The 102,860-nt window shown below is 44.4% G+C and overlaps 3 protein-coding genes and 1 pseudogene across 3 annotated transcripts; all 4 read right to left on the reverse strand.

The window, feature by feature from the left end:
• Window positions 1-3,236: 3,236 nt before the first annotated feature.
• On the reverse strand, window positions 3,237-38,993 carry epg5 (ectopic P-granules autophagy protein 5 homolog (C. elegans)). The gene is made up of 46 exons (XM_056274392.1): window positions 38,936-38,993; window positions 38,331-38,441; window positions 37,476-38,150; window positions 36,476-36,736; window positions 35,331-35,529; window positions 34,856-34,992; window positions 34,604-34,711; window positions 34,442-34,515; window positions 34,125-34,233; window positions 33,291-33,405; window positions 33,062-33,212; window positions 32,747-32,908; window positions 32,488-32,645; window positions 31,969-32,120; window positions 31,647-31,787; window positions 31,299-31,460; window positions 29,375-29,497; window positions 29,018-29,280; window positions 28,775-28,915; window positions 28,502-28,646; window positions 21,853-22,050; window positions 15,686-15,793; window positions 15,462-15,584; window positions 14,897-15,063; window positions 14,517-14,759; window positions 13,473-13,596; window positions 13,088-13,232; window positions 12,398-12,569; window positions 11,924-12,086; window positions 11,673-11,815; window positions 11,402-11,558; window positions 10,894-11,088; window positions 10,558-10,771; window positions 10,027-10,214; window positions 9,586-9,793; window positions 9,364-9,439; window positions 8,359-8,462; window positions 7,981-8,156; window positions 7,124-7,354; window positions 6,812-7,021; window positions 6,558-6,702; window positions 6,131-6,373; window positions 5,724-5,937; window positions 5,276-5,494; window positions 4,861-4,975; window positions 3,237-4,759 (listed from the first exon to the last, which is right to left on the reverse strand). The coding sequence occupies exons 2-46, from the start codon at window positions 38,382-38,384 to the stop codon at window positions 4,577-4,579; spliced, it is 7,794 nt and encodes a 2,597-aa protein (XP_056130367.1). The 5' UTR covers window positions 38,385-38,441; window positions 38,936-38,993; the 3' UTR covers window positions 3,237-4,576.
• An 11,704-nt stretch (window positions 38,994-50,697) lies between these two features.
• Window positions 50,698-55,335, reverse strand: LOC130112207 (protein limb expression 1 homolog). The gene is made up of 6 exons (XM_056279476.1): window positions 55,254-55,335; window positions 53,863-54,068; window positions 53,068-53,218; window positions 52,827-52,912; window positions 51,488-51,565; window positions 50,698-51,168 (listed from the first exon to the last, which is right to left on the reverse strand). The coding sequence occupies exons 1-6, from the start codon at window positions 55,333-55,335 to the stop codon at window positions 50,698-50,700; spliced, it is 1,074 nt and encodes a 357-aa protein (XP_056135451.1).
• A 611-nt stretch (window positions 55,336-55,946) lies between these two features.
• Window positions 55,947-68,282, reverse strand: riok2 (RIO kinase 2 (yeast)). Its single transcript, XM_056288684.1, has 10 exons — window positions 68,124-68,282; window positions 67,269-67,407; window positions 67,060-67,176; window positions 64,263-64,438; window positions 64,017-64,105; window positions 63,449-63,640; window positions 62,689-62,781; window positions 62,145-62,564; window positions 61,709-61,805; window positions 55,947-57,126 (listed from the first exon to the last, which is right to left on the reverse strand). The coding sequence occupies exons 1-10, from the start codon at window positions 68,187-68,189 to the stop codon at window positions 56,965-56,967; spliced, it is 1,551 nt and encodes a 516-aa protein (XP_056144659.1). The 5' UTR covers window positions 68,190-68,282; the 3' UTR covers window positions 55,947-56,964.
• Window positions 68,283-78,835: 10,553 nt separating this feature from the next.
• LOC130112212 (uncharacterized protein K02A2.6-like) lies at window positions 78,836-93,989 on the reverse strand (annotated as a pseudogene).
• Window positions 93,990-102,860: the final 8,871 nt, after the last annotated feature.

A 102,860-nucleotide genomic window follows, 5' to 3' on the forward strand; every position in this document is an offset into this window, starting at 1 on the left:
GAAGTCCAACCCTGTTGCTGATTGTCTGTCGCGTGTGCTTGTGTGTCCTGTGCACCTCGGTGTGGATTTCTCCGCTATGGCTGCCGACCAGCCCAGCGACCCGGACGTCCTTGCCCTTAGGTCAACGCGTACCGGTCACAAGCTAGAGGACGCTGTGATGCAGGAAGGCAGTCCTGCCCTCCTCTGCGATGTCTCCACCGGCCGTCCCCGCCCCGTTGTTCCAGTGGCCTGGCGCCGTCGAGTTTTCGATTCGATTCACTCCCTCTCGCACCCTGGAGTTCGGGCGTCGGTGAAGTTGGTCGGTTCCAAGTTCGTCTGGCCTGGCCTCCGCAAGGACGTCAAGGGTGGGCAGCTGCATGTGTAGCGTGCCAGCGCGATAAGGTCCACCAGCACACTAAATCGCCCCTCGAACCGTTTCCGATCCCGGCCAGATATATATCCCAAGATATATAAAAGAGTGTGAAAAGTGTGACAAGATGCCCCGGTCTCCCCTACGTAAATGAAATGACAAAGTGTTCCTGATATGACAACCAGGGCACGATGGCAGCACAAAATTTCATAACCCAGGGCCCATAAGACATGCAGTTGCCCATTCCCAGGATATTGCCTCAAACATGTTCATCACACCAGCCATCGTAAAAGTTATCATGGAGATGACAAATTTGGAGGGTTTCTTTAAATATGGAGACAACTGGAAAAGGATGGATGAGATTGACCTGCGTGCCTACATAGGGCTGCTAATCTTAGTGGAAGTGTATAGATCCCAAGGCAAGGCTACATCTAGTCTCTGGGATGTAGAGAGTGGAAGGGCATTTTTTTCTGTGCCGCAATGCCACTGAAAGTCTTTCGCACTTTCTAAGAATGCTACGATTTGATAACCGTGAGTCAAGACCTGCAAGATGTGTCAGAGACAAACGTGGTCATAAGAGAGGTCTGGGAGGAGTGAGCGGAGCATCTGCCATACCTCTACAACCCTGGGCCTGAAGTAACTGGATGAGCAACTGGGTCCATTCAGAGGTAAATTTTTATTTTCATATCTGTAATGAAAGGGATTTTCACTGTTAATTTCTTTTGTATTGCTGTAATATCATTGATTTATGTGATTGTTTTCTGTGACACTGATACTAATTACTGATAGTAATCTGTTTTGTCAAAAGGTCACTTTCCTTTCCAGCAGTATATGCCCAGCAAGCCAGCAAAGCATGGCATCAAGGTATGGGTGGCCTGGGATGTACAATCCAGCTACACTTGGATGATGTAAGACTACACAGGGAAGCCAACCACTGGAGGCCCAGAGAAGAACCAGGGGATGCGAGTTGTGCTTGATGTGACAGATGGACTGAGGGGGCACAATGTCACGTGACAATTTCTTCACCTCTTATGAACCCAGCCAGCAGCTCCTAAAGAGGAAGATCACTATGTATGGCACAGTTAAAAAGAACAAGCCTGAGCTCCCCCTTGCACTCCTTGCAACAAGGGGGAGAGGAGAGGCCTTTTCATCAAACTTTGCCTTAACCCCCACCACCACTCTAGTTTCTTACCTCCCAAAGTGGAACAAGAATGTGGTCCTCTTGAGCACACTCAGCAAACGGCTAAGATCAGTGGTTGTGAGGACAGGAAGCCAGCCATCATCCTGGACAACAAACACAACAAAGGAGGTGTGGACAACCTGGACAAGGTGATTGGAACTTACAACTGCAGCAGAATGACTGCCCGCTTGCCCCCAGTCATCTTCCATAACATCATTGATGTATCCTCATACAATGCCTTCGTGATAAGGAACAAGATCAACCCTACATGGATGCTTGATAAGCGGAACAAGAGGAGGGTGTTCCTGGAGTAGCTGGGAAAGGCATTTGTAACCCAACATATTCAAAGAAAGGAGCGCCTCCCCTGCACAGCAGCCTATGTAGTGCTTGTGAAAGCTGTTCAGGGGGCTGAATCTTGTCCTGATCCATCTGAGGCTGCAGCTGGGGCAGGCAAGAGGAGGAGATGCCAATTCTGCCCCAAAGAAGGCTTGTAAAACAAATAGTGTGCTGCACATGTGAAAAATACATCTACAAAGTCCATGCACACACAATTGCATACTGTCCTACATGTGATAATGAGAGTTGACTGATTTATGTTCTTCACATTTTTGTTTTGTATCTATTATTTTCTTATTTATTGTTGTTGTATATACACTTGTTGGGTGGGGGCAATGGTTAAAAGATGGGAGTGTTTTGTAGTTGAATTCTTCATTGTACAGTATATGAGAATATATCACTGTTGCCAAAAAAAGTTCCAAGACTGATATTGTTTCCCTTCAATAAAATGCATTTAAAACTGCCTGCTCATTTCTGCTACTTTCTTAGGCTATTCACAAGTGCTATCTGATGCTAAAAAATTATGCTTACACCTATGCAGTACCTTTAGCAATAATAACAATATTAATAAACCCCGACTTTAGTAAAAAAAAAAAAATTGACAGGTGTGTTGTAATAAATAAAAACGAGTGGTGTCCACTGATTGAATGCAGTCTTTTTGCACTGTGAAGAGGGAAAACTCAGCTATTCACAAAGATTGTGATGAATGACAGGTTGTTTCTTCATGGAAAATAGATTTGGGGTTTAAAATTCAATTAAGCTGTTCTTTTCTAGGGGTTTAGTGAAGGCAGGCCCTTTTTTACCCTTAGGACAAGGGGCGTATATAGCATTTTAAGACTACACAAGTGTTACACACCAGTTTGGCTCTCAGGATTATTCCCTGAGAATTCAGATTGCATATCAACCCTGTGGTTGTGGTTGAGGCGCAGCTGCTGATTGACAGTCGAGCACAAACAACCACGAGACTAATGGTTCCCAAACGTATAACATTGGAACATGGGACTACATTCATAAAGGTTCTTGGGGTGAAGTTCGATGATACATGTATAGATCCTTGAATCTGTTTACATCCCTGATTCATTAGGACCTAAACATAAACCAGAGAAGCTAAGCTGATATCTTTAAATAAAGTCCATTTTGACATAACCTGTTAAATGGCCATGGTACTAGGCCGGAGATCCTAGATCAATATTGTTCTTGGAAGACTAATATAGTATGTGGCACTGTAGATCTCTCTAGCACTGTAGATCTCTACTGAAATCCCCCCCAAGAGACCCATTCCTAATCACTGACTCAGAGAGATGCTTGTGGCATTAACACAGCAACCACAAAACCACATAAATGGGGAATAAGATTGACTTCAACCTGCAGAAAGTCTGAATCTTTATTGTTTTGATTGAGACAAGAAAGATAGCCAGAAGTCGTGAACTAAGAAGGAGATAATAAAATTGACAATCATTGTGAATGAATGATTGTTTTGAATTTTCAGAAAAAAAGTTCTCATTCCCAAGCGGCTGATAAACACCTTGATGATTTATAGGCTATAGTATCAGTAGTCCAGATATATGCTATAGCTTGTGACGTTGTCACTGTTGCTTTAGTCATAGTCAGCATGAACTACCTGTATAACACTGTAATACTTTTTCTTATAAAATTCATCACCGTGAATGCATTTTTAGCATCAGCTGTCGATCCGGACAGAAACCGACAAAACGGAATATGTTTTCAAGGGTTTTTAAGTGGGTGAGCAGACATAAATGACACCTCTTTGGCAAAAACAATAAACGCACTTTCGGCTATACATAAAGAAAAAACTATGCAATTCATAAACAAATCATACAAGCAGATTCAGCGAAAGGCTACATGTAGCTATGATATTAACACTTGTGCATAACATAGCTTGTAGATCGCTGCTGGCACTGTCACCTAACGTCGAGAGTTGTACGGCCAATGAGCCCCGGCCAGGAAGTCTTCCTGTTATGCACCACTGGTTCTGTATGTAGAATTAAATTTGTACATCTGCAACACTTGTTTTCCATGAAATGCTCAATCCAGACTGTCTCTGGACCTTTTCAGCTTCTCCAGTTTGATTCTATACAAAGGCAGGTAGCCCAGATCTAAAAACACTGTTTACAGAATCGATAACGAAGGGGTCAGTGTTTTTTGTTTTGTTTTTTTGACACGAATTCTCCTTCATTCTTGTCCTGGTGTGTGTGTGCAAGATGGTATGTGCAAGATAAGCTCAAATCAAGAACAGAGGATCAGAAGGCATTAAAACCAAGAGTAAACAATTATATAAAAAAGCTAAAGGCATTTAACATGACAGAAGCAAGCAAAGTGCAGGGAGGGAAAGTTATAGACACAGCATTTATACATAAAATTTCTTATTCCTGTGACTGGTTGTGTACTTCATTGTACAATTAACTGTCAAAACACAGTCAGCCTGTTTCACAACCTAGCAATAGCTTTTGATGAGAAATGTCAACACAACAACCCTTGTTGATATAGTGGTATGGTGTGTGTCCATGGTGCTTGGCCATTTACCAACACCAGTTTGAGTGCTGTTAACTGGAATCTTTGTGTGGCAGCATTACATTTCTCTGGGCATAACAAGTGTGGATTGTCTTTTTATTGCCCACAGAACAGTAGCATCCTCCAAAGCTCCTTTATTAGGTTTAGAATAGTTGGAGCTGGCGGACTGTGCTCACGTGTTAGCGGATGATGTGGAGGTATCTGAGGTCAGGGTAGAGGATATTGGCTAGCAGGGACAGCAATCTTGGTCCATCTCTCAAAGTGTGTCCTGGGTAACAGATGAACTGAATAGCCTTATTTATGGATTCCTCCAGTTCAGCATACTGTTTACTGCTGGGCATGGCCTCCAATATTCCTAATGTCTACAGTAAGAAAACCAAAAACAAAAAAACAACAGTTGCTATTAGAAGGCGATTACAGATCAGAACATACAAATATAACTGTGTGTTTGTGTGTAGCATACCTGTTGTGCTTTAGTGGAGAGCTGCAAGTCACTGGTGGGTTGCAGACGAAACTGAGTCTCTGAGGTTACCTGAATTGCAAGGAATGCTGCCAGACTACGCACCACCACCCTAAACCTAGACATAAATGAACAACTGGGAGGTCAATTGTGTTTAAATTGCCACATTATAATTTAATTTTTTTTTTTAAAGTGAGTGGGCATTCCAAGTCACTTTTAGTGTTTTTATCATTTATATTCAGACTGTGGAAAGAGGAGGGGCAGACAGTCAGTGAGACACAGCAGATAAAGCTTTTTGTGATTCAATCCATGGATAGTGAGGTACAGAGTTGATCCAGAAGCAAGGCACTTGATAGTTCAATCTTTAACTCTATATAAGACCTGTAGTTGTTATCTAACTTTGTGTATTCTACTTTACCTATTTGACAGGGGTGACCTCTTTCCCAGGCCGATAGCTCCAAGCAGCCCAGAGTTTTGTCTTTCTTCTCCCAGCTGAGAGAGTCTTGTTTGCAATCGCGAGAGACCCAAGACCACTCCTGGGACTTCCCCCTGGCCTGCCTGAGGCTGCAGCTGCTCCACTGACAAGTTCAGGGCCTTGTGCCACCACAGGAGTAGCTTGGCTTCATTTTCCGGACCACTGGGCATACAAAATACACCACATTAAGGAACTAACTTAACTTAACCACAAGGCAATGCTTTCCCTCTTGAGGAGTCTATTTATTTGCTGTGCAAAATCCATCATTTCAAAATGATAAAAATGGTGAAAGCCATTGATCTGAGTCATCGAAATCCCAGAGGAAAATCGACTCAGGGAAAGAGGATTAGTTTTGGGGGTATTGTATGGCGTATGATTGGTGGGGACAGACCTTGGGAAAACCTGATTAGTCCATGTGTTGAGTAGAGCCAGTGTCCGCCTGTCATTTACTGTTGTGTGTTCTGTGTTAAGCCGCTGCAAGATGAAGGCATAGAGTGTCAGGAAGCTGCCTCCCGATAGGCTCTCAGACAGGAAGTCATCAGCTGTGAGCTCAGGCACCTGCAGGGATGCAAGTACTGGACCCCAACCTACAGATTCCTTCTCTGCTGAATAAAAAAAAAAAAAAAAGGATGCAAGACACATAAAAAAGAAATGGTAAAGAAGAAACATCCAAAATGAACCTATGAAATGACATTAAATTATGTATGATATCAACAGTGCTGAATAGGGTAAATTAATGACCAATATTAAACTCTTTCCAATTAGTCAATTCAAACAAATAGCTGTTACTTTGGTTACCATGGTTGAAGTAAGCTGTGATGCAGGACTCCATAATGCGTGTCATGTGACGTACTGATGCAAGACAACGGGAGCTAGCTGTGAGGAGTGGCAGGATGGGAAAGCCCCTCCCTTTCCTGTCCAGCCAGGTGATGACATGACCTGCAAGGGCTTCTCCTGTTGACATGCCCACTCCATTTAGTAAAGTCAGTGCATCACTGAAAAGGCTGCAAAATGCCATATGCCTCTGTTCCAAACCCGTCTCTGCAAAGGGAGTATGAGGGGAAAAATGCATAGATAGGTGGAGGAAGGATTATAAGGTAGGTAGGATGAAAAGAGATAGGTGACAAGAAGATGAGAAAAAGAGTAAGAGTAAGAGTAAGACCTGATGGTGATGGATTACTGATGGAAGATGGTGTTGATGAGGATGGCAACAAAGGCTACTTACCTGGTGGGCTGAAAGTAATGATGCTCTCCAACAATGTCTCCAGCTGGGTCTTCAGGCTGCTGAGGCTGATGCTACCTCCCTGCTCCAGAGCCACCAAGGACTGGACGCACCAACGTACACACATACCAGCTTTCAGTGTCTCCTCCTGACAAATAAAAGGAGACATTGAGCTAACAAAGAGTCCTAAGTATCAAATGCCACTGTGTTACGCTGTGAAGTGTCATCCTAGTTTCATTGGAGCTAGTCTGTCTCACCCTGTGAGGATATCCGTGGAGGCGAGGCTGGAGTCCAGCTGCGCTGCGAAGAGATTTGAGCATCAGCTGAGGTGCAGAGTCAGTGCTTAGCAACAAAGATGGAGGGTAATGGGTGCCGACATATCCCAGGATGCCCTGGTAGGAGGAGAGGTCCAGCTGGTGCCAGGGCAAGGATGAGGACTGGACCAACAGACTGAGGAGTGGGGAGTCCTGAAGGTATTAAAAGGTAGAAAAGAGAGAGTTGCACACAGAATGGAACCCTTGTTTTTCTTATGATGGAAACAAATGAACCGGACAAAATAAATGATTTACCGGCTGGCTAAGAAGCTGCTCCTCTTTAGTGAGAAACACTAGGATGTAAAGTAGATACACCAACATGGTTTGTGCATCTTTCTGAGTATTCACAGTATGCAGGGTTGGATAGGCTGGAGTTTCGGAGGTTGGCATGGTTAGTAAGTTGTCGCTAAGGACACTGACCCAGTTGACCTCACATAGGACCTCCCCCAGGAACAGGAAGCAGCTCTTGGGGCTTCCTCTTTCCACCTTCACAGAGCAGCATTGTGAAGAGTGAGTGAACACAAATTTTAAAAACACAAAAGCACTCGGATGAAATAAACCAGCCTGATAAATAAATAGAAAACATGCTAGTCCCACTGGCATCCTGGGAAAACTGATTATCTATCTTTGAGGATGACAATGGTTAAAAGGATAATTTCCATTATGTTTTCCAGATACTCTAGTCTTGATAATTAATAATTGATTATTAGTCTCACTATTTTTTAAAATTTGTTCAGTGTACTCTTTGGAGCTTTCATCATCATCTTAACTATTTTTTGCTACAGTGCACTTTCAAAATGAAACTAAATGTATGTCAGTATGTATTCTAAAATTATTGGTTATTGAAATAAAACCATGATTAGGCCTTTACGTGAATAACTGGCCCTTCATCCTCTTTTCCTATCTGACGTCTCTGTCAACTATGTCAATACCGTAATCGGTCACCTGAAAACGGTGCAGCTTGTTAAGATCCTAGCAGGTCTCGAGTAACAAGGGCATGTTTCAAAACACTATATTCAAGACTATGATAACAAGGTCTCAAGTTTTAGATCAATGGCCAATGTGGTCAGTCAAGCTTTACAGGTCAAGGGTCAGAGAGTTTAGTGTCCTACTTTGAAGAGCTGTTCCATGAGCTGAGTGTCAGGGTGCAGGTGTTTCCAGGGCAGACTGCGGAGATGCGTGTGGTACAGGTAGAGAAGATACTCGGGGGTATGAGGAGAGGTACAGCTATCACAGTATTGCATCATACACAGCCACAGGGTACATCTCTGGCCGGGGAACAAACGATCTACGACATGTACACATACAAACATGAATAGGAATTCTTCATACAAGTACAGACAACAAAGACTGGCAATACTTACAAGGGAGACATAACTTATATATATAAAGAGTTCTATTTTGAAAAGAAAAAAAAAATTCAACATTTGGAAAAAATACCTCCAAGGCTCATACAGGCTAGTTACTCAGCAATTACTGTTGCAGCCCACCTCTGAATTTGTGGTGTAGTGTTTCCGTGAGTTGGGAGTACAGACCAATCATACAGCTTGCAGCACTTGCATCTGTTTCCAACCAGGCATAACACCTAGGGTTACTGAGACAAAGAGAGTGATAGAAGTAAAAACGTTGCATAAAACTGCAACTGCATAGTGCCTACTAGGTGACTCAGTTTTGTCCAAGCTGAAGTCAACTTCTTCTGTTTGTTTCTTTTTCTTTTTTGGATTTTTCCACATTTTCCTCCCCAATTGTACCTGGCCAATCACCCTGCTCTCCAACCTGTCCCGGTCAATGCTCCACCCACTCTGCCAATCCGGGGAGGGCTGCAGACTACCACATGCCTCCTCTGATACATGTGGAGTCGCCAGCTGCTTCTTTTCACCTGACAGTGAGGAGTTTTGCCAGGGGGACGTAGCACGTGGAAGGATCACGCTATTCCCTCAGTTACCCCTCGCCCCCTGAACAGGTGCCCCGACTGACCAGAAGAGGCGCTAGTGCAGTGACTAGGACACATACTCACACCCAGCTTCCCATCCACAGACACAGCCAATTGTGTCTGTAGGGATGCCCGACCAAGCTGAAGGTAACACGGGGATTCAAACAGGCGATCCCCATGTTGGTAGGCAACGGAATAGACAGCTATGCTACCCTGACGCCTGTTTGTTTATTTTTCTAAGCAAAGATTTAAAACCTCTTTCTCCTTACGCAGATAGAAAGAAAATGGATTGGATTCCACTTGTGTTTCACTGACAAAGTTTTCCACCATGGAGTGACTAAAATACGAGCACCACTGCCACTGTTATCTAGAGACAGATTAGACCAAAGAGACGCAAACAGTATTTGCATACTCCCAAAGTATATTACTATCCAGTGCACAAGCTTTATTTTTACACTTCTTACCCACTGCAGATAATGAATGCTCTTGCCTCAACTGCAGCCTTTTAAACATGTACATCTAAAACTAATATAAAAGAAGGCACAAGAAGAGCCAAGCTTACCTGGTATCATCAGTGTCCAAGGGTAGGATCCAAGGCTTGAACAATTTCACAACCTTGATGTGCACGTCCTGCAAGACTGGTAGATTGCAGGGGGATAGCACTTTTATAATCACAGTTAAAAATTAAGTTAACAAAAGAACAATTAGTTCAATCAGATGCCTGACCCCAAGTAATTTCTATATATGCTATTACCATGGAGTGTCGATGACCTATGACATTTACCTTTTACTATTTTACTGCTGCCCACTGGCTCTCTGGCACAGCTGCTGAGCTGCACGTTGATTAAACAAGTAGCTAGATGGCCCCAGAAAGCAACGACCTCATTGATGTAGGGTGTCCAAGCAGAGTACAGTCCAAAGCTGCGGAGGTTTGCTTTAGAAAGACGGGTTCGCAGGAAATAATCACTCAGCCAATCAATCGTCTCATCCACCTATTATGAACCAATAAGAACACAAGGCATGGTTTGGATATTTGTGGCTGAACAAGATGTGCGTGATTTCTTTAAACACAGACAAATACAACCAGAAAGATTTTTTTTCAAGTTACGACTCCTTGTGCTGTATTACAGACAACCGTTATTACAGTTAGTGTGGGTTTTGCTTTCATGTGTCATAACAGATGGTACCAATATTGGCCAGCTCTGTCGTCTTTGACTCGTGTTACCTGCTGTGGCGAGAGGCTGATAGGCGATCTGTGGGGAGAAGATGAGGGGCCTCCCACACTGCCAGGTATGTCAGTGGTGCCGGCTGTTGGTTCGGCTTTGCTCTTGGTGCTCCGGGAAGGAGGGGAGCAGCCCAGCACTCGCAGAGTCACTTTCCAACACTCTGGACTCAAGAACTGGTCAGAGGAGCCTATTTAAGTCGAATATGTATGTCTGATTGTGCTGAAAGGGTGCACATCAAGCCACTGAATTTTATAACATCGACCCTGAAATGACCTCATCTTTGTTAGACATATGCAAACACGCTGACACTAACATATTTGATGACTGAAGGCTTCAATCATCGTTATTAGGACTGAGTGCCTACCTTACTCTAAAGTGCATGTGGAAATCAGTTCTAAGCACTGCAAGTGTCATTCTCTATCCTTTGTGCCAAAAAAGGATCACTATACTCAATAGAGTTTCTTTTTACTAAAACCCTCAGCAGACACATAAACCCATACAGGAGCCTGAATATACATAAATAAACTTACTGGTCATGAGCTGGCGCAAATAGTCACTGTAATGGTCAGGGAAGCGGTGACATAAAAGCACGGTCCAGTGCTTGGTGAAAAGGTGAAAAGGTGTGAGAAGGTCGGGCTCAGGATCGCGGCCACATACACACAGGGCTCCATGTACCAGCTCCAATAGACGAGTTCTCTCTGAGAATGCAGGGTGGGCCTCAGTCAGCCACTGGGTCAAGTCAAACTGGAGGGTGGGAGGCGGAGGAGGAGATGGGGTCAGGGTCACATTTGCATGCTTAGGAAGTAAATCCCAATATTATTAGCGTAGTTTATATCACAACTGTTAGCACTGCGTGAGTCACTCACCTTGGTTAGAAGCATAAAAATGACATCAGCACTGTCGGGGTGAAGTGATGTCACCACGTCCTGGTAGAGGAAGACAAGCTGATTGGGTGCTGCGTTGGGGATGAAGAAGGGGGAAATGAGGGGGCATAGAAGCCTCTGTTCCAGGATGGTCTGCAGGACCCGGCCACACTCCGCTGCTGTTCCCTGGATAAACACCTACACACGCGCGCGCACACGCACGCACGCACACACACACACACACGCTGCTATACACCTTAATTTATTTCAAGACTGTGTGTTTTTCATTTATTTTATCTATATTTAAGTAAATATTCTTTGTTTTCATGTAAAAAGAGTTTGTTTGTTATTAAGACAATAAAGTAGCGATGGAAACAGAACCAAAAGCTCTGGCAGGATTCAGTTCAAAGTTTGACCACTCAACCACATTTGGGCATCTTGATGAAAGCTTCTCAATGAACAATCTTGTTACATTTTGAACATTTACATATGCAGGCAAGCAGTTGTGTACCTGTCCCAGTATCTCCACGCATGAGGACAGATACTGGCGTGTTGGCGGGTGTTGGAGTGTATCCTCACACACAAAGGATACCACCTGATAGAAGGTAGAGACACCCACACTCTGCACTGCTGACGTCTTCTGTGCCTTGTACATGTTCACCAGAGCCCTGAGAACAAAAAGCAGTGGTACAAGTCAAACTACAGTTATTCAGGACAAGCCATTGATACATTTTACTGCTTCTACCTTAAAATCAGTGGAAAATATCTGACGGGGTACTGACGTGATAAAGTTCTCAGTGTGCACTGCAGCCTGGGCCAGGCTCTGAGGAGGAGGAGCCATGGCATCAGCCTGGAGCTTCTTGATGTCACTGTGTAGTGACATTATCTGAGTGTGCACTGCCTCCTGTTTCTGGACACACTCACACTTAACACACACACACACACACACACACACACACACACACACACAAAATTAACGATTCATAGCATAGAATGTGAACTTGGGACATGTTTGTTGAGTAAGTAAACTTACTGTGACAGTCATGGTTGCAGGTCCCAGGCAAGGTTGCCCCCCTTTCCCCCTACACTCCAGTTCCAGGATGACTTGCTCTGGTCGGTTATTGTATAGCAGTGGAAGGCACTCCAGCAGCTCCTGCTCCATTGCCACCTGCTGGGCTTCACGCCCCACTGCAATCCTGGAGCCCAAAACCAAAAAGTCAAGTTTGTGTGTGTGTGTGTGTGTGTGTGTGTGTGTGTGTGTGTGTGTGTGTGTGTGTATGTATATGTGTATCTTGTGTGTACTACACGTCTTTATGCATGCTTAATAATCCAGGTAAGAAACTCAAAGAAGGTTGAATCACTTCATCTGGATACAACGTTTACTGACAGAAACGAATGAAACATATCTGTCAATATCTTATCTACATATCTTGTAATCTCGGTGTGTAGTAAAATCATTTGACGTTTGTGCACATGCGTGTGTGTATCTGTGTTTGCATGTGTGTACCGGGCCTGGTCCCACAGGATGCTGAGGTCCTGCTGTAGTAGTTGAGCAGCAGCCTTAGAATCAGTGAAGCAGATGGTGGGGACCTCGGCCACTGGCGCTCTTTGCTGCTGCAGCTCTGGAGGAGGTCGAGGCACTGCATGCTTCTGCAAGCTGGATAAAATACGCTCCCTGGCTACACATGCGCACACACACAACCACACACAAGGGCAACAGTGACACAGAGACAGAGAGAGACAAAGAGAAACTGTCTGATGGACATATATTTCCAGCATAAGACTGGTGAGAACTAAAAATTGACAAGTTACACTTTATTGCTCACATACAGGGATAGTGTGGAAGGTAAAGCGAATTAACACAGATTAACCACTTCAGTTATTGGTAAAAATGAATTTATCCACTTACATAAATTGACATTGTGACAATGTACATTCATAGTATATCTTGATGTATATCATAGGGAAATACTTGGGGGTCTCAAAGTAACAAAATTAACTGAAGCCTATTCCTAAACAATTCATTTATTATGTTTGTTTTTTCTTTTTTTGTTTTTAGTTGTATGATTGTCTGTTGTATGGTGATTGTCAATTGAAGTTCAGAGTTTGTCTACCTTTATATTACAAAACTATTCATAACGTACAAAGTAAAACTGCAGGCAATACTTTGGAAATATGGTAGGTGTTTTGGCTCTACCTGTTTGGAGACTGGTGTAGTCAGTTAAGCCAGGGCTTTGGATCTGGAGGAAGGTTGGCTCACTCTGTACCTTCTCCCACAGAGACAGGACATCCTGCTCATCATACTGCATACGCTCCTGGTCAACATACTCCAGCCACAGCTCCTACCGCACAAACAAAACACAGATGTTCAAAAGCTGATTCAATATTATATAACCTACCGCAATGAAATATGACAGGCCTGCTTACCCTTGTCAATGATAGTTTTTTTTCAGGAATACACGCACACACACACACACACACACACACATTATCAACCACATGTCTCTCTCTACTTTTATCTTCTTTTATGTCTATCATTTACTTTCTCATTCACTCACTCAAAAATAAAACCAAAAACATACCTGATGTCGCTGCATGACTTGGGCTAATCTGTGTGGGTCGTACTTTTGAGGAAGAGAGGGCAGGTACACTTCCTGCTTCTGAAGAATCTCATCATCCAACCACACGCCACACACACCAAACAACCTGGAAACAACCAGTTAACTAAGATGTGTTGGGCAGTAAAACAGCATCATGGCTGCTGTAACTGGCTAAATAACAGGAAGGAATACAATCGACCTCATGCACAATCTCTCCAAGTCCGGGCTCCCTCAGTTACTGATGCTTTTTGCCAATAAACTTTTGAGACGAGCTTCTTAATTATAACTTTAAAGTCACATCAACAAGGTATACACACTCAGGACAGCTTTTCACTCTCTCCCTTTCTTTAAGGTACATCTCTTTACTTATCTTGTATTATCAGTCCTAAATATTTTTTTTTTTGTGTGGCTTTTTTCTCCCCAATTGTACCCGGCCAATTACCCGACTCTTCCGAGCTGTCCCAATCGCTGCCACCCTCTCTGCTGATCTGCGGAGGGCTGCAGACTACCACATGCCTCCTCCGATACATGTGGAGTCGCCAGCCGCTTCTTTTCACCTGACAGTGAGGAGTTTCGCCAGGAGGACGTAGCGTGTGGGAGGATTACGCTATTCCCCCCAGTTCTCCCTTGCCCCCTGAACAGGCGCCGCGACTGACCAAAGAAGGTGCTAGTGCAGTGACCAGAACACATACCCACCTCTCGCTTCCCACCCGCAGACACGGCCAGTTGTGTCTGCAGGGACGCCCGACCAAGCCAGAGGTAACACGGGGATTCGAACCGGAGATCCCTGTATTGGTAGGCAACAGAACAGACTGCTACACTACCCAGACGCCAACTCTCCTTTTCTTTAAGCTATATCTTTTTATTTATCTTGTATCATCAGTTGTAAATTCTGTCAATGCTGCTCTCTGTTGCTTTTAGTGCCAGTTGTAAGAGATGATTGCTAAGCACAGACTGGTGGATTGCTGTCAGTCATTATTTCAGAAAAGGTAATTTGTGTGCAAATACCAAACAACATGGCCTTACCTGACAAGCTCTGTGTGGATCTGAGGAGAGGTGAGGTAAGGGGGCCGGGTGTCCTCAGGGGTCTCGTTCCCCTGGGGCCTGATATCTGTAGAGGGGTTGCTTGGTGGAGGGACCCTGAGGGCCTGGCTGGCAGCATGGTGGAAGTCCGACATATCCTGTAGTCTTTGTCTCAGGTCTCTGAATAAAGATGCCTGGGACGAGGCCTGGAAGAACCTCTGTCCAATACATCCTGCAGCAACCAGCCTGGTGGACATTACAGAACAAACAGTGGTTTAGTTTTCAGGTAATTGACAGTTAAGATAAATAATGACGCAGGATAGGATTTTACCTGTTCCCACATCAGGACTAGTAATATGTATTAATGTGTGTGTGTGTCGTACCCATATTCAGGTCCAGGCTGTCTGAGGTAAAGCTGTAGGAACCTCTGCCAGATCAGGGGAAGAAGGGGGTGGTCAGGGGGGGTTGCTAAAGCCTGACATGCCCAGCGGTATACCTGCAGCCGCTGCAGAGATGGGGCTACAGGCAACTTCAGACGCTGCTGTGCTCTCTGCATCACACAGAATACATGTTGTTAAATTAAACATCATATGCCTACCCAGGAGTATAACTCTGTACATACGACTACTGCACTACTAGACCCACTAAAGTATAGATCCTGCTATACTGTGACAGTTCTTTGGCTTTGAATGTGTATATGTAGCTCAATTTTCAGTTTCGTCTACTGTCATACAGTACTTCTTGTCTGCATTATACATAAGTACTTGTTTTAGTTTGTCTTGGATCTACAAGTGTTTGCTAACATCAGCACAGATTAACCATTAAGTCAAATACCTTGTGCAACTGCTAAAACTAAGAAGGGAAGACATCACTCTGTATGTGTCTGTGTGTTTGTGTGGCGCACATGTATGTATGTACACGTGCATACTGTATGTTTTATATATATACCTTTAAGGCCTGATCTGGGCTGAGGCTGGGCTCTGACAAGAGCTCATGTTCAACACAGCGCCTGAGTTGAGAATCCTCCTCAAACATGCCCTCCATGTTCAGCACCAACCAGGCAAACCATACCTTCCAATACAGACATTTATAGGCTTTTCAGTAAGGAGAAGTTCACCAATGCCAATCAATAGTACTTGCACACAGCACTGTGGGTGCACTGGGAATCTCACCTCTCCGCTCAGGGATTGGCCCTCTATGAATGAGGGTGTGGCATTTCCAGCAATCCAGCCAACCAGAGAAGAGAGCAGACCCCGGTCTCCATGGTAGCCTAGGGCATTCTGGATGGGATGGAGAAGCAAAAAACAACACAATGTGTGCCACTGTGCTTATCCAATATAATCTGTGTATATGTGTGTGAGAAGGAGATGTAAAAGAGAAAGAGATGTGAGTGTTAGCTGGAAGCCAGAAAAGACTGTTTATTCACCCCCCCCCCCACCTGTCCCTTCATGCTACTTTTTTGCTGATATTTCCAAAAGCCTGTAGCCCATGAAAATCCCCTTTACAGCTTACTCTAAATTTAGAGAATAACTGGATGGTGTACTATTGGGAGTCATTTATTCTGTACATGAATTATCAACCACTGAGCCTGCTCAGCTTCATCTCACTACCAAGGAATCTGATCTTTTCTTAGAACCTGTGATGAAAATTCAAGATCAAGAATCATAGCATAACTCTCACACCAAACAGCGCCTGCTTCTGGAGTGATCTGTGAGTTACTGTGAGGATATAAAGAGGCAATGTATAGCAAATCTTTTGGAAAGCAAGGGAGGTATGCTGATTTGCTAGTGTCGGCGCTTGTGAAACACTTTTGTTATTCCCTGTTCATCACTGCCTGTGCCCATCAGGAGCAATACAAAATAAATACACTGCTCAAAAAAATAAAGGGAACACCTAAAAACACAATATAGACCTCGATGAATGAAATATTTCAGCTGAAAATCTTTATTTATTAGACAGAGGAATGTGTTTAGAGCAAAATAACCTAAGAATGATCAATGGAAATCAAAATCATTAGCCCATTAAGGTCTGGATTCAGAATCATACTCAAAATCAAAGTGGAAAATGAGAACATAGGCTGATCCAACTTCTGTGGAAATTCTTCAAGACGATTCAAAATGAGGCTCAGTAGTGTGTGTGGCCTCCACGTGCCTGTATGCACTCCCTACAACGTCTGGGCATGCTCCTGATGAGACGACGGATGGTCTCCTGAGGGATCTCCTCCCAGACCTGGATCAGGGCATCGGTCAACTCCTGGACAGTCTGTGGTGCGACATCGCGTTGGCGGATGGTACGAGAAATGATGTCCCAGAGGTGCTCGATTGGATTCAGGTCTGGGGAACGTGCAGGCCAGTCCATAGCATCAATGCCCTCGACATACAGGAACTGCTGACACACTCTGGCCACATGAGGACGAGCATTGTCATGCATGAGCAGGAACCCAGGGCCCACTGCACCAGCATATGGTCTGACAATGGGTCTGAGGATCTCATCCCGGTACCTAATGGCAGTCATGGTACCTCTGGCTAGCACGTAGAGGTCTGTGCGGCCCTCCAAGGATATGCCTCCCCAGACCATCACTGACCCACCGCCAAACCGGTCATGCTGGAGGATGTTGCAGGCAGCAGAACGTTCTCCACAGCGTCTCCAGACTCTCTCACGTCTGTCACATGTGTTCAGTGTGAACCTGCTCTCATCTGTGAAGAGCACAGGGCGCCAATGGCGAATCTGCCAACCAAGATGTTCTCTGGCAAAGGTCAATCGGGCTGCACGGTGTTGGGCTGTGAGCACAGGCCCCAATTGTGGACGTCGGGCCCTCATACCATCCTCATGCATTCTGTTTCTCACTGTTTGAACAGAAACCTGCACATTAGTGGCCTGTTGAAGGTCGTTTTGTAGGGCTCCGGCAGTGCTCCTCCTGTTCCTCCTTGCACAAAGGACCAGATAGCGGTCCTGCTGCGGGGTTGTTGTCCTCCTGCGGCCCCCTCCACGTCTCCTGGTGTACTGGCCTGTCTCCTGGTACCTCCTCCATGCTCTGGACACTGTGCTGGGAGACACATCAAATCTTCTTGCCACAGCACGCATTGATGTGCCATCCTGGATGAGCTGCACTACCTGAGCAACTTCTGTAGGTTGCAGATACCGCCTCATGCCACCTCTAGTGGTGAGGGCACTAGCAAAATGAAAAACTAATCAAAGATCGGCCAGAAAAGATGAGGACAGGCAAATGGTCTGTGGCCACCACCTGCAAATCCATTCCTGCTATAGGGGTTGTCTTGCAAATTGTCTAATTTCCACCAGGTGGAAATTAGACAATTTACCAACAGGTGAAATTGATTCACAAATCAGTGTTGCTTCCTAACTGGACAGGTTGATATCTCAAAAGTGTGATTGACTTGGAGCTACATTGCATTGCTAATGTGTTCCCTTTATTTTTTTGAGCAGCGTAAATACTAAGGCTGAACGATTTGTGGAAAAAAAACTCTTATTGCAATTTTTTTACCAATATTGCAATTTAAGATGCACTAATTTTCTATTTGTAGAGTTGTAGGTAAAAAATACATTGTATTTTACATATAATATTACCAAGCATAATTACAAAGTCAAGCCAGACTGGTTTTGAAATTAACCCCCATAAGAAATAATTTAATTACAACCACTGTTTATTCAAACATTATTTTTACAGGACTTCTAACAATCAGCAATACAGAACAATGAATACCTGACCAAGAAAAGTAAAATCTTCACTTGCAGAATTATTAGTCACTGTTGAGATACTATAACAGAAATTCACTCAGAAAAAAAAAATCTTCACTTTGTGATGAGGCTTACAATTTTCAATTTATAAATTAACTTAAATAATTTAAAAGAAAAATAAATACAAAAACAAGTTAATATACTATGAAACCTTAATTTCTACAAAACGTTATGTATAAAAAGTCTTGTATAAAGAAGTCCTAGAAAACGATATGCATGACATGAACAATGAACAAGTTGCTGAAATGGTACAAAATGATTAACAATACTCTCCTTAGTGCCAATAGTGCTAATATTTCTGGGCCAGCACACTCAACCTTGGAAACCTAAGCTAACAGGCATGGGTGCAAGTCTGTGAATACTGGGATGGCATGAAGCGCTTTACCTTTACCCCGTCCATAGGGTTAGTGGTTGTGTCAGGGATGGCATCCGACATAAAATTTTGCCAAATCATTATGCGGATTGATAAGACCATACCAGATCGGTCAAGGCTCCATACCAGATTCGTTGAGGCTCAGTTTAACAATGACCACCATTGGTGCTGTGCCCTCACAGGGTACCGATGGAAACTATAAAATCCGTTGTGGCGACCCCTGAGAAACAGGGAACAGGCCGAAAGAAGAAGACACTTCATCGTGCTAATGAATGTAAGTACTGAGTAAAGCACCAGTGGCATTCTTACCATTAGCTTACAGTATTCAAGGCCACGCTTTACTTGCAGATTTTCTGCCAGGAAGACTAGCATATCCACGTTACCTGGCTTGAGGCATGAGCGCTGACAGCTCACAATGTTGCCTCCTGTATGAAAAGTCTTTCTGAGGGTGAGCTTAGGGCTGGTACACAAAGATATATTTCTGGGCCAGCACACTCAACCTTGGAAATCTTACTTGGTGAAGCTTCCACCAAGCCAAGAGATCTTCCTCTCCATCAATAATGGGTGTCATGAGGTAGCTATAGCATCATAAATCCAAATAGACAGAAATGGATTCATGGCACTACTCCTAAAATAGCTGCTAAGCGTCTTGTTCTTTTTCTCAGGCAATGCTGCTGAACTCTGTGGCTCCGTGACACGTGCTCTTTTCCTTCAACATTCAGAAAACATGAGACATTAGTGTTCAGTTTTGTTCAAAATGTGTGAGAATGTCCAATTCATATTTAAAAATGTCAATGAATAATGTTACATGTGGAAAGAATCATTCATTACTGAGTTTTGCTAATCATTGTAACATCTAATTACCTTTCTTGCTGTGATCTCCATCTCTGTCGTCATTCTTTCTATTATGGCAGGGATGTTCTCTTGGCTGAGATAGTTAGTCTTAAATCAGGGGTCTAGAAAAGATGTGATATCAAGCACATCCTGGGTGGTAGGTTCACTGTATTTTCCCTCAAACTAGCAAAGGATCCGGGACTTGATTGACTTTGTGAGGTCTGTTTCCTCCGGATCCTATGCAAGAGTCTTTGTCCTCAAAAGGCAAAGTACCTGATAAATAAGTGTCTCGCTGATTGATTCTAGCACTTCTATGTCTTGCCAGGTGAGAAGTGGTGTGTTTTCCTGTCAGCAGACAGCACCTGAGTTAGAGGCTTACGTTGTCACAAAATTCTTCCAATCATCTTCTCTTTGGTCCCCCATCTTGTGCAGCACTCTGTAATTAGACAATGTTCAGGGGAATTGAGCTCTCTCGGAGCTGCTGTCAATGCTGTCCACTTCTTCCAGCTGTGGGAGAAATGCCCAACTTCTTGCACAGTCCAGTCCACTCTGTCATCCTTGAGAGCATTTGCTGAAATGGAGTTAAATGAACACATAGTTCATAGATTATTATTATTATTATTATGATCATTATTATTATTATAATTATAGTTGTATTTAAATATGAATAATTAAAAGCCTACATGAAATTCACTTCTCATCATATTCTTCATACTATAATTTATAATTCCATTATAATTCTGTTATCCTCTTTCAATGTTGTATTCTGTAAACTGAGTAAACGCAACATCTGTTGCACGTTATCCGTCTTGGGAGAGAGATACCTCCTCTCTTGCTCTCCCCGAGGTTTCTTCCTATTTTTTCTCCCTGTTAAAAGATTTTTTTTAGGGAGTTGTCCCTGATCCAATGCAAGGGTCTAAGGACAGGATGCTGTATTGCTGTAAAGCCTCTCGAGGCAAACTTGTAATTTGTGATAATGGGCTATACAAATAAAATTGACTTGACTACCTAAAATGTTTTCTCCCTTTAAATTGAATTATAGTTCCACATACAATTAGGCCTGCACTGAGAGGATATGTCTACACAAATGATAAAGAGTACATACCTACTGCAAGATGGAGACTGTGGCCTTGTCCACTCACTTATTTCCGCTGCTCTGATCATGTTTGTTATCTGTAGAAATGCAAACTTGGCCATCTTCATTCAGATCCCAGCTGAACAGCGCATCTTTCAGTCCTGTTGTGATATTCTCTTCCATATGGTCAAGAGGGACATACGACATCTGCAGACAGCAACTCTTTAATTCAAAATCTTTGTTGATAAAATGAACGGTGAGACTTTGGTATGGTTTGGTGGTCCTGCTAGACCACATGTCTGTAGTTGCCGCGTAAAACTCCACATCTTTCAACTTTGATTTAACTTTCTTCCTACATGTTTGATATAGTTCTGGGATGGTGACTTGGCTGACGTAAGTACGACAGTGAATCTGATACCATCTGTCAAGTGTGTTGTTGAGCAGACCACAGAAACCATCAAGTCAAGTCAAGTCAAGTCAAGTCAAGTCAAGTCAATTTTATTTGTATAGCCCAATATCACAAATTACAAATTTCATACTGCATTGATTGCCACCATGTCTTTTACTAAGTACTGGGTAACAGCATCTGTTATTTGATGGTGTCTTCATGAGCTCCTCTCATACGCCGTGATACTTTTAAATGCTTGTGTAATAGATGTTTGTCTGGCAGTCTCACAAGATAGTGATTAACTTGTGATCTGAGTGGAGTTTTTACTGAGGCAGTCATAAAGAGGACCATGATGCTTTTTCAAATGCTGATAGAAGTTGGTTGTTTCCCTGTGGAGTAGCAATCACACCTTGACATTTTTGACAAAATACCTGTTTTGGAATCCAAAGTATTCCCACACTTACAATGTGCTGCCTTTTTTGGGTACTGGCTGATCTTCTGAACTAACTCACTCTCGCGCGAATGCTGAGGCACACAGCTTGATGCAATTCCCTTGCTAGTTAATCAGCTGACTAGACTAATTCTCTGCGGTGAATTCATATGGCCAGAGGGTTGTGTTTGTGGTGCAGTACACAAATGCTCATTGGACAAACATCCTCTACATGTACAAAGAGAAACAATGTGCAGTAAAAAGCAGAGGGGATCAAATGGACACTGTGTGTCTTATAAAAACAAGATCGAGTGTCTTGCAATTTGATAATCACGATTTTTCAAAATACAATTTTGATTTAAACTCAATTAATTGTTCAGCCCTAATAAATACCACACAATTCATCTGGAATCTGTGAGACTGGCTGAGGTCGCAGAATTTTGCAACCCTCTATTGCCGGTCAGTGAATGAGCAAGTGAGTACCTTATGCTGTTGGTAGAGTAACTTCTGCACACACTCCCCCTGGTTGTGTGTGAATGCGCTCCGGCAGATCTCATCCATGAGAAACAGAACGGTTCTGTCCCGGTGCCACTGGTTCTGCTGGGTTAGAATTCCCACCCAGAACTCCAAAACTGCCACAGGCCCAACCCGGCCAGGCCTAGAGCTCTCCACCACGTGGGTCTGTGAGAGACACAAAAATGGGAGATTCAACAGTGTCGTTGTGAGAAAGCTTGTCAAGGGTGTGGTGAGGGGTCGACCCAACTAACCTCAGATCAGTCACTGATTTATTGGTGAAATCATTTTTCCCCAAGTTTACAATAAATAGAGTTTACCCAAGATGAATATTTGAAGGTATCAAACTGGTGTAATCAATATGGAAATAAGCCTCATAAGGTAAAATGTATATCACTAGTTATGAAGGGCAGTAAACCAAACACCAAGACAGTGAATCTGATGCATAAAGCTATTTATCATGTAGTCTGTCTGTAGGTAAACTCCCACACTTTATTCTTAAAAGCTTTCTCTTTTTTTATGATCAGTAGTTTTTATTTTCCTTTAACACAAATACAGGCCACGACATCACACATGGATTACAGAGATGGAAGGAACAATTTAACAGGGCCTATTAGACAATATCAAGAGACAGACACATTTGGATTAAGGGTGATCATAAGACGAGTCTTAACAGTATACAAGACAATAGGAACAGCAGATAGAAAGTAAAAATAAATAAATAAAAAAAATAAAAAATAAAAACATAGTTGGCAGATAGAGAGTAGTCTATAAATAGATGTTAAGATATAGATTAGTTGTCACATATTACACGGGGCCTTCAATGAAGGAAATATAGTGCGTCCACTTGGCCTCGTATTTCTCCACCTGGTTGATGAGTCTAAAGGAGAGTCGCTCGTGTGCTGCCACAATTCCCAGATGGGAGAACCATACATTGGTGTGAGGTAGGGTGGCCGACCTCCACTCTGTTACCATGAGCTTTCTACCCAACATCAGGGCTGTCTGGACCCACTCTGCCTGTGCTCGTGGAAGGGCATTTAAAGGAGTAGGGTCTCCCAGAACAAAGAGGCTTGGAGAAAATAGGATGTCTGTTGTTATAAGTTTGATATTCTCATATATAGCTGTCCAGAATTCTTGTGCAACACGGCAAGACCACAGCATGTGGAGAAGCGTACCCGGGCCCTCCCCACACCCCCAGCAGTCAGGGCTGTCTCTTAGTTTCGCCCTGTATAACGTTGAGGGGGTCCAGTATACCCTGTTAATTATTTTGAACTGTACTAATCTTGTCCTGAGTTCCCGTGATGTTTTCTTATAATTCCTTAAAATGTTTTCCCACTCCTTACTGGTAAAGGTAAGATTAAGATCGATCTCCCAAATTAACTTTAAATTGGATCCCAAACCATCAGAGTGTTTAGTCAACAACAAGTAATATTTTGAAGCTTCATAGCCTGTGCCAAACACCTTACCTATATCCGACAGTACGTCTGAACTAGGCGGGGTTGTGGAGATAGACCCAAAAGTTTGAGACAAGAGGTGTCTTAGTTGAAGATATCTCCAGAACTGCTGTTGGGGGAGGCCATACTGTTGCACAAGTGCCGTGAATGATTTCATTGTACCACCACCATCATATAGATCTCCTATAACCAATATTCCTTTTCCCGCCCATTGTGTCCAAATAAATGTTTTTTTGTCAATCTTCAACTTGGGATTCAACCAGATACTGGCTGCTAAGTTCAGGTGGGGATTGAAATTGAGTCTTATTGAGATTTGTTTCCAAATCCATTGAGTGTCGACAACTATCAGATGGGTCATAGCTTCTGTAGGCAGTGCAGCGGTTATAAGATGGAGGGGAGGGAGAGCATCACAAAGTGTACTTTCGATGCCAAGCCGGGGGGGGGGGCGCTCGGGAAGTAAAGTCCAGTGGGCAAGATGCCTGAGACCAAATGCTTAGTAGTATAACAGTAAGTTTGGGATACCCAGCCCACCCTGGTCCACTGGCCTTTGTAGTTTTTTCAAATTAAGTCGGGGGCGTTTACCATCCCAGAGGAATCTGCTACATAGCTTGTCAAATTGTTTGAAATATTTAAGCGGGATTCTCACTGGGAGTGCTTGGAGAATGTAATTGAACTTTGGTGTACAGGTCATTTTCAAAACATTAGCTTTCCCCCATAGTGACAAGTAAAGAGGAGTCCATCTTTCAATGTCTGCACTAAATTGACTCAGTAGAGGTTCGATGTTGACCTTCACTAGATCATCTAATTTAGGGGGGAAAGTCACACCCAGGTATTTAATGCCATTGCTGGGCCAGGAGAATTTATCTCCCTGGAACAAGGTCCTGGGGAAGTACGAGGTTAAGGGGAGGGCTTCTGATTTTTGCCAATTAACTTTGTAACCTGATAAATGAGAGAATCTGTCTATAATTGTAAGCAGTGCAGGAAGGGAGCGCTCAGGGTCTGAGACTAGAACTAGGATGTCATCCGCGTAAAGCATCAGCTTGTGTATTGATTGACCAATTTGTATCCCTGGGAATGCAGGTTCCAATCGAATGGCTGCCGCCAGTGGTTCCAGAGCAAGTGCAAATAGGCCCGGAGAGATGCCGTCGCCCTGCCTGGTCCCCCTACCTAGCTCAAACCAGGGTGAGATCAGGCCATTAGTTTGTACAGCAGCTTTGGGATGTGTGTACAGGAGTTGTATCCAGGTGATGAATGTATTGCTAAAACCAAATGACTCCAGGGTGAGGAATAGGTAAAGCCACTCAACCCTGTCGAACGCCTTTTCTGCATCCAGAGATATGGCTGCTGAGGGGGAGTTCGCATCACGAGTGGCCCACATAATGTCTATCAGGCGTCTGATGTTGTCAGCATAGCTACGTTTGGGGATAAAGCCCACCTGATCAGGGTGGATCAGGGTAGTGATGACTTTGTTGAGTCTGTTGGCTAGCAGTTTCGATAGCACCTTTTCATCATAGCCAAGCAATGAGATGGGCCTGTAGCTTTTACAATCTACTGGATCTTTACAATTTTTTAAAATTACAGTAATAACTGCTTCCATCAGGGAGGGGGGAAGGGAGCCATTTTGAAATGCCTCTGTGTACATATCTAATAGCATCGGGGCTAACTCCAGTGCATAGCACTTCTAGAATTCAGCTGTGAAGCCATCAAGGCCAGGGGCTTTACCTGATGGTAGGCTTCTAATGACCTCTACTATCTCCTCAACAGTGATGGGCTCATCTAATAACTCACGCTGCTCATCAGACAGAGTGGGGAGGTTCAGACTACCAAGGAAGGTTCGGATTTCCTCATTGTTCGCCTGCAATTCAGAAGTATACAGGCTGGTGTAAAATTGTCTAAACTCTGCATTGATATCTGAGGAGTCTGATAATAGGGTCCCCCCCGATCTCTAATCGCTGGTATGGCGCTCATTGTCTCCTTCTGCTTTATGTATCTGGCCAGCATTCTCCCTGCTTTGTCTCCCTCTTCAAATTGTTTTTGCCTGGCTTTGAATAGGGCAAAGTCTGCTTTCTCAGTGAGAATGGAGTTAAATTGATATTTAAGACGTGTAAGCGAGGTTAAATTAGTAGGCGTCATGTTTTGTATATAGGCGGTCTCAGCTGTCTCAATTTGTTTTTCTAATTCAATTTGTTTAGCCATATTCAGTTTTTTCTTAAAAGAGGCATGTTGAATGACATGTCCTCTTAGGAAGCCTTTCATGGCTTCCCATGCTGTTCCCATTGATGGGGATGTTAGTAGATTAGTTTCCTTATAGAGGTTTATTTGGGCTTTTAAGGATTCTCTGAAGCCAGCATCCAGAAGAAGGCTTGAATTCATCCTCCATCTTGGAGTCCTATTCAACTTGTTAAAGGGGAGAATGCTGACCATTACGTGAGCGTGGTCTGAAATGTGAATACTACCAATACTAGAGGATATTGCAGAGGATACAATGGAGTCTGAGATAAAGAGGTAATCAATGCTAGAGAGTGTGCCATGAGGTGGGGAGTAGTATGTATATTCTCTGGAAGTTGGATTATGTAGGCGCCATACATCTACCAGGCCCAGATCCTTGCACATATCCTTCAATACACTCACTGACCTACGGGGTTGGGGCCTTGAAGGCTGACGATCCAGAACAGGATCCCACACCTGATTAAAATCTCCCCCCATGATGACTGGGTGGTCTCCCATCTCCCTCAATTTACACTCCAACCTACCAATAAAGGATGGGTCTTCAATGTTGGGCGCGTAGGCATTAGCTAGAATAACTGAGTGGCCCTGTATTTCAGCTAGAACTACTAAGATCCTCCCTGAATCATCTGTGGTCTCCTTAATGCATTTATATTGGAGATGCTTATTAATCAGTATAGCCACCCCCCTATTGCGGCTAGATCCACACGCTACAGACACATATCCCACCCACCCAGTACGTAGTTTTCTTGCCTCCTGATCTAATAGATGCGTTTCCTGGAGAAACCCTACATCACAGTGTTTAGATTTCAGATAAGACAAAACTTTTTACCTCTTAACCGGCGAATGTAGACCTTAACATTTAGGCTCAAGTAGTACACTCCCTTATGTGACTGCATACTGCGCGTGTGCAATATGCTTTTTCATACCCCTATCTGCCTTAGTAGACTCACACAAAAAACAAGAAAAACACATAGCGTGGGCATTCAAAGGAACAAACACATGAACAACTGTAAGTTGTGTAAACTCTGCCATGCAGTCTAACACTGCTTAGCTCTAAAACAAAACAGAATGGTCCGCGACTCGTAGAAATTCGCTGCTCTCAGACCAAACCGGCATGGCTTTCAACTATTGCAGACAATTGAACGACGTCAACGCTCATGAACTAAAGAGCGAAATGGTAGCCTAATTTAACACAATTAACCATGAGCTAACATGTTAATGTTACCAACACTATGCAAGTATGCAAAGCCTGTTTTCAACCTCGAGCAGGGTGCACTGACATAACAAAACGGTTAGGCTGTCAGGCGAGTTAACGTTATGCTCTGCCTGCAACCAACTCCTTCACACGCACTCACCCCCCCCATGTGATCAGACGATTGCCTTACAACATTTAAAGCTAAAATCAAAATTCACGTCCAACAAATAGAGAACACAAAAGAATAGCCTAATACGGCTTTAGCCTAAGTGAAGAAATGAATACTAAAGTATAGGCTAATAAAATAAACCCTGATTTAGTCAGATAAACACAGGCCAGCCCATTGTAAAGTAGAACAGACGTTTCAAATGAAATTGGACGTTACCTGTACGTTACGTCTATGAGAGATTGGCAATCCTGCCCAAGGCTTGATTTTGGGGGGGGGGGGGTTATGTTCTAACGTTATGAGCAGTGAGGAACGATGTTCAGAAGTCTATGGCCCACATGGATCAGTGGTCAAGTGTGTGGGCTCAAGTTAAGTCAGTCACAGGGTCTTGATGTACTCTAGGGCTTTTCTCGGGTCCTCGAACTCATGTCGCTGTCCTCCCTGACCCTTAGGGTTGATGACCAACACTGCCGGAAAACGCAGGGAAAATGCAATTCGGCGTTCATGGAGCATCTCCTTGCATTGCTTGAATTGTCTGCGTTTATCATTCACCGCCTTTGCATAGTCAGGGAAGATCATGATGCAATGCCCTCTCCATTCAAGTTTACCGTTGTTTCGGCTTGCTTGCATGATCCGGTCATGGTCCTGAAAGCGCAGGAACCCTAGCCACAATGGCCCTCGGTGGTTGGTCGTCTGTTCTCCGTGGGGCTAGTGCGCGATGGGCTCTGTCTAGTTCCAAACCTTTGGGAAAGTCCAGACCCAAGATATCCGGGATCACCTCGGTTAGAAATGAGAGAGCCCCTTTATCCTCAAAGGACTCGGGAATGCCTACGAACACAAGGTTGTTGCGGCGGCCTCGGGAGTCTAGATCATCCACCCGCAGCCGGAGTTGCTCGAGTTCGGCCCGGGTGACAGGCGGGTCCTTTTTCAGGGCCTTTTCGCTATCCTCCAGGAAGCCTAGCCGACCTTCGACGTCGGACATGCGTGTGTTAATGGCAGTCAGTTTGGACTCCATGGAGGTGATGGTTCGTTGGATTTCATCAAGCTTGTTGTTGTGCCCAGTGGACATGTTTGTCAGGAGGGTGAATATATTCTTGACATCAGTGGCCACGTTGCTAGCAGTAGGCTCGTTGTCTGTGATGCTAGCAGAAGCGTCAGCCAACCCACTACGCGTGTCCCTGCTAGGTCGATCAGGAGAGTCTGCTCTTTTTGACGTTGCGTTCTTTCCTTGGTGTTTCTTTTCTTTTTCCGACATTTCTTCGGTTGTAACTTTGTTTTAGCTCAGCAAATATTAACTATGACGTCGTTCAACTATAATTTAAAACTTATTTTAAAAGCCACGCTGGTCGGAGACGGTGTTCAAGCAGCCGTTCTCAAACTCCGCGTCACGTGACCAAAAAGCTTTTTCTTTATCCTTGTGTTTTTTCATAATTTATAAAACTGGGAATTCTGTGTATAATGTCCCCTAGGGTTCCTTTTTATCAGAACCGTGGAAGAACTTTGGGCACAATGTTCTCTCGTAACTTTCTTCGGGCTTCTGCTGTTTCTACATTATAAAAAGCTCTTGGAATGTACCTGTATGACGCTGTTGAGAAGCCGGACATTGTCTCCATAGTTGGCTCCTGTGAGCAGTGGTGCGACCCGATGGGTAACCTGCTGTGTCACACCCTGTGGACACACGCTGTCATACTGCAAGAACAACTGGATGCAACTCACAAACCTGGGAAGACGAGGAGAAGTACAGGAGAGAGGTTGGGGTTTGTTAATGGGAGCTGATCAACCTTGACCAGGCAATAATTGCTGTGTTGAACACTTGCTCATAGGTTAAGGGTGGAGGGTGATTCTTACTGAACGTTATTGAGCAGATAGAAGCTAATAGGGTAGGTCGGGGGCAGGATGTTGTCCAGTAAATGCACAGCAGCTCTCAGGTAACGAGACTGAATCAGACTCTTCAACAACATAACTCCTTCAGTACAGAACTGCTCCAGACTAAATAGCAGACAAATTCAGATTAATTCAAACTGTGAGGAAAAATCACAAGTTATGCACATAGAGTATGGGATGTGTGTGTGTCTGTGTCTATATACACACCTATGCCCCACAGTAGTCATTGCAATGGAGAGATAAAAGCCGATAGGGACGCCTGCCTTCACAGCTCGAAAGACAGAGTGCATGCTTGGGGTCTGTGTGAGCTCTGGGGTTGGGTTAGAGCATGAACCAGGGGCCGACCATGCTACCCAAGGGTTCTGAGCGTTGGCATGGAGCTTCAGCCTTAGCAACAGTTGCCATGCCCATTGGCTGAAGGATGCTTCAGCAGACACACCCAAACGGAGGACAGAGGCAAGGTAGGACACCTGCGAGGAAAGAGAGAGAGGAAAAAAAAAGTTAAATTCATGTCATTGAAACAAGCCACAGTACTTAACAGTGAAGTGGTTTCAGTACGGTAACCTGTTTAATGCCCTCTGATATGAGACCGCTGTAGGGTTTGTCTGTCAGGTACTTCTGGTAGGCCTCAGCCACCAGTAGAGCCACTTCACTGTGGAGAGATGAAGGCAGGGTCAGGGATCCATCCTGCAGGGAGAAATACGCTCAATGAAAGCTTGGAAGAAGAGAGAAGTTTAACATTTATCCAAACACTCTTTACAGGAGCTTGAGAAAAAACAAAGTAAACCTAAGTAGGCAGGAGCTACCTTTCAGTGTTTTACTGCCTAAAATTAAGCAATAGGCCTCCAGAGGCTATGGTTTACTGGAAATTTAGAATAGATAAGAGGCTCATACCAGGGGAAATTAGGGCAAGACAGCACGCTGATAAAAAAAAATCCAATGGTTGGTAAAGCCGTATTTCTTAATTTATGAAAATACTAGAATTATAAAACAAAGTCATTTGTTTAGTCATTTTCAAGACAAGTCATACCACTGTTATGCTGATGATACTCAGATCTATTTCTCTGCCAAACCCAATAACCTGAATCAACTGTCCTCTCTCCATGATTGTTTAGCTGCCACCAAAGACTGGATGTCCCTTAATTTCCTCCATCTAAACCCTGACAAAACTGAAGTTCTCTTAATTGGTCCTGAGAATTTTGCCACTGCCGTTGATCAGTTTATTGGTCAACTTCATTCAAACATCAAACCTACCGCTAAAAATCTTGGTATCATCTTTGACCAGAATATATCTTTTGATCATCATGTTACTAAGTTTGTCCAATTCTGTTTCCTTCAGCTAAGAAATATTGTAAAAATCAGAAATATTTTGTCCTTTAAGGATATTGGAAAATTAATTCACACTTTAATTTTCTCCTGTCTAGATTACTGTAACTCCCTCTACTCTGGCCTCAACCAAGCTACTTTAAATCGTCTACAGTTGGCTACTACTATAGCTGTAGATCCCATATTACCCCTATTCTTGCATCACTCCATTGGCTTCCCGTAAAAATTCAGAATAATCTATAAGATCTTATTGATTACATTTAAAGTACTGCATGATCTTACCCCCAATTACATTTCTGATCTTCATTCCTCATTCCACTTCCCGCCCACTCCGATCCTCAAACCTCGGTCTTTTAGCCATCCCTCACTCTAACTGCAAAACAAAATGTGACTGTGCCTTTGCAGTTTTAGCCCCAAGCCTCTGGAATAATCTTCCCCCAAGCAGTTTCTAAAAACCCATCTTTTCAGGTAAGCCATTTTATAGATCCCCATCCCTGCCTTCTGTTTTGGCTTGTTTTTAGCTTGGTCTGTTACTCCTTATGCCATGTCTTATAGTCACTCAATTTATTTTATGTATTTACTCGTATTTTCCGTATTGAGTGTAAAGCACTTTGTAACTGTTTTTAAAAGTGCTATATATATATATATATATATATATATAAAATTTTACTTACTTATTAATATTACTTGGAATGCTACATCTGCTACAACTACTCAAACTAATAATATTAATGTTATTTCTCTACCAAGACATATACATATCTATAACCAAATGTGGCTTTTAATTAACAAATTAGTGCTATGTGTTGTGATTTTCAGTTATTACAGAAATACTAAAATCAACACTTTAATGGTCAAAGTTGTGCATTCATCAGGTATTTCACAAAGCCTTTGAACTTGACTAAGTCAGAATTGAGGTCCATCATTACATTTATAATAATGAGCAACATTATGATTCACTTTTAGCAAATGTAACTCATTATATGGACACATCCTTCAAAGCAGGTAGAACACTTCATAACACACACACACACACACACACACACACACACACACACACACACACACACACACACACACACACACACACACACACACACACACACACACACAGACAGACAGACAGACAGACAGACACATTGTGATGTTGTGTGGTCTCAACCTGTGTGTAGCCCCAGTTCAGTCCTTCCAGTATAACACAGGCCAGCCGGTTCTCCACAGCAGACAGAGGATGCTGGAGCAGCCAGGCTCCAATCACACAAACCTCCTCTGGTCTGGGTCGCCAGAGGCACAAAGGCAACTCTTTACACAGATACAACGCCATCTAAAACATGCACACAAATAAAACCCCACAAAAAAATAGAAAGAACAAAACTCAATGAGATTTGTTTTTTTAATATATTTTACAAATGTGGAACAACCACTCACATGACATTGTCATGCTTAGACTGTAATGTGTAGTTACAGTTGGTTTTCCTGCACAAAAATCTAATAAAAAGCCTCTACCAACCATGCCCACTATCTGTATGCTCTCTCTCAGCTTCTCGAGCAGCACAGAGATGACGTATGGGTGGGCTGTTGCTATGGCAGACAGCAACTCCCTCCCAACTTTTGAGTAGGTCTCTCTAGTGGACACACTAACGTAAGACACCTAGAAAAGAAGGAAGGAAAAAAAAGAAAAGAAAAAAGGGTGCAACTTACTCTTCAAAGTGTATCTCTTACTCATATTTCCCTGCTCAGCAAAGAACAAAGAAAAAGAGGAATCAAACTAAACACTCTAAAAAGCTTATTTTACTGGTTGATGCCCCTTTTTAAGCACCCCCATCCCAGACCTGGTAGATGAGCAGGGTGATGGTTGTGATGAAGTTGGGGTCTGAGTGCTGAGTGGGTATTGCCATGTGTGCCAGGGCAGTGAGGAGAGCGATGCCGTCAGAGCTGTTGACCTCACAAAGCCAGTGCTCAAATTGCTCCTGGTGCGCAGAATCTGGTAAAAACAAAGTCATGCAAAATATTGCAGAGGCGATTGGCAACCTAAACAGAATATAGGGCTTCCCTATTTATGCCAGACATTAAAAACCACAATTCAGAGGGGAACAAAGTGGAATAGGCAATTGATTAGAAAAGTGAGAGTAGTTCAGGAAGATCAGATTCTAAATTTTCTCTGATATACGCCAACTTGTGTATAAATGTAACTTTGAGCCTTCTTACACAGTATTTTGCTACATCTACATTCAGATATTAGTACTAGGTATTAGCATAGGACAAGCTCTAGTACTGTCTAAACATAAGCACGGCCTTAATTTCTTTCAGTAAGCAACCAATCATATTTCCAACAGCTTTTATGTGTATACCTCTGAGGGCCTGTAGGCAGGAATGTGTATTATCTGCCATGCTGATTGCTTCCAATCCTGCGGTCTCAGCACACTGCATGATATATAAGACCCTCCACAGCATAGAGCTGGACAGAGTCCCATAGGGCATCTCAGACATGAATAGCCAGATGCCCAACCTGGGAGAGATGACAGAAAATCATTTTGTTTGAACTGCTTCAGCTGGTAAAGAGCATACTCTAAAGTCCATTAGACAATGTAAACTTGGATAAGACCTCACCTCTTGTTCCTGAGCACGTGCAGGACAGCCCGGAGGAACAGATGATCATATTCCAGCTGCAGCTTGTCCAGAGACAGAGAGTGTGTATGGGCACTAGGTCCATCACAACCAGCCACACTCACATACTGGGCCCAGTGGTCACTGACGTAACACACTGTCATTCTGATTAAGAAAATTTTAATAATCGTTATAATTGGTATCTTGCATTTCTTGACAAACAGTATTGTCAATGTTTTGACAAATATGAGATGGAGAATAGTTTATGGACCCTGTGTGTTTTCTGATTTCTGCTGTTGGTGTTGGAGGAGCACTGACCTTATAGTGTGCCCTATTCGTTTGACTAGCTGTCTGTATCGGGCCCTGTTGTAGGTTTGCAGGCCGATGGCCAAAATCTCGATGAGTGAGGAGGCAAAGGCAAAAACGCGCATCATCTTCTGGCTTGAACAAGCCTGGGGCTCATACACATCTGAAAAAAGAGTCGTCACATGGGTTATGCAATGGTTTAACTAGCAGGCACTGAGAAGGACCGGTAAGAGCCACTCACCCTGCTTGCTCATCCCCAGCATGTGTGAATACAGCTGCTTGAAAGGGAACTGGGACAGCATGGATATAAGGTCCTCCTCACATAGCAGCAGCCAGCTGCTGTCTGGGTCCTCGTCCTAAGGACAGGGAAAAATGTTGCCTGTGGTTACAGCATGACTACTAGAACCTTGATCATTGTCTATTAAAACCCTCAGTGACGTTACACCCACTTCTTAGTATATAGATAGCTTACCTTCTGGCACAAGAAGATAATCTCAAGAAACTTTTCTCATAAGTGTCTTATGAACCCCTATTCAAAATGCATAGGTCTCTATTACCAGGAACATTAAATGCATGAAAAAATCCAGTGGATTTTTCTTATATCTTAGCATGATATTTTTTTTCCTGGTGTGAACATTGTTCCCCCTCCTTCATGATTTATTCCTTTTTTTTCTCTCCCAATTGTACTTGACCAATTACCCTACACTTCCAAGCTGTCCCAGTCTCTGCTCCACCCCCTCTGCCACTTCTTTTCACCTGACAGTGAGGAGTTTCGCCAGGGGGGTGTAGTGCATGGGAGGATCACGCTACCCCCCCACCCCCGAACAGAGGCCGCAAACGACCAGAGGAGGCGCTACTGCAGTGACCAGGACACATACCCACATCCGGCTTCCCACCCGCAGACACAGCCAATTATGTATGTAGAGACGCCTGACCAAACCAGGGGTAACATGGGGATTCGAACCAGCGATTCCCGTGTTGGTAGGCAACGGAATAGACCACCACACTACCTGGATGTCCCATGATTTATTCTAATGCACAAAATTCCAATATTCTAATACCTCCCTCGACTCACCTCCTCTCCTCCCTCATCAACTAGTGTCCAGTTTCCAGACTCGGGGCCAGAAGTTGCTGAGCTCTGCGTCTCACAAGGCTTCATATGGGCTAGGAACTCTGCACGGTGTCTGGGGCAGGGGTCAACATAGACAAGTCAAGGATTAAAGGACCAGTGGGTGAAAATGGGGTTAGAATGTTAGACCTCTGCTAGCTTGACCTATCTCCTTGTAGTATACAAAAGATAAAAGGTCAAGATGTCAAGTGGTAGAGTACAGGGTTCAAGGTGAAATGTCAATGGAATGATTGAGGGTCAGGATTAAAGCATTCCTTTTTTACCTAGAAGGAGACATTAGGATGGCGAGAGCCTGCATGAAGTCCTGCACCCCAGAACTGTTAGCCAAAACCTTAATCTGGAAGCAAACATAGGGGAAAAAGGCTAAGGTCAGCACTGTGTATTCCCATTCTACCGATGGAGAATTGTGGAGGACTGCGGCTAACCTGCAGGAAGGGTGAAGCCCACTTGCCCACCCCAGCAGGGCAGCACAGAAGATGGCACAGCAGATACAGATGCTCTCCTGATTCTCCGACATGGAGTAAGACTGCCACCTGAAAGCAGAGACCATGAGACCAGATGAACCACTGGTAGATGATGAACAGGTGACAGGGAAGCAGAGGAGAGTAGGAGAGAGAGAGAGAGAGAGAGAGAGACAGAGAGTGAGAGAGTGTGTATATGTGTGTGTGTGTGTGTACCAGTCTCTCCAGCCAGTGATGGATGTCAGTCTGGAACTGTGTGTCATCCAGCACTCTGCGCATAAAGCTGAACAGAACACCGATGGCCTCTTTCAGGGGTTGGAGAGAACAGGGCTGCGTTCGGCTGCTGGAGCAATCTACAATGGACAATGCAGAAGCAGACAATTGACAGTAACTTGCTATTTAACATGCAGGGTATACTATACATAGTTACGAATGACATGTGTGTGTAGCAGTATTAGACTTGTGTTGTCTGTGAATGTTCTCATTCATCCAGGTCATGGTTATCCAAAGGAGTTGAATCAAATGCAACTGGACTTGGTATATATCCGTGAAGACGTTTCGCCTCTCATCCAAGAGGCTTCCTCAGTTCGTGCCTTTCTGACTAGACGAAGCTAGTCTGACTGGCTTCGTCTAGATAGACTTGTGTTGTGTTATAGTCAGCTCTAGCAAGTATAATTTACAATTCTCTCACCTTTTAATAGGCGATACAAGTAGGATTCCACCTGGAGTCGTGACAGCAGAGCAGTGTAGGCATGCAGCACCACCTTCTGGTGAAGCAGTTCAGTGCGTACTTCAAACAGTCTCCTCAGCTCAGCCAGCACACTCTGACTAAACTCAGCCTGCTGGAAACGGTGGTACCCGCAAACCTTAGACTGGTCCACACACACACCCTGCAGGGAAGGAATTATAACAACATCAACAACACAATAATTACTACAATGATAAAATTAAAGCAATTTTATTTTTTTCTCTTTTTAGGGGTGGCAGTGGCTCAGGCTATAGAGCAGGTTGTCTGGTAGCTGGAGGGTTGCCAGTTCAATCCTAGCAAAACAATGTCGAGGTGTCCCTGAACAAGACACCTAATGCTTCACTGCTCTGGATGAGCAGGTTGTTACTTTGCATGGTTGACACTAACATTGGTGGTGTGTGTGCATGCGCATGGGTGAATGTGAGGTATTAATCAAAGTGCTTTGAGTGGCTGTTGCAGCTAGAAAAGCACTATATAAAACGCAGCCCATTTCACTGGACACCCAAGGTCAGCTGACAATTGGATTAAAAAAACAAACAAACGGAATGATCCATGAGCAATGTACAACGCCAGACTGTTTACTTTCCCCACCAAAAACTAACAAGTACTACAGCGTAACAAGTACTACTGCAATTGGATGTCTTGTGGTAATTGAATATTATTTTTAGGCCATGGTACTGCTAGAAAGTGAAAAATTATCAGGTCCTGCAGAATAAGGTAGTGAGTTCTGGTGATAGATGAAGCACACATATGGATTCGAAGGAGGAAGAGTTAAGCACTAAACTGTCTGTGTGCACCACCACATGAATTATGGCATCAAGGTCCTACATGGGTGCACTTTTGATTTATTGTATGGTAATCTGAGTGGTCTTCATTTTGTGACATATATGGTACAGTATGGTACCTGTGATACATTGACACGACATTTGGTTGTTCCGGGACACCTAATTTAATTATCATAGAAATATTTGAAGAATATCTCCAGTCAACAAAAAAGGTATTTCTGAGTGATGTAACAAACTGGTGTACAACAGCAGCTAGCTGACACTTGTCCAGGGTTTGTCACAAGTTTCTGTTCTAACACCCACCTGTACTGAGAGCTGTTCATCTCTGAAACTCCAGAGCCGGTTCTGTGTGCTTTTGCAGTCAGAGGACTGTGTATGGAGCTGTGTGTGAGACTGGGTCAGCTGTCTTCGGCAGCGCCAGTAGTTTTGCAACAGTTCAGTCAGCTCATGGCTCTCCTGACGAGCCAAAGCACAGAACTGAGCTACGCACAACTCCATGCCCTCAAGCCACGCTCGTACACCCTCACCTGGCTCCCAAACACTCAGTTGTTCCAATGAGAATGCCTGCAGGAGAAACGAATGAACACTTTGTTTCTAGTTTTTGCATTTACATCCATACAAACAGATTTCAAAAAAGGTCCCCATATAGTCCCAAGTCACTAAATAACTAGTTATAGCTCAGAGGTTATCCATCCATCCATCCATCCATTATCCAAACTGTTTATCCTGCTCAGGGTCACAGGGATGCTGGAGTCTATCCCAGCAGTCATTGGGGCAGCAGGTGGGGAGACACCCTGGACAGCCACCAGTCCATCACAGGCACGCGCGCGCGCGCGCGCACACACACACACACACACACACACACACACACACACACACACACACACACACACACACACACACAGGGACAATTTCGTACAGCCAATTCACCTGACATACATGTCTTTGGACTGTGGGAGGAAACCAGAGCACCCAGAGGAAACCCATGTAGACATGGGGAGAACATACAAACTCCACACAGAGGACGACCCCCAAGGTTGGACTACCCTGGGGCTCGAACCCAGGACCTTCTTACTGTGAGGTGAATGCGGTAACCACTGCGCCACCGTGCACACTGAGAGGTGTTGAATAGCAAAAAGAATGTTCATACAAAGCCATGGAGCTTCATTAATTTGGAAAGTAAATGTGAAGGGCCTATTGAATACTGAGTATTCTAAAACCAAACAAGTCTTGTGATGAGAAACAATTTGATTGAATCTATTCAGTAAAACTATATATAAATTTATTGGGTGTGTGAGATTACCTGAACCTCTGCAACGGTCTTGGGTAATTCTGGATAAAGTCTGTTCCTGGAAAGCTCAGCTAAAGACTCAATAGGCTGCAGACTGGGAAGAGATGACTCCTGCTCTGGGAGAGCCAAAACTGCAGGTCCCCTTGATTCACAGGCTCTCAGAGTTTCCTCACAAAGCTGCATCAGAGGGCCCTCCTCCAGTGTGGGGAGAGAGGGGTAGAGAGAAGGGACACTAGGAGTAGGTTGTTTCTCAAAATGGGTTGAAATACAAGGTGCCGTCCATGTCTGGCTTTCTATCCCCATATCAGCATTCTGTTGTGCAAGTCTAACCTTTAACTCTTCAACCTCCACTCTTCCTTCATCCTTTGTCTCCTTCTCTGGTTCAGTCAATTGATCTACAAATGGAGAACTTTCTCCTGAGAGAGTTAATGATGTCTGTAAAGTCTGTGTTAATGATAATGTAGATGAGGTCTTGGATGACAGAGTCTGCTGTTGCCCCGAAGATGTGTTTGGTATCTTAGCTGTAGTCTTAGGGTGTTCAGCAGTGTCCCATTGCTGCCCCTCCGTCTCTTGATGTGGGAGGCTGAGGGGGATGTCAGTGAAGCCGGAGGTGGAAGCCTCATTAGCGACAGCCGAAGGAGCAGCGGCCCCTTTGTCTTCTTCCACCTGCCTCTGCTTCTTGGTCAGCTGAAAGCAAACAGAAAAAAACATCCGGGGAAGAAATTGACTTTCTCGGGTTCAATAATGATTCTTCCCTTCCCCTGCTTTGAACACGTGAGATGTGCATGTGGTCATGTTGCCATCATGATGGTGAATAAAGCGACACATGTCACAAATCTAAAAATGTACAGGATCAAGTTGAATCACCTGAGACCTCCCGCTGGTCTTGGGTTTGGTCTTCTTTTGTCTCACAGCCTCCATCACCAAACATCTGCTCACGTCGCACTCTTAGACGACATTCAGCGGCAAGAAGGCAAGCTTGACACAGGAGAGTCGGATTATAGGATGTCAGCGTATATTAAAAAGAGAAGGATCTTCATTTACAAAGTGATTACTCCGTGCGTGTATATATATATGTACAAACAACAGCTACAACGTCAGTATCTGGTGGGGTTACTCATAAAGATAACCACTTTGTCGCTGACTGTGGTGTCGAGATAAACACTGTCACTAGTTAAAAAAAACCTAGCCTGCGAACTAAACATGGTGTGGGCCGATATGAAACCTCAATGGCAGATGGTAGTAAGGCAATAAATAGGTAGCATGTGTACCATGCAGTCCGGACACGATGATGGAGTTACGACAACCACGAAAACGAAACCGATCTTTACTTTCGTCCTCGGGAGGGAGCACAATCCACCTAATCAGATGTTTTCACACAAAGGAGCTAACGCGCTATCATTACTTAGCTTGAGGTGTTGTATGTCTACTAAGCACAAGCAAAGATGTGGTTGCCTTGAAACATTACTCACATTGTGAAACAATATTTCATCGCGTCCGGGTGAACGACATATGAGCCATTGGATCAGCTGTCATTTGTTTTGTTGTGTTTCACGAACACCAGCAGCTAAACCAATCGTTGGTCACATGACTACGGGACGCCAAAAGGCTCAAAATATACGACGGACGTGCGAAAATATGGATCCGTATAAATAGACTATACAACATACGTAAACACCGTAAATACCCATTGGTATTTGAAGCCTCGAGTTTCAACAGTCTGTTGACTGCGAAACAGGATCGTAATCGTAAAGATACGCCCCAAAGTGCAACACACGCCTACATCAGTACAAGTGACGCCCACTTTGCGGTTCAAGAAATTCCCCTAGTAAAAGGAATGAAATGGCTGCTTCATATGAACAATATTAGTATAACTAAAATATTCTCTGAAAAGAACAGTTTATTACATGGATATGCTCCAGCATCCCCGCGACCCTGAGAGCAGGATAAACAGTTTGGATAAGGGATGGATGGATGGATAGATCAACCGGACAACACTCCTACACAAGTTCACGGCTATTTAAGGGTTCCATTGAGCCTACGACAAGAGCCGGACCCATCTGTCACTCAAAGCGGCCACGCCCATACTTATGCATAATTTTAAGCCTTAATTTCATTTAAATGGGTGGGTTATATAAAAACCCACCACCCGTACAGTTGTCATGAACGGTAAAATTAGCTATAGAGCCCAAACCCGTTCTTTGCACCAGACTGTAAACATGTTTATTTCTACTTTAAAGTTGGGCATTTTAACATGAGGTCAATGGGGATTGACTCACTTTTGGAACCAGCCTCAAGTGGCCATTCGAGGAACTTGAGTTTTGTGGCACTTCCCGCGTTGGCTTCATTTTTCTGCCCCGGAGGTTGCCGCTTGGTCCCCATGCTTCACTAAAGAACAAAATTTAGAAAAAAATTCAAATTAGATCAGCGTGGACTGTTGAAGCTCCAGTGGCACGATCAGCTGCCGCATGATATCAGTATAAGCTAATGACATGTATGAGAGTTTTGCATAGAAATGGAAAAATGAGCCAGCTGTCACTTTGGACCAGTTAAAGTGCAAAACAATGTTTTGTGTTCCCGTGTCATTCCCATCAGCTGCCAGGAAACGTTGGGGGAGTGGCCCAGAGAGAAACACTGCTCCCAAACCCAGCCCCTCACCAAGGCCGATGCACCCACCCTGGTCGGCCGCCTTGGCCACACCAACGGTTTCTACGTAGACTGTAAATTCGACGGACAGGCTTGCCAGGCCCTTGTGGACACTGGGTCCAACACACCATTGTCTGTCCAGGGGTCCTGCGGAGCACCAAGGAGGTGCTCTCTTCAGCCTGGACCCCTACTGCTATCTAGATGATGATGTTGACGGGAGAAAGATCCAGCATGGAGAGCACGGAGCTGGTGCAGATTTGTGTTGGAAACCAGAAAATGGTGCATGAGTTCTGGCTGGCCCACATCCACATCCAGGACCCATGCAGATTAAATTTACATAATTTCAAATGCTCTATATGTTTTTGTTAAAAACGTTAAAAGTTCTGTACGTTACCATACTGCAGCACCTCGAAGTTTTATCCCTGCAAGGACTGCAGCCACGGGCTACCTGGCCCTTGTGTTGTGGGACTACTTTATTGTTCGCATTAATACAGTGGCCTATAAATGCTACGTTGCCGCCAGAGGGCATTCAGTGTAGTGACAGCGTATCTGATTGTGGTGTACCCATGTACCAGTCGTTCTCTATTAAACCAGTAAACTTATATCTTGCCTCCTGGTGATACTGCATCCTACTATACATGTTGTCAGAAGTCTACGTACCCATAGCCACAGAAGACAATCGGACGAAATGGCGAAATTCTCACCGCCAGAAAACTTTGATTTCACTCACCCAGAACAATGGCCGGAGTGGCGCCAACGCTTCCAACGTTACAGGACTGCAACGGAGCTCCATAAGAAAGAAGGGGAGATACAAGTCAGTACGTTGCTATATTCGTTGGGCAAAGAGGCTGAACAAGTCTACAAGACGTTCACGTTCGGAGCGGATGAAAAGGAAGATGATTATGAAACGGTGTTACAGAAACTAGAAATTTATTTTGTGCCCAAAGTCAATGTTATTCACGAACGCGCCAAATTTCACCAGCGGATGCAAAGGCAGGGTGAGTCTGCAGAAGAGTATATTAGGAGTTTGCATGAGCTGGCATCCACATGTTCATTCGCAGCGGTAAAGGAGGAGAATATCCGAGACAGACTGGTCGTAGGGATATTAGACAGAGAGCTGTCAGAGAAATTACGTTGATGCCGGATTTGACTCTAAACAAAGCAGTCGAGCTAGTGAGGCAGTCAGAGCAAGTGAAGAGTCATGTTAGCGAGCAAGGAGCTGCCGCTAACTGTAGCACACAGCTAGACGAAGTGGCTAGCAGCAGATACACACCCCGTGGTGGTGAGAGAGGGAGAACAGCAGGCTACGACAGGACTGGGCAAAGAAGAGCCACAAATGCACAAGGAACAAGAGGTAACACAAATGGATACAAGTGTAACAGATGTGGCAGACCTCATGGAAAAGCAGACTTTTGTCCTGCCAGAAATGTAGAATGTAGAAACTGTAGAAAGATAGGCCATTATGCTGCAGTATGTCTCACCCGTGTGGTCAATGAAGTAACTACACCGCAAGAAAGAATAGTACCGCGAGCTATGCGAAGAGAAATACTTCAGCGCATTCATGATGGCCACCAGGGCATCGTTAAATGCAGGGAGCGTGCCCGACAAAGTGTCTGGTGGCCTGGGATAGGGAAAGATATTGAGAACATGGTCAGTAGTTGCAGATACTGTCAAGAGTCAAGGCCAAGTCAAAGGAGAGAACATCTCATGACAACTCCATTACCAAACCGCCCATGGGAGAGGGTAGCTGCGGACATCTGTGAGGTAGACAAGAAACATTACTTGGTAGTTGTAGATTACTTTTCCAGATATATAGAAATAGCCTACCTACAGAACCTGTCAGGAGAGACTACCAGAGCACGCTTAAAGAACATGTTTTCATGCTGGGGATGCCCTGATGTTCTTGTAACAGATAACGGCCCACAGTTCACTGGACAAGCCTTTGACCAGTTTGCTACTGACTTTGATTTCCAGCACATCACCTCGAGTCCCCACTATGCTCAATCCAATGGAGAAGCAGAAAGGGCGGTGCATACAGCGAAAAAGATCCTGAAACAGCCTGACCCCTTCACAGCTCTGATGAGCTACAGAGCAACACCACTTCAAGCCACTGGAGTGAGCCCAGCACAACTCATGCTGGGCAGGCAAATCAAGACAACGGTCCCCACACTCAAGTCAAACCTACAGCCGGCATGGCCAGACTTCGAGCAGGTGAGACAAGCCGATGAAAAGGCAAAACAAAGCTACAGACGTAACTACAATAGGAGACACAATGTCAGAGACTTACCAATACTCCATCCGGGTGCCAGAGTGGCTGTAAAGCTGGACAATGAGCAGGGATGGGTGAGAAATGCAACAGTCATACGACAGTGAGACACACTTAGGTCTTACCTTGTACAGACGGAGAGAGGGGTCCTTAGCCGAAACCGACGTCACCTGAAACCAATCACTAGCACTACCGCGCTTCCGCCTGAAGAAGGACAACCTGAAAGCGATGTACCACACCCACCTACTGCCAACGACAACGTGCCAGACCTACCTGCTTCCCACGAGGATCTGCCTGCTGCAGCAGAGGTACCACAAGCCCAAGAGAAAATGTCATCTCGTGGCCGAGTTGTTAGACCCCCAGAAAGATTTAAAGACTTTGTTCTAGAATAGTACACAGTATGCATTGAGTGGCAGAATAATCCACTGCAACTGTGCTGGTGACTGGCAGTCTACCCAGATCATCTTAGAGTAGGACTAATTCTTGTTAATAACTTGTTGATGTTCAGTTTGGAAATGCAATCATTTTGAAATGTTTCCTAAGTTAACTTTAACAAAAGGTTTCCTTATAATATGTTCATATAGAAAACGCTGTCTCAAAGACTCAAAGGAAAGGAGATGTGTTGTGGGACTACTTTATTGTTCGCATTAATACAGTGGCCTATAAATGCTACGTTGCCGCTAGAGGGCATTCAGTGTAGTGACAGCGTATCTGATTGTAGTGTACTCATGTACCAGTCGTTCTCTATTAAACCAGTAAACTTATATCTTGCCTCCTTGTGATACTGCAACCTACTATACAGCCCTCAGGGTTGTGAAAGTTCAGGAGCCAGGAGAGGGAGTCATGGTTAGTGCACAAGAGGAACAGACTCTTATGCAAGTAGGGTTGGAAATGCGGAAACACCAGGACCACTGCTAGCAGCTCCTGCTGGGTGACACAATAGTTCCTTTTCCGCCTGGCTCACTGTCCAGGTTTAGAAGGCCACCACCTGCTCCCATCCGCTTTCCTCTGGGACAAGACAACCCCAACTCCCACGTTGCTGGCATCAGTGCCCACAATGAGGGTTTGTTGGGCATCAGGGTAGGCCAACACAGGGGCCTCAATCAAGGCGTTCCGGAGTCAGACAAAGGTTGCGTTGCAGGTATCATCCCAGCAGATTAGGCAGCCCTTGTTGGTGAGGTGGTATAGCGGGCTGGCTATGGTAGCAAAGTCCCTCATGAACTGGTGATAGTAGGAGGCCAGGCCCAAGTAGCCCTGCAGCTCGCTTACTTACAGTAGTCAGCATCGGCCAACCCCGGACTGCAGCCACTTTTGCCGTATCTGTGTCGACCCCTTGTGCACTGATCACATGGCCCAGGAATGCTGTCTCCCTCTGGAACAGATGGCACTTTTTCGGGTTGAGTCTGAACTTGGTCTGTTGAATGGTGGCGAAGGCCTCCCTCCCACATGTTAGCCAAGGCCTCCTCAAAGCTGTTGGCATGTACCAGCAGGTCATCCAGGTACACCACACAGTGATCACAGGGAATGGCTGCCAGCACCCTCTCCATCAGTCTCTCAAACGTAGCTGGTGTGTTGCAGAGCCCAAATAGCAAGACTCTGAACTGCCAGAGTCCTTGCATGATGGCGAATGCTGTCTTTGGTTAGGCCTCCATCGCTAACTCAACCTGCTGCTGCATAAGTCCAGACCCACGATGTAGTCCAGGGCGTCATCGATGCGGGGTAGTGGGTAGGAGTCCTTGGCGGTGACAGCAGTCAGGCACCTATAGTCCACAAAGAACCTCCCGCTGGCATCCTTCTTCATTACCAGGATGGCTGGCGCTGCCCAAACGCTGTCTGAAGGCTTGGTGGCCATCTCCCAGATCTTTTCCTCTGCCACACGACGCCTGGCCTAGGCCAGACAATGGGGCTGCAGACAGATGGGTGGGGACAAGCCCATGTCAATAATATGCTTGACCAACCCCGTCTGTGTGCAGTCCTCATCTCTGGCGGCGAAGAGGTCAACATTGCCATTGAGAAGTTCCTTCAGCTTTTGATGCTACTGGTGATCAAGCGCCTTGTGGCTGTGTTCCCACAGCTCCTGGATGGCCTTACAGGTCTCAGTAGAGGGCAGAGAGGTAGGTGATATGGAGGACCCCTGGGCTGACAACGGTGACATGGAGGAACCCCTGGTGGCTGGTGACAATGTGCTGCTGATGCGGCTTGGACGACATTCGTCTGGCAGTGGTCTTGCCGAGTCCTCTTCCTCCAACTGGAGTGGAGCGCCACAGTCTCCAGGCTGATGGTGAGTGTGGCCTGGGATATGTTGACTTGGATGCCCCAGTAGGATGGCAGGTCCAGGCCGATGATGCATGGGTCCTGGATGTGGGCTAGCCAGAACTCATGCACCATTTTCTGGTTTCCAACACAAATCTGCACCAGTTTTGTGCTCTCCATGCTGGATCTTTCTCCCATCAACGTTTTCATCTAGATGGCAGTAGGGGTCCAGGCTGAAGAGAGCACCTCCTTGGTGCCCCGCAGGACCCCTGGACAGACAAGGGTCATGTTGGACCCGGTGTCCACAAGGGCCTGGCAAGCCTGTCTGTCGAATTTACAGTATACATAGAGGCCCCTGGTGTGGCCAAGGCGGCCCACCAGGGTGGGTGCATCGGCCTTGGTGAGGGGCTGCGTTTGGGAGCAGTGTTTCTCTCACTGGGCCACTCCCCCAATGCTTCATGGCAGCTGATGGGAATGAGGCTTGGGTGCCGGTGCTTGGTAGTCATGTGCTGTGACCAAGCTTATCACAGCAGCAACAGCAATTGGTGGCCTGTGGTGGTCGTCACCAGGGCCAAGGTGTTTGGGGTAGCGCCTGGCAGACAGCCTCCCCGTCATTGTCCTCTAGCTCACTGCCCTCACAGTCTGCTGCTCTGATGCATGGGCGAAATGAGGATGCCTTCGGTGGGGTGGCTCAAATGTAGTGGATTGCCTCGGTCCACTCTGCCCCTTGTAATGCCTCGGTCAGCGACCGGGGTGCAGCGAGGTGCACACCCTGGCGTAGGCGTTCCAGATCGAGTGCACGCAGGAAGTTGTGCAGGGCAAGGTCCTCCTGGTCTACTGCACTGAACTGCGGGTAGCTGCTTTGAGCATGGAGCTGCATGTCTGCTACAAGTGTACCCAGGCTCTCTCCTTCCTGCCCACAGCAGCTGGTCCGCTGTTCCTTGCTCTTGCCCACAAAGAGACACTGCCCGAAACGTCTCTCGCTGTGGTGAGGGCCTGGGAGTACCATACCTCGGCAGCTTAGCGAGGGTTTAATGTGAAGCCTTGGTCGACAGAGGATCGGGAGTAGGAGTCTTTGGTGGTATCTCCGGGGAAGGGGTCACATTGACTGCGGTTGGTCCGGTCAGTGGGAGATGTTCGGTGGCTATGGGTAATGGCCCATTTGGATGCTGCTCTGGATGGCTGTTGGATGATCAACGGCAGCTGACAGCATTCCAGTGTCCCCTCTGACAACTGGGGGGGCAACTGGTCTCAGGTCGGAGCCCCTCTTGCACCAGAAACTTCCTCTTCATCAGTTTGGGTGCACTGGCGCTATCAAGCTGGACCGGGCACCCCATCAGCTGGTACATGTCCCTTATGGCTTCTTCTATCTCACGGAGCTTTTGATCAATTCACTCCATCCCACTTCTGACACCAAAGGGGCGAGCTATGCCGTGAACGAGTTGATGACCAGAGATGAGCTCTCTTTTAATGCCAAACCTGTGCCCCATACACGGCACAACGAACGGAGGTGGCTTTCATTTTGAAATCACTTACCATAACAGGAATCAAAGTTCACAATGATTTCCCCCCTCCGATGTCGCAACGTGTGACATCCGTCCGAGTCATGGACCTACAGTCAGTAAACAGTCTTCTACATAGTCTGAGTTAACTCCCAAACAACCATACATCCCAACATGAACATTTAAACATGTTAAAATAACAACAAATCATAACGATTCTCCACCCCCATAATCTGTTGCGTGGAACAAAGTATAATACTGCGACCCATCCCCTTGGATCGCTACAATGGCTTCTGTGTGCACACAATCTGACCAGAAGGGGTTAACATAGGTACCTTGGTTTGCACACACCTCTGAGTTTTGACCCAGTTTTACTGCTCCATATCATTGCCAGTTCCCCTATGTATTTGTCTCCACAGCCACGGTTGCAATGCAATTTTCATCTTTGAAAGCTCTGATGGAAATTTTGCCAGATGTTGCTTTTCAAGGTGGCTTCACAGCTTTACCTATCATGACTTCAGTCCTAGTTTCATTGTTTCTCTTTTCAATTTCTCCAGCTCCTTCCTCATCATTTCCTCCTCTTTGAGGAAGGCCTGTTTTATGAACTGGCTTCCCAGCTTCCATTTTATTTTCTTTATATATCTTATAAATCCATATAATTTTGTTATCCTTTTTCAACGTTGTATCCTTCGCTCTCTCCGATGTGTGACATATCTTTTCTTGTCTCTTCTCCTGGGTATGTGAATGGTGTGATGTGAGTCTCCCGTGTGCATGTGTAGTCTGTTCTCCTGCCAGGTCTACATGGTGATGGTGGTCATGTGGCATCTGGACACTGCTTGGCATCCTTCTCACCTTGTTCTTCATATATTTTATAATTCCATTATAATTCTGTTATCCTTGTTCAATGTTGTATTCTGTAAATTGTGTTTTATTCTGTACACACAACAGCCATTGCACATCTATCCATTTTGGGAGAGAGATCTCTCCTCTGTTGCTCTCCCTGAGGTTTCTTACTATTTTTTTCTCCCTAATGAAGTTTTTTTTTTTTAGGGAGTTGTTCCTTATTCGGTATGAGGGTCTAAGGACAAGATTTTGTATTGCTATAAAGCCCCCTGAGGCAAATCTGTAATTTGTGATAATGGGCGATACAGATAAAATGGACTTGACTAGTTGGACTTCCTCTACCAACTCTCTCTGGTGCTGGTGTACCTCTCTGTCTCTTTCCTTGTTCTGAAAGACCTTCATCTACATTCTCTTTTCTGCTGTCTTTTTTAAAGGTCTCCATTCTCCTTCATTTTGTTTTTCGTTTTTTTTCTTACTGTTAGATGGGCTTCCTCTTTACAGATACTCCTCCCACCACCTCTCTGAAAGGCCTCACTGTTTGTCGCAATGCCCTCCAGTTCTGTATCTGAAGTCTTTTCCATAGCCTTAAACCTCCACCTCCTGCCTCACAGTGACTCATTGTTTGGTAGATTTGTTGTTCTTCTGGAAAATACTTTGCAGTGTCCACTTCCATCTTTGCCTCCAGCCATCCCCTTTTGCGGATGATGTGCTCTGTCACATTCTAGGACATTAAGTGGATATGGCTGCAGAGCAGAAACGGGCTCTTTTATTCGTGATTCTCTGCTGGAGTACCTTTTAGACTTCAGAGAACACAGAAGCAATATTTGCTGACGTGTTGTCATTCTCTTTCAGCCATGGAAGATAACTCATAACATTGCCCACAGCTGTTGTTTTGTTGCTAAGTAACTGTGATTTGACTGTTGGCCTCGCCTCCCTCTTTTGAAGAAACCTCCATGCAACATTTAGGATCTAGCTTCATCAAGAGGCCCAAAAATACAGTTAAACATTGCAGGTCATGAAGCGTTGTAATACATGACACACATTTAGTTAAGATTATAAAAATAGAAATTGTCTTAGTTAAGATTGTAAAAATAGAAATTGTCTTTTTACAGTTGGTTGACCAATGACTACAACTGGGGTAGAAATAAGGAAAAAGGTCAGGACTAATTACAGCCTCCCACAGTCCAAAGATGTAGGTCAGGTGAATCGGCCGTACTAAATTGGGCCCTGTGTTGGTCTGGCAGCCTGTCCAGGGTGTCTCCCCGCCTGCTGCCCAGTGACTGCTGGGATAGGCTCCGGCATCCCCGCGACCCTGAGTAAGGATAAATGGTTTGGAAAATGAATGAATGAATAATTACAGCTCATTCAACATTTCACAGCCAACAAAAAGACAGTTATTTTTTTGGGGGGGGGCCTCCCCTCCTTTTTCTCCCCAATTGTACTTGGCCAATTACCCCACTCTTCCGAGCCGTCCCGGTCACTGCTCCACCCCCTCTGCTGATCCGAGGAGGGCTGCACATGCTTCCCCCGACACGTGGAGTCGCCAGCTGCTTCTTTTCACCTGACAGTGAGGAGTTTCGCCAGGGCGACATAGCGCATGGGAGGATCATGCTGTTCCTCCCAGTTCCCCCTCCCCCTGAACAGGCACCCCGACTGACCAGAGGAGGCGCTAGTGCAGTGACCCGCACACATAGCCACATCCGGCTTCCCACCTGCAGACTCGGCCAATTGTGTCTGTTGGGATGCCCGACCACGCTGGAGGTAACTGGGATTCGAACCGGCGATCCCCATGTTGGTAGGCAACAGAATTGACTGCTACACTACCCAGATGCTCCAAGAAATTTCTTTTAAGTAATGTGCATTGTCCCATTTGGATGGAGTAATATTCTAGTAACCCTTAGATGGATGTGGACATATTTCTTAGTAGGATGTTTTATTTGTAGTACTTTCAGTTGTTACAGTAATTTTCTGCACAGTCATATACTTCCCAACTATTGAGGCCGTCTCTCAAATGAAGTTGCTGCTCCTCTGTGCAACTGAACATGTATGTATTGAACTCTATTTCAGCTTCATAATATGATCAGTGCACCTCTGGTTACACAGCTTCTAAAGAAGTCCATGCCAAGCGATGGAAAATGTTTTTTTTCCTTACAACTGGATATTTTATTAATTTTGGAACCAAAGTAACCCGAGGTTAACTGAAAGTAGTCTATTGTTTTACAAATATCAGGGCAATGAGTAATATGTGAGGAATTTTACAATTTCCAGTGCTGGTCACATGAGACCAAAGACAAGAGATGAGAAAGAGATAAAAAATGTATTTACAATACAATTACAAAGAATAATGGTTTCTTTAACAATTTCCCTTTTCAAAGTACAGAACAACTATGCAATGTTATTTAACTCTTTCTCAGAACTTGTTTGGCACAATGTCTCAAATCGATGACTCTTTATTGATTAATAATAAATGATAATTTTGCCAAAAAATTGCAACAGTTTGTACTTCCTCCTACAACTCCCATTCATCTGGCCTTAGAGAGGGGTTTGTTTTTGATTTTTGTGTGACATCAATGTATGGAAAATACATTTCCTGTTCACCAGGTTCATACCTGAATTTCAGACCAAAGAACCAACTGAACATCACATTTAACCACAGAGACCCTTGTCATTGTTAAGTTTCCACAGACTCGACCATTCGTTGATAGATATTAAACTCCTTTTCTCAAAAGCTTGATAAATGTAAAACAGATTTTAAGGTCTGTCCAGTTTTCTGCATGTTAGATCAGAGGTTTTCATCCCAGTCCTTGGAGATGGGTGTAATCTGTCAGGTATTTAATTTGCAATTACTAGTTGTACCAGGTCTACCCAACCCTGATTAGATGGCTGTGAATACTATTGACTACCAGGCAGACTAAAAAACCAGCAGTGTTGTGGGTCCCCGAAGACCAATTTGAAAACCACTGTGTTAGATTACGAAGACAAAATCAGAAAAGATCATCTCACATGGTATCCCTTAACCATGTCAGATGACTGCTTCTGGCAAAACAAATCTTTACCAGCTTAGCACCCAAATATCAGATGAATATTGTTCTGAGCTGGCGGTACCAAAATCAGTCCTATCTGACAATGTGCATAATGGATAATTTACTCATCAAACACTCACGAGAAATGAAGCTTATGTGAGAGAATATATCACATCTGATAACCTTGATGTAAAGCGAAAAGCCTCTATTGCTCAGGCAGGCTCAATAGATTAAAAAAAAAGTTATCTGTTACTCTAGACATATAAAATAACATTCCCTTAATGGTAAAGAGTGTACATACCCTCATTTCCTAGCACTCACAACAATGGATGTTTCTATAAGAGATGAGCTGTCGTTAATTCATATGATCTCAGATAGTATCCTTACACAGGTGGTTTAGGACACATCTGGGGAGATAGAGGGCACTAGGAAGCAGGTAGTTAGTAGTTAGTAGACTCGTCCTGTTGCTTCCAGACTATTTCTAGTATTCTGCACTAATACCACAGGAGGCTAGGTACTTTCCACCTTACAGTGGCAGCTGGCCTAAATGAATAGTGGAAATAGTGGATAAGCCTTTCTCTGGTTGTTCCTTTCAAGTGAGAAATATCAGCGCTCCATTGGCAGTTGGCTTTTCAGTCCATCCTCATAACATCTTCCAGTTTCTACCTTCGGTTTCGTCAACTTTCACCTTCTGTCTCAGTCTATTCATGGCAGGTCAAAGGCACATGAGTTTGCTGTGAGCAGGGTGCAGGGCTGCGGGAGGCCAGTTGTTTTGGTTTGCCAATGGGTAGGTGCACTATGTGCTGGGCGATTCTATCCAAGGTTGGAGAAGGACTGTGAGGAGGGGTTATCCGGGCCGAGGCATCCTTGTTGTATAGCTGGTGTAAAGTATGTTGCTCCACCTTGTACGCATGACTCGGTGCTTGTTCCGGGAGGTCCTGGGTTTGGTGTGTGCATGCCTGGCTCAGTGCCAAGCGCAGAATCTCTGTTTTCTCCTTGAAGAAACGCAGCTCTGTGCCTCGCCGCCGGGCCAAAGCCAGCTCCCTCTGTGCCACTTGTAGCTCCTCCCCAAGACATCCTGGTGACATTTGCTCGTGTCCCAGCCAGTCCAGAGCCATGCTGCTGCGCATGTACTCATCAAGTCCTCGATGAGAGTAGTAGGCAATCACGCTCTGTCAATAAAAAGGAGAAAATGGTCTTCATAAAAACAAACGGACACAAATAGTTTACGATGCAACAATTTTTTTTTGATTTTGAGATACTTTATTGATCCCTGAGGGGAAATTACGCACTGCATTTAACCCATCCTAGCTGTGTAGCTAGGAGCAGTGGGCAGCCGCTGTGCAGCACCCAGGGACCAACTCCAGTTTGTCTTGCCATGACTCGGTCAGGGGGACAGACAGGAGTATTAACCCTAACATGCATGTCTTTTTTTTATGTGGCAATGTGGCAAAACTGAACTAAAAGTGTGGTGTCAGGTGAAATCTTTACCTGTCGAGAGTACTGTCTCTCCCTCAGAGCCTTTAGCGTGCCGTTCCAATGTAGCAGCTGAAACACTGTCATCATCTCCTAAAAGGGGGGAAACGGGGGTGGCGGCATGGGGAGTTAGACACTGTTCATCCTGTGCATCGCCATGAGTAATGATTTTGGATCATGAATCTAAACATCTCACAACCGTGTACCTAACCCTGACATATGTAATGCATTACCTGAATCTTTATTTAACTCCTAACCAAACTGTGGGTGATTAGTTTGAAAACATATTGTAAATCTTCATGTGCCAGGTAGGTTTAACGCTGATTTGGCAGCCACAGGCCCGGCTGAACAGCTGCCATATATTTTGGCTGCCACATATTACAGATGAGGACCCTACATTGAGTCAAACAGAGCACCCATTGATTAACCGAGACTGACCCAATGAGACACAGATGGAAAACGTGACACATTTGTTGTCTGGGGTTGAAGTTTTTGTTGTAACGGCCGGCCTATTTTCCTGTCAATTTCTCTGTTGTGGCAATTTCAACCTGAGCATGGCCCCGCAGTGCCAGTGTGTAGGTCTGCTCCCCTCACTTGTTTACCCATCACTTATCACCCGCTACCTGGATGTGCAAATACATTACTTTTAATATCAGTGACTATGTTCTTCAAGACCAGTGTGCACTGATTAACATATCCTGTTTTTCGAAGTGTGTGTGCATGTGAATGTGTGACCTGTATATCAGAACATGTGCAAGTGTGTGTGACTCTGTAAGTGTGTGTGCGTGTGTGCACATGCTTCCATTGTGTGTTTTTTGGACCCTCTCCATCTTTACATGCCCTGCTTTAGAAAGAATGATAATAAAGCTATTTCCTCTGCTAATAACCCCCTGTCTGCAGATGTATGCTTATTTACATAGAGGTAGAATTATGAGGTGTTTCATAGCACCTTCGTCTGCCAGAGGTCTGATTTCAAGTTAAACACCAGGACATTCTGAGAGCGATGGGATGAAAAATGGAATAGGGAGCTTAAAGATAATGATACCACTGGGGAGTGGATTTACCACACACTGGGGATAGATAGATTCTAGCTATGCTTAGTTTAATGGTTAATCATACATGATTTTATCCAATTTATATACTGTGACTAATTTATCTCCGCTGTGCAATAGCTTTACTTGAAGTCCAACACATATGCACCATTCACTCTAGCTTGATGTAGAGCAATAACTCACAGGGTCTGAATCCCTTGAAGTATGTGGAACTTCAGGGTTACCACATGATCCCACATGATGTGAGAACACAGCTAAAGGCAAATAAAATTTACAATATATCTCCTGTAATAATATTTTACCTGGAACTCAAGCATGGTCTTTCCAATAGAGGAACCGAGCAGCAGATTGTAGGTTCCTATACTGGTGCGTGGGTCACACGCGTCCTCTATACACACCTGCACAGAGATGACAAAGCAAAACAATCTACGCCTGGATTTATGATTCACTTTAATATTGGGAGACTTTTGCTCCCTAGCTCTTTTCTTTTTACAAATGCCTTTCAGCAAGAGTTACCAAGATTTAAACTGTGTTTGCAGAGACCAACACTCACAGCGCTTTCCGTGGCTGCCTGCTGCAGGCTCTGGGCGATAAACTGAGGGCTGATGCGTCGAGATGGCAGCTCATTTACCAGAGAGTTCATCAGAGCAACACGAGCTGCATCTCTACGTGCCTCCGCCTGTGTCTCACATACCTAAGGACGGGGAGATATAGAGGAAGCGAATGAGATTGAGAAAAGAAAAAAGAAAGAGGGAAAAAGACTGGCGAATAGTTCACTTCAATATTGAGTTTTATGGTCCGTTTGTCTTTGGTCACAGGCTAACATTCAACTTAACACCTCTGTGGGCGTTTATAAGAGCTGATCATGGGGCCAGAAATCAAATAAGTAATCAGATTAGGACATCAGAGCCAGTCATAGATAACCAATCATATGCCTGCTCTGAGCTGGGTGCTGTTGTCTGGGTCACAATGAGGCCATTGTGAACCATCATGGGATTTAAGGCAAGTAAGGTCAGTGTAAAGTTTTTCTTCTTGCACTCGGACATAGGAGACACATTATTCCCTAAATTTCATTACTTCTCTTGCCTTCTCATCTTAGATATTGTACAATATTGAATTTCACTATGTTCCAAGTATTTCATGAGAGCACACCACCAAGGCAAACTCCTTATATGTGCAAATTTACTCGGCTAATGAAAGGCTCTGAATTTGAACCTTGTGATAAGCTCCAAGCCTATAGGCAGTTCATACATGTATGGTTTTGACCAAGTGCAAGAATCAAGACAGCAGATTGTGTTTGTGCCAACATGGGTTGTCTGGCAGTGACCATAGACACACCTTGTAGTTTCCAAAGCAGCTGCCTCCTGGTAGGGTCACATAGCAGATATAGGGAGGACCAGGGGAAGGGGCAGACTCATACAGCAGCAAGCTTTCTGATTGGGCGTCTGGATCTCTCGTAGAGCCATCTGACTCCAAGGAAGATCCACTTTGCTGGCTTACCTGTTTTTTCTTCCAGAAGTGATGAAGCATGGCCACTACATTCACTGTACAAACGAGAGGACAAGGGCACCAAAATAAAGAAGATCGATGAGAATGATGTTTGCTTAAAGAGTAACTAAACCCAAGACCATTTTAGAGAGTTTGCTGACATCTACAGGTTAAAACCCATGTAAAGGTTAAAAACATGCATGCTGATCTTGGTACTCTATTATGCAAGCATAGCAGCATAAACACAGCAGCAGATAATAAACTTAATAATGGATCCATTTGATTTAGGTGTGCCAGCAGAACTATCAGTGTTGACAGACAAACAGACAGAGCCAGCACTAACAAAAGTCAGTAGCCCTATCAATGCTGGTTCTACACCTACATCCAACAGACCCATTATTATTATTAGCTGCATCTGTGTTTATCCTGCTACGCTTATAGAGTACAAAGACCAATCTGGCATGTTTTAACATTTGTTTTCTTTAACCTGTACATGTTAATATGGTCTTGGGTTTAGTTACTCTTTATTTTTTAAGTCATAAGACAAAAACATTCATGGGTGCAAAGAAAAGGGAGTCGTTGTATTTAAGAGCTCCCCCAAAAAAAAAAAAAATCTACAAAAGGGCATTGATCTTGTGTGGTTAACCCTCCCTCTGTAGTATCGTAAAGAAGAGAAAGCGAGATGAAGTTGATTTCTTTAAAGAGAAACATAAAGAAGAGAAATTAAGTTTTGTTATTGCAGTCTCACACTGTGGGAAAATAGATCTGATGGACTACATCTGTGCATGAATAAGAAATATTATAATTCATATATATATGAAGGCGTGATGAGTCACTTTTCATTTGGAGTGAATATTGAAGCAGAATATGATACTGTGAGAACCACTACAACTCATCCTAAGGCTCCCATCACAAGAATTTCCCAAACCCTGAATGCTTTATACCCTTGAAAAAACATTTGAAAAGTTAATGTTGCGATTACATTTGCATAATACACTGCAAGCCATTTTAGCCTACAAATACTTTTAATTTGTTGCACAAGACAAGTGATATGAGAAGCATCATCCCAGCAATGAATTGTTAACCTTTGTTCATATAGGATGATTAGTTGATCTCCTTTCTGCAAAGCCGATAAGTTCAATGTAAAATGGCATAAAGACTGGACTATTTAACATCTGTCAATAATGCATTCCAGCTTTTTTCACTTTGTGTTTTGAATGTGTTGTTTCTCAGTTACTCACAGTCTTTGGGGCCAGTGTCCACCTCCGTGTTCGGTTGGTGTGACATCATAGAGCTGTCTTGAATCTTCCTCTCCCTGCTCATCCTTGCTCACTTCCAGAGCTGCACCAAACTCTCCCAAGTCCACTTTGCTCATACACGAGTTCAAAAGAGTATGAGTCCACAGGAGAGCAATCAAAAAAACCTGCGTATGACTCTAAATAACAGCAGCCTCCATTGTCAACACTGCTCAGGGCGGGAACACCATGAGGAACAAGCATGAAGTCCTTATGCCCCTTCGTTCTCCCTCCCTAACCCCCCCCCCCCTCTGGTAAGCATCTCCCCTGGGTTTCTCTTCTGAGGCGGACCACCTTTGTCACCCGCACTGCCAATTAGCTCAGAGGGCCCCTCACTCTTTCTACACATACGGGCATGCACACAGCCATGCATGCACGCACACACACACACACACACACACACACACACACACACACACACACACACACACACACACACCAGAGTCCACAGAGAAGTCTTGCATTGGAATGCCGTGCCCCTCCCCTTAGGCTGTGCAGCTGGCTAATCCGAGTCAGACAGTTGAAGACCAATGCATACAAAGTTGGAAGTACTGGACCACAGATCACATCATTTGACAATAACGCAACAAGTGTTAACCTGGGACAAGATTGAGTCCCTTTTATACATTATAGCCTCAACATCCAGCTCTCAGTCCTACATGCAACATTCCTTGTCTGAGCATGTGGTGATTGAAAGTAGCAAGATGGGGGGTGGGCTGGATGGATACTGACTTCACACACTCATCTGAGCCTGCTGAGCCCAGGGTCTGAGCGCCATTCACCCACTTCATATGAATGGCCATTGTTCAAGTCTGAATTCACTCATGCCATGAAAGCCTCTTACACATTAATGAACAAAATACTAAGCAGTACTTTCTCAGCTCCCAGTCCCCCCTTTTTGCATGATATATGCCTTATTACACACAGATAGACGCATGTCAGTGAAAACAAGTAAATAGTAAATAGGTATGTGCGTCAACACATTAACATCCGGGCAAAAGGAAGTAAAAACTGAACCTTTTAATGGTTTGTGCGTCTTGGAGCATGTCTGTTCCAACTTGTGTATACGCATCTCTGTCTATGTTGATTGATTGCCAAGAGGCGGATGTGGCAGTCCATTCAAATGCTTGTTTAACTGCTCAGAACCTAAAGAATTTAGCAGCGATGAAGGGTATAGCATGCACCTACACATTATGGTGAACCTTGAAAATACACCCAAACTTAGTCTTTATACTGTGAATACAGAATGACACTGGGAGATAACAAACATAGCAGTAAATTACATAGTATCTGATATGGTGTGTTACAATTGTTGTTTAACTTTTAAAAGGCTTTATTGTCAATCGTACAGCCTGATTAGTATCCATAACAGTTACGTACATAATTAATGCTCAGCATCACAGTTCATTGCTGATCAACCACAGAGAAATTCTCAATTAACTGCATGGGGCTCATCTGAGCAGAGCCATGTGCAGTAAAAGATCTCTTTTCCACATTGATTCTGATATTTCCTACTGTAGGCTATGTTCTGCCTCTCACCCTTTCATCAGTGTTGCGGAGAAACCAAAGTACGAAGTAAAAGAGACTCCAAGCAGGTAAAGCCTCTGTTGAAATGCATTCCTTTCCTGCACTTGTGCCCAGTCCCATGCAGTCCCATTTATCCCCAGAAGGAGGCACTCTCTAAACTGGAACTGATGTTATGCTGGGTCTCCCTCCTGGCTTTGGTCACCAGGTTGGCTTCACCCTTCTGCAGACGTCTCCTCTGAGCTGCTTTCTGCTGTTTGCTCAGCTGCGTTCGCACCTTCTGACGCACCACCTCCTGCAACATGCCAAGGAACAACAAAAAAAGTGATTTTACTTCAGCTCTTTGTATCCACGCCTGCATATTTCAAGCAAGTTGTAATGTTCTTTAAAAACTTAGCAAAGCCATATAAATGCCCTTTTGCCATCCCTGCTTTGTAAATTTCCTTTCCTAGCAGCAATATACTACTAACAGGATAATTTCAAGAAAAATAGGTATATGTCCATTAAAAAGGGGATGGGGGTGGGAGGGAAGGGCTGTTTTATTTTATTCTATCACTATTCAATGTCATTGTTATTGCTTCCTTTTCTTTTAATGTATCCTTTATAACAATGTAGAATACATCTGCTAAACCCCGATAATAAAAAGATTTTGGAATATAAAAAAGTGTCTTTAAGCATTCTGGCTCATATCCAGTCCTCACTCAAAAATATCACAATGGTGTGACCTGCGCTCTTGATGAAACAGGCCAATCCAATCCAGCCTGTGTGTGTGGGGAGGTCAGTGGGGTAGGTTTTCTTAGATGTAACAGGGGTTACAAGGGAAAAAAGGTTGGGAACAACTGTTCTAAGTGGTCCATCCATTATCCAAACCGCTTATTCTACTCAGGGTCGCGGGGATGCTGGAGCCTACCCCAGCAGTCATTGGGCGGCAGGTGGGGAAACACCCCTGGACAGGCTGCCAGCCCATCACAGAGCCAACACACAAAGTCACACCTAGGGACAATTTGGTATGGCTGATTCACCTGACCAACATGTCTTTGGACTGTGGGAGGAAACCGGAGAACCCGGAGGAAACCCACGCAGACATGGGGAGAACATGCAAACTCCACACAGAGGACGACTCGGGACGACCCTCAAGGTTGGATTACCCCAGGGCTTGAACCCAGGACCTTCTTGCTGTGAGGTGACCGCGCTACTGTGCCACCATGCCGCCCTTATTCACCATAGTACTTCATAATACTGTTTGTGCCAGGGTGTCACCTGGGGCCTCATGTACAAACGTTGTGTGCACACAAAACCTCTGTGTATTCAATTTCCCATGCACACAAAGGATCTATAAAAAGTAAACTTGACATGACATTGGGCATACCACAACACAAACTTTGACCCGTGTGTATACACATTTTGAAGACAGTGGGAAATAGTGACTTCTATGGCGAAGCTATGAAATAATACATAATGGTCTTTTCACTCAGTGCATTTCCCTCTGTCAAAGTACAACCTGTCTGTAAAAGAGTTACGTGTCAGACAAAACTTACAATAGACAGCTTATGGTGTTCCTTCAATGAAACGCACAAAGATTTTGCCTTTGCAACTAATGCAATACTTTATTTTTGACTACTACTACTACTACCACTACTACTATTTTTGGCTGCTCCTGTTAGGGGTTGTCACAGCGGATCATCCGTTTCCATTTCTTCCTGTCCTCTGCATCTTCCTCTGTCACACCAGCCACCTGCATGTCCTCTCTCACCACATCCATAAACCTCCTCTTTGGCCTTCCTCTTTTCCTCTTCTCTGGCAGCTCCATATTCAGCATCCTTCTCACAATATACCCAGCATCTCTCCTCCGCACGTCCAAGCCATCTCAATCTTGCCTCTCTTGCTTTGTCTCCAAACCATCCAACCTGAGCGGTCCCTCTAATATAATAGTTCCTAATCCTGTCCTTCTTCGTCATGCCAAATGAAAATCTTAGCATCTTCAACTCTTGCCACCTCCAGCTCAGCTTTGTCTTTTCGTCAGTGCCACTGTCTCCAAACCATACAACATAGCTGGTCTCACAACCATTTTGTAAACCTTCCCTTTAACTCTTGCTGGTACCCTTGTCACAAATAACTCCTGAAACTCTTCTCCTCCCACTCCACCCTGCCTGCACTCTCTTCTTCACCTCTCTTCTGCACTCCCTGTTACTTTCGACAGTTGACTCCAAGTATTTAAACTCATATGCCTTCGTCACCTCTACTCCTTGCATCCTGACCATTCCACTGTCCTCCCGCTCATTCACGCATAGGTATTCCGTCTTGCTCCAACTGACTTTCATTCCTCTTCTCTCCAGTGCATACCTCCATCTCTCCAGGCTCTCCTCAACCTGCACCCTATTCTCGCTACAGATCACAATGTCATCTGCGAACATCATCGTCCATGGAGACTCCTGCCTGATCTCGTCCATCAATCTGTCCATCACCATTGCAAACAAGAAAGGGCTCAGAGCCGAGCCTTGATGTAATCCCCCCTCCACCTTGAACTCATCTGTCATTCCAACTGCACAACTCACCATTGTCACACTTCCCTCATACATATAACAATACTTTATTTTTGAAGTGTGTCTCATTACAACAGATACACAAAGTTTTGCCAAACTTTTGCATAACATCACACCATGTGCACTTTATGTTAACAAATTATCATTCATCCGTATGTTAACAAATTTATCAGCTGTCAGATGACATGGTAACCCTTTAGTATTGGTTCCTTGCCCATGCTACAATGACTCACATTGTCATAGAAAAAAAGGTTTACTGCTCTCTCTTGAAAGGAAGAAGGATAACTCAATTCTGGCCCCTTGCCTTGCAGTAAAAACTGCCAAAGTTCACACACGTTTTGATGTGATCTCATCTCATCTCATCTTCAGCCGCTTTTCCGGGGTCAGGTCGCAGTGGCAGCAAGCTAAGTAGGGCACTCCAGGCATCCCTCTCCCCAGCAACGCCCTCCAGCTCCTCCTGCGGGATCCCAATGCATTCCCAGGCCAGATTGGACATGTAGTCCCTCCAGCGAGTTCTGGGTCTACCCCGGGGTCTCCTCCTAGTTGGCCGTGCCCGGTAAACCTCCAAAGGAAGGCACCCAGGAGGCATCCTAATCAGATGCATGCACCATGCGTGCGAAGGGGCAGCGGCTCTACTCCAAGCTCCCTCCGGATGTCTGAGCTCACCTATGGTCATGAGCTTTGGGTAGTGACTGAAAGGGTGAGATCGCGGATACAAGCGGCTGAAATGAGTTTCCTCCATGGGGTGTCTGGGCTCAGCCTTAGCGATAGGGTGAGGAGCTTGGACATCCGGAGGGAGCTTGAAGTAGAGCTGCTGCTCCTTCTCATCGAAAGGAGCCAGTTTTGATGTGATGTCAAATATAAATGAAACGCAATAATCAAGAGGATATTAAATGCAGATGTTTATTTTTAATAAGTTTTTTTTAATGTACAGCTGACATCCGTGAGTACTTGGCCTGGTTGTCCCACAGTAGTCTTCTGGCAATGGAGTGTCCTCTTACCCTCTCCGCTTAGACCATCGTCTCCACCACTATCCATAGTTTTCACGTGACGTCGCATTCATACTGGAACGCCCACCTGGCAGGCAAAACACTTCCCAAACGGCAGCAATATTGACCCATCCAGAACGAAAATACATATAACTGTCTGTACTTTTGTAATCTTTCATCCTGGTGGCAGTGTAAAGAGAGGGATTCTCCACAAGATATATGTAAACATCGCCAAATTGGAGCTCTGGCAGGGACTTCGCTGTTTTTAGAGACTGATATACTGCGGTGGGTGCTGTATATGGATCGCAAGTGCCCAAAACTTGTAGTTTGTTAATATATCTTTTTTTTTATTCTTTCGTAAGGTGATCCAAATAGTCGTTGCTTGGAACAGCTGGAAAACTGACAGGTCTGTGCTGCTGCTCTACGGAGTTTCCACTGTTGGCCGCCATGCTGGAACTTTGTTTTGCCCGCCACTGTCACGTGACTGAAAACTATGGATATGCTCCCGTAACAGTGTCAGTCTGTAAAATAATAAATCAACTTATATACACAACTACTTCATAAATTCTTTAGAGACATTTTGAAAATTGAGGTGATGTTTGTAAATGTTGATAAATGAGAAAAATCATAAAATGACTCACCATCAGCACTGATAATGGTTTGTCCCACAGTCTACGAGTTTCTTTCAGTATTGTAGCAGTTCTGGCATCAAAGGCAGTGAGCTCCAGCTTCTCCTCTTACCAACAGCAGCAGCTACTTTTCGACTTTAATGTTTGACCGGTTTTTTAACCCATTAGCAGTGGCTGCATTTACTGTGACTTTTTTACACTCGACACTTTCTCTTTTTGTTGAATATTCCAACTGAAAAACAACCAAATAACGTTCTCCCCAGCCTCGAGCTCATCAACCAGTGTCTCTAGTTCAGTCTGTGAAATTGTAGTTTTTAGGTTTCTGTTCAGATGTTATTGAGTTTACTGAGAAATGTGGGCTATCATTCTGCATTTGACTTTTAAAAAGGGTGTTTCAAGATCCATTCATAGCTATTTTTGGGTGGTAACAGGGTGGGACGAAAGCCTTGTGCATGTGTGCATAGTTTCAAGTTGGTTTGGGATTTATAGAGAAATGGCGCCAGATTTGATGTATACTAGGTTTTGTAAATCCAATTATTTTGGAATTTGCATGTATTTCTTGGTTTTTTTTTGCACACACAACTTTTAGAGTAGAATCTATACAAAGATTTACACAGGACGGCCCTAGTCCAGGACAGAGCTGGTTATGGTAATACCAGTTAAAACATAATGTAGGTGTAAGATTGCATGTCCTCCTGTGTATGAGATGGACTCACAGGCGGTATGGTGGAGCAGCTCCCCACACTGCCCATAGTAGCCTCACTGTCTGTCCTCTTCCTGTGTTCCATCACATGTGGAAGGCTGTCTGAGTCTCTGCAGGGCAAAGTACACAAGAAATGAATCAGTAAAATGTTATATTTTTCAACAAGGCACAGCCAATTAATGTAGGTTTCTTCTCCAACTGTCATTTGCAATAATGCTTAATTCGACAGAAATTAAGTATATAAGGAAGTGACTATCATTGAGTTTTGAGGGATTCTGGCATCCCCAAATGATCCTCTAAACTATGGCTGGTTCCAGCTACAGTAGCTGCTGGCCAAGCGCACAAACTTAGCAGTCACTGACCAAAATGATCTAGCATTTTATTGGTAGCAACAAGGGGACAGTTATCCACCTTACTCAAAACGCATAAGCCAACAAAACCCTCTTTACCTGAAGGGTTTGAACTCTCTGTTGGAAGCAGACAGGTCTACCAATTCTGGACACACGTCCACCTCTTCCTTCAAGTCTCTCTCCCCCTCTTCATCTCTTCCAGCGATGGGTGCAGTTTCAGTGCCTTTCTGGTCTTCTTCCCCTATTTCATTCACTTCCTCTTCATCCTGTGTGTCTGTCTTTGGGTCGCTGACTTTTAGGCCCTCAAGCTCCAGCATTGCATAATTGTATTCATCCACGTCCACACTCTCCATTTCCCCTTTCTCTCCTCTTGCCTCTTCATCCTCTCTTTCATCATCGCCCTGCTCTTCTTCACTGTCCTCTCCCTCAGGTCCATCTGGGTGTAGCAAAGCTGCGTCTCTCTCCAGGTCTTTGGTAAAACCACTGGCTGAGATTTCTACATCTAGAGAGACAGACCGCCTATAGGAATATGCAGTCACAACAAAAGATAATTTTCCCAGTCATTCCACTATTCTTGTTAATTTCTTATCCACTCGAAAATAATGGTGAGACAAAAGACCATTTTAAATAAATAAAAAGTCACCTAATGTCTTTGAAGGTTGGGTAGAGCTCACTCTCGTAATTGAATCGTTTTGCAAAGAAATCTCTGATGCATTTGACATCTCGGTCAAAATACCTAAAAAACAGATTACAGAAGTCAGTAACTATGGAGCCCCCTAGGTGTCAAGGGAGGAAAATGACCCTACGATTAGTAATGTATTTTCTTGAATTAGTTATTTGTGCCCTCAAATAACTTCATCTGTTCCCTTAATTTAAACTTTGATGTTCTCATAGAATGCCTTCCATTTCCCTCCACAGCTACAGTGGGAACTGACCGAGTAGTATTGTGTACAGAACAGATTAGATGCATTTAATGCTTGCTTGCAAAATTTTTTATAATGTTAAAGGATAGGGAGGTGATAAGATTTATGGCTAGTTTTCTTGTTTTGAGCAGTATTTAGAACCACATTCGAGGGAACAGATTACTAATTAAAGTGAACAAATTACCAAAATGTTCTCTCTTGACCAGAATCATGTTTATTGACCATGTAGGTTTTAACATACATGGAATCTGACTCCAGTTTCATGGCTCTCAGTGATCTTGACATAGAATAACAACACAACAATACACAAGGATTGACTTACACAGGAGAAATATGAGGTAATAAAGTGCAATGGTGCAGATAATATATAAACGGGGGCTCTGCAAATAACAGGTATACTTTGCTAAATCTGGTAAATGTTTTCCGTAATTAATTTCTTCATTAAACTGATAACACTGTAGGTATGGGAGACAGACTGACCATTCAGCATTGGGGTGAGAGGTCGAAACCATTTGAGGGAAGTCAATCATGGTCACATGATCTTGGTCATCCAACATCAGGTTGAACTCATTAAAGTCTCCGTGAATCAGGCCGTGATTGGCCAATTTGACAATAAGCTCCATGACCTCATTGTAAAGAGCAGGTGGGTCCTGCAGTTCACGCACCTGACATCTGAGAGAGAGAATTCATTTTTTTTTTATTTTAAAACTCTCTATTTTACATGAAACAAACTAACATTGACACATCTATTTTAAAATATCAACAGAGTAACTCCTTTCCATTAACGCATCCAAAAAAACAGTTCATCTTCCATCATGCAACCCTGAATCAATTCAAAGCCCGACAGACAGACAGACAGACAGACAGACAGACAGACAGACAGACAGACAGACAGACAGACAGACAGACAGACAGACGGACGGACAACACCCACAGATTATGCCAGAGACAATAAACACATAACATCTTTAAAGAAGGACTAAGGGAGAGGGCACTAGAGTGCAGAGAATGTTAAGAATCAACAGGGAACAAAGGTTTTGCTACATACAGCGGATAACCATTGATGAGTTCCATCACCACAGCATGTCTGTTGTAGTCTACAGGCTTTGGCACAGGAAAACCTCGGTCATACAATGCCTGGAAGTAGTAGGAAGACAACAAAAGAGATTAATAGATAATACCTCAACCCAAAATTTATGGACTATGGAGGACATCAGCTTAGTTTGGATAATTCTACTGCCTCATTGTGGGATGAGACAGGGATGTCAATGATGCCCCTGATATGCTGCGTTACCTTCATATAGGCAAACTCTTTCATGGCAGAGAGACGAGAGAGGTAGAGCCACGAGATGTTCTTCCGGTGTTTGTGGTAGTCTCTCTTGTTCTTGAGGTTCCTGAAAGAGGTTCGTCCCAATCTGTGAAGCTTTAGCGCATACTGCTCCCCTTCTGGACTCGCCACGATGTATATATCTGTAGGTGGCAGACAAAATCATATTTGAGTATGAATATATGTGTATTTTGTCATATTCTGACTATGAACATGTAGGCTGTAAAACTGTTTAAGAACAGTAGTCACGTGTTGAAAGAATTACACACACACAAAAATACGTGATTCACTCACAAGGAGTTTTCACAGGGCGAACACAAGGCAGGATGAATACTGTAGCTAGATATCATAGCTTCCGAATTATGATTTGGAAACCATGATGGTTTTAATCACAGTTATAGTGAAATTGTTTAACTTTAAAATCCTTACTAAAGACCCATTGCCCTGATTGCTGGGCTGGTGAACTCCTGCTGGGGTGTTCAGGAGGCTCATTCAGTCAAGAGCAAGTCCTGTGGGCTCTGGCTGAGGCTTGATCGTAGTATTCCTGGTTTAAAACTAGCCACGGGACCTTTGCTGCATGTCTTCTACTCTCCTCACCCTGTGTTTCCTGTCTCCCTCTACTGTCCGAACAAATAAGGCTGATAGGCTGATAAAAAAAAGAAGAAAAAAAAGAAAAAAGGCCAAAGTAGTGGCACCCTGGTCAGGATTTGCTACTGCTGTTGCAGTACTACTACTGTGCACAGTGGATCAACACAAACAAGTGGAATGGTAATCTTTTTGAAAATTGTTTGTTCTTTATAAACTACATTAACAAAAGATGAAATTTTAAATTACCAGACAAATGAACATTGGCATCCACCAGGCATCTTCTAAAAGGAAGCTACGAAAAATGCATTACTGCCTGTCTGATGCTAATATTTTCCGCCAATGTACTTACTAGTACACTAGTGATTATAATAGGTGATAGCGAAGGCTGTGTAATTTAGCTGGTCTTTTGCATCTCTGACAGCCCAATTATAATGTTACAACAATTAAAGCTTCATATTTTATCATAAAACAGTCACATGAAGCTTTAAGGCTATGACTGTCCAAATGAGGTTCAATACATCAATACCCAATAGGGCCTTCTTTATTATCATTTACAGTTTTTATGGGAGCAACATACAATAGGCACGAGGTAGACCCACATGCCCATAATCACATCAAAGAATGCCCTTAAAGGTGTGATGACTTTTCTAAAGAAACTATCGGTGAATGAGTACTGATTGACGTTTTCTTCAAATGAGTAAGCCAGGCATAACTAGAAGAGTGCACTCAGTAGAGTGCAGATCCTCGCCAGGCATATCTCCCATTCTCCAGTGCTCGGACTTGGCGACAAACCACCCCTTTATTCGCCTACTGGAAGAGGGGAAAAATATGGAGGCACTAGCAGCCTATCCCCCCTTCTCCGGTGCTCGGACTTAGGCAATAAAACAGCTGAGGAGTTAGCACTCAGTGTGGTATAAAACAGGTTTTTCAAAGGTTTTGAATCACCTCAACTTCGAGAGGTCCTTGATCATACAGTCATAACTGTGCACAATTAGGCTGACAGGCCCAGTATGCAGGATTAGCAGCAGATAGATAGATGCAGAGGACAGGAAGAAATGGAAACGAATGATCTGCTGTAGCGACCCCTAATGGGAGCAGCCGAAAGTATTAGTAGTAAATACATGCACACACAGACAGAAAAACCATTGTTTTTCCTGCCATTTTAAGACTTTTGTGCAATGCCCAAGTCAATTGAATGGGAAATATGGAAAAAAAGTTTTTAATATGCAGCGCTCAAGTTAAAAAAATCTACCTGATAAAAATGTTTTGCCTGTCAATCTGTGGCTGCACAGCCTCCCACACAGGCCCTTGCCCAAATACAACCAATATGAACTTGCACGTTCCAAAAAGAAAAGGTTTGCTATGCGACCATTTTGGTCTAACCCTAACCCTGTATTTATTTCCAAAATATGATAGAGCTGGGGAAACAGTTTACGGTTGAGCATCTATGGTTGACTCAGATTGGGCAGTGACAATAATATGCAACAATTCCTTTTTTGACTGCAACTGAGAGGAAGTTGTTCCTTTATAACTTTCACATTTTTTGGATTATCAAAATTCTTTTAGCAACTTTTGATCATGTTGCAGCACAATCTGAGTCAACCGTTGATGTGAGTCACACATGAGCACCATTGACGTAGACTGGGCAGCGACAGTGGGCAGCGACAGTGGGCAGCGACAGTGGGCAGCGACAGTGGGCAGCGACAGTGGGCAGCGACAGTGGGCAGCGACAGTGGGCAGCGACAGTGGGCAGCGTTGGTCGAGCAAGCTAGAGTGAATGAAGAGAGGGAGCAGCGATAGCAAGAACAAATGTTTTTCGAAGGTTCTGAATCACAGCAACCACGAGACGTTCTTCATCATACAGTCATAATTGTGCAATTTCTTTTTAAGCAGATAGGTCCAGTCGTTTGCAAGATTAACTGTGGACAGACACATAGTTTGCGAGATTAACCACAGACAGAAACACATACAAACCCACACACTCTCACACATGACCAAATGCAAAAAACTATATGGGAAAAAAATTTACAAAAACACAATATTACCAGAAACAGAATGCCATCTAGCTGCATATTACTTCAAGTAATAATGCATTTGTGAAAGATGCTTGAGAGCAACAAGAATGTGTATAATGACCTCAAGTGCACACGTCTGTGTGTAACTTTTTCTTTTTTACCTGACTCTTTCCCCACACCCATCTGGTTGCCAACAGCGATCAGTACTTCTCTGGAGCACAAGGTCTTCAGGGCAAGGTAATCATATCCACCATAGTTCAGTCTGTAGCCCTGCACCGCTGGGGGGGGGGGGGGAGAAGTTGCATTATAATCTAAAAGCCATAAGTCTCATCTCCAAATTTTCAGTGAGTTTCAGCATGTGCATTCTTACTCTTTGTGCGTTCGTAGGCAATAAGTTTGTGTTTTACAAGCTCTCTGAGGATCTTGTTGCAGCCACCATGTTTAAGGTTAGCGATGGAAGCCAGGAGACTCACTGGGACAATCTCGTGGTTCTTCATCCCCATCTCAGCCTGTATAAAGGGGGAACATCTTTAACATACAGGTGGGTAGTGACACTTTTTTTTATTTTTGAGATTCATGCTTGCCTTCGGCGATAGATTTCATGTCTTGCACCTGGGACTTTGAAAAGTTAGTTTCTTGAAATATTAGTGAGAGATTGAGAGCAATCAAGGCTGAGAAATTAAGTCTAGAGCTAAGAAATTAAGTGCTCTCATTAGCGTTAGATGCTCTGGATGGCTCAAACGAAGAGACAATAATGTAAAGTCTACACAAGCTGGCGAAACACACAAATTCCACATCTACAAAAACAGCCACGTTTGTCGGAAAGGTCCGTTTCCCCCCAGCACTTTTCAACCATTGCCTGTTTGATATGAAAATACTTGTTAGCAAAATCCTGTTAGCAAAATCACCCAAATATGACAGCTTAGAAGCTACAGGGGTAAACGCCGGTTCAGCGGCTGATCGACTGCTTGGTGACAAAACCTGTTTGATATGAAAATACTTGTTAGCAAAATCCTGTTAGCAAAACTCCCCAAACGATGACAACTTAGACGCTACAACCGTAAACGCTGATTCAGCAGCTGACCAAGTGTTTGGGGACAAAACACAGTGGCTCGGTAGGTACACTGTAATTATTAGGGCCAATTCGGAGATGACAAACCAACCTAGCCTGAACTAACACCCGCTAACATGCTATTGGCAGTGTCTACTCCTGTCCGTCACTTACCGCTGTGAGAACACGGAAGTCATCTCGAGAAAGATACCTCAAGATTACAACATTTAATTTTCCCATTTCGAGCTAATGCAACAACACAACTTGTAAATTGTTTTATAATAACAGTACAAGTTAGAGGAATGTCCACATTTCTCAAAACACACGTGCAAGGCGGAAGTGGTGAACCGGAAGCAACGTGCTCAGTCGTCAATTTGCGTTTGACGTCATGGTAATAGAAAAGTTGAATAGAACAGCCATGCCGTATATCTTAAAAGGCTTAAAAATTTTATTGGTCGCTCATTTTGTGTTACTATGCCTGAAACTGCTCTGCATCTATTTTGGTATTGTACACATACTAAAAAGTTTTGGTCTGACGTCGTTTATTTTATTCAAATACACATTATTGCCGATCTCTCCTTTACCTTTGAAACGTACTTCCTGACTTCTTTGATTTTAAGGAGAAAGCTGACCAATATTCTTTTTATTGTAAATCTTATATTTTTACTTGCCAAATTTCATATCCATAAATGTAAATTCAAAAATTCTAAACTTTCATTGTATTCAAAAACGAACGAACATTATTTGGCTGCTATTAGGTCATCTACCAATGCGAATGGAATGTAAACTATACATCTATACTCACCTGTGGTCTCATAATGTTGAGTTGGTATTTGTGGCATCTTCATAATAAGCATTCCCTCCCCTTGGCAAGTGTTTTAATTGTATCTGTTTATTTATGTATCTGTGTATAAATTTATTTTGTCATGTTTTGTAATTGCAAAAAACAAAACAAAAACAACCCCCCCCCAGCAACAACAACAGCTAAAACGAAGACATTTATTTTGTATAAAAAGAGTCCTTCTAACATTCAGCAAAGTAAACGATAGGTAAAGTGAGAATTTATCAGATGAATTAACCGTAGCTGGTCAATGAAAATATGATTTTGTAGTTTGGCAAAATCACGCCGTTTTCTAACAGCATTGTCTAGAAGACAGGTGGAGCTACTTTGCCATCTACTACCACTTTATGTTTTGTATTTGTCAACACACTACCTGGGTCTGTCTGAAACAGGAGATAATAGGCTGAAAATGAATAAACATTGGAGAGGGAGAAATTGTTTTAACCGAACAAATACTGTAACAAGTAAAATGGGCTTATTAACACAATTAGATATTATCTTAATGCAATGCTTTTAAACCGCTGAATGTAAAAACGATTCTCGTAGTCTTGTGGTTAAAAAAACCCCATGTCGCATAAGCTTCAGGTAATGTATTTTTACACATAGACAAATTGAATGAAAAATATGCAAAATATATAAAACAATATGTATGTTTGGATGTCAGACTCTAGACCACAAGAGAAAGATTAAGGGAGGAGATGAAAATTATGTATAAAAACAGAAAAACAACCTAATCGCTTTATAGACAACAGATAACCTTATATTTAGGCTTATTTCAATTTCAGGAAGACTCCGAGTGTCTTCTCCTAACTAGATATCAGCATTCAAATATAATCTTTGCATGTTAACACAATATCTGTTAGTGTGTATTTAATAGTTTCATAGATAAATGGGGCGGCACAGTGACGCAGTGGTTAGCACGGTCGTCTCACAGCAAGAAGGTTCTGGGTTTGAGCCCCGGGGTAGTCCAACCTTGGGGGTCGTCCCGTGTCGTCCTCTGTGTGGAGTTTGCATGTTCTCCCCGTGTCTGTATGGGTTTCCTCCGGGGACTCCGGTTTCCTCCCACAGTCCAAAGACATGTAGGTCAGGTGAATTGGCATTACTAAATTGTCCCAAGGTATGAATGTGGGTGTGTGTGTGTATGTTGGCGCTGTGTGATGGCCTGGCGGCCTGTCCAGGGTGTCTTCCAGCCTGCCGCCCAATGACTGCTGGGATAGGCTCCAGCATCCCCGCGACCCTGAGAGCAGGATAAGTGGTTCGGATAATGGATAGATGGATGGATATATAAACAGTGCAAAATAATTGTGGAACTAGGAGATAATAGTCGTGTGTGTGTGTGTGTGTGTGTGTGTGTGTGTGTGTGTGTGTGTGTGTGTGTGTGTGTGTGTGTGTGTGTGTGTGTGTGTGTGTGTGTGTGTGTGTAACACATTTGTCTCTCTGTTAGAGAGAGGAGGAGGAGAGAGAAAGTGAAAGAAAGGGGGCAGAGTATTAAACTGGGAGATTTACTGGTGGGATACTGATGCCATAGCAGCTGGATTCTGTGCATTCCAAGGGCAGGTAGGTTCTAAACAGAATGAGAGTGTGTGTTTACCCCAGGCTGCCCTGTGACAGACATGGATCTGTTCTAACCCCCCCCCCCCTCCACACACACACACACACACACACACACTGAGCTCTCTTCTTCCAGGCTGTGTTGACTCAGTGGAATTCCTCCACTGGTTTATTTAACATTCTGTGGTTCAGCAAGTGACTGTGTCCAGGAGAAGCCAGGAGTGCAGTGTATGCATGTGTGTGTGCGCGCGCGTGTGTGCGTGCGTGTGCATGTGCATGTGTGTGTGCATGTGTGTCTGGAGCACATGTTTGCATGCATGTATATATGCATTAGTGTGTATTATTGAACTTGAGGTGTTTTTAAGAGCTTTGGAATGATTGGAGCCCTCACTTTAAATATTACAGTGCATTCGAATTTACTTCATGAGCTTATAACTAAGTTTTATTGTATGAGATAAGGCAAGTCAAGTCAATTTTATTTGTATAGCCCAATATCACAAATTACAGATTTGCCTCAAGGGGCTTTACAGCAACACAACATCCTGTCCTTAGACCCTCGCATCGAGTAACGATATACTTGTTTCCAAGCACCTATACATAGTGTTTAAACAAGAAAATGAGTTCTGTGCTGCTTGCCCTGGATGTAGTTTTCTGTTGCTGGGCAGAATTGCCAAGAGTAGCCCACATTTATTTGCAGTGGCCATGTACTCTCTGCTCTGCATCAAGCATGTTTCCCTATGTACGACCTCTCAGCATTGCTTTCTGCCATAGTCTTTCACTGACGTGTGCTGTGTGCAAAGAACCTGTGTAATGACTATGCCGACATCTCCATCAGGTGTCCCATGGATTGTAAACAGTTCATTTTCATGCATGACCAACTTCATATGTTGTACCGCACTCGAGCTCTGGCGAAGCGACAAGGTTGTGGTCTGTACCAAGGTTTTAAAGGCTTGCCTATAAACAGGATTAAAACAAAAATTTCCAACCTAGTACCCCTCTCCAACTGTCTCCAAGAGTGCAATTCACTCTTGAAGTCTGTTTGAATAAAATATAGGAGTAATAACTACACAACTGTTCGCTGTTCTTTGTGACGTTTCTCTCTTGTAGTACTTTATTTATAAGGTAGATGGCACTGTGACATAGGTTGACGTGGCCGTCGTCTTTGTCTGGCAGAGGATTGTCTGAGGTGAATCTGTTTATAATTGAATTAAGCTAAATTTCCTGTTTGTGGCCCACCTCAGATGGGTCTGACGGCAGACTGAGGACACCTCCAATTCCTCCCCATATTCTCCAACCCCCCCCCCCGCCTCCTCCAAATAACCCCACCGCCAACCCTAGCCCCAATCCCCAATCCCAACCTTAACCACTCACCTTAACTGAATGCCCAGAGCGTCATCAGTTGCTTGACAATTAAACAACCAAAGTGGGAGAAGGTGGAGGTGGAGGTGTCCCCAGTCCAAGGCCAGGACTCTGTTGACTTACCTGGCATTTTTTAAGCGCCCTTGGGATATATTGAAGCTGTAGAATTTACAACAGTTTCAGGTCCATGACAGCAGGGTGCAGAGGAGACAGACAGATGATCCCGTAGTTGCTGCTGTGAGGCGGGTGCAGCATTAACCGAACACCTTGTGTTGTTTCAAAGCTGTGATGCAAAGGTTACTAACAGGACAGAAATTAGGCAGGGAGGTGTCTTGGAACTAGTTTAACTTATCTCCAGAGGATTCATTTTATGATGCATTTTGAAAATATCAAAAATATTAAATGTCAAATTTCAGTTTGACTGGGGAAGTTTTTCAATCTAGGCCAACTCCTGAGGTTGAATTTTCATTTCCTGTCATAATGTGTTGAATTCATGTTGTACCATGTTTTCATTTATTTTTAAAGCTTACATTTTGCAGGGAATAATGAAAACTACTGTGATCAATGAACTCTGAGTTCCACAATATGACATTGTTTTCTAGTTGCTCCTGAGCTATCTTTTTAAAATGGAAGACCACCTGTTTCGCGGCGTTAGCAAATGAGTGAGATTATTAAATGAGTGTTCCCATTTTCTTCCAATGCTAATGTACTTGCCAACCACTGCTGCAGGGTGTGTGACTTAAGTGTTCAAAAGGCCTTTTTTAGCTCCCACAGCAACCATCATTTTCGTTTTTCATCATCTTTTTCCTTTTTTGTGTTTTTTACAATTTTCTCTCGCTCTCTCCGTCCTGATCTGGACAAGAGTCATTGAAAACATGATAACACTCGTGCTGGATTGGCTGCTGCCAACATTGCAACTCATTTGATTTTGATTGGATTATCATATCATACTGTGATTCAATTTCCAGTGTTCAGGAGGAACCTTCTTAACATGATGTTGCTACAATGACTTGGCTCACTCTACCTTCATATGGTGTTTGACTAGCCTTTACGGAGATGACTTCGTACTGTCTAGAAATACGCACGGTTTATAGATGCAGAGTGATTAATAGCTAGGTTTGACTGTTCATGATATTGGCTGATATTTTGTTTTTCTGGTAAGGCTTTGTGGCATACTTGTCTGGCTTTCAGCTGTACATGAACAGCCCCAAGGCAGAAGACAGACAGGCAGATTTAGTCCCCTGTGGCCCTGAGCCTGTCCAATTACATGCATGCAAAGGCCGGAGAGTGACCAATTGTGTGTTAGATGAGCTAGCTCAGGAGTATAAGGGGAGAGTGTCGGCCTGCCTGTGTGTGGAATTATCTGGAATGTGGCGGAACGGTCTTTCCTTCATGTGCCTGCATACACACACACACACACACACACACACACACACACACACACACACACACACACACACACACACACACACACACACACACACACACACACACACACAATCTCAGACAGAGAGATAGTGTCCAGATGTGTGAGGGAACATTTTGACATGCTTCACCACAGGGCAGCTCTCTTTTCAGTCTCCCCACCCTCCCATCCTTTCTCTACCTAAGCTCTTTTTTCCCTTTGGTTTTTTTTCCCCTGGCTTCACCCCATTCTGGGATATTTGGAATTTAATACATCTGAATAAAAAGTGGTCTAAACCCTAACCACAGTGCTCTACATCAAATTTAACCTATTTCCAAATTTGTGTGTTCGCTTTTGTGTGAGCACATGCATACCTATTTGTTTGCCTGTTTGTGTGTGTGTGTGTGTGTGTGTGTGTGTGTGTGTGTGTGTGTTTGCACATGAGTGTGCACATCTGCGTGTGTGTGTGTGTGTGTGCATGTGTGTGTGTGTGTGTGTGTGTGTGTGTGTGTGTGTGTGTGTGGACTTTGAACTTTTGTGCGTTCTTTTGTCTGTTGGCCTTTATATGCACAGTTTAAAATGGGATGGTCATGTCCACTATTTGTGCAGAGCTAAATATTCTCAACAGACTTGAAGGGAATCAGGATCCTTTGATTATAAATTAATGAGCGCCATATTAGCATGAGATAAAAGTGAGAGTGGTACAGGTCAAAGTGATGAAAGGACTTCTGCAGTAGTGACTACTGCTTTTGAAGTGAGGTGTTGCTGCAACTGATGTACACATATCAAAGCCATCGACCCCTCAGGCACATGTCTATAACTAGCATTTAAAGAGAAAATTGCTCTTGCAGTTCAGATAAGTTGTCTTTTGGCATACAAGAGCTTGCTGAGTTGAGTTAATTTTTTTGTTCCCAAGCCAGACGCTCTTTAGAATTCACTCAACAATATTCAGTTCAACTCTTCTTCAGCTCTGTGTTTAGTGCAGACACTCGGTCACCTATTGTCCAGTCGCCAGTTCCCAGCCTCTAAGCATTTGTTCAATAACTGAGTAATAGTCACAGATAAGTCATCATGAATCCCTCAACTAACTCTTGGATAAACTGCTTTGGATGAAAAAGAGGTCAGGCTAGCAGCCGTGATGTCACAGGTTAGTTTACTTCTGCACACGTTTTAATGTGCCATGCGTCTTTTGCACGGAGCTGAAGGTTTAAATGAACATTAATGTTCCGCCTTTGAAATGATAGATTCAGGCAGCCATGTAATGTTTTAGATGTGTGTCTGTTTTTACACCATATGGCCAAAAGTATGTGGACACCCTTTCTAATGAGTGAATTTGTCTGTTGCAGCTACATCCATTGCTGGTAGACGCATAAAATCAAGCATACAGCCATGCAGTCTCTGTAGACAAACACTGGCAGTGGAATGGGTTATACTTGAAGAACTCAGTAACTTTCAACATGGCAATGTCATAGGATGCCACCTTTCCAACAAGTCAGTTCATTAAATTTCTGCCCACTAGATCTGCCCTGGTCAATTTTAAGTCTGTTATTGTGAAGTGGAAACATCTTGGAGCAACAACAGCTCAGCTGTGAAGCAGTGTGCCACACAAGCTCACAGAATGGGATCGCCGAGTGATGAAGCGCGTAAAAATCGTCTTTCCTCGGTTGTAACACTCACTACCGAATTCAAAACTGGCTCTGGAGGCAACGTCAGCACAAGAACTGTTTGTCTGGAGCTTCATGAAATATGTTTCCATGACGGAGCAGCTGCACACAAGACTAGGATCATCATGTGCAATGCCAAGCGTTGGCTGGTGTGGTGTGAAGCACACTGCCATTGGACTCTGGGGCGGTGGAAACACGTTCTCTGGAGTGATGATTCATGCTTCACTATCTGGCAGTCTGACGGACCAATCTGGGTTTGACAGATGCTAGGAGAACCCTACCTGCCTGAATACATAGTGCTAACTGCAGTTTGGTGGAGGAGGAAGAATGGTCTGGGGCTGTTTTTCATGGTTTAGGCCTTTTTTTAAGCCCCTTAGTTCCAGTTAAGGGAAATCTTAATGCTATAGCACACAGTGACAGTGTAAAGATTTGTGGGCTTCCAGCTTTGTGGTGACAGTTTGAGGAAGGCCCTTTCCTGTTTCAGCATGACAGTGCCCATGCACAAAGTGAGATCCATAAAAACATGGTTTGCCGAGTTTGGTGTGGAAGAACTTGACTGGCCTGCACAGAGCCCTGACCTCAACCCCATCCAACACCTTTGGGATGAACTGGAATGCCGACTGTGAGCCAGGCCTTCTCCCAACAGCAGCGCCTGACCTCGCTAATGCTCTTGTGGCTGAATGGAATGGGAGCGAATCCCCACAGCCATGTTCCAAAATCTAGTGGAGAGTCTCCCCAAAAGAGCGGGGGTTGTTATAGCAGCAAAAGGGGGGCCAACTCCATATTAACACCATTGGTTTTGGAGTGAGATGTTCAACAAGAACACATGAGTGTGATGTTCGGCTGTCCACAACTTTTAGCTATGTAGTGTATGTTTTATTTTCCTTTGCTGTGTTACTACAGAGTAGTCAACCTCCAAGAAGACTTGCCCCCACCAGCCCAGATAGGATGTCCACTCCACCTATATGGACAACTCTGAGGTAAAAAAAAAAAAAGAAAAAAAAAAGAAGTATGCACACACACACACCACACACATGCATGCATAGTATCTAAGTATTTAACTGCTTTCTCATTGTTTTTCAGCAAAACCTTCAGAGGGAAAATGTTAAATTGAAGCGGGACTTGGAGGAGCGTAGGTAAAACTGCAACAACGTGGCTTTGTTCCTTTGGTATTATCTCTCTGCCTCCATACAGCCGCTGTGTGTTTGGAAACATCAAATCTGATTAGATTATACCAGAGAAGAGGAGATCCTCTTACTCCGTCCGTTTTCCTGAAAGTCTACCAAACAATAATGTATTCTCAGGTGCCAGCACAGACAGCTAGTGAATGAGGGGCCCGAGGAGAAACATGAGGAGAGAAGGGTCAACCTGCTCAAAGCCCAGCTGATGCAGCTGGAAAGGCAGGTCCATGTATGCACACGTGTACACATACTCAAACACATACACAAACTCAAAATGCTGCTCTCGCTGTTTGCTTTCTCTGCTCTCTCTGCTCTCTCTTTCTCTCACACTCACAAATACACAAGCGTTAACTGTGCGGGGCTTTGGGTGAGTGTGATTTATTTACTTCTGATCTCTGAGGAGGTTCTTGTCTCTGAGGGTCTGAGCTTTCGGGTGCATTGCTGTCTCATACTAGACACCCTCAATCACATGCTGAGGTACACACCCAACTACATAGAATAAGATAGAACCTTATTGATGGAGTCATTGCAGCAGCAAAAATATGGATAGAAATGAAAATATATATGGAATGATTAATATATGTGTTTATATGCTGGTATGGTCGGCAGCCATATCGATCACCATATGCAATGCCAAGCATTGGCTGGTGTGGTGTGAAGCACACCGCCATTGGACTCTGGAGCAGCGGAAACACGTTCCCTGGAGTGATGAGTGTGGTGAGTTTTGCTGAGTGTGATTTATTTATTTATGATCTCTGAGGAGGTTCTTCTCTGGGAGGGTCTGAGCTCTCAGGTGATTGCTGTCTCATACTATACACCCTCAATCACATGCTGAGGTACACATCCAATTACATAAAATAAGTTAGAGCCTTATCGATGGAGTCATTGCAGCAGCAAAAATATGGCTCTGCCTAATGACGGAAGCTAAGCAGGTATGGGCTTGGCTAGTACTTGGATGAGAGACCTCCCGGGAAAACTGAGTTGCTCCTGGAAGTGGTGTTGTGGGCCAGTAGGGGCAGTCTTCCCTCTGGTCCTAATAAACAACAACGACAACAATAACAACAAAAAACCCCAATGCCTCAGTGCAGCGACGGAGACACTGTGCTGTAGGAGATGCCATCCTGATGAGATGTTAAACCGAGGTTCTGACTCACTGTGGTCATTAAAGATCCCATGGCCCTTATCGCAAAGAGTAGGTGGTCCCCCCGGTGTCCTGGCAAAATTCCCAACCTGGCTTTCTCCATCTGGCCACCTAATCATCCCCCATGTAATTCGCTCAGTGATTCCTTCCTCTCCACCTTAAGCTGATGTGTGGTGAGTGTTCTGGTGCGACATGGCTGCAGCGCATCACACAGGTGGGTGCTACACATTAGCGGTGGTTGAGGTGAGTTACCCCCTTCAATGTGAAGCGTTTTGGATGTCTAGATAAAGCACTATCCATCCATCCATTATCTTAACTGCTTATCCTGCTCTCAGGGTCGCGGGGATGCTGGAGCCTAAACCAGCAGTCACTGGGCGGCAGGCGGGAAGACACCCTGGACAGGCTGCCAGGCCATCACAGGGCCCACACACACACACACAACCATTCATACCTAGGGACAATTTAGTACAGCCAATTCACCTGACCAACATGTCTTTGGACTGTGGGAGGAAACCGTAGCCCCCGGAGGAAACCCACGCAGACACGGGGAGAACATGCAAACTCCACACAGAGGACGACCCGGGATGACCCACCAAGGTTGGACTACCCCGGAGCTCAAACCCAGAACCTTCTTGCTGTCAGGTGACCGCGCTAACCACTGTGCCACCATGCCGCCAGATAAAGCACTATTTAAATGTAATCCATTTGTCGTGTATGAAACACTAATACTGTTCTAAAACTGTTTAAGTAGATAACTGGAAAGTGCACACGGCAGACTTATGACAGTAACGTAGTATATTTATTATTACGCTGTAACAACCTAGCTATCCCGAGTAGAGCGGAGTACCAAGAGAACGCCCTGGTGGCGATTCTGCCTTATATACTCTTCAGGAACAACCAATAGCTGACCTCCACCTCATTCAGCACCAATCACATTTGAATGTGCACATTCAAAACCAACCAACCCACACTGGTTAATATTCTGTGTTGGGAACACCACAGCTCCTCCCCTGTAAATTCAAACTTCTTTTTTTTTTCTAGGATTCTAACATGTCCTTTTTGCTCTTAAGCTCATAACCATGTACAGTATTTCTTCAACAGTAACCATACATTACATTACATATTTCTTTTCTCTTTTTTTAATAACCAATCTGCATGTCAGTCACAAGTTCAGTCTATCAGGAGGACGTCTGTCTCTCACAGGACGAGTGTTCCTTTCCACAACTGGCGGTGGTGGTTCTACAGGTTGTTCTTCCACAACCTGTGGTTCAGGATGTTCTGACACATCAGTGTCTGCATTGAAATCATCAATCTCCCAAAAAGCTCTATCACAAGAGTCCATTTGAGACTGATTTGGAATTCCCTTGACACCCAACATCTGGTTCACATGTCTTTTCACACAATTTCCATTTACTTCAACACTGTATGTGACAGGACCCAACACTTCACTTATGACTCCATTCAACCATTTCTCCCCTCCCCTGTAATTTTTTACCAACACGTGTTGACCAACCTTAAAAGACCTAACACGGGGAAGATTTGGTTCAGACTCGGTCTGCATTCTCTGAGAGAACTTTGGTTTGATAAGACACAACCTGGTTTGCACCTGTCTTCTCAGAAATAGCTCAGCTGGGGTCTTTCCTGTCTTAGTATGGGGTGTGTTTCTGTACCCAATCAGAAAATTTGCTACACAGTGCTCAAGCATCATACCACCAATGGCTCTATTCTTTGCAAGGGATTTCTTAAGATTTTGGACCAATCTTTCAGCTAAACCATTACTTGCAGGATGGTATGCAGGTGACTTGATGTGTTTTACTCCATTTTTAGTCAAAAATGACTCAAACTCTTGCGATACGAACTGAGGTCCGTTATCAGTTACAACCTCTTTAGGCAACCCATAAGCTGCAAATAAATTTCTCATTGCTTCAATTGTCTTAGATGAAGTACTGTTGCTCATGGGAACTATCTCTGGCCATCTAGCATAGGCATCCATCACTACTAAAAACATCTGCTTGTGGTCCTCAGCAAAATCAAGATGTACTCTTTCCCATGGACTCAAAGACCATTTCCATGTATGTATCGGTGCGGTAGCAGGCATACTACGCTGCTGCTGACAAATAGTACACTGATTCACTTCACGTTCAATACTGTCATCTAATGTAGGCCACCAGAATAAACTTCTGGCGAGGGACTTCATTTTAACTATTCCCCAGTGGTGCTCATGTAATTCTGACAATAGCCTGTCTCTTAGTTTATCAGGCACTACCACACGGTAACCCCATAATAAACAATCATCCTCAATGCTAAGCTCTAATTGTCTCTGAAAATAAGGCTTCAGTGACTCATCCTGTACATGTTTAGGCCATCCAGTTAACACCAACTGTTTAACCACTCTTAACACAGGATTTCTGTCTGTTTCTTTGGCTATTTCTCTAGCAGTAAGAGGTAAGTCTTCCAGGTAAGACACTCTGTAAATTGGGTTTGACACCACATCTACATCAGGCTTCACAGGTAATCTTGATAAAGCATCAGCATTGCTATGCTGCTCTGACTTCTTGTATTGGAATTTCGTATGTATACGCTGCCAAAATTAGAGCCCACCTTTGTAATCTAGCGGCGGCCAGTGTTGGCACACCTGTTTTAGGCCCCAGAATTTTGAACAGTGGCTTGTGGTCTGTCAATAACAAGAATTTCCTTCCATAAAGATACTCATGGAATTTCATAACTCCAAAAACAAGACCCAGTGCCTCTTTTTCCAGTTGAGAGTAATTCTGTTCTGTTTTAGTTAACATTCTGGATGCAAATGCGATAGGTCTCTCACTTCCATCTTTCATTTTGTGGCTGATTACAGCACCAACTCCATAAGGAGAAGCATCACATGCTAGTATGATATGTAACTGCATCAAAATGTACTAACAATTTATCTGACTGAAGAGACTTCTTTGCACTATCAAATGCACTTTGACATTTCTCTGACCATTCCCAGGTTGCATCTTTATACAGCAATGCTGTCATTGGACGAATCAGAGTAGATAGATTAGGGATAAACTTCCCATAGTAGTTTAACAGAGCTAAGAATGACCTGAGTTCAGTTACATTTTTCGGAACTGGAGCCCTCTGAATAGCATCTGTCTTTTCCTTCATTGGATGTATGCCCATGGCATCAATGACATGCCCTAAGTATGAAACGCTGTTCTGCATGAATGCACACTTATCTCTTTTTTTTTTTTTATAAATTTATTTCTGATTTTTCCCTTTTTTCTCCCAATTTAGTGGCCAATCGATCCCTATTTTAATTCAAACACCCACCCTCGCACTGTATGCGTTCGCCAACTGCATCTCTCCGGCCGGCAGTCTCGAAGGAGACCGCCTCGCCACTTTCGTGACAAGGCGACTCCAAGCCGAACCACTGTTTTTCCGACACACACAGAGATGCATTCACGTGACGAACACAAGCCGACTCCGCCCCCCTCCCGAAGACAGCGTTGCCAATGATCGCTGCTTCGTCGAGTCCGGCCATAGTCGGATCTGACGAGACCGGGGCGCGAACCCCAGTCCCCAGTGGGCAACTGCATCGACACAGAGCCGATGCTTAGACCGCTACACCACCGCGGACCACACTTATCTCTTTTAACCCTGAGATTGTAAGTTTCAAGTCGACTAAGCACCTCTTCCAAGTTAGTCAGGTGCCTTTCTGTATCTTTTCCAGTAATTAAGATGTCATCTAAATAACAGATGACCCCTTCCATGCCCTGAAGAACCTGATCCATAATCTTTTGAAAAGTAGCAGGGGCGCTAGCAACACCGTAGGGTAACCTATTGTAGTGATACAACCCTCTGTGTGTGTTGATAGTTAGGTAATGTCTTGAATTGTCCTCTAACAGAACTTGCTGATAAACCTGCGACAAGTCTAATTTGGTAAACTGCTGACCTCCTGCTAGTTTAGCAAATAAATCTTGGGTTTTGGGTAGTGGATACTGTTCCACATTCAACCATGGATTGATGGTGACCTTGTAGTCTCCACATATTCTCACACTATCATCCTTTTTAGGCACACAAACTATTGGAGCTGCCCACTCACTGTAATTAATGGGTGAGATGACACCTTCAGCTTCCAATTTTGCCAGTTCTCTCTCTACGGCTTCTCTAATCGCATAAGGTACGTTTCTAGGCTTACAGAACTTTGGCACTGCATCTGGAACTACATGTAGTCTGGCTTCAATACCTTTTAACTTGCCTAGCTCAGGTTTGAACACTGATGCATGTCTGGCACACACATCATCCACTGTATCAGGAGCCACTCTGTTGACTCTTGACCAGTCTAGCTTTAATTGACTTATCCAGTCTCTGCCCATTAATGCAGGACCTCTTCCTTTCACGACTAGTAGTTCTAGCTTTTCTGAGTGTTCCTTGCATTTCACCTTTGCTGCGAATTTTCCTATCAACGGCAATGATTCCTCGCTGTAGGTTTTCAGCACACAATTTGCAGGACTAAGTTTCACATCTTTAAACCTGCGTTTAAGTAGAGTTTCAGATATCACTGACACGGCTGCGCCAGTGTCTACCTCCATTTTCACCCTTGTACCATTTACACTGACATACACATAGTAGGGTTTCACAATGTCACCTTTACCCGTGTCCATTGCAAAAAGTTCGGCCCCTCCACTGTCCAATGTCTGACCAGTGTCAATGTTCTGTACAGCATCCACCCTGCACCTTGTCGGCACACAGCAGTCGTCTCTGGCACTGCAGAGCTGAGGCTGGATAGGATCTCCACCTGCCCGAAGACTGTAAGCGTTGCTCTGGTCCACGTGCTGGGGAGCGTTGCAACCAAGTCTTCCCTGCTTTTTGATAGCGCTGGAATTTGTACATGTCCCGTGCTTGAGAGCGTGGCAACATTCCAAATGCCTGGTCCCTTCCGATGCCTTGCCATAGCTTCCTTCTTTAGTTGAACGGCATGCTTTTGCGATGTGTCTCTTTTTCTTGCACTGGTGACACATCGTCCTTGAACCTGCATTCATCCGGTCTGTGGCCTTTTCCATTGCAGCGATAGCAGGGCTTTCCATTAGCTGTAGACTTTACCGTAGCCTCTCTATGCTTTAGGTTAGCCTTCTTTTCTACCACATTAGCTTTATAGCCTTTCTGTGCAAACTGTTGCGCACTGTTGCCTTTTGTTACCTCAAAAGAAAGCGCCATTTCAACTGCGAGCTGTAACGTTAAGTCTTTTGTGTGAGCAGCATTGGGTAACCGATCTCTTAGCTCACTGCTCTTAACTCCACAGACAAACCTATCACACAGTGCTTCATTTAAAAATGTTCCAAATTTGCATGTGGCTGCTAACTTTCTCAAACTTGCAATGTACTCCCTTATTGTTTCGTTCTCCTCTTTGTTTCTTCCGTGAAACTTGCATCTCTCGGCAATAAAGTTGGTTTTCGGGATGTAGTGCTTTTCTAGCATTCCCACCAGTACTTCATATGTTTTACCCGATGGCTTATCTGGTGCACACAAATCCATCAGCAAGCTATGTGCCCGTTTTCCTACCACCGTAAGAAATACCGCTTTGGTTTTCTCATCTCGAGTGTCCAATCCATTTGCTGCGATAACTATCAAAACTTTCCTCACTTTCCTCGAAGTGGAAACCTTCTGGCTTACCGAATGCCATCTTCTGTTCGACGGTCCTTTCACTCACCGAACGTCTCCCTGGTTGTTCGTCGTTTACTTCTGCCTCGCTGGAGCCGCTTGACATGCTAACTCTGTGACTTCCAACTTAAACATCCCATCCTCGTCGCCAAACTGTCGTGTATGAAACACTAATACTGTTCTAAAACTGTTTAAGTAGATAACTGGAAAGTGCACACGGCAGACTTATGACAGTAACGTAGTATATTTATTATTACGCTGTAACAACCTAGCTATCCCGAGTAGAGCGGAGTACCAAGAGAGCGCCCTGGTGGCGATCCTGCCTTATATACGCTTCAGGAACAACCAATAGCTGACCTCCACCTCATTCAGCACCAATCACATTTGAATGTGTACATTCAAAACCAACCAACCCACACTGGTTAATTTGTGTGTTGGGAACACCACACCACACCATTATTGTTATTATTATTATTATTATTATTATTATTATTATTATACGCTATATTTTAATAGTTATTTAATGTGTGTATGTGTGTGTACGTGTGTGTACGTGTGTGTGTGTGTTCACGTGTTTTATACATGTGGTTCTAGCAGATCTCTAGGAGACTTGGACAGATCCCAGACTGAGGTGAACGTCATTCAGTCAGTCATACAATATGCAGGAACAATAAGATAACGGAAAGGCTACTGAGATTAAGATTAGTTGACAATATACTAGCTGTATGAAACTGTGGTCGATGTCTGATCCTCATAAGCCCATGTTCAACACTCTGATGCTTTTTCATATTTGTCTTGTCGTTGAGGTTGTGTATTAGCACCTGGTGGAAGCTAGGCAGCATTGCATCATGTTGTGCTTCTGTCAGGATCTGTTATGTCTATCGGGACGTGTGCTTGCATCACACTAATGCAATCATTCTGCTTAAATTTCGTAATTTAGCCCTAACTAAGGGAGCATACCTAGTGTTCACCCCGTGCCAATACAGTAAGTGCTTTGCCTGTACAGCTGTTGATGGTTGAACTCTTGTGATGACCAGTGAGCATGTCAGTAATCTTGCTCATTTACTCTGTCCTATAAACACCATCTTAGTATTTATGTGACACTGTATCTCCATTGACTAGGGCCCCCAGTGCCACTGAGGAAAGGGGGTCCATATACTATGTTTTGGTTTGCATATGTGGTTCGTGTGCGTGTGGCTTGTGCTTGGTGTGTTGAGTGTGTGTTTGAGTGTGAGTTTGTGTAAGTATGAGTGATTTAACATAGGCCCTGGCCAGATAATAACATGCCAGATTGATAAAGAGTGCCGCTAACTAAGCATTCTGAGAGGATCCTTTCTGTCCCTACATCCAACACACACACACACACACACACACACACACACACACATGCACGCACGCACACACACACTGCGCCTGTCTGAGACTTGTAATGGGACCACTGAGAGATTGGTGCTGCATCAGTCACAGTACAGGTACATATATGTACACACAAACATGACCAGATACACATACACACACAAGCACATCGTCTAGAGCTAGATTGAGCATGCTTGTGAATTATTGAGGCAGGAAACCCTGTTTTTATCTTGGAGGTCGCTGTTGTACAGACATCAGCAACATCTCGTCTGTAGGTGCATGCGTGTGTGCGTTCCGGCTGTGTTTGTGTGTATGTGTGCACATCTGTTAAGGTGTGTATGTGCAAGGGTGCGTGCACGTGTATGCATGTGTCTAGTTTAATAGCATTAACTCCTGCAAGCGTGAAAAGAGACAGTCTCCCCCTATCTGTCTTTAAGAGCAGGGCTGAGGCAGGAGAATGGCTAAAATGAACTAATGGATCTTCGTGGTGTCCAGGCTGGGCAGGAGACGAACCTGTTAACCGCAACCCAAACCACACCGCCCCACTCAGCCCAGTGTGCAAGCCTGCAACAGAAAAATGGCACAAGATCATAAAATGCTTGCCTGATGACATGTTCATAATTAGTGCTACATGTATTTAAAGGGCAGGTTCTGACATTTAATATGCATGTATTGGTGAACCCAATCCAAGACATACCTCAACTTAGTGCCAAACGTTTCATGTTTTGGAAAACTGGTGCTCTCAATTTTTAAGCAATACCGATACCAGTCAGCGGGGATTCAATTTTTGGTTTCTCTTTAATTTCTCTTACACTCCAAAGCAAATCTTATCAGACAGCTTTGATAAATATTTTTTAACTTCTTACATTAGTTATGCATATACAGTCTGTATAATTTGGGGAACTAAATGAAATAGTGTTTTATTTTGACAGACGTTACAGACTCTTTGGGTTGCTGTTGTAACAAATGGGAACACAAGGGCAAGCTGTAGCACACAAACAGGTGACAAATGGGAACACAAGGGCAAGCTGTAGCACACAAACAGGTAACAAATGTTGAGACAAGTTTGCTGCCAAGGTTTCATGAACTAATAAAAGCTGTCCAGATTTATTAGATGTCCTTAGAGGAGGCTCGTTTATTGATCAAAAGCTTTGGCTTTTACAATCCTGAACACACTGTAAGAGCTGTAACTACAGTGTGTGCATGATAACAACCCAAGATAGCGGATATTGAACCATTATAACAAATCAGAAAAGCAGCTGCTGTCCTGTGTGGCTGTCATGAATCTAAGTGGTTCTGTCCCAATCCTCCCTCCAGTCTTGTGCATGCTTTGGCTCGAGGACCACACACACACACACACACACACACACACACACACACACACACACACACACACACACACACACACACACACACACACATACACAGCATCAAGACCATGCCTCACAGTAATCGCACCGCAAGGGATGACGGGTAACCTGGTTAGGGATGTCAGGAGCGTAAATCAACTCCAATCAGTGCTGCTCTCTCATTGGTCAAACAGTCCTCCACCTCCAACAGGACTTCATTGGTCACCCGTCCATCCGACTGTCTCTTTAAATCTCAAACTGACGAGCCAGCTTTCAACAGGAAGCATTAGGTATGGGAATTAATTCAAGCTCCAATGCCGTAATGCAAGCGAATAGTATGCCAGTCTGTATATGGCTAATGCTACTTCAGACAACAGTAGATCAGTATTACTCTTTAGCTTCCACGTATGAAGCTGAGCATTTGCTTTAGCTCACTGGTCCTCAATCATGTGCCATGGATGGGGCTTAATTTGTGCCAGATTCGGGACCTCCCAGACCGGGACCGGCACCTATTCGATTGGATCTGGCACCTCCTTTGTCACTATCAAAATCTGTAAATACATTTTGGGTAGTATTTAATGTCATCTGTTCTGTCATTCTATTATTTCCCATCGAAGGTACTCATAAATCACTTGTTTGCCCGTTTTGGATGCATTTTAAATCTGATTTAAAAAAAAATAAGAGAAAAACACCAGGCCACTCAGTGATGCCTGAAGCATGTGAGCCCCCCCCCCCCTTTCTCCCCAATTGTATCCGGCCAATTACGCCACTCTTCCGAGCTGTCCCAGTCACTGCTCCACCCCTGCTGCTGATCCAGGGAGGGCTGCAGACTACCTTATGCCTCCTCCGATACATGTGGAGTCGCCAGCTGCTTCTTTTCACCTGACAGTGAGGAGTTTCGCCAGGGGGGCATAGCGGATGGGAGGATCACACTATTCCCCCCAGTTCCCCCTCCCCCCTGAACAGGCACCCCAATTGACCTGAGGAGGCGCTAGCGCAGTGATCAGGACACATACCCACATTCGGCTTCACACCTGCAGATATGGCCAATTGTGTCTGTAGGGACGCCCGACCATTTTTTAATTCATCTCAACTTTAAGGGAACAAAGGAGCGATTGGTATCTTTCTACGGCACAGTGGCGCAGTGGTTAGCACGGATGCCTGACAGCAAGAAGGTCCTGGGTTCGAGCCCCGGGGTAGTCCAACCTTGGGGTCGTCCTCTGTGTGGAGTTTGCATGTTCTCCCCGTGTCTGCATGGGTTTCCTCCGGGGGCTCCAGTTTCCTCCCACAGTCCAAAGACATGCAGGTCAGGTGAATCGGCCATACCAAATTGTCCCTAGGTATGAATGTGTGTGTGTGTGTGTGTGTGTGTGTGTGTGTGTGTGTGTGTGTGTGTGTGTGTGTGTGTGTGTGTGTGTGTGTGTGTGTGTGTGTGTGCCCTGTGATGGCCTGATGGCCTGTCCAGTGTGTCTCCCCGCCTGCCACCCAGTGACTGCTAGGATAGGCTCCAGCATCCCCGTAACCCTGAGTAAGGATAAACGGTTTGGATAATGGATGGATAATGGGATGCCCGACCAAGCCAGAGGTAACAAGGGGATTCAAACCGGCGATTCCCGTGTTGGTAGGCAAAGGAATAGACCGCTATGCTACCTGGACACCCCAAGCATGTGAGTTTTGTTCATGTCACAGGAGCTAATGTTACTGCGGTTTGAATTAGGATACTCCCAGCAACAAGGAGGACTCTGGTAAAATGTCAAAAAGGCAATCAGATTTGTTGAATTTCTTCAAACCAGTAGGTCAGCCAGACCCTGAGCAGGCCAAATGTGTTCCAGCGGATCAACAGGATGGCGATAATGGCAGCACAGCGATGAGACAAACAGACAGACAGACAGTCAACGAGAGAGAGAGAGAGAGAGAGAGAGAGAGAGAGAGAGAGAGAGAGAGAGAGAGAGAGAGAGAGAGAGAGAGTTGCAAATCATAAACAGCTGTTTCCACACACCCCCTCTGCTAATTTTGAGTGGTTATTGTGAATGCTGTGCTTAATAAATGTAAATAAATAATGCTTTGTTTGTGATGACAGTTTTGTTTAGTTTTAATGGCTAGTGTGTTGTCCAATGTGCTCCAGGCACCATGGATCCCTCAACCCGCCAGAACAGCACCCTCTCTGTGTTCAGGGACCTACCCCCTGATTTACAAATTAAGCACCGAACATGGAGGGCCGTGTACTATATGCAGGTTTTCTCCCCCAAACCAACACCACATCAGCTTACTCAAACCGAGTCCTCCTCTGTCTGTTTGAAGGTGTGTTGATTAGTTAGATCACCCGGTGTAGTGTTGATTTGGAAAGAGAGCCTGCATACACATGGCCCTCTATGGCACATGACTTTAGCTTCACACACATTGTTGGGTGGCAAGTACACAATTAGATTGTATTAAAAATAGCCTAGTTGCATGCTTTGAACTTCGCCAAGTCAGCAAATGCCTAGATATAACTGGAGTGTATTGGATGAGCAACAGTGGGGAATAACAAGACAGCTGGGATATTACAGAAGGCTCCAGGGCCAGGATGCATGCCAACTGTGGATCATTCACTAAACTGGTTTATCTCCTTTAAGCTCTATTTACATACCCGTTAAATTTCCATGTGCCTTTTTTGGAGAACAATGCTGTTTGTACTCCAGATGTTCTTACTAAGTCAAACCTTGTAAGTATGAACATACAAAAAAAAGAAGTGCTATTAGATTAGATTCCCCACTATAGGGCCAGTTCACCCAGCTAGTGCAGTTATTTTTGTTGTCTTCCATTTCTTTCTCTGCTGTAAAATAGCAGGACAAGGGTTGTCAGACCTATATATATACACACACACACACACACACACACACTCAACAAGGCAGATATACTATTTGAGCGGTCGTATGTGTGTGAATGCAGCTGCACTGACAGCATCTTCAGGGGGTGTCCACCATTAAGCCATATAGTCAAGTCAAGTCAATTGTATTTGTATAGCTCAGTATCACAGATTAGTAACCCCCTACACCATTGATTATTCCAACCCAGGAACTGCGACACAAACACACACATTAATAACCACTGAGATGCACAGCAGGATTGATCTCGATCAGTGACATTGATTAGCCGGCCCCCTACACTGACCAGAAGATGCCAGCTGTGACAAGCCCTTCAGCTTCTCGAGGGCTCCATCTCCCACACGCACAATGAAAATAATGACGTTGTGAGCGTTATCGAAGGGAGAGAGCCGACCGACAGCAAAAGGGCAGGATATCCACTGGGAAGCAGGTACCTTACTGGAGCCCCCCCCCCCCCACCTAAAGCATGCATGGGTCTGTGTGCATGGATAGGTATGTACCATGTGTGAATGCACATACACATGCATGCCTGCATGTGGTGGGGGCATGTTATGTGTAACTAATCTCCAGTCTCGTCTCTCATGGGCTTGGTATGTGAGTGCATATGTGGTACGTGATTATACTCACCAGTGGTCTTGTGAAAAATGTATCCGTTGTGTCTTTGTGTTTTTGTGAGTTGGTGTACCCCTGGTGTGTTATCATACTTGCCATACAGGCAGAAACTCTGTCTCTGAAAGACACATAGACATACACATGCACACACTAACACACACTAACACACACACACACACACACACACACACACACACACACACACATGCACACACACACAGGCACACACACACAGACACACACACAGGCACACACAAAAATATACACATAAACACACATACTTGAGATGTGAGGGACTTTGATTTTTTTCAAGGCTACGCTATAGAGCAGGTGGGCGGAGATCTTCAAACAATACCAGATTTTCAACAACACCACTCTTAACACCGCACCACAAATCTGGTGCTAATGATTAATTGCTAAGCTTATTAAATACAAACACATGCATACACACATACACGCACACACACAAACTCTACGAATTAGATTTTAGCATGCAATGACTCTCTCAACCACAAGCATACACACACACACACACACACACACACACACGAGTCTGCCTTATAGATTCTGTGAGCGCAGCACTTCTCGAGGCCTGCTCCACTCGTCCTCTCTGCCCCTGGGGCAAGGACCATCACGCTTCATACCACTGATTGGGATGAAACACCGCATTAATAAACGAAATGATTGGCAACAGAGAAAAGAGACATTACACCAGAAATGTGGGCGATGCACGACGGTGCTCCATTCATTCAGGGTGGTGATGGCTGTGTCGGACGGTGAGCATGTTTGCCCTCGTGGCCGGGGCCAGCAGAGGTGATGGACAGTGAAAGGAGCATACAAATGATCAGCCACCCACCGGGAAAATCATCCCACCATGGATGTTTACTGCACAGGGACCACTCTGTGTGAGCCTGTGGTTCTCGGTAAATATGCCTGCTAGGAGTGTGTGTGGTAGTGTACACTCTGGGGAGGGGCTGCGAGGTGGGTTGCCAGAAATGCAGCAAAAGAAGAAATGCTGTGTGTGTTTGCGTGGGTGCATGCACATGCACCCGTCCGCTGTCCAGGTGGATGTATTCTAGGTCAGGCTGTTTGTCAGTGCTCAGACCAGATCGATATGGCTCTAATCTAAGGCTGTATGATGTGATTGATTAGCTCATTCTCTGAGGCCCGCACATAGACCTCCAACTGGTGTGATGGAGACACACACACACACACACGTGCGCGCGCACACACAGACACACATGCACGTGCACAGTCTCATGCACACATATGAACAATCAGTTCAGCTGAACAACAGAATTGATCTGGGCTGAGATGGAATAATAGTAGATTGGTTTTGTTGGTTAAAAACTGGACACTGTCTCAGAGGGTCAGGGAAGGATGATAGGAGCAGAAAACATTAACGGGTTCCATCTTTCATGTGTGAGATATCAGTTTGTGTGTTTTTTTCTGAAATGAGTTTTCCTTCGCTGCATTACAGTACTTGTGTGACGTTACACTTATTGAGTCAGGCTGTCATGGCCCCTGGCACCCGGGCATGTTCCTGTAATGCACAAGCTTGTGATGTTGACATGTTGTGATGTTTGTTTTAGTAAAGCACTGTAACGTTTTAAGATTAGTGAACAGCTCCTTTTGATTGGTCAGAGGGGGCGTTTTAAACAGGCAGCGCTGCTTGCCTCACAGCATGGAGGAGAGTTTGCATAATTTCCATGTTTGAAATGTTAATACCACCTGTAGGCTATGTTATAGTGAATCTACTCAGTGAGTGATTCAGAGTGTGTGTGTGTGTGTGTGTGTGTGCGGTGTGTGTGTGTGTGTGTGCATCTGTTTGTATACCGGTTCTACATCTAACCCTATTTGACATGCATGGTGTCGATATCTCCTCATGAACCAGTGGTGAAGAGCTTTGGTTTTGGTTTGCCCGCTAGGCTGTACTGATCCGTCTGTTCTCATCCATCCTTGTTTTCCTGAGATCAAACCACTCCATGTTTTCTCTTTCTGAAGTTAACTCAAACAAAGTTAAACTTTATATATATATATATATATATATATATATATATATATATATATATATATATATATATATATATATATATATATATTGGACGTTTTTTCCTATCTCACAGCCAAGTTAGCTGCCCTTAAAGAGGAGATGTGTATCTTTGTTGTTTGTAACTGTGTTCAGGTCAACACAGTGCAGGGCCTCACCTTGCATTGGCTGTTGTCCCCCCTTAACCTACCAAAACAGCCCATCACCCTGCAGGATGTGTGCTGTGGTTGAATGGATGACATCAACCTCCTATATGTGGTGAGTCCAGTCATACATTCTGTCCCAGGGGTGGCTAGCCATGTGCCATGGAGAGCCATGTGTATGCAGGGTTTCACTACAGCCAGACTCCACAACAGGTGATTTCACTGATTAGCAACCCTTCAACCAAAGAGGAAGACTGTATCAGTGAAATCACCTGGTGTGGAGTCGGGTTGGAATGAAAACCTGCATACAGGTGCATCTCAAAAAATTAGAATATTGTGGGAAAGTTCATTATTTTCCGTAATTTAATTAAAAAAGTGAAACTTTCATATATTCTAGATTCATTACACATAAAGTGAAATATGTCAAGCCTTTTTTTGTTTTAACCTTGATGATTACGGCTTACAGCTCATGAAAATCAAAAATCCGGTATCTCAAAATATTAGAATATTACATAAGACCAATCAAAAAATAAGGATTTATAATACAGAAATGTCGACGTTCTGAAAAGTACGTTCATTTATGCACTCAATACTTGGTCAGGGCTCCTTTTGCACGAATCACTGCATCAATGCGGCGTGGCATGGAGACAGTCAGCCTGTGGCACTGCTGAGGTGTTATGGAAGCCCAGGTTGCTTTGATAGCGGCCTTCAGCTCGTCTGCATTGTTGGGTCTGGTGTCTCATCTTCCTCTTGACAATACCCCATAAGCCACAGAAGGTCATTGCTGAAAGGGCTGGCTGTTCGCAGAGTGCTGTATCAAAGCATATCCATGGAAAGTTGACTGGAAGAGAAAAGTGTGGTCGGAAAAGGTGCACAAGCAACAGGGATGACCACAGCCTTGAGAGGATTGCCAAACAAGGCCGATTCAAGAACTTGGGGGAGCTTCACAAGGAGTGGACTGAGGCTGGAGTCAGTGCATCCAGGCCACCACGCATAGACGTGCCCAGGAACTGGGCTACAAGTGTCACATTCCTAGTGTCAAGCCACTCCTGAACCAGAGACAACATCAGAAACGTCTTACCTGGGCTAAGGAGAAAAAGAACTGGACCGTTGGTCAGTGGTCCAAAGTCCTCTTTTCAGATGAAAGTAAATGTTGCATTTCATTTGGAAATTAAGGTCCCAGAGTCTGGAGGAAGAGTGGAGAGGCACAGAATCCAAGTTCCACAGTCAGTGATGATTTGGGGTGCCATGTCATCTGCTGGTGTTGGTCCACTGTGTTTCATGAAGCCCAGAGTCAACGCAGCCGTCTTCCAGGAGATTTTAGACCACTTCATGCTTCCGTCTGCTGACAGGATTTATGGAAATGCTGATTTCATTTTACAGCAGGACTTGGCACCTGCCCACAGTGCCAAAACTACCACGGTATTACTGTGCTTGATTGGCCAGCCAACTCGCCTGACCTGAACCCCATAGAGAATCTATGGGGTATTGTCAAGAGGAAGATGAGAGACACCAGACCCAACAATGCAGACGAGCTGAAGGCCGATATCAAAGCAACCTGGGCTTCCATAACACCTCAGCAGTGCCACAGGCTGACTGCCTCCATGCCACGCCCCATTGATACAGTAATTCATGCAAAAGGGGCCCCGACCAAGTATTAAGTGCATAAATGAATGTACTTTCAGCAAGTCGACATTTCTGTATTATAAATCTTTTTTTTGATTGGTCTTATGTAATATTCTAATATTTTGAGATACCGGATTTTTGATTTTCATGAGCTGTAAGCTGTAATCATCAAAATTAAAACAAAAAGGCTTGACATATTTCACTTTATGTGTTATGAATCTAAAATATATGAAAGTTTAACTTTTTGAATTAAATTACGGAAAATAATGGACTTTTCCACAATATTCTAATTTTTGAGATGCACCTGTACACATGGCTCTCCATGGCACATGGTTATCCCCCCCCCCCCCCCCCATAAAATGCTTTGCAGGGTAACTCGGGCTGCAGTTTGTCTTTATTCATGCTCAATAATCCAGGTAAGGAAATCAATGAAAGGTGAATCAGTTCATCTGGACACAGCGCTTATATACAGAAACGTTTCATCTCTCATCAAAGTGACCACTTCAGTCTAAACTGACTGCAGGCACCCCCACCCTTATAAACAATACAGTGGCATAACGACCGAAAACAACACTCAGTTTCATATGCAAATTGGCATGACCATTAACTAGACTTACAATGGCCATGTGTACTATTCACAGAGGATTTGGGAATGTTTGCAATGTGCTCTTATGTACTCTATGTGAAGAGAGAACGACCATCCCTGAACTGGGGGGGGGGGGGGTCTAAGCATATATCTTTCCCCATTTTGCCAGTTATGCCACTGTATTGTTTATGAGGGTGGGGGTACCTGCAGTCAGTTTAGGCTGAAGAGGTCACTTATAGTTGAGCGATGAAACGGTTCTGTAAATAAACTTGTGAGATGAACTGATTCAACTTTCTTTGATCAGGCTGCAGTTGTTTGACATGCTTCTCTGCTTTCTCTTTTCTTACTTCTCTCCTATAGAGTAGACTGGAGTTTACTCTGACCCAGCTATTCAAACAGTTGCTGGGCCTTAAACATAGTCTCACACAAATTTTGGGCCACAGCTCTGCCGCAACTCCCAACCCCACATCCGGCCTCGGATGCCAACACCGTCGCAGCCTCGGGCCGAAATCCAGGACCAGTCAAGGTGCCCTGGGTGGTCTCTGAACGCCTGCTGGCCCAGTCGTCTGTCTGCACCCTGAAGCTGCGCTGTACAGACCTGCTGCCTCTCAGCCTCATAGGGCCGTACTCACCGCAGGTAAACACACAGTCGTCTACAGATGAGGCCATTCTGCTTCATCTCCCTCGGTCAATGGAATCTGCTCTGTCCTTTTCTCCTTCTATCCCTCCATGACTCCCCTTCCCTCTTTGGACCTGCCTCTATGGGGTTGTTTTATCTCACACCCAATGCTCCCCATTCCACCCATCTCCTCTCTTCCTCCACCCCATGGGAACAGGGAAGATCCCTTCATGTGTTGCCCAGGTCTGGCTCTCTGAAGTGTGTGTGTTTGTGTGAGTGTGTTGCTGGGTATATGCATGAATTTGTGCACGCGTGTGCATGTGTGTGAGAGGCAGAACAGAAGAGAGAGTGAGAGAGAGAGAGGGAGAGAGAGAGAGGGAGAGCGAGAGAGAGAGAGAGAGAGCGAGCGGGGATTTGAAAGCCCTCAGCACAAGAGGGTGTGCCACTACAGAGCAGGTGTCCCTCCATCTGTGCTGATTGCAGTTTACTTCATCCTCTCTGTTTCTGTTTCTCTCTGTCTTTCTTCTTGTCTCTCTCAAACTCACATATGCAGGCACATATGCACACAAACAAGCTGACAGACGCACAAAAGCGGTCACACAGAAAACACATACATACAGATAGCCTCGCTACATGGACCTGATGCTGCTCTGATGAGCTTTCATACAAAAGCATTTGCTACCGGGCAACACGGCGTTACACAACGACAACGAGAAAGACCGTACGAGAGGGGAGAGGAGGATGAAAAAGGACCCAGCAGAGTGCAGGGGAACAGAATGGAAAGAGGAGGAGTCCTGGTGAAACAGAGGGAAGTGAAGCCACAGGGAGGGCAGGTTGGGGAGTGGAGACACGGCTGTGTGGCATCAGGGGACGAGGAACAAAAGAGAGAGCGACACAAAAGAGAACTTGAGTTGGCGTTATAGAGAATAAAAGCCAGTGTTTACGGTGAGGCAGATAAAAAGTAGTCCCGGTTCTAGGGGGAGGTGAGCACCAGCGTTAGAATAAATAAATCGTGTCTAAACGGAGAAGAGAAATGCGTAGAGAAAGTGATGTTGCAGAGGCATTAATAAGACCGCCAAAGCTCATATGCAAGCATTTCAATGTAGTGTTTGATACCGTTGTGTAGTAGTAGTAGTGTGTGTGTGTGTGTGTGTGTGTGTGTGTGTGTGTGTGTGTACATACTACATGCATGCATGTGTGTTTACATGTGTGTGCATGTGTGTGTGCGTGCCTCAGGGGAACGAGAGAGTCCTGTAGTCCAGGTTGGCCATTAAAACGTATCTGAAGGCTGGTGGAGGCAGCTGAGGCTCTCCCCGGGGAACCAGCTCAAAGCCTGTATGAGTGGAAAGATTGTTTAAAGGAGGTTGATGGATAGATATCTGCATATATGCATATATGGATACTTAGATAGAGAGATATATAGATAGACAGATTGACAAAGACAGACGGACAGACAGGAAGAGATAGAATGAATAGGTGATAGATAAATAGGTAGGTAAGTGGATAGATCAACAGATAGATAGATGTAGATGCATAGGTGCATGGATAAATACATAGACAGACTGATAATTCTGATTTTGAGCTTTATTTTTTTTTGCACAATATGTTTAGTAACCTGTTGTCTTTCCTATTGGAGTACACTATAAAGATGGCATGGTTTTAATCGGCCATGAAATCAGTTGGCTGTCTTACCTTCTGTCTATTTTCACTTGGCCAGGCGTCTCCCCCCCCCAACGCTCAGTCCAGACTGGTCCTTGTGTGTTCCAGGGGCGATCTGACCTGGATGTGTGTGCAGATGAAGGTGGAAGATATCCTGTCCCTGTTGCCTGCGCTATCCCAAGAAGCCCAATAGAAAGCCACACAAGCTGCCTAGGCCATCATTCACACACAACCATGCACAACACATGACGCCCTCTCTCCAGGTTAGCACAGTCTCTCTCTCTCTCTCTCTCTCTCTCTCTCTCTCTCTCTCTCCTCTCTCTCTCTCTCTCTCTCTCTCTCTCTCTCTCTCTCTCTCTCTCTCTGTGTGTGTGTGTGTGTGTGTACTTGACTCACTGGATTATATATATATATATATATATATATATATATATGTATATATATATATATATATATATATATATAATCCAGTGAGTCAAGTAAATTCTTTATGAGACAACACAAGCCTGTTTCATGCCATAAGCAATCATCAGCTGACAATAAAGCTACTCGGGTAAGAACATACCATTTACTGCCTCGTCGTGCACGTCACGTGCATAATGTCCAATGGGGAAGGGAGAGGTGCGACATTCAAAAATTCAAAAAACACGTGATCCCTAATGGTCCAATGGGGGGGGGGGGGGGCTTGGTATTTGTCTATTGGCATGATTTGTTTATAATTACAAAAGGTATGTCTTCAACTGCTGGCCAATTCATTCCGGTTATTCAATGTGGACATTTCTGGTTCATAAAGAATTTACTTGACACTGGATTTATATATATATTTAAATAGTGCCACTACCTAGTGGATACCTCAGGAGAGGAATAGACTAGGGGAGTAAACCCCTACAGAAAATCAACATCCACAGTGCTGTTGTTTTTTGTTTTTCTTGCCCTTTTGCATCTGTTTAAGTCAGAGAGTACTTTTGGTGTCCTGTGTGGCTGCTGCTTCTCCCTCTCATAGCCCCCCCCTCCTTCCTACCCCCCCCTGTATGTCTGTGTTATGTTTATCTGTTGTCGTCTCACCACTGTTTATTGTAAAGCTACTTTGAGTGTTAATAAAACGCTATATAAGATATTATTATTATTATTATTATTATATATGTGTGTGCATGTATGTATGTAAGTATGTATGTATGTATAATGTCTTCTCCTGGATCGCCACCTTGTCATGTGGTGAAGCTTGCATGTGTGTACCAATGATCCCAAGAGCTGTGCCGTCCAGGGCTTGGCTCCAGGTAGGGTCACCCAAGGCGGTTAGGTCAAGGGGGAGGTTCCAGATGAAGCGCAATCCAACAAAGACCTCAACGGTGAAACTGGTGGAAGATGTCTTCGGGTCACAATGCCAGTGAAGGTGGATGAAAGGTACAATAGAGGGTGGTCCCCTATCGTCTTGGTTCTCCATGCCATTGGACTCTGGCCACCCCCTTTCAAGGACCATGTGGTGGCTGCAGGTGCATCAGCCACTCCTGGTAAAAAGCTGTCATGCGCAGGCGTCCTCCCATAATGCGGCTCCAGGATTGGCCTCAACACCCACCTGAGGACCCAGAGGGAGGATGGTCATACTTGACCCCGAGTGACTGCCGATGTATATATGTATGTATATGTATATATTCAAACAAATGCACACAATGAATGACTACTTTTCTATTTCCTGGTGTGCATCAGTCAGAGGCAGCAGAGGCAGACCTTCCATTCCATGGCAGTGTCCCCTCCTACCTGCCAGCCAATCACATTAGCCCATCCAGGGCTTAGAAAATGCCCACTGTGATTTCTAAAAGAACATCCAACACAATTTATGTGAACCACTGCAAGGTAACAATTGAAAAGAAAGCATTTTCACTAGCCTTATACAGGTTTATAATGGAAGGCGACCTCATGAAAAATGCATGTATGTTGACATCCTCATTTGTCATGGCTTTCTTTGCACATTATTATGGCTGTCACTTTATGTGTCGGCTCATTTGTGTTTGTGTGTCTCTGTGTTGCATTTGTGTGTTTTCAGATATCTTCTGCTGCTACTATTTATTGGAGGAATTTCTGTTTATTGGTGGAATTTCCTGAAGACTTCCTCTCGGCATTTGAATGGAAACAGTCAAAACTCAGAGTCGCAGTTGAGGTTCTCAGCACAGCAGGAAGGCAAAACGATAATGACCACCTGGACTGCATTTAGTCATGTTTAATGAAAGCAGGCTGAAAAAAGACGTTTGTATCAGGATCTTCTCTGCCGGTGAGGTGGCCTTGCCCCACTGTAAGCAGAGCTTCCTGCAGGCAGCTGATAGGCTGAAGAGGGAATCGGACGAGCAGAGAGACCGCATTTCAATGGAGTTGAAGAGTCTTACAATTCTGCCCCCCAACAACTGGACCCAATAAGGATGGAGGGGTGAGAAAGGAGTTGTAAGCATATACCTGACAATCAGGCCTCCATCAATCTCAAAGCATGAGTAGAGGACACACAACCTCAGTGTGAAGACATCTGTGACAGTTGATGCTGTCTCTAATTCCTCTGCATCATCCAATCAAAACCCTATCCATATAACCTCAAAGTGTCCCAGTACTCCATGTATGGCTTTGTCCAATCAGAACTCTTTCCTTTCCACCGTGGTGGTTCTAAGACTCTTAGTGTCCCAGCTGCCTGGGGTCGACCAGAGGCCGACCAATTAGAGGACCCGCTGTAAAGTTCTACCCAGGCCTCCATGGCAGAGTTAATGCTGCATAGCAGTGTGACATCATCATCAGACAGACATCTGGAGTGAGCCCAGAGCTACTACATTCAACAGTCCCACCTCTGTGGTTTTATTAATGGTGTGAATATTCATTGTACTGGAAGGTTACCCTTTATATCTCATGCCACACCTTATTCGATCTGAATCATTAAATACTCAAGGGGGTGAATGGAAATTCGAATGCTCTCTTTCTTCCTTCCTTTCTCTCTCTCTCTCTCTCTCTCTCTCTCTCTCTCTCTCTCTCTCTCTCTCTCTCTCTCTCTCTCTCATTCTTGCGCTCTCTTTGAAAGGTGATTTAAGGAAACAGGCACCACTTAGAGGCAATGAGCTCTGGAGTCAGACAGAGTCCACGTCTGGATGCATCAGTTCAGCCATGCGCGCGCGCGCGCGTGTGTGTGTGTGTGTGTGTGTGTGTGTGTGTGTGTGTGTGTGTGTGTGTATACATGCATGTCTTGGCGTGTGTGCCTGTGTGAATGTGTGACTGAAGGTGTAAGCCTGTGTGAGGTACTATCGCAAGCACCTGTCGGTGCACTTTTATGGGGTTGACCTCGCACACACACTCTCTCTGCTCTCCAGATGCATATTCAGTACATTCAGCGTGTTGGTGGTAGTGAGACGGAAAATTGTTCTATGCAGCTGGGAGTGGAACAGTTTGTTTTATGTGTCACCATTTTCGTGAACAGGCTCTCTCATTCATTATACTACTGACACTGGTCTTTCTATTCATGCAATAAATAAAATACATTTGGGGAGGTCATGTTATAAAGCCTCATTTGGGGGCCTCATTTGGAGGTCATGTTATAGAGCTGTGATGGCCTGGGGCCCTGTGATGGCTTGGCAACCTGTCCAGGGTGTCTCCCCGCCTGCTGCCCAGTGACTGCTGGGATAGGCTCCAGCATCCCCACGACCCTGAGAGCAGGATAGGTGGTTTGGATAATGGATGGATGGATGTTATAAAGCTTTATTTGCTTTATACTATGACTTTGTGGTGTGTCTTCATGTCTCAGGTATGGGGACACAAGAACATCACATTGATTAAAGTGATGTTTCACATTGGAATTCTTTCTAGTATCAGCAGTGTACAGCCTGTCAATTACATATGTAAAGATTCTAGAAAATGCTGAAATGCAGGCCAGAAACTTAGACAAGTCCTGACATAAACAAGTCCATAACAAACATGCAGCCATTGGGCCAATCACTGACGGCTATTAAACTTCCCACCATATTGGAGGTGAGTGATTTCTGGAAAGAAGTGTGGATTGGATTAATTACAAAATTCATTTAGAGTAGTTCAAACAAGGCAGAATCACTATGCTATATTAGTATATATTTTCTTTTTTTTGCCATTTTGCGCCTTTTATTAGATAGTGGTAGTAGAGAGAGAGACAGGAAGGGCAGGGGATGACATGCAGCACGGTAAGGACTCAGCCTTATGTGGTGTGCGCTCTATCAGGTGAGCCACCGGGGTGCCCCCAGTAGATATTTTAACATGTCTCATCAGAACAGAACCAATCATCTTTCGAGATGATTAAAGACCTCGTTTTTCCAGTTGTTGTCACCATATTTGCTTTTTTAATAATGTATTTTGCTTGTACAGTACTCTGCATTGCTTATTTATCTCCATAAGCGAGGTTTCTCCTAAACCCTCTGAGAGCCCATTTGGAGCTAATTTACTCCAGCAAACCCAATCGGACTGGTGTGTCAGCAGACCACCGACACAACTGCAGCCATGCTCCCTTCTCCTGAGCTCCTCTTTATTCCTGAGCTCCTCTTTCCTCATGAGCTCCTCTCTCCTCTCTCCTCCTGAGCTCCTCTCTCTTCCTGAGCTCCTCTCTCCTCCTGAGCGCCTCTCTCCTCCTGAGCTGTGGCACCTGGAGGGTGCCGCCGGCCTCCCCCAGTCTCTCTGCCTGCCTCACGCATCCATTTCACTCCCATCATCTTCAATCTCCTGTCCTCTTTCAGTCGTCTTATTCTGCCCCCCCCCCACTTTTTTAACCCAGCGTCTCCTCTCCTTTTCTTCTACCTTCCTTTTTTAGCCTCAATTTCTCCCCCTCCACCCTGCCACATCTATCTCCAGTTGTCTGCTCTATCAGTCCTCTCAGCGTGGCTGTCTTCCATCTGACGGCTTCAGAATGGAAACAAAAGAGAGTGAGGAAGATGAGGGGGGGGGGTTTGGATAAAACAGCACAAAGCCAAGTGAAGTCATACTTTTAGCCGTGCTGCCTTTTTTCCACTCTTTCGCTCTCCCCTCTACTCTCTCTTTTGCTTCATGTCTGAAAGAGCTTTTATTCCACAAATTTCCCCTGCTCTCATGAATAACACATGAGCATCAGCGGCAACTCTCTCTGTCTTTCTTTCTTTCTCTCGCGCTCTTTCTCTGCATTACATCCATCCCATTCTCTTCCCTTTTGTCTCAGAAATACACACACACACACACACACACACACACACACACACACACACACACACACACACACACACACACACACACACACATACACACACACACACACACACACACACACACACACACACACACACACACACACACACACACACACACACGAATACATGCACTTACACACATTTCACTCACAGATGGCCTGGTCGAGGTCATTTCCTCTGTGGCTGGAGGATAACTGGATTTACCAGTCTGTTGTGTTCTGTTGTTCTGACAGATCTGTTTATGGACAGAAAATGGCAAAAACACAATCAGCTAATCAGTTGCACCACCTCTTTTCTCTGTGTGTGTGTGTGTGTGTGTGTGTGTGTGTGTGTGTGTGTGTGTGTGTGTGTGTGTGCACATATGTGCTCGTGTGAAAGCGTGGGTGTTTGTAAATCTTTTTTTTTCCAGAAATCGGGGATTTGTAGCAGCAGCAGCAGCCCTGCTACTGAGCAGACCGCCGTCGTGCTTGAGAGATGGCAACGCTGGTTAATAGCACATCAACCTGGCTGCAAATGGGGGAATGTTTAGTCAGTGTGTTTGGCAGATTATTCCATTACACCTCTCTGTGTTTTGCCGTGAGGGCATAATGGTGTTATTGCTCACTTTTGTCACTGCGTGCGGGTCCAATTGGTTTTGTGATTTCCCCATTGAGTCTGACTGAACTCGTGCTGTAACTGCCAGGGCAATTTTAATTTGAAATATCGTTCATTTTGTGGTGAATGCTTCCACCTTGGGAAAGTAAGGGAACGTATTGTACATCCTTAGAGCTGAGCAAATAAAGCTCCCTAGGAGGACTTTCATGTTCACAAACCACTGAAGGTGGAAGCAAACTGTTTGGCTGTGGTGATTCTACCCTCTCATCTTAGTCCATGCCAGGAAAAGTGTCCCGCACGCTCAAGTTTTTCTGATGAACAATCAGTTACTGAATTGGCATGGCTCAGGAGGGAGAGCGGGCCGTCTAGTAATAGGAAGGTTCCTGGTTCGATCTCCGGTTCCTGTGGAGAGCGTGTTAAAGGGTCTTTGAGCAAGACACTGAACCCTTAAGTGCTGCTGATGAGCAGGTTGGTGCCTTGTATGGCAGCCTCCACCATCAGTGTGTGTGTGTGAAGGGGTGAATGTGAGGCATACACTGTGAAGTGTTTTTGAGTGGTCAGTAGACTAGAAAAGCTCTATATAAATGCAGTCCCTTTACCAGTTTTACCATTCAACCCCTGTCTCAGAATCGTATGACAATGTTATTCAATAGAAATCTCAGATTGTAGATTAAATGCATTGATTGAAAGAGGTGCTCGATTTTTCAGCCACAGTGCTGCATGGCTACTGAGGCCGGGAAGGAGAATGGACCATCACACAAAGTGCATGTTTAGATTTAGCAGTGGTGTGTGTGTGTGTGTGTGTGTGTGTGTGTGTGTGTGTGTGTGTGTGTGTGTGCGCGCGTGCGTGTGTGTGTTGTGCATGTGTGTGTATGTGTGCATGCATGTGTGTGTATGTGCATGTGTATGTGTGTGTATGCATACGTGCATGTGTATGTATATATATATATGTATGCATGTGTGTATGTATACGTGCATGCATGTATGTGTATGCGTGTGTGCATATGTGTGTGTGTATGTATGCATGCGTTCATGTGTGTGTGGCAGCCCCTTCTCTGTGCAAGCAAGTGTCGGGACGGAAATAACCAAGTTAGCCAATTAACTGTGCGTGAAGTCTGCACAACCTATATGGCCCCAGTGACAGCTTAATGCTTCCATGGTTGTAAATGAGCACACACACATTTGTCTCTAAACTAAACAAACCGTTAAAGTTAACTATTCCTCCGGGGAGTATCGTGTGTTGAGAGGCGCTGAAATAGTATGACATATTCCGTGTTTTGGACCCGGGCTGTCAGTCAGCTGCCAGCTTTGCTTTAAGCTGCACCGTTCCGTCTCGAGGGCGTGAATCAACCTGCAGACGGACAGGCAAAGAAAGGCAGACATTGTTGTGTTTCAGGAGATTTTGGGTTTTATTCAAGCAGGCAACGCACCAGTCTGTAAGAAGCTGATTTAGCTGTC

Source organism: Lampris incognitus, chromosome 1 (genome assembly GCF_029633865.1).
Source record: "Lampris incognitus isolate fLamInc1 chromosome 1, fLamInc1.hap2, whole genome shotgun sequence".
In the NCBI taxonomy this organism is placed as follows: Eukaryota; Metazoa; Chordata; class Actinopteri; order Lampriformes; family Lampridae; genus Lampris; species Lampris incognitus.

What these genes read in the sequence shown, in the direction of transcription:
- riok2 (XM_056288684.1), bottom strand. Translation starts at nt 68,189, where the DNA reads ATGGGAAAATTAAATGTTGTAATCTTGAGGTATCTTTCTCGAGATGAC. An exon ending in CCAACCTTCAAAGACATTAG is followed by an intron (nt 62,565 to 62,688) that starts GTGACTTTTTAT and finishes ATATTCCTATAG; the next exon opens with GCGGTCTGTCTCTCTAGATG. An exon ending in AGAGAGTTCAAACCCTTCAG is followed by an intron (nt 61,806 to 62,144) that starts GTAAAGAGGGTT and finishes TTTGCCCTGCAG; the next exon opens with AGACTCAGACAGCCTTCCAC.
- epg5 (XM_056274392.1), bottom strand. Translation starts at nt 38,384, where the DNA reads ATGGAGGCTGTGAGACAAAAGAAGACCAAACCCAAGACCAGCGGGAGG. An exon ending in ATCACTGGCTGGAGAGACTG is followed by an intron (nt 34,712 to 34,855) that starts GTACACACACAC and finishes CTCTGCTTTCAG; the next exon opens with GTGGCAGTCTTACTCCATGT. An exon ending in CAGCAGTAAAATAGTAAAAG is followed by an intron (nt 9,440 to 9,585) that starts GTAAATGTCATA and finishes GCAATCTACCAG; the next exon opens with TCTTGCAGGACGTGCACATC.
- LOC130112207 (XM_056279476.1), bottom strand. Translation starts at nt 55,335, where the DNA reads ATGAGCAGGGAGAGGAAGATTCAAGACAGCTCTATGATGTCACACCAA. An exon ending in GCTGCTTTGGAAACTACAAG is followed by an intron (nt 53,219 to 53,862) that starts GTGTGTCTATGG and finishes CCCCGTCCTTAG; the next exon opens with GTATGTGAGACACAGGCGGA. An exon ending in AGACCATGCTTGAGTTCCAG is followed by an intron (nt 51,566 to 52,826) that starts GTAAAATATTAT and finishes CCCCCCTTTTAG; the next exon opens with GAGATGATGACAGTGTTTCA.